The 136,272-nt window shown below is 36.3% G+C and overlaps 13 protein-coding genes and 1 non-coding gene across 16 annotated transcripts; 4 read left to right on the top strand and 10 right to left on the bottom strand.

The window, feature by feature from the left end:
* The first annotated feature begins 4,201 nt into the window (after nt 1-4,201).
* Nucleotides 4,202-13,836, top strand: LOC146148041 (ubiquitin carboxyl-terminal hydrolase 4-like). 2 transcript variants are annotated; one of them, XM_083388318.1, is made up of 19 exons: nt 4,202-4,330; nt 4,408-4,538; nt 4,622-4,752; nt 4,891-5,014; nt 5,109-5,254; nt 5,324-5,421; nt 5,580-5,776; nt 5,898-6,031; nt 6,248-6,366; nt 6,434-6,698; nt 7,084-7,196; nt 7,420-7,539; nt 8,472-8,576; nt 9,319-9,418; nt 9,647-9,755; nt 11,033-11,222; nt 11,691-11,840; nt 12,029-12,236; nt 12,677-13,836. In XM_083388318.1, exons 1-19 carry the CDS (start codon nt 4,224-4,226, stop codon nt 12,908-12,910), a joined length of 2,781 nt encoding a protein of 926 aa, XP_083244444.1. In that variant the 5' UTR covers nt 4,202-4,223; the 3' UTR covers nt 12,911-13,836. The 2 variants fall into 2 exon arrangements, with proteins under 2 accessions (XP_083244444.1, XP_083244443.1); XM_083388317.1 differs by having other exon boundaries at nt 5,574-5,776.
* Nucleotides 13,837-17,578: 3,742 nt separating this feature from the next.
* LOC146148040 (ras-related protein Rab-7a-like) lies at nt 17,579-30,362 on the bottom strand. 2 transcript variants are annotated; one of them, XM_083386339.1, is made up of 5 exons: nt 28,895-30,362; nt 27,346-27,413; nt 26,787-26,913; nt 20,573-20,791; nt 17,579-19,034 (listed from the first exon to the last, which is right to left on the bottom strand). In XM_083386339.1, the coding sequence occupies exons 2-5, from the start codon at nt 27,396-27,398 to the stop codon at nt 18,813-18,815; spliced, it is 621 nt and encodes a 206-aa protein (XP_083242465.1). In that variant the 5' UTR covers nt 27,399-27,413; nt 28,895-30,362; the 3' UTR covers nt 17,579-18,812. The 2 variants fall into 2 exon arrangements, with proteins under 2 accessions (XP_083242465.1, XP_083242466.1); XM_083386340.1 differs by lacking the exon at nt 28,895-30,362 and adding an exon at nt 28,180-28,845.
* A 4,532-nt stretch (nt 30,363-34,894) lies between these two features.
* Nucleotides 34,895-48,054, bottom strand: LOC146148039 (uncharacterized). The gene is made up of 6 exons (XM_083387682.1): nt 47,171-48,054; nt 39,097-39,291; nt 38,328-38,455; nt 36,835-36,998; nt 36,181-36,371; nt 34,895-35,898 (listed from the first exon to the last, which is right to left on the bottom strand). Exons 1-6 carry the CDS (start codon nt 47,877-47,879, stop codon nt 35,567-35,569), a joined length of 1,719 nt encoding a protein of 572 aa, XP_083243808.1. The 5' UTR covers nt 47,880-48,054; the 3' UTR covers nt 34,895-35,566.
* Nucleotides 48,055-62,207: 14,153 nt separating this feature from the next.
* LOC146148037 (F-actin-capping protein subunit alpha-1-like) lies at nt 62,208-71,114 on the bottom strand. Its single transcript, XM_083386659.1, has 9 exons — nt 71,000-71,114; nt 70,378-70,441; nt 70,164-70,212; nt 69,815-69,943; nt 68,279-68,414; nt 67,867-68,028; nt 67,141-67,212; nt 63,755-63,817; nt 62,208-63,359 (listed from the first exon to the last, which is right to left on the bottom strand). The coding sequence occupies exons 1-9, from the start codon at nt 71,036-71,038 to the stop codon at nt 63,222-63,224; spliced, it is 852 nt and encodes a 283-aa protein (XP_083242785.1). The 5' UTR covers nt 71,039-71,114; the 3' UTR covers nt 62,208-63,221.
* On the bottom strand, nt 64,746-64,820 carry Trnaa-ggc (transfer RNA alanine (anticodon GGC)). Its single transcript has one exon. It is a non-coding gene; the product is annotated as a tRNA-Ala (tRNA).
* Nucleotides 71,115-75,950: 4,836 nt separating the features above from the next.
* LOC146148036 (protein FAM32A-like) lies at nt 75,951-77,393 on the bottom strand. The gene has a single exon (XM_083386404.1). It carries the CDS (start codon nt 76,680-76,682, stop codon nt 76,287-76,289), a length of 396 nt encoding a protein of 131 aa, XP_083242530.1. The 5' UTR covers nt 76,683-77,393; the 3' UTR covers nt 75,951-76,286.
* LOC146148035 (rac GTPase-activating protein 1-like) lies at nt 76,666-79,482 on the bottom strand. Its single transcript, XM_083386403.1, has one exon. The coding sequence runs from the start codon at nt 79,448-79,450 to the stop codon at nt 77,468-77,470; it is 1,983 nt and encodes a 660-aa protein (XP_083242529.1). The 5' UTR covers nt 79,451-79,482; the 3' UTR covers nt 76,666-77,467.
* Nucleotides 79,483-80,696: 1,214 nt separating this feature from the next.
* On the top strand, nt 80,697-83,971 carry LOC146148034 (uncharacterized). Its single transcript, XM_083387351.1, has one exon. It carries the CDS (start codon nt 81,096-81,098, stop codon nt 83,511-83,513), a length of 2,418 nt encoding a protein of 805 aa, XP_083243477.1. The 5' UTR covers nt 80,697-81,095; the 3' UTR covers nt 83,514-83,971.
* A 766-nt stretch (nt 83,972-84,737) lies between these two features.
* LOC146148033 (uncharacterized) lies at nt 84,738-89,963 on the bottom strand. Its single transcript, XM_083388468.1, has 6 exons — nt 89,823-89,963; nt 88,779-88,909; nt 88,246-88,398; nt 86,959-87,190; nt 86,330-86,457; nt 84,738-85,611 (listed from the first exon to the last, which is right to left on the bottom strand). The coding sequence occupies exons 1-6, from the start codon at nt 89,932-89,934 to the stop codon at nt 85,312-85,314; spliced, it is 1,056 nt and encodes a 351-aa protein (XP_083244594.1). The 5' UTR covers nt 89,935-89,963; the 3' UTR covers nt 84,738-85,311.
* Nucleotides 89,964-90,654: 691 nt separating this feature from the next.
* LOC146148032 (uncharacterized) lies at nt 90,655-95,269 on the bottom strand. The gene is made up of 7 exons (XM_083388467.1): nt 94,667-95,269; nt 94,355-94,441; nt 94,077-94,298; nt 93,368-93,506; nt 92,574-92,813; nt 91,051-91,138; nt 90,655-90,817 (listed from the first exon to the last, which is right to left on the bottom strand). The coding sequence occupies exons 1-7, from the start codon at nt 95,267-95,269 to the stop codon at nt 90,688-90,690; spliced, it is 1,509 nt and encodes a 502-aa protein (XP_083244593.1). The 3' UTR covers nt 90,655-90,687.
* A 28-nt stretch (nt 95,270-95,297) lies between these two features.
* On the bottom strand, nt 95,298-103,743 carry LOC146148031 (DNA polymerase kappa-like). The gene is made up of 12 exons (XM_083388466.1): nt 103,623-103,743; nt 102,597-102,715; nt 101,990-102,131; nt 100,900-101,052; nt 100,498-100,617; nt 99,242-99,361; nt 98,986-99,117; nt 97,838-97,987; nt 97,495-97,694; nt 97,154-97,292; nt 96,965-97,091; nt 95,298-96,704 (listed from the first exon to the last, which is right to left on the bottom strand). The coding sequence occupies exons 1-12, from the start codon at nt 103,689-103,691 to the stop codon at nt 96,097-96,099; spliced, it is 2,079 nt and encodes a 692-aa protein (XP_083244592.1). The 5' UTR covers nt 103,692-103,743; the 3' UTR covers nt 95,298-96,096.
* Nucleotides 103,744-108,558: 4,815 nt separating this feature from the next.
* Nucleotides 108,559-110,006, top strand: LOC146148030 (thiosulfate:glutathione sulfurtransferase-like). Its single transcript, XM_083387161.1, has 5 exons — nt 108,559-108,716; nt 108,828-108,981; nt 109,044-109,189; nt 109,255-109,405; nt 109,470-110,006. Exons 1-5 carry the CDS (start codon nt 108,635-108,637, stop codon nt 109,519-109,521), a joined length of 585 nt encoding a protein of 194 aa, XP_083243287.1. The 5' UTR covers nt 108,559-108,634; the 3' UTR covers nt 109,522-110,006.
* LOC146148029 (large ribosomal subunit protein uL24m-like) lies at nt 108,811-113,188 on the bottom strand. Its single transcript, XM_083387160.1, has 6 exons — nt 113,012-113,188; nt 112,547-112,742; nt 110,730-110,793; nt 110,607-110,647; nt 110,428-110,537; nt 108,811-110,368 (listed from the first exon to the last, which is right to left on the bottom strand). Exons 1-6 carry the CDS (start codon nt 113,158-113,160, stop codon nt 110,188-110,190), a joined length of 741 nt encoding a protein of 246 aa, XP_083243286.1. The 5' UTR covers nt 113,161-113,188; the 3' UTR covers nt 108,811-110,187.
* A 14,993-nt stretch (nt 113,189-128,181) lies between these two features.
* On the top strand, nt 128,182-131,097 carry LOC146148028 (galactosylceramide sulfotransferase-like). Its single transcript, XM_083387986.1, has 5 exons — nt 128,182-128,192; nt 128,395-128,575; nt 129,680-129,794; nt 129,930-130,808; nt 131,081-131,097. The coding sequence occupies exons 1-5, from the start codon at nt 128,182-128,184 to the stop codon at nt 131,095-131,097; spliced, it is 1,203 nt and encodes a 400-aa protein (XP_083244112.1).
* The last annotated feature ends 5,175 nt before the right edge of the window (nt 131,098-136,272 follow it).

Here is a 136,272-nt window from a genome sequence, read left to right as displayed (position 1 = left end):
AGAAAGGCGACCCAACCAACTCATTTTTGCCATGGCATTTTCTTTTGTTGCCCATAGCATTATCTCAAATTGGAGTGGAATTATAATCCAATTAGTGTAACTGCTTTGTCCTGTTAACCCCTGCTGTTACAAACCGTTAAAAGTAAAAATCTTTATATACATTTGGTAACAATATGAAAAGTGTACTACTACAATCAGAAAAAAATTTCAAGATAAACTCTATAACAAATACTTAATTACAATGCCCCAACACTAGTCACAGTTTAAAGTTACAAATAAACTTAATCAGCTCATTCTACATACATAAATTAAAAAACTGTTTCTGAACTTTAAACACATAAAAACTAACTTACTGTTATAACAACATCCATAAAGTACTTCATAAAGTATATAAAGCTTTGCACTAAAAAAATGTCTGTAGGTATCTTTATTAACTTCAACCCACATGAAGCTTATAACACACACACACACACACACACACAGCCTGATATGTGTGGAGCCCAGTGACGTCAAGCGTGGTGAATACTTCCTGGTAGCATTATGGAACCTAGTACTGCCCAATGTAGGCACAATTGCACAAATCTATGATTTAGGAGTGTGCAGCTGCTTTGAAATCATTACACTTAAAAACCAAATTCAACAAAGATTCATAATATAGAAATTTATTTTGAATTTAATAAACAGTATACAATTATATCCCAGACTGGTGGATAATCAATTCATACCTATTTATACACCTGGCAAAATTTGGTACAAAAAATGCCACCTGAAACATCTTAACCTGTGATAAGAAGCTAATTTAAGTAAAAGGACTCCATTTGTTATTACACACTACAGTGTGACTGGTGCACCATCGCAGTGGTATAGAATTCAACAGGAAGTGCCGCCCTAGCGCGCCAACCATTTGAAGTACAGTAAAGAACAGTATAGTTTTAGGCCCAATGCGTAAGAGCTAGCAATGAGTCACCATCACTTCTAAACAATTTGCAGTTTTGCCATTTCATGTTACCAATACAGGATGAGTCCCCTAATTGCTTTGCTTGATTTAAAAGTATATCCTTAAATCACCTTGAATTAATTAATTTACACACTATACCCCTCTAATATGAGGTTGTTCATGCTTTAAACACATAATATAACCCATTAGTTTTAGGAGAGAATGATTCAACTGAAAAATAAACAAACATATATAAAATTCTCTTGAAGCAACTTGACATTAAATTTTTTTTTACTAGAATAACTTTTTAAAAACAAAGGCTATTACAAATAGTTTATCCTGTTTTGATTCAGATAACAAGTTTCAATTAACAGAACTTTGGCACTGTGACCCCGTCTGGAAAGTATGGCAGATCTCCACGAGACTTTGCGGATCACTGCCACAAAAATGCGGATGACCAATTACAACTTCGGTCAAAAGAGCACCACTCTACTATAATGTATGGTAAAATCTGGTGCATTATCATTTTTGAGGTTGCAGGTTTAGTCTGTTAAAAAATCATGGGTGCACATGCCCTACTGTACGGTGACCATTTTACCTATTGCTATCATATTACGAACTGTCTTATCAACACTGGTAAAAACTCAAGCGCTGGTCTAGAATCCTACCACTTTTTATTTTTACAGTAACAAGTTCAAATTGAAATTGCAAGGAAGAAATAAAAATGGGAGAAAAAATATAATAATATTAAGTGACCCACCCAAACTCGCACCCTAACCCAAATCATTTTAAAAAATAAACCCCTGGACGTAGTAGGATCCAGAACAGTGCCAAAACTTGAAATATTGAAATATTATTCAACAACATTCATGCTTATGATGAAAACTTTGTAAATATGCACTCAATGTAGACATTCTCAAGACTTCTTAGTATATAATAAACTGGGAATAAAATAATAAGTAACAATAGCATTATGATGTAGGATAGTTCTACAAAAGACAAACTACAGCATACAGTTGAAGTGCTATAGGTTGCTGACAGTGAAAGTTAGTGTTCAGATGCCTGATTGCATTCCACTGCCTTCCCGCCGGAGATCTTTGGCGTGGAATGCTAGCCAAATACCATGCCAGTGACATCATTAGGCGTGGAATAAACATTTTGGCGTGGAATAACTAGTGAATTTACCAAAACTAATTGTCGTGTTTGGCGTATATATTGTCCTATTTTGGCGTAGGATTTTAACCGAAAAAAATTTTGGCGTAAATCTTTGGCGGCCACAAAGGTTCAGATGGAAGTACCAGGGAATGTTGTATTGGCCTGTTAACTGTGAAAGTGTGTATTTATTGTTACACAATAGCCAAAATGTGCTCAACTAACAAATTAAATATACAGCATTTGTCAAAAGAAAAATGATTAATAATTTCAAATCACTATATTCACCAGAGATGCGTTGTGTACAATCAACATTTTAAGTGTTTACATCATATTACTTTTGGTAGGTACGTATAAACACCGGAAAATCCGCAATAACTCACATGCCTTAAAAAAACAAGTTGAAAATTGTCAGATGTTAACAAATCTACTCATAGTAATGATCAAATTATTAATTATAGTCTTGCAAACAAACTTCAGGCTATTACAATATAAACACAAACTAAAAGTGTCAACATAATCACTAACCAAGTGAGAATAAAATTTGGCACTGGTCTACAATCCTACCACAACGCACCATATTTGGGTTAGCGTTTGAGTCAGGCTAGGTCAAGTAATATTATTAAATACTAAATAATTACTCGACCGACCCCAAGGTCCAAACCTGCACCTTACCTAAATATTGTGCGTTGATTTAATAATTGTTTTAACGCTGTGGTAGGATTGTAGAACAGGGCCGTAAATTTATCCCAACAAAAAGAGGGCTAAACATGCTACTAAATGTACATTGCCTTAACAGCCTTCGAAGTCCGACTTGCCGCTATTTGTGACTGCCTTTTTCGTAAATTAGAAAGCCTTGTACATTTAAAAATTTCCGCTACATGTCGCAAAAGAGAATTCAACACCCTTAAAAGAGGAACTAAATTACGACACCATGCTAGGCTACTGTTAGTATAAACAGTTGCCACTACGTTAAATACTACATACATTAATAGCACCTATATGTACTAATTTAAAAGTTTATAAAAATTTAATGTCGTTGAGCTAGGTCTTCTTTAGTCCGAAGACTTTGCTTCAGCCAAAGAGACTGCACTGGTTTAAATCTCTTTGCTTCAGCTCTCTCATCATAGACAGCGGACACGGCTCACTGCTCTGGTCATCTTTCGACATGTATGACTGATTTATGCAAATTGTCGCCATCCTACTTAAAAACGCTGGTCATATCGCAAGGTTTTGAGTTGACTAGGAAACAATAATTGTGTCGCGTTAAAACTGTCAGTATTTAAACTGTATGATTTTCACCAAAACGCATTATTTAGGATATAACGGAATCAATCTAGTTTTACTCAACCTTCACTACACAACACTCCCAAACAGTTCCGGCCTGCCAGGTTGGAAAGGCCCGCGCAGTTTACCGCTCAGCCGCGGTCATAGCCGCGCATTTCATGTAAAACCAACGTAAAATGCGGTCAGCTACGCAAACTTACGTCGCCCTAACGGTTTTCAGCCATAGTACTCCATTTTTAGCCGTGCAAATTTGACAAATAACGTTATTACAGCCGCGCAAACTTGGGCAGAGATGTTGTTACAGCCGCGCAATTTTAAGCTGCAAAATCGTCTCCCCCGCGCAAAATCCAAAGTTTCCAATCTGGCCGGCCTGTATGGTGTTATTCACCCAAAAACGTTTTTCCCCAAATTTTATGCTTACATAAAGTCCTAAACTAAACAATTGCAGGCGGTGAACTAGAATCCTACCACGTTTTCGTCCAGGGGTTTATATTGCTAAAATTATTTGGGTTGGGCTGTGAGTTAGCGTTTGGGTAAGTCGGGTATTATTATTATATTTATTACCCAATATTTAGTCTCTCCTTGTAATTTCAAAATTGACAACTCGTTTCGTTACTGTAAAAAAGGTAGTAGGATTCTAGACCAGCACCCAATTGCATTTCTGAAAAATACTGTGTTTTAAAAATTAGGAACTATTTATTTTAAAGAAACACAGTTGTGTATTCATCGTAGGTTAAATGCAAATTATATCTTAAAAAACAAATTTGTGCATTTATCTCATTTTACATGTTGAAAACAACTTGTTTCAAAATAAAATTCCGTTTTAGTCTAAAGTACATTGGTAAATATGGGAGAACAAAAAGAAGAAGAAACTGTTGACCCTGAAACCCAGGAAACACGAAAAAAGCAAATCGAAGAGCTTAAAAACAGCCCTTTTGTCAAAGGACAAACATGGTATGAGTATTCGCTTCATTTTTAATTTGTGAATAATAGGTAATTCAAATACTTTAATAAAAATATTTTGTTTTAAGGTGTCTTATTGATTTTCATTGGTATTCAATTTTTGAAAAGTGGGTATCCAATGACACATTTGGTTGGCAGATATCAAGGTGTTCTGGAGTTGAACCTCCTGGACTGATTGACAACTCTGGGCTTTATACAGGTAAGATTGCCAACGGAGGTTTAAGTGAAAATTTTCACATTTCAAAACCTAATCTTTCAAAAAGACAAACTCTACTATTTCAGATGACACTTATGAAGAGATTAAGGACAATATGATATCAGGAATCAACTACGAACTTGTACCAGAAAAGGCTTGGAACATGCTGGTTGATTGGTATGGAAAAGTAAAGGATCAACCACCAATCAAAAGAAAAGTAATTATTTTAAATACATTCAAATGTTCTCTGTGCCGTGTATAAACTCATACAGCACAATCATTTTTATAACAAAACAAAAATAATCAGGTTTACTATTTTTTTATTTATTAAAATCATAAATTATTTTTTTTTCAGATAATTACCCAAGGTATTATGGAAGAAGCCATTGTTGAAGTTTATGAAATCAAGTTAAAGCTTGCCGTATATGACGATAAAGAAGATTTCATAACAAAATCCGTTAGTAGAAGCACTACTATTTGTAAGTGTATTACCTTAAACAAATATTAAACTTGTATCCCAAAAATCTGTTTGCAATTATTTGAAGACATTAAATTACCTGTTACTACACTCAGCTGCACTTGACAAAGAAATGCGAAAGATGTTTAAAATTGCGGATAATAAGCCTACTAGGATGTGGAACGCATACTTAGAATCTGACTATGAAGAACTGGTTATCTCTGATCGCACAGTTGAAGACTGTTCCTTACAAAAACAACAGGTATGTTGTATAAATTTAAAAGGTTTGTTGTATTCTTTGGTATTTGTGTTTTAATTACATATGTTTTAGCTTGTTTTGATTGAAACTCAAGATAATAACGGTGATTGGAAACATAGTAGTGCTAAAAAAGGAACATCTTTCTTAAATGGGTCCAGCTTTAAAAGCAGGTATAGTTTCAAACCATTATTTATGTAAAAACAATATCAGTTTTATTCCAATATAATTATGTGTAGTTTAATATTATGTCTATAGCACTACCTTATATAACATGCTACAAACAAGTTAAAAAATGCAAAAACACAAGTGAACTTATTACCAGCAACAGCAATTCAGTTAGCGTTTGGAGTAGTGGTTCCAGTAGCAACAACTACAAGTTACGAAGCAACAGTCCATCATCAAACTACAAAAGCAAGATGTACACACCAGGATTATGTGGCCTCAACAATCTAGGCAACACTTGCTTTATGAACAGTGCACTCCAGTGCCTCAGCAATGTCCCTGTATTGACCAAGTACTTTCAAGGTATGTTGTTTATTTTCAGAACTTATTTATTGTAAACTATACCTAAAACATATCAATGTTGATTATATTTAGTCAGGTTAAACTTTTGAGTAATTAAGTGTTTTTTAAATATTTTTTTTAGATGGAACTTACAAAAAAGACTTGAACAGGGACAATCCACTAGGAATGGGAGGCAAACTTGCCAAAGCCTATGCTCAGCTGGTGCACACCATTTGGTCCGGGGAGCAATCTTCACTTGCTCCAAGAGAATTCAAGGTTTATTATTATTTTGTAATTTCATGTGAAATCTCATACTACTGTTTTGCATCAAAGACTTTACTAAGATTAAAGCATATACACTACACTGTCCTCCATGCTCTAGAAATCTTAAGAAATCTATTCTATAATTGAAGTTTGTTGAAATTTATGTTTTTGTATCATAAGTGAAATAATATTGTCAGAGTCCACACTTACATATTTACAATTTGTCAGATGTCAGTCGGGCAGTTTGCACCAAGGTTCTCAGGATACCAGCAACATGACAGCCAAGAACTTCTCTCATTTCTGGTAGATGGACTGCATGAAGACCTGAACAGAGTAGCAAAGAAGCCGTAAGTTACCAATCCCTTTAAAGGGGTGCAGTTTAACACTGCTTTGCAAAACACAAATGTCTTTTAGGTATGTTGAGGCAAAAGAAGCAGATGGAAGGCCAGACTCTGAGGTCGCTCAGGAAGCATGGACAAACCATCAGAAACGCAACGAGTCTGTCATTGTGGATGTGCTGCATGGTTTATTTCGTAGTACTGTTGATTGTCCAGAGTGCCCAAGGGTCTCTGTAACTTTTGACCCATTCTGTTTCATTTCTCTGCCATTACCAGTAAAGCGTGACAGAGTTGTTGAATGCACTTATGTACCTGTTGACCACACAGAAGATTTGATAAAAGTGAGTAAAATTTTGCTGTAAAAATAACTAAATTGAGTTGTGAAAAATTGTTTAGAAACATGAGGCTGTGAAATAGATATGTGTCTATTATTGTAACACTCTTTGATTTCAAAGCAACAACGTCACTTCTTTAGAGTGTAGTCATGCTCCCTATTTTTTTTTAATTTGGACAAGGTATTGTATAGCCTTTGCACAGAGAGTTTGAATATTCCAATTGTAAATTTTAGAAATCTTTTTTCTTTAGAAAAACTTTCAGTTTTTCTAATATGCAAATGGTTTTAAACCTAAAAGTTGGACTTGAAGATCTAAGGGGAACGCTATAGTATAATTAATGGAAAAAATGTGCAAACATACAAAAAAAATTCTGTGTTAATTTACGTTGCAGTACAAAGTGACTGTAACAAAAACAAGCAACATCAATGACGTTTGTGCCGCTGTGTGTAAGTTTAATGAGGTTCCAACTTCACAAATGACGGCTACAGATGTCTACAACAGCAGGTTAATGATAAATCCATTTATTGAAAGGCACTTTACCTAATCAAACTTTAAGAACCCAATAATTGATATATGACTAAGATATTATGACTAACTTTGAAGTATGACATTTAAAGGAGCCAAGATGTAGTTTATATATAAAAAAAGCGATAAGTATCAATAAACAAAATAAACAAAACATCATAAATATTGGCTTCTGGAGTATTTGTTTGATTGTATTCAACAGATTTCATAAAATATTCAAGAGCCATGAGTCTATCCGCAACATTTATGAAAAAGATTACATCTACTTGTTTCAAAGTCCACATGCTGCAAGAGTTGTACCTGTCTACATGCGACAGATCAGGTATAACATTCCTTCCTTGTTTGAACCCATCCGTGTCTTACAATACTTGCTTAAACTGTTAGTTGTACTGGTTCTTTACTTGTGTGTCTCTAACACAGGGGTTCTTAAACTGGGGTCCATAAACCCATTGATGTACGTGAACTAGTTTAAGGGGGTCCATAAAGGCCTAATTGAAACGTTTATATTTAAGAAGTAATAAATTTGTCATAGAAAACAGTTTAATTAAAAATAAAACGAAGTGTTTAGACTCCATCGCTTTCATATTTTTGACCGAAATCAGGGATTTCTGATGTCAATTTGTAATGTGACGTCAATTTATAACTTCGTTTTCGAATTTTTTTGCCTACTGTGGTCCACTCGAACCAAAGTTTTTTTTAGGGGTCTGCAGTAAAAAAAAGTTTAAGAACCCCTTCTCTAACACAAGTGTACAGCGAAACGTTGGTCATTATTTTAATAATTTTAATGTATGATACAAAGACATGCAGACGGTGTGCAGCAGTTTTTTCATGTGGAAAAACGCTGTTCTCAAAGTTCTGTATTTTTCTTATGCGTGGTAGAAATTATGCACTCGCCTATAGTACAATTCACTTCAGGCAGATTGACACCGACTAGCCCGACTGGCGAGTTTTCTTAATCCAAAATTGCTTGTTATTGTGAGACTTACCTACTGAACTTAGTTTGTACATCTGGGACAATAAATCTTTGGTAAAACATCTATTAGGTAGGACGGAAATTAGTAGATGACTTGCCGACATTTTTTGTGAGTGCTGATCAATAATCTTCACAGACTGGGTAGTAAAAATCTTAATTTAATTTTACCCCGTTATGCATGTTTTAATGAGACCACGCGGCTGTTTCAGGTTATTGCGGCGTTGATAAGTTTTACTAAATTACCAAACCCTACGTTGTTTATTATGTTTTCGTTTTGCCAGCTCAAGTGGAAGCAGTCATTTGTTTGGCAACCCAGCTATGGTCCCAGTGTCGCCAACGGACCTCACCTACAAGCAGCTGTACAAGGCTGTCCTACGGGCTGTATAGTGAGTATATGAAAGACTTTTCGCCGTCAACCAGTTTATATGACACTGATGTCGATGAAATGAAAATCGTATTGTATCTAAATGTCCTTGTTTAGCCGTGAAAGCATGTGGCAAAATTCAACCTTTTCGTCAAAAACAAGAACAAAAAATTCCTTTTATGAGTAACAACGTAACCATGACTTATCTGAAGGTTCAATATAAAAAGCAATATGCCAATATAAAACCTAAATCAAGCGTTAAGTGAATCCATGAAAAACAAAATTTACTTTCAAACAATTTAGTTTTCGTTATGGCAATGTATACATTAAATAATTTGGTATATAAGTAACTAAAGCGCACTGTTTTTTGTGATGCGAAACTGGCGACAACGGAAACCGCGATGTGGTGGCATAAGACATCATAATACAAAATTATAATCTTACTATCTAGGCTCAGTTATTTTTAATACGAATTCGTATTTTGCGACATAATTCAGTAGGCTACGTATGGCTTAAATGTGTGGGGATACTTTTTTATATTTGACTTTTAGTTAAAACAGGAATAGATGGTTAAAATAAGAGCAATGACCTTTTCATGTCAAACTATTAAAAAACGCTTAGTAAGTTGTCATCAGTAAGTTAAAGGGTCGTCGAATAGTGAGTTACAAACGGTGTACAACAGGATTACAAAAAAATACCCCGATATTGCGGGATTTAACTCGAATACAACTGAAGCCAAATACAAATTTTCTTGATTTATACAGTCGGTATATCGCAGAAGAAAACATCCAGGATAAAATTGACACTCTTCTTAGCTCTGATTATGACGACGATGAGCAAGAAAAAAATGAAGATGATATCGAGGTATGAAAGATAAAGTGAAAAAGTACTTTCAGTTATATCTCAACCAAATCTGATTTCGGATATCAGTATATCTTAAAGATAGAGACAGTTGAAAAATAATCAGACTATTGTATTTCACGTAATAGTAAATAAATGTATCGAGAGCATTTGTTTTATTTGTGTCCCGTACAGTGTACAAATATGTTTTGTCTGCTTATTACTGTAAATTATCATTAATTTTACTTGTAGAGTGAGGAGCAACAGCTGTATAAGCTTTTCTCGCTGAAATTGGTCAACACGTTCGGCACCCAGGAGTACAAGCAGTTACTAGACGACGACAACCCCATTTCACTACAAGGTATCGAATACTTTCTACATTCAACGTGATTTATATAAACTATTTTGCCAATATAAGACGAAAAAACTAATGTTTTGCTAAGGTATTGTCTTAAATAATTTGCGACCCCTCCGGCCACTTAGGTAGAAGCTTGTAGCCAAGTACATTTTTCGCCGGAAACTAAGAACCGAAGCTATACATATTTTCTATCTGGCACTTAAAACGATTTACAAATTTATAGTATTTCCCCCCAGCCTTTTATGTGAGTTCGTCTAGCATTCCTCGACACATCCCAACGCTTTTTTTAATGTCGCAAAAAAGTGCACATTGCAAAAATTGCGCATGTGTCTAAGCCAGTGGTTCTCAACCTGTGGTACGAAGTCATTTTGGGTGGTACGCTGCTGTACGCAGTATGTTTTTAAGTAAAATTACAGTTTTACCAAAAGATTAAGCATTTTTTCATTCATTGTAGTGATTGTATGGTTAAATATTTTATGCTTCTTTAACGATTGTTATCTTTCCGGAACATCTATGCAAATTTATTTTATGACATCCATAGCAAAAGAACAAAGAATCACAAAACTTGACGACTATCTTGCAAGTTGAAAAATATAAATTTTTTTGAGAGAAGTGGGTCGCATTTGTTTTGAAATTTCCGGGCTAACTATAATTAGCTAATACACCCCTTTTAAAATACTTTTTGAGTAAAGTTAGTTTTTCGACAATTTGTTGGTACGCAACACGATCATAGAAGCTCGAGGTGGTACGCAGTGAAAAAAAGGTTGAGAACTACTGGTCTAAGCAGTGAAGTATCCAGGAAGGGGTGGTGGGGGTTGGACTGACTTGGCACACAGCTGCGGTGCAGATGTTGCAATAATCGTGGCATAACAGCGACCTGGAAAAATTTATCCGTTTGTATTGTATTTGCCGAAAGGCATGCCCGTAGTTTAGCGTAGCCACATTCCCGAAATTTCGTGGATGTACTAAATATTATCATCTTTTGTAGTCTTGGTTTAGGTTTCCAACTAAAGTTAACGAATACAAACTAAACGGTTTCACAGCTGGCCCTTGCAGAGTGTCGACGACGCACGTGTTCGCTTCGCGTCTATGGGTTCGCAATTGGCTGTTTCTAAATAGTTTTTTTCGTGTTTTTTTTTTCGTGTTTTATCACGTCATTAACGCTACTGTTTTTTGACGTCAGTAGTCATTGACGTCAGACGTTTTTTTGGAGTGTTGGGTACGCCCCTGTGTCAAAGCACATTCTAGGTCGACTCTCTAAACAATCTCGCTCTGCACAGATGGCGCAGTTGTGGCGGCGGACTGGTCAAAGGAAGCGTATAAGGCGTGCTTTCCCGGTCAGTGGCCCAACGTCGAGGTGCTACACGAGTCGATGAAGCCTGACCTGAAGAAGTTGGCGTCCGGCGTCAACCTTAACGACTGCATGGAGCTTTTTACCACCGAGGAGAAACTCGGAAAAGACGACGCCTGGTGGGTATGAGCGTGGTCATGTGCCCTCAACTTGCGATTCATGACGCGGTTATAACTCGAGGAGTTCATCTCGCTTGCTACTTGAAAAGCAGTAATTTTGCCAACTTGTATATTCGTTGGGTTACCGTAAACATTTTGCCTGTTGCTTTACCAAGCTTCAAGAGTTATTTAAAAACAAAACTCCGTTTTGTTGCTGAGCATTGATATAATACATGGTGTTAAAAATAAAACCAGTCAATACAGCAAGTAGCTGTTATGGACAGTTATGCTTTTGGCATTTTTGATTATGGGAATAAGCCTTTCACTTATATCAACTGCGGGTCCACAGAGTTATCCGAATACACATGCCAGCTACGAAATCAATGTAAGAACCCTGTTAATTAACGAACATTCAACTCCGCTTTGTGTTTCGATTGTTCATCGTTTCACACAAATAATAATGTCTCTCATGCCACCTGTAATCCCTAGGTATTGCTCCAACTGCAAAAAACATCAACAGGCCAACAAAAAGTTCGACCTCTGGATGTTGCCGCCAGTCCTCATCATCTTCCTAAAGCGATTCAGCTACACGAGATACAGCAGGGACAAACTCGATACTTTGGTTAAATTTCCAATAAGGTTTGTGCTAAAACGTAAATTGGCCACTGACGGTCTGAATTGGCCGCATAAGGTATGCTGTTATTGTTTATCTTGACCAATTTCGTTAGACCGAAAACCGCGAGTCTTTTTATATAATCAAATCACCGTTTGTATATTGATTATGCTGCAAACCGTTTTACCATTGTCAAGCCAGCGTTCTTGATCAGGGATTTAGATCTTTCCGACTTCATCGTAAACTCGGCACAAGAAAGTTGGCCGAAAGAGAAGCGCAGGTACGACCTGATTGCCGTCTCCAACCATTACGGTGGCCTTGGCGGCGGACACTACACGGCCTACGCCAAGAACGCTTTAGACAAGGAGTGGCATTACTTTGATGACAGCAGTATCTCTCCGTCGTCGGAGGACCGGGTAGTGGTAAGCTGCTAATAAGTTTCTTTTTCGACAACCCTTTTTTTTACTCTCTGATATGATGTGGAATCATGGCATCGATGGATTACAACATCTAACAACAACAGTATGTGCGGTAAATGACCAAAACTTGTTTCCTGACAAATATTTTTTTGAACCTCACTTAGTTATCATTATTTTTCATGACATATATTGGGCTTTGTTTGCGTAGAAATGTTTGTGCATCAAATTCGTTTGCAACTAAGTCAATCACTTGTGTGTTAAATCGTATGCCACGGTTTATAAGTTAGGTAAAATCAACTCAGCGGATAAGAAAAAGTAAAAAAAAAAGTGTTTTGCGGCATCAAAACTTTTCGACAGTACTTCCACCTGCCTCAAAACTTAGCCGAGTCATTTGATCGTACGAAAGTGATTTAACCGCTTAAATCGCACCACTTCATTACCAGACCAAAGCGGCGTACATGCTAGTCTACCAGCGGCAGGACTTGGGAAGATGGATGGATGAGCACGGCGACGAGCCTTACCCCTTCTTGGAGCCTATCTTCAGCCCCAGGGCTATGGACACCAGCAATGGCGAAAGGCAGGCGAACTTTCACTTCCCGCCAAATCACAACAGCAGCAGTAGCCGCGAGGACATTTTAAACAACAATAACGCCGACGACAGCATGGACACAAGTTAACGTTTTTATATATATATACGTAATTCGTTTCAAGCAACTGCATTTGTTCGGTTTATAGTGATTCGTTTGCGAACGAAAAAAACGTGCTACTTTAGCCAGCATTTCGCTCCTAATACAGGAGTCTATATTGACTACATGCCACTAAAATGAATCTTATCGCGCTTGTGACGTTATAAAAGGTTCGTTTTGTAATTTGTTGACATCTATATTTAGCGAACTATTATACTATTTAATCAATTGGTTCTAGAGACAGGTTTATTTTGTATTCCGCCTGTGAGTGCTTAATTTGTAAACGCCGTGCGTTGATCATAAAATATACTTTACATAATTAAAAAAACACAATGTAAACGAGTTTGTTCAGTAAAATTTTGCTATCGGTTATAGTAGATGTTTTGTTAATGGTTTAAAGTATTTGCCTTTACTTGTCTTAAGTGGTTTAATCCATACTGCTTAAACTTCAAAATTTAATTTCGAATAAGTTCCTCTTGTGGTAAGCTAGTTTAGTTTTTTAGTTCCAATCTATCTTTGTGTTTTGAGTTCACCGCGTGTTGCTAACAGTTGTTAACTTAAAAGTGATTTTAGACAATTTTTTTCTCTCCATTAATCACTTTCGGAATTTATTTTCTCATGGCCTCCGCTGACATGCGAAGACACACTTTTTCTACCATAATTACCAACCAACAAGAAATACCTCTTTATATTGTCGCCAGCTTAAGAACAAATCAAAGCCTAAAGCGCCTTAATAGATTAACGAATGCAAATACATCTTTAACGCATTTGTTATGCATTGACAAAGTTGGTCATCAATGTCTTTGCTTTTCTTGTCTTTAAATGTTTTGTTTCTCGTAATTGGGTACCACTTGCACGCCAAGTGTAACAAAGTATCTAATTTGTGGTGTAAACAGACCCGTAATACAATTATAACAACAAAAGGGTGCATCTAAAATATACAGGATTGCAAGGATCGCTCGCAAGGATCGCAAGGATCGCTCGCAAGGATCGCTCGCAAGGATCGCTCGCAAGGATCGCTCGCAAGGATCGCAAGGATCGCTAGGATCGCTCGCAAGGATCGCTTGTAAGGATCGCAAGGATCGCTCGCAAGGATCGCAAGGATCGCTTGCAAGGATCGCTCGCAAGGATCGCTAGGATCGCTCGCAAGGATCGCTAGGATCGCTCGCAAAGGAACGCAAGGATCTCTAGGATCGCTCGCAAGGATCGCAAGGATCGCTCGCTAGGACCGCTAGGATCGCTCGCAAGGATCGCAAGGATCGCTCGCAAAGATCGCTAGGATCGCTCGCAAGGATCGCTAGGATCGCTCGCAAGGATCGCTAGGATCTTTTTACATAGCCTATATTATATGGTTGGAAAAAATAGTAAATTGAGCAGGGCCGTTTATTTAGTTATCATTTAAAGCAGTGCTCCGCAACCTTTTTTTCACTTGCGGCACATCAACAGAGCTAAAAATATTCGGCGTCACACTAATGATACTATAAATGGTATTATAGTATCATTGGTCACACCTACGAAATACATGACAAACGACAATAGACAACATAAACGCACCGAAGGCGCCTATAATTTGGCTTTTTACGTCCTATTATTTGCAAGTTTTGTGGTTTTACGCTCTTTCTAAAATATCCTAATACGGCCAAAGGAACACCAGCCATAGAACTGAAATTAGAACAACACCAACGTCAGAATAAAACAAATTTCGTAACTATAATACCTATCGTAATAACGTCTAAATCAGAATAAGTCCTAAACCCGTCGGGATGTTAGTTAAAAAAATGTTTTGAAGTTCGCTCTCCGGCGATTGGACGTAACATAGGTTTCAAAAAAGTTTTAACTATGAAGGAAAGTTCATAAATTTACATCTGGATTATTGCCAACTTGCCAAGGTTTTCTGTAAAATTTGCCGGCTAAAAGTTCAAACTTAAAAAACATCACGAAGCACAATTTGTAATTTTATGCCTACTTTTGAATAGCATTATATTGCCCCTTGCTGTTAGAGCGATTATAAGCATGTAGCCAATATAGAACAACTATCCCCAGAGATTTATTGATACAAAAACGAACAATTTTTTTCTTTACAGTAAAGTTCTGTTTTTTAAAACGTAATTATAGGGTTAAATTGAAAACTGCTGCGTTATGGGACGTACTCAATCCACTTTTAAACACCAAAAAAAATTGCGCCGGAAGTGTCCATCTTACTTTTCTACACATATTTATAATTTTGTCTGTTTTTAGGCGGTGCACAACGGAAATTACGGTCATAGGAATATTGCTGCCGATAAAGGCTTGCCATCCGAACAACCGTTTTATACGCGTTCGACAGTTGGTTCCCAGCCAGAAGACCCGTTTGTTACTGCGATTTTAACGATGCTTGGCAGAAAAGTGGACACCTCTTCCTACCAGCGATCCTTGCTATCCTAGCGATCCTTGCAATCCTTGCGATCCTTGCGATTCTTGCGAGCGATCCTTGCAATCCTTGCGATCCTTGTGATTCTAGCGATCCTTGCGAGCGATCCTAGCGAGCGATCCTTGCGATCCTTGCGAGCGATCCTAGCGATCCTTGCGAGCGATTCTAGCGACCCTAGCGAGCGATCCTTGCGATCCTTGCGAGCGATCCTAGCGAGCGATCCTTGCGAGCGATCCTAGCGATCCTCGCGAGCGATCCTAGCGATCCTTGCGAGCGATCCTTGCGATCCTTGCGATCCTTGCAATCTTTGCGATCCTTGCGAGCGATCCTAGCGATCCTTGCGATCCTTGCAATCTTTGCGATCCTTGCGATCCTTGCGAGCGATCCTAGCGATCCTTGCAATCCTTGCGATCCTTGTGATTCTAGCGATCCTTGCGAGCGATCCTAGCGATCCTAGCGAGCGATCCTTGCGATCCTTGCGATCCTGTATACTTTAGATGTACCGCAACAAAACACTGAATAAGACGTTTATTATTTGCAGCGTCCGGGTCGTAGCCCGTATTCTAGGTAGAAAACAATGAGCTACATAAATGTCCATCTGTAAGTGTGTATACGTAAAGGAATATATTTAGACGGTTTAATTAAAAAATGAAAACAAATAGAAAAGGTATTTAACTGTCTTATACAAACAATAGTGCGTCACGATGGCCACGCTACAATCGGGAATGATCCAGAGAGGGGCCCGAGGGCAAACCCTAGCAATAATGTTTGTCCATTTTAAGGACGTGAATACTAAAATATTACAATTTACCTGCTAACATGTTTAAATGTTTGACAAATGTTTTTTGACTTGTGTCTTCTGATGCTTTCTAAAATGAAAGTTTAGATTTTTAGTCTGTATTTGCGATCCAGACATGACAGTGAAAGTATCCTACAGGCAACAAGGCTAATATTAATCCCCAAAACACAGTGGTGAGATTCATCCGGTTCGCACTGGTTCTACAGAACCGTCTCACGGAATTTTATGAAAACAGCAAACCGGTTAGCATTACTGGTTACTGTCAATGGATTTTTGCATCTTATCTGATACAGTACACCGAATTTTTTGAGATCAAAGTAGCTGACGTGTTTTTTCAAAATGTGCACGTTCTCTTATTTGTACTGATCATGTCGTAAATATACACCAGCTGGTTGTAAAATTTAGGGGTAATTTCGCCCAGAAACAACATTAACTAAATTTACTTAACTTTTCATTTTTATTGTTTCTATCATTCCTTTTTATGACACAAGTATTAATGTAGCCTATGTCCGCTGCTCAGTTTATTTGCCGAAAAATATGACTTTTTGTAACAGAACCAACTGAAAAATATGACTTTGTGATAGAACCATCTGACAAAAAATTGAAATCCCACCACAGCCTAAACTGTGTTTTGTTTGGAAATGTATTAATGAAAAACAACTTTGCGAGACTCTTTTTTAACTTTCCGTTGTTTTAACCGGATTAAATACAAATATAGTGCACCTAGATTTTGTGTCAAATGCCCCTGATTTGTTTTTCCAATCTTGTTACTCAATGCAATTATATCAACCAATGTGCAAATACTTTTGGGGTCAAATGCGTCACATCTCTTATTAAAATATAAGGGTGTCAAACTGAGGTAATTTAGTAATTATGTCATTTGTGAAAATGATAATACGCCTAAATCTTTTTTACATTATCTTATTGTTGGATTTGTTTTATGACAAAACTGAACCAAGCAGGGCAGTGACTCGCCATTATAGCTAATGAGTTGTTTGCACCCCTCAATAACAAAAATAAAGCAGCGACATTTGACATAGATTTAATAAGGAAGTAAATGACAAGACACTACTTATTTTTATTAGCGAAGTGTTGCGCAGTTATTGGTGAATTACCACACATTTTAGGATGGAAAGAATCGTTATCCATAACGATCACTTGACTTCAAGAATATAAAAATTCATGCTATCAGCTGAATCATGTTCTAGCCGTATAATTTACCCAAGATTTGAATACTTCAAGGAGGAGTTCGGTGTATTGACGTGCTATTTTAGACATCATGGATGCCGAATAACCGACAGCCTAATATTGTGGCTGAAAAACGTGAATTAACCGTCTGATATATTGTGTGATTCTCATATTGAGGTTAGGTAAATTACATTGCAAAATCAAATTTGACCTGGCTAAAGGAAAGAATACTGAAAATGTTTTTAAACAATTAAACATACAATTACACATTTATTTCATTATTTATTTATTAATGAAGCAAAACAAGATTTTAAATGGAACAGATTGGAGGAGGAGGTCACCAGAGTTTAGGTTTGCGTCGACATAACAAACAGCAGTAAACTCTCAGGATAAATCAGTAAGAAATTTACAACAATATTTGCGCAATATTGCACCTCAGTTGCAATCAATTATTTTGTGGTAAAAGAAATCGCAAATACAGCCGCTTAACTACTATATAGTTTATAAATAAATTAATATTTAAGTTCCTTTGCTTTAATGGTGAAAAGGAAAATCTTTTTGTTACATTTTATGAATAGAGCATATATACAGAGGTGACCAAAATATATCAATACTAGACAATGACACAAATGAATGTATAGGGATATCGATTTTAAAAAAATGCTTTTTGTAAGTTTTCCGCATTTTGTATCTGCATTACACACATCAACAATTTTCCAAACTTTTTAATCAAATCCAAAAACCAAAATGTCAAATAGCAGTAAGATAAATAAAAAAGACAATGTATATAGAAAATTCCTAGGAATGTGCCAAAAAAATTGAGAAATTTTAACCAGATTTTTTACACTATTTGGGGTCAACAACTATGTTTTTCATCATTTCGGAGTAACCACTTATAATATCAATACTACATTATGTTAACTACATCATTATTATTAATTTAATTAAAGAAGTAAATTGGTTGCTTTTGCAACAAATTTAAAAATACATATTGATGTAATTGAAAACATATATGCATTAAAAAAACAATTAAGTTCACTTAGTTTTACTAAGTTCTTTTAATATATTGACAGTAATCGTGGCTCATGGAAAATCGGAGGCTTAGGTAAATCCTCTTTCTGGTTCAAACAACACAAGTCGAAATGGCACATTTCTAGTAACTTATAATTTAGAAATAAACCAATCTTGGAAAACAAACAGGTTTTACAATATCATGCAAGAGCTATACCATAGGTTGTTTCTCAGTTGGCACACCAACATTTTAATGTCCAGGTTAAATTCAGGTCAACACAAATACCCAAAATATGGATTTTTTGACTACATAAATACATACAAAACAAAATTCCATAATAGTGGCTTCACAACAAACAATAAGCCGCATATGTCGGAACCATTTTCATCCCTGTTTCAATTCAGGAAAGTCAACAGTGTCAAGAATTTTAGATAATACGGGAAAATAACATCCAGGCTAGCAGGCAGAAAGACTTGAATTGGCTCTAACAAGCACAATCGCTCTGCTTTGGTTTTTGGTCAGTGTTTTTGAGGTCGATGCGGTCAGGAAAATCGTCGTAAAGTCCGACCTCCGATTCCTGCATCAAGGCCTGCTTGGCAACAGTCTGGAAAGCCTGTTCGACGTTTATGTTGTCCTTTGCCGAGCACTCATAGTAGGGAATGTTATTCTTGCTGTGGCACCAGCCCTGCGCCCGCTTGTAAGATACCTTGAAACACAATGGGGTTTAATCTAACAGTTATAATACAGGCAAGATAACAAAACTACAAAATAATAATAATGAGTTAACAACCTTATGATAGCTTGATGTCTAGAAAATTGGATGTGTATGGTCAAGGTAGGAATATTGAATACAGTAATTATGGTTAATATGCACTGGCGAAAAATGTTTTGCAAGATATAGTTAGAATTAATGGCAATATTCAATAAGCTTGAAAAGTTTAATATCATTCTTGTTTTTTTACAGGACTATAGCATTTAAACATATAACAAAGAATATTTGGATTAAGTGCAAAACTATAATAGACCTATTACATTATATTTAAAAGCAATGATTGCAATTGTATAATAATCAAGGAGTCCCATGGCACCAAAATGACATTAATGATTACCCAAGTTCAACATTTGCAAAGCAGAACTAGATGTCATCTATACCAGCATTTCTCAAATTTGTGCATTAACAAAATTATCTTTAACACCAACAAAATACATTTTTTAAGGTTACCACTTAAAGATTGTTTAAACACATACTGTATATACAGTAAGAGTTTGGCAACAGCAACTTATTCCCTACATGTAATACCATTAACACATTCAACAAGTTCTTAGATAGAGCTGAATCCATCATGGCAGATACATCATTTTGTGATAAGGTTATTTACATCCAGTTAATAAAAAAACTTACTCACCGGTGACCAAATTAAATAAATCAAACTTTAAGGTCAACCTTACCTTTTACAAGTATATACAGTACTAGTTAATCCCTTAAAAAAAATACTAATAAAATACTAACTATTTACAAAATGTCTATCCACTTTAGGATTGTTTTTAAGCCTTTTCTGCACAGACCTGGCATTGCATGTCTTATTTAAAACATTGTAAAGCAGCAGATAAATGTAAAACTGTTCTACTTTATATCATTGGATACTTTCTTTACCGGAAACCTCTCGGATTTTTAACGACTTTGTTGCGAAAATATTTGTTCTGGTAATGATTTGCCGTTACATTCTAATAAATAAAACCATTCAAAAGGAGAGTTCTTATGCCCTATGCTATGTTGTTTTCAAATAATATATATTGCAGTTCACCCAATTCAATTTCCAATTTACTCATTGAAGTCACCCACACTATGCACAAAAAGAGTAGTGCTTATAAAAAAAGTTTGATACTATTTTAAACTTGTTTCAAACTTGCTGTACATGATTAGTGGAAGAAAAAAATTTACATTTTAAAGTACTGTAGTGTTGAGCTTATTTGCCTATTTAGGCTTAAACTAGCTTTTAATTATTCAAATTATACATCACCACATTGAAGGAAGTTCTAATTCTAGAGGGGATCAGGTTTGAGAATGTGAAAAATGATAGAAAAATTTTCTTGTCAAGATTCTACCAGCCAAGTTTTTGATAATAGCTCTTTAAAGGGATAATTTTATCTATAAGACACTATATTTGTTTTATTTAAATAAATGCTTTTTCGGCAATCAACATCTTGATCTGTTAACCAATAATTAATGCTACTTTATCTTACCACACGATTTTCCAAGTCAATTTTGTTTCCAATAACAACAAATGGGAAGTTTTCAGGCTCCCTCGGCGATGCTTGAATAAGGAACTCATCTCTCCAACTATCCAAGGTTTTAAAAGTATTTGGCATCGTAACATCGTACACAAGCACGCAGCAGTCAGCTCCTCTGTAGAAAGCAACGCCAAGTGACTGGAACCGCTCTTGGCCAGCTGTATCCCAAATCTTATGAGAAAAACAATGGCATTTGTCACTTTTAATTTGCTACTTAAATCGAGGTAAAGTTGGATATAAAGTCAAAATACAACAACGATTAAAAGGTCCCCTTTACAGGGTTGTGCCGGTTGAGTTATTTGCAAACTGCATACCTTATTGCCTATGAATTTTTTTGCCAGATTTCATTGACAAAACTTTTACATAAAATAAACAAACCGGACACATAAATTATTTTTATGGCTGGTTTGTCTCCTGTTAGATCTGCCCCTGCTTCTGGTGTAGTACAAGCCTTATAGTGAAATGTTTTGGGAAATTACTCAAATGTGATTAATAGGGATGTTCAAAGTAGAATCCCAAGGTATTCTAGAATAATAGGTTTCAAATCTAGAATAACGAATCCAGAATAGCGAATCCTAGTATATTTTTATTAAATTATTTAACCTCGATTTTGTTAGGGGAAGGGATTAAATCTAATCTACCCTACAGGACCCCCAATCACAGCAATAAATCTCCAAACAATTTTCTAACATGTGTACATTATAATAAAAAAAATCTCCTGTATGTTTAACATTCTTAACAACTGTCATTTGAAGTAGTTGTGTAAACTGTAATATGTCAACTGTCCAGGTTGTTGCCAAAACTTTAATTTTTGCCAATAGTGAGTACAATGCAACATTGCACACAGAAGTCTTAAGCAATTCGGTCCTGTTTTTTCAAGCATTGCTGGGTCTTAGGGCTTATTTTTTTACTAATGGGCCATTCCGTGTCAATTCACACAGTCAAGAAATTCAACCTCTCCGATTTTCCTTAAATTTTACACACCTTTTCACTATCCTATATAATGAACACCTGCAAAATTTGAGCGTAATTTGTTGAGAAATGCCAGAGTTATGAAGCTTTTAGTTTGGGGGGTCTGCCGAATTTTCCCTAATTTTGAAATTTCGTCAAGACCCCATTTTTAATTACAATTGGCTAAAAATGGGTTGAAATGTTGTTTATAGGATTCTCTCTGAACTGCGAAAATTTCAATACAAAATATTAAAGGGGTTGGGAGATATTTATTGTGAAACATGGGTTGAAATGAAAAAAAGGTAAAAGTGGGGTCCTTTTAATATCCCGGTTACCCATGACCCCAGTGAAAATTTGCACTGAAATTTTGTCCACATATTTACTAAGATATGACAAGTCTACCATGCAAAATTAATTCATGGTTCACAATGTTTTCTGATAGAAATGCTGTGTCAAATTCGGACAAAAACGCGAAAAATTACATATGAAAACAAAATTAAAATGTATTTGTAATTGTGTTTTTAACTATTGTTACCTCACAAAACACAAGTGTTATACTTGTGACTATAATGTACAACTTGATAACTGGAAGTTTTCTATTTTTTGGCCAGATTACTGTATAATTTACAAAAAAGTCATTTCTCGCCATGCACACTGCCCCATTTGTTGTGCTATGTAAAACTTTATTTTCTCATTTGTTGTGCTATGTAAAACCTGATTTTCTGTAATGGCAATTAATTTACACCTAGCAGCAAACTATAACTCAATTTTATACAATTAAAAATTGTGAAATAATAACTTATAGATGCTGACATAATTACATTTGGCAAGAGTTTCGCTAAATTAAGCCAATGGGGGTGTGGACCAAAAGTTTGAGAACCCCTACAATAGAGGTGGTCAATTTTTTAGTTAAAATACAATATATTGTTAAATATTATAAACAGTTAGATGAACACACCAGTTTTTTATCTTTTATAATAAGTTTAAGCAATAGGCTCATATTAATAGAACGAAATTAACTGAGCATCTGAAAGCCTGGATGACTTTATTAAATCAGTGTGTGACCCCTTTCTTGCTTTGAAGACCCATTGCTTCCTTAGCAATTCATAAAAATATACTTGAAACAACATAAACAGAATTTAGCTGATGGTGAAGTTGTAATATTACTTGATTTCGCTGACTTGTCCAAGATGCCATGTAGGGGTTCCATTTGGACATCACTAAACGTGTTGGGATTGGTGGAACCACTAAAAGATTTTTTTGCATGTGCAAATCTTCAAGCAGCAACCAACAACCAAATTTTTACACCACAAGATCTTTTCCAATGGGCACACGATCTCAGTTCTGGGATTTAATATATTTGGCTTTCCTCAAGTAAAATTAAAGACCTCAACACAAAATTTGAATTGGAAAAGTGATATGCATGGTGTAAAACAATAACAGGCAGAAGATCACATCATAGCTTCATTCCACAATCATGTCAGTCTTTAAAAATGCGTTGACTGTCAGATGATATTTCATTTTCCCTTGTAGAAGTGAAACAAGGTCAATTACAACTGCCGAAAAATGATACAAATGTAGGCCAATATATGGCTTGCAGATTTCATTCTGATTGGTAAAATTTCGTTGTTGGTTGCTGCTTGAAGACTTACATATGCAGCTAATCTTTTGGTGGTTCCATCAATTCCATTACATGGGCTTTTGCCATGAGAATTAGCAAAGAAATGCCACTCAGTTTCAGTTCCAAGCAAAAATACTTTTTTGTGGGTTTTGTATTGTGAAGCAGCACCATCATTGAAAAAGATCTTTTTTTGGAGAACCAAGTGATCAGATAATAATTGGAATTATTTGGTCAATGAATGCATGCACCGTGCTTGTTAAATGTTCCAAATAATCTGATATTACAAGCAAGCTTTTTGAGGTTAAAGCTCCATATTTTTTGTAGTATATTACAAAAGGGTGAAGAGTTGTTGAGTGATAACTATCGGATCCCTACACATCCCTACAGGCATCTTGGACAACCAATAAGTAGTTCTCAGCAATATCAAGTAATATTACACTTCATCATCAGCTAAATTATGTTTAATTTGTTTCAAGTAACTTGATTGTGATTAACTAATCAAGTGATGAGTCTTGAAGCGAGAAAGGTGTCACACAATGATTCAATAAAGTCATTTAGGCTTTTAAGATCCTCAAGTTCGTTTGATCACTATGAGCATATTGCTTGCACCTTATTATGAAAGGTACAACTCTGATGTCTTCATCTAACTGTTGATAACATTAAACAACATATTGTATTTAAACTAAAAATTTGACAACCTGTATTTAGGGGTTCTCAAACTTTTTGTGCCGCACCCCAATTGGCTTAATTTTTCAAAACTCTTGCGCCTCTAGTTATGGCAATATAATTGTGTCAGCATCTATATCACAATCAAGTTGTTTATTATTTCACAATTTTGAAAAGCTATAAAAGTGAGTTTTAGTTTGCTAGTGTAAATTCTTTGCCATTACAGAAAACAAGGTTTTACATAGCACAACAAATGTGGCAGCGTGCCTGGCGAGAAATGCATGAATTTTTTTAAATTATACAGTAATATGGCAAAAAATAGAAAAATATTCCAGTTATTAAGTTGTCACTTGTACATTACAGTTATCAAGTATAACACTTGTGTTTTGTGAGGTAACAACAGTTAAAAACACAATTACAAATACATTTTAATTTTTTTTTATATGTAAATTTTCGCGTTTTTGTCCAAATTCGACACAGAATTTCTATCAGAAAACATTGAGAACCATGAATTATTTTGCATGGTAGACTTGTCATATCTTAGTAAATATGTGGACAAAATTTCAGTGCAAATTTTCACTGGGGTCATGGGTAACCGGGATATTAAAAGGACCCCACTTTTTGCTTTTTTTCATTTCAACCCATGTTTCACAATAAATATCTCCCAACCCCTTTAATATTTTGTATTGAAATTTTCGCAGTTCAGAGAGAATCCTATAAACAACATTTCAACCCATTTTTAGCCAATTGCAATTAAAAATGGGGTCTTGACGAAATTTCAAAATTAGGGAACATTTTAGCCGAGTGCTGGGAAAGGCCAACTTTGGATGTCTATGACCTTTGACCTTTTTGAGTGACAATGTAAACTATGTTTTTTTTTAAATATTTGGTAGAAGAACTATCACCTGTAAAAAATTGGGTTGTTACCTTATTTAGTTTAGCAGTAATAAGGCGTCAAACATGGTCCAAAATGGAAAAATTGCGCCCCCTCGGCAGACCCCCCCCCAAACTAAAAGCTTCATAATTCTGGCATTTCTCAACAAATTACGCTCAAATTTTGCAGGTGTTCATTATATAGGATAGTGAAAAGGTGTGCAAAATTTAAGGAAAATCGGAGAGGTTGAATTTCTTGACTGTGTGAATTGACACGGAATGGCCCTAATGTGATCTGTAATGCAGTCAAATAATGTACAGCAAAGAATACAAAGTTACTATTGACTTAATGAATTGTTGACAATTACACTGCGCATAACTGCATAACTTCGCTGAATATTGGCCTAAAGTTGACCTTAAGTAACCCCATAGCGCATTTTGTGGACGGCCAGAACGTTTCACAACGTAATGTTACTTTTGCAACTTATCGACTTTAGGGAAATTGCGCACTCCACACCAGACATTACACATTGATCGCTCGCCCAATAACGCTTGATTGACACTTAATTATTAGACGAACGTTATCGCGAGACACGGTAACTGGTCGCCCGAAAAAACGCTGACACTACTACTGGGTTACATTTAAAGCAAGCTATGTAAATTGGACGCCGCAGCGACAGGCCAACTTACCACATGCGTTTGTGCAATTAGGCGCAACAATCAGCAGTAAAACATTAAATTATATCGGTTCTAATTATAAACGGCAGAATTGGATTTGAATCCCATCTGGAAAAGGATGAAAAGCAAGGATTTGATATTCTACTTTGAGCACCCCTAGTGATTAACTGATTATATAAGGTTTTTGTGACATCCACAACTGAACGTGGTAAAACTAAAATTATAGACAAACTATGACTGAAAAAAATAATTGAAGGTTCAATAAAATAATACAGTGCACAAAACCCGTTCAGGTTAATTTCTGCATAGGTAAAGACTTAAGGGTAACACTGTATTTCAGGAACCCTTAGGTAGTTTCAATAAAAATATAAAAGCAATAATATTTGATAAAACCGACATTTCGCAATTCACAGACGTTTCAGCAATAACTCATGCCATCATCAGTGTAAAAAAGCTTTTATCTTCACTTGATTTTTACACTGATGATGGCATGAATTATTGCTGAAACGTCTGTAAATTGCGAAATGTCGCTTTTATCAAATATTATGGCTTTTATATTTTTATTGAAATTACTAAAAAAAGTGTATTGTGTTCCTTAGGTAGATCTATTAGCTTTTTAGGTAGTCTTATATGCAAAAGCATGATGTAGGTAAAGTGGCCTAAGCTGGAGAAAAATGCCTAGATTTTGGTAAGTTGACAACCATGGATAGTAGGTAATCAAGCTACATAAAGTCGTTTTAACCAAATGTATGACAACTGTTGAACTAAACTTATATTATTAACAAGAACAGGCAATTTGTATTCAAAATGTTATTCCTGTTGGAAAACATTAATACAAAACAATATTTTTAGGGCTTGACCTATAGTCTGTCTTAGTGCTTGATTTACATAAAATAACTCTGCAATCTACACATGTTTTCACTTATTTATTGTATTTAAGAGTATTTTTGTGTTCAACAAATTGCAACAGAAGGTTATATTGCTATATATGTCGAACTTGACTCCAATATTTTTGTGCATTAGTATCTTTGTTTTCAACTTTGTTGTCTATAAATTTAAAAGATTTTTTCATCATTTGAGCGACCCAAGAAGAAATATTATTTTGTTTTGCGACCCATACATTGGGAAACACTTATTCAGATCAGGACTTTTTTTGTGTATAACACACATTTAAGTTCCTAAAAATTAATTGTGGTGTAAAAACAAATACCTCCGTAGAGAATCAATAACTGATAGAGAAATAAAGAATCATTAGATTGTAATTACTAAGCCATAACTTGGCACAATTAACATTAATCTAATAAGGTTAAATATTTAGAGAGGTTGTCCACTAACTTACCAACACTTTAAATTCACAAAAACGTTTTTAACTTATACCTGCATTGTTACAAGCCTGTCATCAACCATGACCTCCTTGGTTAAAAAATCAGCTCCAATTGTTGCTTTGTATTGGTTGCTAAACTTCTTGTTTACATACTGGTTCATTAAAGAAGTCTTTCCAACCCTGCAGTTTACAATGATATTTAAACTAAGTAAAACTTTTTATTTTTTTCCTATTTCCCTCGAAACATGACAGTAGACAACTTTAGGATTACACAAATTGTAATAACTTAATAAGGTAAAAGTTTTTAATTGATTGCTGGAAGTTACCATGCACACTTGCTGGTGTGTTTAGATTAAGAGGGAACACAGTGCACTATTTGTTTACATTAGTGTTTGGCAAAATTGCTTTGACTTAATACTGTTGAGTCATTTTGTTTTTATAACATATAAAATATCATAATAACTTTAAAAAATATAAAGAGTTTCGGATGAATAGATTAACAAGGGCCAATCAAATGTGTAAAAGCCAGCAAAAACACAAACTTTTATTGTTAATATATTAACAAAATGTTATTCACACCTAGCTATAACCCACACCTAAGACAACACTTACCCACTGTCTCCCAAAATAATAACTTTCAGCAACACCTTCTTTCTGGAAGCCATTTTTTAGAGTAATTTCTGTTGACAAAAATGTGTGTAGAACATTAAGGTTGCAAGCTTATTTTTTGCAGTGTTTACTGAGAAGTATTAAAATGAAATGGTATAAGTACTTCAAGTAGCAATCAATAAAGGATGTCAAGTATGATGCTTTAGTTGCAATAAAACTAAGATAAACCATAACGCCAAAGTTGACCACCGAGATAAGCCACTACTCCACAATTTTACAATTTTGTCATCATAACTTCTCAGGGTTGTTCCTAAGCAAAAATTTACACTCGCCAAGCTATCAATCAGCACTCGCCCGGTTGAAATAACACTCGCCAAATTTGTTGGCACGCCGTCTGCAAATTTACGTCCTAGCGCGGTCATTTCTTGGGTTATCGTTAACCTGTCTTACAGTTTTTATACGTAAACATTAGTTTTTATAAAAGTCTGGTCTTTTATTTCCATGCATGGATAAACAAATTAAAGACCTGTAAAGCAGTTTACGCTTAAAGCAATGTTTTTGAGTATTTTTTACAGTCTTTAGTGAAAAAATAATACTGACAATTTAGTAGCCACGGCCTGCCTTTATTTAATTTTTTTTTAAATCCTCATGCTTTCTTTTTTTCATATTCTGGTTTTTCTGTGCCTAAAGGACGTTTCACCGCAGGTTACTTCGCGCCACAAACAAATCGCCACATTTCACCTAACACTAAGTTACTGGTTGAACAGCAAGTAATGACAAAATAATTGTAAATTTATAACTAAATCATTGATTCGCAAAATTAACAACCATATGCACCAGAGTTTCTGTGTTGTGCGACGCCCTATAGTGGGTCGTTGTAATTTTCCAAGGGAGTCCGCAATGGTTTCGATTCGTATCTAAACATACAGTAATTGCAATATTAAATGATTTACAGACAGTTATATTTTAAGCTTTGGCTTGGTTTACCGACGTCCGACATGAACTTACGTAGAGTAGACTATTTGCCAATTCTAAGCTATAGTTGCTCAAGTAGGTGATATTTTAAAACACACTGCTTACAAATATTATTAGCACGTATTGTTACCAAAACTGAAGCGATTGCTTATAATTTTCGTATAAAAACAATTCAATAAATACAGCAAAGTAAAATTATTATCGCTGGGTGCATTAAAAGTCCAATAAACTTTTTCAAAGGCAACGACCGGGATAAACATTTAAAAATTAACAATGTTAAAGTTAAACAATAAACCTCCTAACTATTTACTACTGCAGCAATGTATTTTGATTGTTTGCCAGTAAACGATTATTTAAAACGGGACAAAGAGTCTTTATTACGATCATACAATGGAACAAATAGTATTTTTTGAGAGTTTCGAACGTGACTGACTTCGATTAACTGCATTGGCGAGCGGGCGAGTGCTTAAGCCCAACCCTGCTTCTGGTACATTTATTGGTATTAGATATGTACTGACTGGTTAATCAATTTTTTTTAGGTGTGGATAATTAAGTTACAATTATTGTGAAGACATACCAGTATTCAGTCCTCAAAATCTTGATGCAGTATACAAATTTATACAAATTAAAAGAACATTAGAACAGAAATTTTCTGGAAAAATAATGTGGGCTACAGTTTACATTCTTACAGAAAGGAAGACTTCAATAATTTCTTAGGGCACATATTACATTAAATTTTTATAATAATCTACTGAAATTAATACATTTATTGAACAGCAAATATTAACGCGACTTGAATGAAAGTCCTGAAATATATTTGTGGTGACTACACAACTGCAAAGTATGTCAAAAAGTGTAGTAAACATACATTTTGCAGTCTGCATTTTGTGGCAAGTGCACACCCAATGTTATTTCTAAAAAAACTTGCATGCACAACTAGTCAATTGCACACCTAATCTCTAGGAAAAAAAATTAAGGTAAGATGCCAAACCCCCAGGATCGCAAAAAAACTTAAAAGGCCTGTTTACACTACGACTGCACTAAGCAAAGCGTAATTTGCATTTAAAGCTTATTGTTTCGAGCTTTTCACACTTGGCTAAACTCAAGCCCCGTGCAGCTGAAAAAAATACACTTTGGAGCAATTTCCAGGCTTTGCTAAACTCAGGCCCAGTTCACCTATAAAAAAGTTATGTTTTGGAGTGATTATTACGACCAGCTCAGTGCAGCTGTAGTAAAAAAATGTAATGCCCAGCTCAGCTCAGTTATGCTGTAGTGTAACGGGCCTTTAATTGTACACATGAACACCTAAAAATTTGATGCTATTCTGCAGTACATGAGATCTTGTCGAAAAGTGCCATGAGAAAGACCCTGGCTTGTTTTGATACATGCAAAAATTACACTTGGCTCTTATTATTATCCTGGTAATATCAAACTGCTGTGTTGGTATAGAATCCTACCACATTGTCTTCCGGGAGTTTATATTTCTAACAATATTTGGGTTAGGATGCGAGTTAGCGTTTGGGTTGGTCATGTATTGTTATTATATATATATTTACTCTTACATAATCATGCTTTCGTTGAAATTACAACTTTGACAGCTCTTAGTTACTGTTAAAATAAATGCGATAAGATTTTAGACCAGCGTCAACTGCTGTACTTTGCTTATGGGCACAAAGTTAGTGTCTGTTCTACTTTAAACATTTCTCATAAAGCACCCATGTCACTTGTCAGTGACTGATTACACCAACATTTGACATTTTGAGGGAAAAAATGCTTTATTTTGAAACACATCGTTCTGTAAGTTTGATAAAATTAAAAATTGCATGTGTTATTTATAGATAATTAATAGATTACATCCATCAATTGTCAAGTTTACAAAATACATTTATATATTTTTGGTACGGTAACGGTACAAGAGAAGTTAAGTTAACTGTTATTTGAAAGCACCAACTTCTCGCTACAGTAACACGTACTTAATAGTTCACCGTAAAACAGTCTTATTAAAATCCATTATTTTTACACAAAGATAGCTGCACAAATGATGTTCTGTGACAAAAACAATGCAATAGCTGTGTTTACTTCTTCTTTCGACGCTTTGTTCACATCACGCGTGACGTCGATGGTCACGGGACCACAATTTCGACACAAGTGAATGATTAGAATTAAAGACAGAGATTCTAGAAGACTACGCAGGGAATCGAGACGTTTGGAGTTTCCGGTTTATGTTCGGGAGCAAAGAACAGAATATTTTTAATGTGTTGCAACTGCTCTGATCTAAGTTTCATAACGTAGGCCTACTGTAATAAATATATTTAAAAGAACCAATATCTTAACAAATCGCTTACCCTAAAATAATACGTTTTATAAATGCAACTACTAAAGTACAATGTGCGACGGTCATATTTTGATGGAAATTCGTGCGCATATCATATTTTCACCTGATCCGCGAGAGATAAGTGCAGTTCTAAGCAAAAATGTCTACGACCACATTTTAGTAGATTTGCGTGATGTTATATTAACATGGATAGCCTATCCTGTAAAATTTTGCTGGAAAGGTAGGCTATTTTATCGTATATTTTAATTCAGGAGCCTGTTAATACTTTTAGTGCGACCAACAACAAAGTCTTGACATCTTTTTTAAGAAACTAAAAACATTTTTGAACAATACGCAAAGGTGTATTTATGCGATAAACGTTGGTTGCCAGCTCTGTTTATGCTACACACCTCAAGTCAGTGTTGTTTACAAGTCAGTGCCATTTTCATCAAACATAAATTTAGATAGTTAAAATTTTTAAATTGTTAAACATTAACCATCAAAAGCGATATTTTTTTTACAAAAACCAAAACTGTACCATATGCGAGTAAAGTGTTAAAATATAGGGGGGGATAAAACGTTAATTAAACTATTAAAATTGGTAAACTCGTCCGATTATGAGCAATAACTCAAACAAAATACAACATATAGCAAATTTGTTTTTTATATGCAACAATTAAGATAGGCCTAAATAACCTAATTTTCCAAAACAAATCGGTGAACATTTCGCCGATGCACATTCAAAGCACATTCGAGCTTTACTTCAATATTTAACTTTTTGTAGTTGATTTTAAAGGTTTCGTTTCGTGTTCATTTGTTTGGGCACCGCACTCCTATGTCCTAAACTCTGAATTTTCGTCAAAGAGTAGTTCAGATAACTTAATTAGAGATAAGCGATAAAAGTTATCTTTTGCGCGAATCTGTAATATTTTTGTAATATTGCCGTTTTATTAGGTGTATTCACACCTTTTGGACACGATTAACGCAATGGTTGATATATGCGCTTCGGGCGCCATTTTTATGTGGCTTCTGTGCAGCCGTACAACTTTAGAGTCAATGCCCTTACAACATGTTTGGGGAAAAAAATATAGCTTGATAAAAATTTAAATGTCTAGCACGATCAATTTGTTGTTTGACCAATGCACAAATCCTCCTGAATAACAGTTTTGCCAATTCAACCGAATAAACTTTTTTTGCGCTGCGCGCGACCAACGATATACTTTTTTTTTTCATGTCTCACTGATATGTAAATATAAAATACCGAATTGCCTTTTGTGAGGGGCGCAAGGCATAGGACATTTTAGGAGAATTACCAAAGGAGGGCGCGGTTAAAAAAAGGTGAAGTAACACTGCTCTAACATGTTGCCTACACGGACGCATATTAACTGTCAACGGCCCCATGCGGTCGCAGGTTGTACACCCATACCCCTGGCTGAAATCATTACAACGCTGGTGAACATACTTGTTATACTATATTGTTATACCGGAGGTGAGGTTATATATTTTTTTGGTTTAAAATAAAAAATTCACCGGATCAAGCTTTATTGTGTTCATTTAGGTGTGACGTCATCGAAATGCGTCATGCATCGTGACTTCACCAAACGTGTACCGTAACCTAAAGAGGCCTTTCCTTGTCCGTCAAATTCTCGCATGAATATGCAATTGAAAATAGGGCTAAGTAATAACTCCGATTGTTTACGATGAATTAAGTTAAGATAAAAAAATAGCCTTTATTAATTTTATTTTTTGTCTGCGAATTGTTTATAGACATCTTACATCTCGGTTATCTTAATTAAATTTACATTCCAAAAATACTTCGTCCTAATAGACTCCTATAGATGGAAACACACAATCAGACATATAAAGCAACAAATCTACATCGGAACAGGGTTGCCAGCAAAAATTTATGGAAAATCGAAGTACAATTAAAAAGACTAGATTTTGTAGACTAAATCTAGAATACATAATTATTGTTCTATCTTGATTTTTCTTCACTTTTCACAATCCTAATGTGAACTTCGAAGTAAAAGACTTCATTCGTCAGTCGTCACCACTGGCTTTATATACATTGATTAGCATCTATAAGGCCTAGGCCTACATCACGCATCTAATATTTTTATTTACAGTGCTTCCTTTTAACCATTTTTTAAATTTTCAGTTTAACTCAACCCTTGATAAAATGCACGTCAAGTCTACAAAATATCCGCGAGGTAACGAATTAAAATTTCTCGAGACTTTCCTGATTACAAGAAATTAAAAATGCGATCGTTTCCTTAAAAACCCGTTTGGACTCTCAGCGATTTGCATTCAGCTGACAATACGGTTCAAAAACTGTCCTGCACTGAAGTATTTTTCGTTAACTAAACGCTTTCATTTGTCATGCGAAACTATTTGACTATAGCAAACAAAATATTTTCAACGTAGTTTGAAGAGCAGTATTTTTAGCTTTAGAAATATAACTGATTAATATAAGATAAAAGTTGAATGAAATATCTATAAAATACAGCTAGCATAAATAGTATTCAATTAAACCCCTTTGCTGAAGAAAAAGTCGTTGACAAAAAAACGATTTGATTCCTGAATTGGCAGCCCTGCAACTATAAAATATTGCCCCTACATTGATGTTACGAACGAGTTTTTAAGACCGTGAAATAATTTTATCTTAACAATGGTAACAATGTATCAATTGTATTTCGCATGTCTTGTTTTTTAGATAATAAACCAGGGGTGGGCAAACTGCGGCTCGCGAGCCACATGCGGCTTCCCAGCATGTCCTTTGTGACTCTTCTAGTCGAATCGTAAAACTTCAAAAGATTGTGAAGGTTACTAAGAGCAACGCCTATAGATAGGCGTTGATAAGAGTACCGTTTATAAACATTTCTCTATTTAGCAAATCAAACAAAAGACTGATATTGATAAATACTGTGCTTTAGTTATTACCGTTATTATTATTGTGTTAATTATTACCGTTTTTTATGCAGTATTACAATTCTGTTGTTATTGCTGAACTTGCATTATTACTTACCGTTTTTGTATTGAAATAATTTAAAGCTCTCTGGTACTTGTATTTTCTGCAAATGGCTCTTCCGTTGAATACATTTGCCCACCCCTGTAATAAACTATTGTAAAACATTTATTTATCAAAAAAATAGATTTTCTTTATTTCAAATAAAAAATGGAAAGGCGAATTTTTCTGGCGAAAATTATTTGACTTTTTATTTTGTCGTAAAAAAACGAATACATTTTGTCCTAGGTTTAATTACACAATCGCAAAACAAAAAAAAAAATTGACCGGTAACAAAAGGTCTTTTGTAAGTTACATATTTGTGTTACATCTGGTGACTGTTTGAAAGCGTCCCGCTTTCAAGCCCAAAAAATATGGTAACCCTAGGTAGCACTCTTCATCAGGTTGACAAAACCAACCAATCGCAGCAAACTTATATCAGTGTAATGTGTAGAAAATGTTGTCGGACTAAAAACCGGGACATTTTGGTTGACAAATACGGCCAACGCGACCTTTTATTGGGGCCCCGTGTGACATTTTTTTGTTTTTATATTTTAAACAAGTTCGGATTTGCTTGCGTGTTGCGCAATCACACATAATTACTGTTAAGCCTGTTATGAATGGCGAAAACTACAAGTTTAGTTTAGTCACCAAGTTATACAAAATAAAAAAAAACAGTCGATGAGCATTTAATCTTGTCTGCTTTAATCTCGTAATCATCGGCGGTAACCAGTTGCTCAAATACTGGGCTAACAGAAATTAGTATATAGCTGACAAAAAAGCATTATTTTCTTGTCCTACCAATGGTATCATTCGGTTTACGCTGCTACCACAAGCCAATTGCCTTAATTTATCTTAATACATTACACTAAAATCTAAAAATTTTATACTTTGAAGCTTAAATGCACAAAGATTTTAAAATGACGATAATATAGGCCTGCTTTCTAATGTAAATATATTTCTCTTTAAATAACGAGTGAAGACAATCATCATTTTTAGACGGGTTAATTTTTCGTTTTGTAGCACTATTTCGTTTTCTGAAAATCGGTGTTTTAGCAGACTTAAAATCAACCAGCAACACGATGTTACTAATATCCCCTAAACTTCAACATTTAAAATAATTTGGTTGCAACTCACTCCAGGAATGTAACCTCAGTGCCATATCTAAATTAACACACCATATATATTTCTTTGTAAAATATTTCAAAAGAAAAATACAACTGTCACAAGAAATACCAATACAAAAGGTGAAGCTTTTGACAAGTAAAAAATACACTATAAAATGGAATTATAAATTGGAAACAGGGGTATAAATATACTCAACTGTCTAAAATTACGTTTATAAAAATCATATAATATGAAATGCGACGGGTGTAAAGTTAAGGTAGCCGAAGATTCTGAGGTTTGGATGAGATAATAAGTCGATTCTAAGTGACAACTTTGAGGTTTCATAAATGCACAAGCTGTTTACAATATTAGATGGCAATTTGAATCTAGTTACATGGACCCGAGTTTCGCGATGTTAATGAGGAATAAAATGTCGCCTAATATGGGCAGCATAAAAGTTAAAGATAACCTTGCAGTAAAATTAATAACAAAGTAATAAATACAAACGTTGAAAACCATACTTTATTGTGCTTGATGGCGATGAAAATTGCGTAAGGTTGTATTTGAAAAGGTTGTATTTGAAGTTGTAATAAATAAGTTAATATAACGAATATCGTTTAACCGCTCAGGTTCAAAATAAAAGAGAAGTCTGGGGCGATATCTAGAGGTAGAGTGAAATTTAAAATACCTGTCGCTGGATAATAACAAACGCCACTTGATCTGAACTATTAGGCCACCGCCCAAACGCAAATCGTTCCTTGTCGCCAGCTGCGCGACCACCTTTCAAGTTAAACCGACGTAAGCATATTCCCGGTGATGTCACTCTACGTCACGAACTTTGCTGATTCGTTATTCGCTTTGTACACGTAGCAACGGCCGGTTTGCGTTCGCTGAGCGGCGACGATAAACTGCTGATTCGAGTTTCGGAAACCAAGCACGTCCGAAACGTTGCGGAGGTAATTTCCTTTTATGACGTCGTCAATCTTCATTCGCTTTTTCTCGGGTCGAGCGATCCAGATCCGTCCTTGGCCGTCCGGTCTGTTCGACGTCATGACGATGTTGAACGAGTCGCCAGAGGGCAGCAGCGAGCATTGGTAAACAAGTTCGGGGCTTCGCATCTTGCGGCGAACCACTCTTCTGAAGAAGCCCCTCCGGCCTAAAGGATAAACTGTGTTACCAAAAAAATCTGATATCTAGGAAAATGAGAATAAGAAAATCGCAAAGCTGATTAATGTTTTACATTGTTTAAAATTATAGGTTTTATGTATTTTTGATAACAAACTTAGGTCGAAAAGAAGAAAAGGCGATTCAATTAACAATATATACGAATTTTGGATTCAAATAATTAAATAGGTGTTTGTCTAGCCATAAAAAAGTTCTATGTTTTTGTTCATGTTTATCTCTATTCCCGGTATAGGGGTCGCGTTATTCAACTCACCAGGTGCAGTGATTAGCTTCTGAACCAGAACCACTGAACGTCCCTTTCTCATTTTGCCTGTGCACCTGTAAATCTTTCCCTTCAAGGGAATCATGTCAAACCCAATCGTTTGGTTTGAATTGAACTTATTGGCGCCCGATAGTGGCGAGTTTGTACTCGAAAAGATGAACTTGTTGGAGAACTTGTTCCAGCTACAACAATAATTAATTTAAAGTTGAAATAACTCTAAAAATGGCAAATGTACAACACTATTACACAACTCAGTGATATGCGTAGACCTACACGAGATACCTATGCGGTCGATGCTCGCCTGCCGGTTTGGGATGAATGGTCATTTCCTTAATTCAACAACTAGCTCCAAACTTAATATGAGAAGGACCTTAGCACCGGCGTTTGTCAGTGCGTAAAGTGTCTTTGAACCATCCGTTCATGACAACCCTGAGTGCTTTCCTGTTTTTCTATCGATATTTTAAACGATCACTTTATTGCGTCAATCCTATATTTTTGCTGACGATGGCAACTATTTGAGAATAACCAAGATGACGACCAGGGATATTCTTTTTATCTGACATGCATATATTGGAGGCTCAAGTCTAAGCATGGTATGTATTTACATATATATATAAATTAAAATCGCCCTGAAATGGAACTTACCGATAGAAGGTCGTTGCGATTCCATTTCCAACAACCAACCACAGACCGCCCGTTGCAGTTGGTACTACGTCGACCGATTGTGGCTGAAAATGGCTTAGCAGCTGGTGAGGTTCGGACCGAAATCTATCCTCCGACCAACGGAACACGCGGACAACATTAGCCGACTGTAGAGAAGAAAATAATCCTTGAACCGACGGGCGTTAACGTATTCTGAATGTCTACCTAGTTGTATCCTGCATCGTTTAGATAATTAAAGTGTCATATTAGGGTTACGTTTTAAAAAAAACAAAGCTGGTTACCTTGGATTCATTAGAAAATGGGTTAAATATATATAAGTTTTCCATTAGGTAGTACCAAACGTGTCAAGCTAATCCACGATATCAATTGTGAACTTTAAGTTCGTCAACGTATAGACATGAAGATTAGAATGAAAACTGCTATGGTCCCCTCGGGGATTAATACAAGAAATAAATCCGCATTTGTCATTCAACAACCAACTATACTGTTACGCATAAGGCTATGGGATGCTACAACCTAAAGAAAAATTCAGGCTACTGGATTAAAAAAATAAACAAGCAGCATTACGAAAAATGTCGGTGGCTAGGGGCAATGGGAATTTAAATAAATCTGGCGATGAAACTGCGCCCTACGAAAGAGACGATCGCAGCGAGGGAGTAATGGATTAATGTCGGTCGCTTGCGTAAATAGGATTTGTTGATTTAAGACAGCGACAACACGACAACCGCATTTCATTGCCGGCAATCTTGGATCGTCGGTTTGCCATCGGGACAAATTCGACTTGACGAGCCGCTAATTTGAGCCGGAGCCTTGTACGAACACCACTACTGAGGTCTTCTGTGGAAACCGCCAGTCACGACAGAAGCACGCGATTTACTTTTTATTTTGATGCGGTATTGAAAAGAATATCCCTACCTAAACCCCCTGTTAAGCAATGTTTGACAGCATCAGTGGTCACCGACTACACAAGTTGTAAGATTGAGATATGGTGATAAGAAGTAGCGCTTTCTGGTGCCCGCAGTTTACGGTTGACTAGGTGATAATTCTCATGCACACGTGTATCCTTAGCAAGACATTTGTACCAAGACTATAGTTAAAATAGCGCGTCGATGTCACTAATTTATGCAATATTTGATGTTACTGCCCTATGCATCTCTGCCTATTAAAAATGATGGAAACATTTTTCTATCAGTTAAGGTCACAGAGCAGTAGTAAATCATGTCGGTTGTCGTTACAAGCGAATAACATAACTAGAGATAGACCGATATATCCGTTTGTATTTTCCCGATCTTTTGTCCTAAAATATCTCATCTCAATTAATTTATACTATTACCAGGAGTCAGGTTTATAAAAAAATCGTTTATTGCTACCGGCCGAAAAAAGTGATATCGGTCGATCTCTAATAATCAAACAAATCAAACACTTACCCGGACAAATCAAAACTTAAACAAAATCAAAACAAATCAAACACTTACCCGGTCCCCAGCCACCAAGAAAACAATTCCTCTTTGTGTGTAATGCGTCATACTTCTGACGTCACCGCAATACAGTGCTTGGTGACGTATGTAGTTAGGGGAAGGTAAAGGAGCTCTCTGAACCACCGCTGCATGACAGTAAAAAAAAGTTAACGAAACACCATGACTATATGCACTACCGGTTATATTTTGTTTGGCTCTACTGTATGGCTTTAACAATTTACTAATGCAGCGGTTCTCAATCAGTGGGCCATGGAAACTTTTTAGGTGGTCCACAGCCGAATTTAAAAAAGGCTATATTTATTAAAGATTTTATTTTTATTTGTGTCACTATACTTAATTTTACGGGAATAATGGCTTGGGGAGGAATCGAGAAGGAATGTAAACTTATTGTACAAAAGCAAGTGCCTCACTAATGCACGGTTGAATAAATAATCTGTTTTGATATATGCTCCGCTATTTTTTGTTCTAAACCTTTTTTATAGTTTGATCTTTCATAAAAATTTATTGGGCCACAGAATTTTTGTGCAAAGAAAACGGGCCTCGAAAAAAAAAAGGTTGAGAACCACTGTACTAATCTTTCATTAGGCGTTTTGTTTGCTGGTCGTTATATGTAGGAACCACCTTTTTGTTTGAGTTTCTCTATTACAGTAAGACTGGGCTATCGTTAACACAAATACAAGATCCAGTGTTTAACATTTTTTCTTGCCATACGCGATACGTGCAGAAATTAAACGTTGATCAGCGATAACTATAACATGCCACTCACGATCACATGTGACATCAGCTCCTGACCATGAACCGTTTGATTGACAGCTGCGAACGCTGACGTGTGACACTCGGTGACCCGCAGCGCACTGGACCGTGCAAGTCTGAGAGGTCAAGGTCGAAGGATCATCGGGCGAGAGTGGAAAGCATTTTACGATTCCATTAGGTGGCGCACTCAGCGGCTGACATGCCGACACTGAAATTTGAAACAGTAAAATATTAAAAAATGGCAAAACATTTAATTTTGATTTTAAAGTGAAAGTATTGGATTGCGACCTGTTTAAACAAATGGCGTCATGGCGTTCCAATTATATGTAAAAAAACAGAGCTGATTCGGGAAGGGTGTTCAAATAACGACACGACGATGAAAAACAATTAATAGGTTAATAAGGTCAATATGTTACCTATTTCCATAATTGTAATAAATGTTTTTAGTCAATAGACAAGGATTTTTTGTTGAAAATAAAATTACAAAAAAGTTAGATTAGAACAATATAGTGGCAAGAGGGCACTACGAAACAACAAGCTATAAAGTAATGTTTTACAGAAGTCAGGAATTTTCCAACTTCAATATACGCGATAACAAATTGCATATAAAAAAGCTGATCTGTATCAACAAACAAAAGAAGGGGTTAAGAAAAGTGGGCTCACGCCGAACGCGACAATTTCGTGCAGCGCACGCCCATATAAGCAATTTGCTTATCGCTGGAAAACAGCTTTTTCGTGGAATAAAACAGCGTTCTGTTGAGGGAAATTGCGGCAGAGGCGAAAACTACAGAGCGCATTTTGTGGTCGACCCAGTAACTTCAGGGAATCTTGGGTACAATCTGGTCGTCAAATCTGTCGCCCAAAAGTAATTGCCATGCGCAGATGGCGATTACTCGCCGTAAGCCGCTCTCGCGTGGACTGTGGGCCTTTTGTCGCAGCGTCGAACTGAAGTCACTGAAGTTTTTGTTGGATTGGTTAAAAGCCTGCAATTTTACGACAGACGCTTTTATCCAGTTGACGACACAGGCGGTTGGCGTTGGCTGACGAACAAAACGCTCGGTGCTACTAAATCTCGACAGGCAAGTGGTGTTTTTTTCACCTGTAGTACAATTAGACGCGAAAAGCAGAGTCAGTCGGTTTACAAACACACTACGGGTTCGAGACCTCTATCACACATCGCCGCACCAAGCCACAAATCGCGACAAAGATTTCGAGTGGATTCGCGAATTCGCACTCGACAAAAATCGGAAAAGCCTGGCCGCTGCTCGGCGAGACGAAAACCGGCAATTAGACAAAAAATTCTGGCGAGCGAAGCGAGGACGAAGCTTTTAATTAAACCTCGCCGAAACGATCCAGGTTTCGAATTGCCCGCGTCCGTCCCGATGTTGTTAGCTTGCCAACACTGGAGTGACCGCCAAACGCAGCAGCGAAACGGCTTCAGTAATTGACCCACCTCACATACAACCACAATCTGTTGTGTATACCGTTTCCGCATTTTGGGGGAGAAAAATAATTTATTGAAAAAGTTTGAACATAATATGTTTGTTTGATGGCAGAACACTTTTGTATTGACGCGTTCACGTCTAGAACATACTTAGCGCCACCTGTTAAAGGTTAAAAACAAATGCTAGTTACGATGAGCGTAACAAAATTCGAAACACAATCCTCGCACAACGCAAACACAGCTGCTGCAGGCCTCGCAATCGCATCTCAAAGCTGGCCGAAGAAGATGCAAAATTCTCAAGCAAAGAGCAGAAAACAAGACCTCCGAGCAGGCCACGCCGAGGCTTGATTAAACTCTTGTTTATATAGCGACTGAAGGGCGCGCGGCGCTCGTTGTATACAACATTTACACAGGTCCGGACCGGGGTGCACCGAAGTGGTCTCCAGCCACAGGACAACTCAATCATCGCGACTCGGCAATAAGCCAACGCCAGCACGCGCCCGGCAACGGCCGACAGGCAGGCCCGGAGCGGTCGTGTTGACGCACCTGGTCACTTCAATATTCGGCCATCTGGGCCGGCCTTTGTTCCACGCATTACATGCATTCGTGGCTGGAATTTCTTTTTGCCGAATAAAGTCTTGCTGAGCTGGCCCCGAGCAGCTTATTGGCGCGCTTGGCTGGGTAAAATATTTCGGTAAAAACATTTATTAAATTTTTTTTAAATCTCGGATAGACAGCTTATAAATGTATAGGTTATCAAAACAAAACCAAGGTTATAGTCTTCATTTTCGTTGACAGTTTTTATATCTTTATATTATTGACACGCTTGGCGCTCGCCAGATGCGGATGTTGGTCGTGGAATTTTCAACATTTTCTTCCCAGAGGTGTGGCTTTCTGTCCGCCGTAAGCTGCCATTATAATCCGGAAATTACTCCAACCAACGTTTCCGTTTACTGACCAACGTCATATAGTCACGTACTTTGTCGCCTACGTTTCATGGTTTCCGCATTATTGGATCACTTCAATTTTCGCACCAACAGCTCTAACGCCAATACCAAAGAAAATTTGCTACGCAAACTAAATAAATAAAGGTCTTCTGAGTAAAACGTAAGAAAGAGAGGTTTCTTAGCAACAATTTACTAATATGTATATTGCAGAGCTACTATAACTTGGCTATCCTGGCCGCAACACTTTGGCATGCCTGGCAACACGGCAAATCGGCTATAGGTTAAACTTTTTTAAAGGAGGATGGGGACAACACAGAAATAAAAAGTTTTTGCTTACGCGTTGAACTACACAACTACGGGCGTACATTCCGCGACAAATAGAAACAATTCCGAGCATAGTTGAGCGATTTAAGCACATGTGACCGGTGTGGCGCTGACGCGAATTCCGTACGTAGGACGGTTTATTGTGTTTTGTTACGGCGGCTATGATCGAGCAGCTGGTCGCGCGTAATAAACACAGCTGTTTTATTGAGAGCCGAGAGGCTTTACGCGTTAGGCATAATTACCAGAGATGGGGCAACCGGTTGGACGACATGGGCACCACTTTTCCCCTGCGTATGTACACAATTTAATGAACAGGTAAACCTGATAAGAAATTAATATGATAAATACCATTTGTGTCTGCACGAAACCCATGAATCATTAATTAAAGTTTAAGTTTACAAACACAGGTAATTGTATAGCTAAGGCATTCTTTAAACTTTTTTTTTTTCGGTATTAGTGTTTTGGCTTCCACTGAATTCCATCACACACCAAAACTGGAAACCTTTGTTGCGTTTGTAAAAGCTTCTGAGCCACAGGCTATACAGGCAAACATTTATTTCGTACAGGGGAGCACCTGGTATGCTTATAAAATATGGTGGCCCATTAATCTCAACTATTCCACAAAGAACGCACAGCGTGAGGCCCAGGTAAGAAAGACACCTGTTGTATGGAGTGTGTTTGCCGAAACCCGGCCACTACGAGAAACTTGCTCGCCAATTGACAAATGGCCGCGCGCGGTTTGCGATTCGACAGCGCAAGTCGTCGTCGAACGGGAAATCGCGAATTAAATTCGTCAGGGTCAAGTGCTCGCCGGGGTGAAGGGTCGTTCGGCCGAGCGCAACGAAAGCAAAAGCGGATCCGAATCTGTAAACACGGCCCCGACGCACAATAAAGCTCATTCAGATTGCCGACCCGCATCGTATTGCGCGGCGTATCGCCAGTTTTTCCAAAGACATGTGTCGAGTGGCGCTAAGAGGCACGCCTGCATTTTAACGGTTGATTCCATCACCTAAGCGAGCAACAAGGGAAAACCGTATACCATAATGACATCATTTGGGACAATATACTAGACAGGCACCTGGAATTACATCGAAGAAAGCGACGCTTCCAATAAGCACTATTACTCGACATTTCTATTAATCATTTACTCACAGCAAAAAGAGAGTCGAGACTCCAGGATACTGTCAAGTCAAATTCTATTGCTTGAAACGTACACCTGGCCCCAGGTATCGGGTGGCCCCAGATGCACGCCAGACCCAAACTGGGGCTAGCGACAAGTGAAATCTCAGCTCCGAGGGACGACACAGGATCACTCTATGACGCCACAGACGAAAAGTACGCAAGCGGGGACGCGTGACGCATCAGGCCGGTCATTATCCAATCACAATCGAGTCATTGTTGAGAGTTCCAGAAGTTGTTTTTGTTTATTATGGCACAATGACAGTACGTTTCCAAAAGCTTTCGGGACCTGTGAGTCGTTGCGATTTCCAAAAAGGGTAAATTGAGCTTGGTTTGCGGTCCGGGTCGAAGTGTATGTGAGAGTAACTGGTTCTATCGCCCAAGACGATGAGACAAAATCTGTTCTTGGATATCTAAGTCAGTCAGGTCTTCGCCGCTTTTTTTTGAACGGTATCGTATTACATTCGTTTTAATTTATAGACAAGCGCCAGGAAACTCTAAGACCACACTCAGCTTTCTCCGGTAATGGCCGCGAACGGCACCTGGATAATTTCAATTAGGCGCGCCAGGCGAGGATTAGACAAAACTCTCTGGAAACCCAATACACAGGGACCTGTCGAGGTCAAACAGAGATTCAAGACCGCGCTTATTTGTATTGTTAAAAGCAGAACCGCGACTAAAACGGATTTAACGTTTGGGCGCTCAGCTGCGCTTAAGTTGAACAACAACCGACCAAATCCCATTAACAAATAGAGAGCTTTTAGTGACCTTTTTGGTGAAGCCAACCGAAAGGGTCATTAAAGGTCATTCGCGGCCAAGCCCCCGAATACCGTTCGAGGTTTCATCTTTGCGTCGGAGGTGACAAAAATGCGACGGCGGGCCGCTGGTAAATAGTTCAACATCGGGCTTGGGCACAGTAAACGGATTAACCCCTCTTTACTTTGGCACGTGACTGCTCAAGGGCAAAGCTCATGCGTGTGATTTAGTGGACTGGCTACGCGGGGCTTGTGGTCTGGTTAAAACGAACCCAACACCGGTCTGCCCCCATGCAATTGCGGTTCATGTCAGCAGTGGTATGCGCCTATTCGTTACCGACTCACAAAACACGGCAAATATTTAACTTGCAAAGTCATCAGAAAAAAAAAGCGCCGCGGTAAGCGTCTTGTATTACAACACACTGCGGCGAAAGAGGGGTGAAATCTTGGCTTTTAGACTAAATGTGACTTAGAATTGGCCGTTTTGAGTCCATTTTCGCCTCGATGCCAGTCAACGATAACTAAACATCATCGCGGGGGCTTTTAAAGAACTTTTTTTGGGTGTGACCCATTTCCGTTTGGGCATATTTTGTAACAGGGTATAAAGGGCGACTTTAAACTGATATTTGGGTTTGATACACAAGTTAAACTCCAGGGACTTAGAGGACATCTCGGCTAGATGGGATAAGTAACGTGCCACTCCAAAGGCGGAAGGAGTGAAAGTCTAACAACCAGACCAAAGTTAAAGGAGACACACCCTCTGGTTTATTTGAAGAAAAGCGTTGCACAAGTTTTACCTTTAGCCATTTTAACTTCAGGCAAAAGCAATTTTTGCTTTAGCCCGATTTGTTCGTGGTCAGTTAATCAGGAGAAACGCTAATATATTAAAATTTTCGCCAAAAATCCGCAATTTGTATAGAGCAGTGGTTGCCAAAGTGCACCCGTGGGCCCTGGTAAGTTTTGGTGGGGCCTGGAATCCAGTATGTTTTTGTTTTGACACAGCCATAACAGATTTTTTGACATGCAGTAATTCTGGGGGGCCTGAAACTTTTAAAATCGGACCTGGTACAAAAAGTTTAAGAAACACTGGTATAAAGCGAAGCTTGTATTTCAAAATTAGAAAACAGTAAACGCTAACTAAAATTAGCGCGGCTAGACTAAAATCCGATGTCTTATCGTGACTCGTCACATTTTAGTTGTTTCGAGATAAAATCACAAGTCTCACACTTCTCAGTCGGTGAAAAAAAAACAACATCTGTAGAATGACGCAGCCCGTTGATGGGTGCTGGGGATTTTAATTAAACAACAACGCACAAAAGAAATGAAAGAGGTCAACCAAACTTTTCTTGAATCCCTATTAACAATTAGCCACCATTGACTAAATATAAAATACGACGAACTTCCCTTCAAACACGATGCACAGGGCGCGATAGACTTCAAAGCGAAGCGAGACCCTAATCGCCGCAACTTTGTTTATATTAGCACTCCAAGCGAAGTGGGCTCGAGTTAACGCGCGACCGTTTTGAGTGTTTTAATCGAGAGCGACAAGCGACATCTGCACCGACGGCGCTTGTGTCGCGAACAAGCGAGCGAGCGAGCTTTGCCGTAAGTCGCCGAAAGGCCTTAGTTAATATTAAGTGGCCGAAATGAAAGGCCTTTTGCGACTCGAATCGGCACTCCAGATTAAACGCTTCCGGCGAGCATTGTCATTGCATCCGCCAACCTAGTTCGTCTGCGGCGTTCTCTAGTTTCCCCCTGTGGCATTCTCAACATTATCTTATAGCCACGACCGCGGCGTCAGCTGGAAACAATGCTGAAGTGCCTTGACATTGGCCCGCAACATCTGGCCAATATCAGCAAAGGATAGAGAAAGGAAAGAGGTGCACCTTTACCAAAATCATCTCATAAACAAAAAAATTGCGGTTTATGTGATAAGTTAATTGTTGTCATACCTAATAAGAGTTTAGAGAGAGCAATTAAAATAGGAAATGAAAAGTAACATCACGAGGTCACAAAAATGCTGATGGTAATTGGTCTAATAACAGCTTATTTCTTGTTTGGCATTTATTATTCGCCCGAAAATAGAATTACAAACCACATGTGGTTGACAACCACTTAATAATTTTGATTTCAAGTGCAAAGGATGATAGTTCAAAACAAAAATCCTCGTGGTTCGATTTTGATATTTAAAAAGGTTAGGATGTTTATCCTTGCCCATTTGGGTTTTGGTCAGCGTGGAAAAAAATTAATTTTCGTTCAGAAGAATGAAAATTAAGAATGAGGAACGCGAGTCAAAGATAATTTTCTTGGAAACCGAGCCGAAAACGTCTTTAAACAGGAAATCATTAAATGTTAATGTTTAAATAGCCTTCCCGTCATTAAATATTTACTGCTGTTCAACAAAGAGAAGCTTATCTCGAGAGATGCAGCTTGAAAATGTTATTTTCCAAGGAGATTTGTGCCATTCTAATGAGGTAAAAATGTTTACAAAATACGTTTTCTTATTTTTTTAACCTCGCGTTGCTATATTTCAAATATCAGGAAAGTTTGTTTTTGCAAAATATTACTTTATTATCTCAGGTCAATAATAGTAGGCTAAATGCTACAATAATTTACAGTTGAGCGCCAAAATAAACTATAATTTTAAAAGAAATGGGCTTAATATTTGAAAAATACTTAGTCGGTTTGGGTTTTCCACTATACTAGAAATTATGAGCACGTAAGCTGCAAGAGCTAGATAAAGCACTCTGACCGGAATGTTCTACTGGTAGGTTTATACTGGACTGGTATATATATCATCCCTGCGGTCCACGATCTTAATATAGTTGCGGTCGGGTTCTGAGTGTGTAGGCTTGTGCCTAATGGCTCTAAATAAACACGGGTCCACTCATATATGTAGTAACGCCACCACTTATACGTTGGGCGACGTCGTTTCGCGACAGTCGTGTGCGTTTTATGACAAGAAAACTGCGGTGTTTGAACAACCGCTACAGCAAATTTCGGGCGTTGAGTAGAAATATGAAATTCCTTCATCATTCACCTGAGGGATCAAAAAGTGTCTACTAAAATGCCGCACTTTTTTTCGGTATTTGATATTAAAATCAGATAGGTAATAAAAACTTTTTTTTAAGTTTAAAGCCAATAAGCAATAAAAAAGCGCCGGAGTTTTCTAGCTGCAAACTTGCGGGACAACAACATAAAAATGGCGGTCGCTTCAAGAAGTTCATCATTAAAATGCCACCTAAAGTGATATGCGGTAGAAAATGAGTTTTTTCAAAATATACAAAACAATATACTGCACAAGCTGTAAAAACGCTACTCCGATACCATGGGAAGATGGATGTTCACTATGTTCGCCTCAATCCTACAGATTTAAAAAAATGAAAATTTTTGCGCTAGCAGCATCCTTTTTTAAAAAACTGTTTCCCCACAACTTACCGCATTTGAAATGCTGGTCCTTTCCTGTCCATGACACACGGCTCTCCTTTTTGTGATGATTTTTCTTTCTCCTTCGTTTTCGCTTGTTTATTCTGCAACGTCGAAACGTCTTGTTCTTTGCTGTCAGTTTGTATCCGGGTGGACAGCGAACATTGCACCTTGATCCAAGATGACGTCCGTTGGAACAACTTAAAATGATTTTGGAATCAGCCTCCCAAATTGGGCAAAGTTTTTGTACGTTCCCTAATTCTTTACGTGCTTGCTTCGGTGTCGCATAGTAATCTACGTTTTCCAGCGGGTACCTCAGCTCTTGACCGGTTTCGTTGTCCTGTCCGTGTTTCCTTCTCTTTTTATCTTTTCTTTTTGAGCTTGATTTTCTTGTCGCTGCACTTCTCCTTAACCTAAAACGGCTCGACGCACCAGCGATTTCCAAAGACTTTGGCGGCGTTACGAGGGCATTTTTCCGGCCGTCTAAAAAACGCCATTGTTGAGAAAAGTCAAAACTATTTGAAGCTAATCGCAACTGAGGGCGGTCGTAAATGTTTGGCGCCGAATGGTCAAGCTCTAACAAAGCATCGGTTCTTTTCGACATTGTTCCAACCGACCCATTGTTAGGTAACAAATAATTTTGCCGTACAACACAGTGATAAATAAATAACAGAATGCAACAGGTTCTTATCAGAGGCAAGATGTAAGTCCGCACAGTCATTGTAAGCGATTCTGGTTCTCGAATGGCGGCGTTTTCTTTGTTCCGTTGCGTTTTCACAAAGTAATCCAGTGAGCAAATATGTACAGAAAAGCTGTGCTAGCCTACATTTGCACAGTTATAGTAAGAGTAATCAATGGCGGCAAGAAGACTAAATCGTAACTAAAAGCCAGGGTCTGTTTACTGACAGAAGATTTGTTGAAGTTAATTAGGGCAATTTAAATCCTCGATAGTACCTTGCTTAAAGCTATTCGACATTGACAGAGCTACGTAAGACATGGGTACAGCGCGCGCATTGTCTAACTTAACAACTGTGAACTCTCCCGCTTAAATCGCACTAACTCCGACGCTAATAGTGATCCCGTTTACGACGCTGCCTCTATTGTTTGGCCAACTTGCACGCCTGTAAATGCTATTTGGGGCAAACACGGGCGAGGCAACGCGATCCGAGGCAGCGCGTGCCGCCTGCGCGTCTCCTCACCTTGGCAAATTTGCGACTTGTTATATGCTCTGCCTTGTTTTTACGACCACCCTGGCAGCATCTTTTGTTTCTTGCCCAGCTCTCCTGCGCTGCAGTCCGGTTGGTACAACTACTGACAGACCAACTGCGCGACGCGGCGAGAGGCCTCCCAGCAGACTGGCAACAACTTGGTGTTAATCCAACTTTGAACCCCCCTCGCCCTACGGCCGACAATCTTGTAACCTTTAATTGGCGCCCTGTCTAGTCCTGGTATCGCTTTTGTGTTACAGCCGCGGCAACACAACGAACGCTGATCGCAGTCGCGCGCCCCAACTCGAAAAAGATGATAAGCTTACACGTAGCACGAGCCATTGTGACGTTAATAGGAAGGCGGGGTTGGGGGAGATGTAAATAAAAACAGACGGTAACAAGAAGAAAGACCCGGCGGCCGACTTCAAAGTGATTCTAGCTCTGTTTCGCGCAGCTAAAACACATTTACGGATAATAGCCTCCGACTGATAGCGCTCGCCCGGGAATTGCTTCAACTACTACTAGCAGAATCGGCTGGCAGCCCGCGACGTAGTAAAAACAAGATACGGGCGCCGTGGGAACTTTTTCTCCCTTGAATTGAAGCGATCTGCGTTTTTTTCAAGACGCGAAACGGTTTATGATTTTGAAACACCAACACCGTAATACCACTTAGCGATTATAGGCAGGCTGAAAACCCGTATAGTGACTTTGTTTGGACTCGGTGACAATGAAATTGGTCTAACCACGTTAATATTTTAGGCTGTCGAAACATAAAAAGCACAATTTAAGACTAATACCACTGAAAGGTAGATTAACCTTTAAACCCGATAAGTTACTTTCTGAGTTTGTAAACGCGAACAAAACTAGTTAGATTACTTTTACATATGTTATGACGATATTTATGTAGAGTTCCTCCATACATTACAAATTTATTGTTTCCCCGAATAGAAATAGAGAAGGAGATCCGACACGGAACAGTTATGAACCTCTGTTGACGCCGAAGTATGGGGAAAATGCCTTACGTCGTTTTTCCACCATTGTTATCGACCATAACCGCAATGAAACGCCACATACCAGTGCCACGTTTCCGTCCCTCACCCCGACCGACAACCCCACATGCCATATGAAGGCAGCCGGGACTGTTTAGGGGTAAATCAGATGTGCAACCTCGATTGACGCAGGTGCTCGGCCTGAGTTGTACAAGTCGGTGTCGACTTACGGAGGTGTTTATGCCTTCGACGCCAAAACCAAAACCTTTTGTCTAATTAAAGATTTTCAACTTGATACTGTACACGGAATTTTTCAACATGTTTTGACAGACCGAAACCATTTCGTTTATTTTTAGGTGTTTAGCAAATCTGTTTGGTCTTTTAAGAATTCTTGGCAGTTATAAAAACCGTAAAAACAACTAGATTGGTTGATATTTCTTCACAACTCTGAGTTTTGTACATTGTTTTGCCTTTTAAATGTAGTCCAAACAACTGCGTAATTTTTCCAAAGGCGATGTTAGACGTACTGCATAAGCCAAGAGCCTTCTCTAAAAACCGGCAAGGCCTTCAATTCGGCCCATTGCTTAGCGACAGTGAAAAACACCATGCGCGATCCAAAAGCAAAATATTTCCACAGCCTATCTGGGACGAACACACTTTCACACGCCAAGTCACCGCAATCCCCATCTGCTGCGATCAGCCCTTCGAACACAAGCTGTTGTCTCGCTTTTAAGGCAAGTGACCCGCGCGTTCACTTCAAGGCGGCACCACGCACGATTTCGCCCTAAATGCTTCGCGACAAAACGACTTCACAATACAAGGTTTGGCGCGGGAATCGTTTCGGCAAATTCCGATTCAACGAAGTCCCGCATCGACCGGACGAAAACCGGGAAATTGCGCGTCCAGTCGTCGTGCTGACATGACAATGTTTCCGTCAATATACGCCAATTTTCGTGCTTCGGCCGTGTTCTAACCAATTTGTGATGAAGTATAAGTTAAAAGGTGCCGACCACGGGTCGTGTTTTTCACAGCTTCATACGTCAGTCAAACTTTTCTGTTTTTTAAATCCATTACTTGTAAGTTTATGCTTGTTAATAAAACTATTACACGGAATACTATTAGCAGTGTTACATGGTATTGTATAAGCAGTGTTTTGTTTAAACGTTACTTGATTAAGTTAATGTTAAAAATAAATAATGAGTTTTTCGAAACGTTTAAAATGCTACCTACTTCTATATGGGCTTTATTTTCCTAATATGCCTATAGTCTTACTACAACCTTAACCATTTTATGCTTCAAAGAATTAAGTTAAAATTACTGAAAAATGAACTTCAGAACCTAATGGAGGGAAGAGGGGCTTTAAGTCAAATGTGAGACACCATTACTGCTTCAAAGCTAATCATCAAATCGAAGCTGTTTTGATTTTTGCGCTGTTTGCTCAAGCAGCAGAGCATTGCAAGTTATCTTTCCTGTCTTGGCCAATTTACCGCCAAACGCCGTAGTCGACCTTCGACGAAAACCGCATCATTTCCTATAACCGACCGAAACAAAACATCGTTAGCATCGGTTGTATCGGTCGAAAGTGATACCCTGGTTAACGCGAAGAGCGAAATAACATGGGGTATGTCACCTTTTAGAAGAGATGCGGGTAGCCGGGGCTCAGTGTTTTGCTTTGCCCTCGCCACAGGTCACGTCAACGCGAAAGTTGATGGAAAATCGATAAAATTCCATCGTACCGACAACAAGAAATCGACACGACCATGTTAGCAGTCCAGTCGGCCAAACGACCAAAACAAGGTTCGTGTTTCCAAATTAGTGTGTTTGTTTTACAATTATAACGTTACAGCCCGTGTGCCTACAGCTCCTTCTGTTGCCTTTAGCCGCGCGTTCTTGACTATAACAGCATGACATAAGTCAATCCGCGGCTTCCGTGAATCGTCTTTTGTGTTTGCCAAGCCATTACGTTCGCTTGTCAGCTGGTCGTAGTGCAACATACGAAAAGTATAACCCGCTGGTGTATGTTTTGCCTTTTTGATATACATCGACAGATTCTTACTAAAATAATTCGCGGCCTTATGATGAAGGAACAGATGGCGGACCACTGGACCAGTATCCACCGATATTAACTTTCTGGGTAGTTATGTTTTACTTTCGGTGTTAGGCCATACCACGTCGCTGACCTATGGGTAAAATGTTTAAACGCAACCGACTAAGCGTACCTTCCTTGGACAGGAATGTTTACTATTGGCTAACCCTATACCTGACTTTAATGGTACGGGTTTGAGTTATTTGATCATGCACCTTTGTATATTTACTGGTATACGTTGAATCAACTTGACTGATTACTTCTTAGAACTATTTGCTGCAAATATATGAACAGGCTGTAATCCACAATGATAAAGCCTTAGTGGTATTATTTCCCCCCACGCTTGGCTGACACTTTTTTTGCTATTACTAATCACAATTAATTGACAGTTGAAGTAGTTTTAAAATGCACCCGAAGATTGTACTTAACGTTCGATTTCCTGGTATGCTAGATAAGTTTATGACACTGATTTTTTTTAATTTCGTTAAAGATTATAATTGTCCCATCGTATACAACGAGCTGTGCAAAATATTTCCACCTCTAAGTGAAAACGTAGTTAAATTCTGAGACAGTCAAAACATCAGAGTGGAGCTCAAACGACGAATTTCGCTGTACTTGTTTTGCCGATTCAAATGAATCTTAGTGATCATTTTAACAAGACGAAACCGCAGAAAGACAAGTATCTGCAAATTGAACTTGTCGCGAAATCCCGTGTCCATTGTTCCGTTGTGCTGGTTTGTTCCCGACAATATACTTAATGACAGGTTACCACGTGCGCACCTGACAGTGTCGCGTCGTGATTTTTTTCGGCCAAATTACAAACCTCGGTCCGCCTTTCGTCACGTTTTTTCCACGGCTAGGTTGTTGGTCGAAACAAAAAAAAAAAAAGTCTTTGTGCGAAAAATGTTCAGTGTCTTGTGTCGTTTTATCTCCACATTTTTATGCATGAAGTATTGTTCTTGTGCGCTATACCTGTACATTTGGATGTGCTTCGTTAACTAAAAGACCAGACTGTTAGTCTTAACCGTAAAAATGCCGTTTCCTAAACCATGACGTAACATGCACTATAACAATGACTTTAAAATGTTTTGGTTTTGCAGCATGGCGAACGGCATCATTTATCATTTACCTAACATTAAGGCTGGGAGACTAAAGCTGAATAGAAAAACCATGGAACCGAAATTGGCTCTAAGCTGTCAGGCGAACTCCCAAGTAACTATCAACCGCTGTTCCAATCTAGAAAATCCTTGGCGCCGTTGCACTACTTGTCAACGATGGGCTTACTGCATTTCCGATATTATTTCCTCAAGAGACCGAAGAAAGGGGAGGGTAGCTGTGCCGCCGCTATATGCGCCTTGATTTGACAGATGTTTGTTGACATTAAATGTTCAAATTGAGACAGAACAGGATCTTTACTGGACGAGCAAAGACTTACTCCCTAGCCTCTTCTAAATTTTTCTATGTCTTCTTTGCTTTAGTTGGTTTGGCTGTAATATTTAAATGTCTAATGTCGACTAGGTTTATTAAAGCCTTTGTTGATTGTTGACCTGTACTAGAGCTGCGTTCAACGGAAAAAAACGTTCATTGATACTTTGTCGACAGCAATGCCGTCTGAAATTAATGAAATTAATAAACTTGACATTCATCTGTTTTTAATTGGGTCTATCTTAAATTAAGATGGCATATAAAGCCAGTCAGCAAAATTTATCCTAATTTAGTTGATTTTCTTTTTAATTTTCTATCTGCACAGCGTTTCGGTTATTAACACAAAACTTATACGAGTAGCTCTGAACAGTTTCGCTAAGTTTAAGGTTGTTTAATTATTTTAACGTTTAGGTTCTCAACGTTTAGGTTCACAGAGCTCACATTCTAAAATATAACAACAAACCAGCCGAGTTAGCAATTGAACGGTGATAGGTGAACAGAGTTGTTTTCGGGACCCGGTCGTAGAGATTTAAATCGAAGCTCGTTAAGGTGTATTGCCCTTAAACATTAAAACTAGGGGTACGCAAGCTTTTTTATCCATACATACTCCATTTTTAATGAAACTGAGAAAAAGCTGAGAGCGACTGTCAAAAATATTAATGAATTGGTTAAGTTGAAACAAAAATATGCCACAAAGAAGGAATGAGTCACACGAAAACTAGACCCACAGCCTAAAAAGCTTTTGACGACACAAGAGAGGGATCGAGATTGTTTACTTCGGCACAGCTATAGGTAGAAAAAAAATAGCGTCACCGGCAAGAATAAACGGTGTTAGTTGATGGAGTAGCAGTAGTAGCAGCCAGGGCAAAAAGGGCGGTTATACTGTGTCGAAGTGGCTGTATAACGAGTGTGGCGGCGAGCTTTGATCTCCGCGTTGAGCCGGGCTTGTTTACATGTTTTCGCCCCGGCACTTCAAAGGCGAGAAGCGAGACGCCGCAAACGGAAGCATGGACGACTGACGGGCGTGCGGCCGCTGTTTGTAGTAATCGTAATCGGCTTGCGCGCGTGTGATTGGGCGTCTACGCCGAGCACGTGGAACGCTCCGCCAATCGGATTTCGCTCGTATTTTCGTTGGTTTACAGTATCGATAGCACGTAATTATCAAATCGATATAATAAGCACGAAAAGTGTTTGTCCGATTCTTAAAATCGTTGTGCAATATTTTTTTTTAATTCAATACTATCTGGCGGTACACCTACCAGGCCTAAACATTTTTGAATCGACAAGAGAAGAACGAGCAAATATCCAAGGTTGCCTAAATCAAAGATTGTTTCATTTGTTAGACGAACCAAGTCGAAAAAAATGACTTATAACATTTCTTTATACTTTAATTTTGTTGTATTCCTCCCAAAATACCTTAAGCAGCCTTAAGTCGTGAAAAGTTTACTGTCTATATCGGGGGTTGGCAACCTTTTTGGCCCTGCAGACCGGTTTGAAACTAAAATTTTTCCACGGACCGGCCTTAATAAAACAACAAATGTTCAGTAAAGTTAATATATTACAACCTTTTTTCAATGAACCAATTAAAATGTATACGATTGTTTCAAAAACTTTCCTACCTGAACATCAAAATAATGAATCATTTTGCAGTGCAATTCATAGGGCCACCGCACACCGGTTTGTTTTAAACCTCACGAGTGCTTAATGCTAATAGAGATTTTTATTATATCAATCAACCATGGAGTATTTTTAAACGAAAGTTAATGTGTTTTGAATAGAAAACTAGATTTAATTTAAATTTTAACTTATTTCATGTTTTTTCTTTAAATCAAAATTTTAATCTGGCAACCCTGCTACGGACCGGTAACGAACTTCTGGCGGTTGCCGACCAGTGGTCTATATAATATCGCTAGTGATAATTGTGTATTGTACTATCTTGCCTTTGTTTTATTCAGTGAGGGCAAAAATGCCAATGATTTTACCATGATGTTGTATGGGTTTCGCGTACGGATGGTTTCTCTTTCTGTCTTGCTATAAAAAATTAAAACTGCTGGTGGTCAAAGTATGACTTAAGACATTAACGTAACATATGTTTCGAAAAGTTCTAAATATCACTGAAAGTTATTAATTGTTATATACGGTCGAAACGCCTGCTTTTTGAGATTTTCGTTCTAATTTTTTAATAATCAAAATGTCCCGTAAAACAAATGTTAAACCTCAGGGAACACCGCGGTAGCCTACACCTGGCATGCTGTTCTCGCTGCACGCAGGTTGCGAGCGTTTTCTTTCAAATAATATATGCCAATAAAACTAAATGAACAGCTTGTTCGTATACTAAAATAAATTATAGTAGGGCCTATACACGGATTTACAAAATCTTGCCTAATTTTTGAACCTGTATGACGGAACACAAGAGGCAGGTGGTCCCCAGATAAACAACCATTCGCCTAAAGTTGGTAATATCTAAGATTCACTTAGATGTGCACTAATCATGATCACAAAACTTTTCCAAACCAAATATGAATGAAATCGACGTTACTCGTTGTGTAATGTTTTTCAAGGGAATACTTTTTACAAACAGCCGAAACATAGAAAGTTGGTATCGTTAATTCAACCACAAACGAGAACAATTCTTAAAACCTTTATTAACAAATGACTAAATAGAAACAAACCTTTTATGGATAAATCAAGTTAATGTAGGCCTACTATAGCAGGGGTCGGCAACTTTTTTTGCACAGCGGGCCGGTTTAAAACCAAAATTTTGTCGCGGACCGGCCTTAAAAAACAACAAAAGCTCAGGAAAGTAAATTTATTACAAACCGCGGGCGGCATAGGCAAACGATTTAATTAACCCAACCAGCGGCTCATTTAAATAAAACTTTTAGGCCTTGTTTTTTCTTAAATTACACTTGTATATCATTATTACCAATTCCCATATTCTTACCATCTTGTCAAAATAAGGATATTTAAAGCATTCTTTCAAATGAAGTTACACTTTTGTTTAACATATAATAATGTATGATTCCATTCTTGACCAGGCCCTACACGACACTAGTTTGCATACGTAATATAAAAACGAAAAAAAAATAATGGCAATATGAAAAATATACGAACCACAGACCGACACCTGAAAAGTATAGGATAGACATACGTACAAGGCTTGCCAGAATGGCTTTTTTTACAACAAAAATCTTTTTTTAACGTGCTTGATGCCAGGAAAATCATAAGGCTTTTTGGCCTAATTTTTTTGGTCATTTTTATGGTCTAAAGTCTAAACTCTAAAACTATAGAGCAGTGGTTCCCAAACTATTTTCGCTCGCGGCACACTAAAAATATCTTAAATATTTCGCGACACACTTTTAACAGAACAACAATATAGTCATTTTACAATCGCCCTGACGAACTATATGTAAATGTCTCAATTTGAATTTTTTGTAATGGGTATAGTGCGTATTCAAGTCTAAAATGCTTGCGCGTATGCCTATATTTGTAAAACAAATACTCTATTTTCCGAAATTAAAAAAAGTTTTGCGGCGCTCTTGACAATTTCTCGAGGCACACTAGTGTGCCGCGGCACACAGTTTGGGAATCACTGCTATAGAGGCTAAAACTAATTAATATACATACGTTTTTTCGAAACCTTTCCTGCCTAAATATCAAAATAATAAATTATTACATTATGGGACATAGTTTATAAACATTGTTTGCATGAAATTTTATTGCACTTGATAAGGTGAGCACGCCTAAAATTAAAACACATTGTATTTTAGCCCATTTTTCGATATATTGTAAGTAGCCTACTAGAAGTTAGATTTTGTAATAAAAATATGCATTATGGATGATTTGAACGTGCTACAACGAAGGTAAATGTGTTTGAAATATAAAAATACATTTAATTATTTTTTTTTTTACAAGACTTTTTACAAGGTTTTTACGTACAGTTCGTGTTTAAACAAAATTTTAATCTGGCAACCCTGCTACGGACCGGTAACCAACTCCTCGCGGACCGGTACCGGTCCGCGGACCGGCGTTTGCCAACCACCGTACTATAGAATAACGTGATACGTCGAAAAAAAGGGACTTAAAAAACGGTAAACAAAGATTTTGTTTGGCATAACGTTACAAAGCTTTTATCTAAACGTTTTATCAGAATTTCTCTCTAAACAACATCACATGTCATTGCTTAATGTTAAAAATGTGACCTGATTAAACTCTTCGTTCTTTTAATTTTCCACATTCATGGGCGCAAATTTTTAAATAAAATAATAAAAATTTAGTTGAAGCTCATCAGTAAGTTTCGGGTCAACATCTTCCGGATACGCTTCCTTTAAAAGTTCTACGCCTCGTACAATTTCTACCATAGTTGCTTTCAGATTAGCAAGAAAGAAAGAAAGTTCACTTAAAGCAGGGGTTCCCAACCTTTTTTGCTGCTCGTAACCCTTTGTCAGGTCAGAGCATTCTTCGTACCCCAAAAAAAATTATTATGGAATTTTTCAGATATATATTGCTAAATTAAATTGCTTTTTTACATCTATTAAACGTTAATCGGGTAATTCGCACACAAATCGCAAAAAGAAATTAAACGTCAATTATTTTGTTGGTCACTTCTTAATATGATATTTGTTGCGACTTCATTGATAAAATTCGCTCAAACGTGGTCGATTTTACTCAAAGAACATTAAGATATCATATTTGAGATTTTTTGTATCTAGACCCATGTCTATATTTGTTTCGTAAATTGTTCGGTCAATACCTCCGGAGGCACAACCGATTTCTGTGCCCCCAAATACTATATTTTACACTCTACTTCCAGAGGTGAATCATAATGGACAGTTTGTAGCTGATTTACAGCAACAGTATATTGAACGACTTTACCGTGCATTTTGTTCCTAACTTTGTGATTAGTTGTTGATTGTTGACAGCTAGTAAATTCGTATTTATTTTAATCTCTTGACGACGGAAGGTGCAGTTAAAATAGCCCATTGTTATAAGACAATGAGGTTTCTTACTAAATAATAACAAATGTTTGTAGTTAATTGATTTTTTTTTCAATGCAAAGACCGTAATGGCATAGCCGCATAAAGTAATTTACAATGCCAAAATCAAACTGTACTGTTAAATCTGTTCGAAAAGCTGCTCTGTGGCCCAAGGATCTTCGTACTCCTTGATGTTCAATCTCGTACCCCCGGTTGGGAACCCCTGACTTAAAGCGTCAGGTGCATTTCTTTGCCTCCTAGTGACAGCTCCGTAGTTAATATTCGGCAAGGTTGCTTTTGCTTCCTGCACAAGTACTTAATAACGATTCAGATTTCTGAAGAACTTTGCTAACCCTATGAAAACAACCTAGCACTGTGCCCCTTTATTAAGATGCAAACGACGTAATAATGAATGTTTACAACAGGGGTCGGAAACCTTTTTCTAGTTGCTGGCAAAAACCAAACTTAGAAAGTTCTATGCGGGCCGCACAAAATGTTAACTAAGAATTTTGTTTTTGAAATGTTGCAACAACTGTGAATCAGGTGGGCCATATTTTTTGCCCTTGAAGACGTGTTTAATTACATTTACAGAGGCAGTTTTGCGCAAAGCGCGACAAAACGCGTTTGTTTAGTTTAAAATTCGAGTTTACACGTCGTCATTCATACTGCTAATGAAAAGTGTAATAAAACTACTTTGAGGGAACGCGATGACATTTAAATTTAATCTAGCTGAGTGTTTGTTAACCGTCAAGGCGCACCTGGCGAGCGAAGCCAGCGCGATTTTTTTTGGTATCATGGTATTACTTTTAAATTTCTTGCAAGTTTTTATTAATGCCGAAAATAAAAAATAAAAAATGTTAAAAAATATATGTCTAATATTTTTTAATACGTTTTCCGATTTTTTGCGTCGAACTTGGCAGCCTTCCATCTAGTTAAAAACGCAGCATCAAAACTAAACAAAGCGGACGTAGAATAAACATGAAAAATTTTCGCAGTTAAGTAGTAAAAATAGTAAAAAAGTATGTCAAATGGACTTGTCTAAGTTTGTCAAAGAGGCGTCGAGCCGGATGAATTACATCGGCGGCCCGTGGCCTGTAGGTTGCCGACCCCTGGTTTACAACGTGGTTGAAACCAGTTGTGTATAGAATTTTCCACTCTTGAATATATATATATATACTTTAGGTAGGGTTTAAACTTATCAAGTTTTGTCAACTTCGAAACCGAATTTCGAGGCCCCTGGACGTTGAGGCCCTATAGGCTTCAGCCTGCCTAGCCTATTGGTAAATCCGGCCCTGGTTATAGCCTACAATAAACAATTAAACTTTATTAAATAAAAAAAAAACCTGACAGATTAAAATGCTTCCTTTTTAAAGCGTTTCTACAGTTCTCTCAAAGAATATATGAGCTGTAATGATGTTTATAGTTATACGGTTAAATCTGTCAATTAGCGTGTTTTTTAACAACTTTAATATAATAACAGAGCTATGGCCCAGAGCTGGGTTTACCAATAGACCAGGCAGGCTGAAGCCTAGGGCCTCAACGTCCAAGGGCCTCGAAATTCGGTTTCGAAGTTTCGAAAAAAATTCGATTTCGAAGTAATTCTTTTAAAAACTTGACAAGTTTAAACCCTACCTAAAGTATATATATATCAAGCTTTTCAGAGTAGAAAATTCTATACACAACTGGTTTCAACCACGTTGTAAAAAGTCATTATTACGTCGTGTGCATAATAATAAAGGCAATTATTACGCGAATTCTTCTGGAACTGGAAGCTTCTATGTTAAAGACTAAAGTACCATAGTTTTCTCTGCAAACAGTATTGGTAGTTGACATGTTGCTGAAATAACCAATAGACATTGTGTTGCTTACTGTTAATGTGGTAAATTGTACGTTTTGTCAATTGAAATTTACTAATGTTATCGACCTATCTTATTGTTACACGTCTTGGTATTGTTAACCTGCGTTTAGATCAAGCAATAATCTTTTTCCATAATTTTTTGAACCTTAAATTAAGAAAGAATAAGATCTAATGTGTACAGTGACATTGCAGAAATGTTCCTCTTTCTTGCTAATCTGAAAGCAACTAAGGTAGAAATTGTACGAGGCGTAAGAACTTTTAAAGGAAGCGTATCCGGAAGATGTTGACCCGAAACTTACTGATGAACTTCTACATTTTCGTTTGTACGTGAGACAAACACAAGACCAAGGACTTACCGGTACAGAAGAGCAGTATATTTCCTTGTCTCATGGAGACCTCTATAAAATGATGTGCAAGGAAAAAAATAACACTGCCTTTCCTAATGTGGAAGCAATATTAAGACTGTTTCTCACCTTAATGGTCACTAACTGCCCAGGAGATCTTTTTAAGGCTCAAAAGCGTCAAAAATAAACTGAGATCGACAATGTCTCAATAAAGGTTGTCCGCACTGAGCGCTCTCTGCATTGAGAGTGACATACTTAAACAGATAAATTTTAATGAACTTTTGCATGATTTTGCTTTGAAGAAAGCTAGAAAAAAATGTTGTAGCCTAATCTTACTTTATTTGATTGCTGTAACTATTTCCTATGTCCTCGTAAATAAATATTACAAATATTGTAACGGTTGTTTGATCAAAGAAATTAAAATTGAAAGCAAATATGCCTTAAATAAATTTTTATTTCTTTTTTTAAACATTTGCCCCCATGAATGTGGAAAATGAAAATAACGAAGTGTTTAATGCACTCATTTTTTTAACATTAAGCAATGGCATGTAGTGTTGTTTAGAGAAAAACTTCTGAGCTCCTAATTATTGAGGGCCTCACAAATGGAATAGCCTAGGGCCTCTCATGGTCTAAATTCGGCCCTGTATGGCCCCCTACGTCTTTCAACCTAGAAAAAAAATAAGAAACGCCATTTTAATAAAAAAAAACGGGGTAACACAGTAACAGGTATTTAGAAGGATAAAATGACACAAATACAACACGCAATAAACATGATACATTAACGAGTTATTAGATATTCATTTAATGTGATGTTTGAGCTTGTTTTTACTCTGACCATGTATTAAACGCTGGTTTGGTGGTGGAAAGAGCCAGCCGCATGTCATATTAAATATCCAAAATTGTTGAACACCCACATTCACAAATTTTTCATGGCCCGCTTGAAAATGGCTACCCAGGTAGGGAACCCCTGACCTACAATATTCTGCATTATTTTGGCCATTTATTTTAGGCCTTATTTCGACAGGTTTAGGTCTATTGATATTACAGCGTTTTTGGCTCTATTATGTCCTAGGGCTTAAAATTGTCGAAAATGTTGTGAACAACGATCGGTCGATTTTATTCAGCTTTATGACTCGGTATTTTTATAGAAATTCTTTATATTGCGTTTCAATAACTTACATTTACCTTGTCTCCAAAGCCATGTGGATACAATGGGCAGACTAAAAATTTTTTAGTTCGCGTTAGTAATATACGCTGTGCGGTTCGATCGTCTTAAAATGAAATGTTTCACAATCGTCTATTCTGGCTTCGCAGCACTAAAGGGAAGATGACTACCGAGGAATGAATGTTATAAACTTTTAGCTATTGTTGGAGTGTTGGACCTTTCCCATTTTTCAAAAGTATGTGTTTTAAAATTCTGTTTAAGCAAGGTGATTTCGAATGCAACCCCATTAGTCAATTAATCGAAATCAGCGGTTAAGTGGTTGTTGTAGTTCAATAACGCCAACTAGCGATAATCCGTATTTATATATTCCTGTAGTCAGATAAAGGGGTTTTGCGGTCAATGAAATTACATGTATTTAGGTCAGTTATTCACAAACCGTGTGTTTGGTAGTTAAGTCACAGCAGTTTGGCTCGATTTGATTCACAAATTTACATACAGGCAAGCATAGTCGAAAAATGCACACTATACATTAGAATTATAAGATAACTGATAAAATTGTTATTTTTTACATAACGGACAGCTCAGAAGCCTGGTTTGGGTCTATTGTGAAGTTATGATAATTGTTTTCATGGGAAGAATATTTTTGGTTTTCTTAATGTGTGGTGCAAGCCAAAAATGATTGAGAATCACTGATTTAGAATAATATAGGCCTGCTTTTGGTGACGAAAATGGCGTCCTCGGGGACATTGGCACATGTACAGAAAAAAACCCTTGTAATAGTGAAAATTCGAAACATACTTATAGATCAGATATTGCTACGTAACTTTATATATATTCTTTATATGTATTTAAAATTGACTAATTCTGTGATTTACTAAAAGTTTGTTTTGTGTTTTAAAAACATGTTTTTCAAATAACGGTAAGATTTTTCCAATGTCACAGAAACTCTTATAGGAACAAAAGTTAGGTAACAATTGTACATATAAACTCACTAAACGTGACGATCATTCTTATACTTTATTAATGAAGTGTATACGACTCCGTAGGCTTGCGATGTGCGAAAATACGCGGCCCTATACAACAGCAACAAAACAAAATCTGTGGGAATCAATTTAGGAAGACAACGCAAAGTTGTGGGTGACGCTATATATTCGTGAGATTTTTTTATAGCAGAGCGAATAAAGATCCGAATCTCTGTGGAGTGGTATAACTGGAAGTAGTAGCGCCTAAAAATGTTAAGCAAGGTGCACCAGCAATTAACACCGGGAAAGCGGGAAGCTAGCAAATCTTTTTTGTCGTGAGAAATTGAAAACTGATTTACACCACAATATTTTTAAACAGCAGCAGAAAATTGCGCGACCAAGTGGTGAAATAGTTATTTGAAAACCAGATAAATAAAAATAAATCAATCTCAAAAAGCGATCGAACTTTCCAAAAGACAGTGTTTCAAACAAGGGGATCTTCTAAACTTCTGGTTAAAACTGGACACGGAAAATTTATTTTGATCACTATGTAATCAAGGATATCGTCAAAATGGGCAGCAAATTATCTTCTTGATTACATGGGGATTCAATGAAAGAAAATAGCGATCAATAAAGTGAAGCCCAGTGAAGCCTGGCTTACAAGTCAATAACTTCTTAAGCTGCGTGATGACGTGACAATAAATATTAGCCTTTTAAGCGAGTCGAGTTTATCCGAATTAAGCAAGTGCCTAGTCAGCACAGAAAGTGCTTAGTCAGCTTGGACATCTTAGCAACTGATTTGAGCGCAAAATTAGACAAACAACACCTAAATAGTATTTACATTTCGATACACACAAAGTCATACAGTCAATGCAAACGCACAATATTAATAGCATAATTAACTACTGTATAGACAACATCCTGCTTAAAAAGAACAAATCAGGTTTATAGTATGTGTTAAGCGTTTTTCCCTTCGGTATTGAGATATAATGCTTAGCTACTGAAGGGATGATGGGGCCAGGACCACAGTGGAACAAAGGCCAGGGCTCTTCATTTTCCAATTTCCTTGCCAATCTGGTAGTTGAGAATTTTGTTCCAGTCGATTTTGGTGTGTGTGAGGGGCAACTGGCGACGGAGCGCCTTGAACGTGGTAGTCGACATAGATCCGTAATTGGCCGCAATCGCACTCTGCAAACGACACTTTTAATATATTTGTCGAACTTAGGAGGAATTCATAACCCACAGCATGAGCAACTAAACTACGTAAAAACATTGGTAATTTAAAAAAGGTAAATTGATATATTATACGACTGTTTAAATTAAATTAACGGTAATAAAGCGTTGTGCCATTCCCTTGTGAAGGTAGGCTGCCGTTTCATTTTGTTGATTTAAAGTTTACAAAATGTCTTGACAACCTATATTTGGTAAACCGGAGGTTAACAGAGCACTGCTAAACAAGTAAAAAGTTACCTTGTAGTAATTAGTATTTTAAACAGACAGAATTAAAATTTGCAAACATTTCGTCATATATTCAAAAAATCGGTTGTACATATTTTGTATTAATATTTATGTAATTACAGCACCTGATAGTCAGACTCGCATTTGGAGATCAACTTAGCCACATCTTCCGCCAATTGCTTTTCACTCTAAAAGAGTTACCACAGTTTAGATTAGTGGTTCCTAACAATTTTATGAATTTTATGTGGTGGATCCTCTTGCAGCTTTTCAATTATTCGCGGTCCTTTACAACTAAAACAACTTAAAACGGAAAACATCAAATCATAATGCCGATGTAAGATGAATAACAACTAAAATCACGTATTTATTTTGGGTTTATTGGCATAGGTTTACTTCTTCGCCTTAAATTTATTTCCCTTTTTTGGATTTGGCTTCAGGCCTCAAAACGTTCATTTAGGAACCTTAAAAGACTAATTCACGGAACCCAAGTGGTTTGCGAACATCAGTTTGGGAAAAGATGGGTTAGTTAGATCAGTGGTCTTCAACCTTTTTAACAAGCGACCCCAATTTGAATAAAATAAAATTAGAATTTACTTTGCGACCCCATTTTATGTCAGACACGAATAAAAATATTTCAAATAATGCAGAAACAAAGTAACATCAGCGTAAATTATACGCAATTCTAGATAATACTACACCGAAAAGCCATCGCAGACTCGCCGAATCTGTCGATCTATGATGCAAGCAGAGCAAGCCAGAAAAACAACTGGCCTTCAGTGAGGTTCGAACTAACGACCTCCGGTCAAGCCGGGACCGTCGCTCTACCAACTGAGCTATGCAGGCTCAGAGAGGAGCGAGTCGAGAAACAACCATGCGCCAATACTTGCACATTTTGTTAGTACAAGCAACTTCACTCTGGGGGATCATCAACCCGTATCAATCAATGAAAGACACACACAAACATATATGTTTAATAACATCTGTGATCTAGCCCCTCGGAAGTTGCTTTATGACCAACGATTAAGGCTTCCGTATCAATAGTACACCGAAAATCCATCGCAGACTCGCCGAATCTGTCGATCTATGATGCAAGCATAGCAAGCCAGAAAAACAACTGGCCTGCAGTGAGGTTCGAACTCACGACCTCCGGTCAAGCCAGGACCGTCGCTCTACCAACTGAGCTATGCAGGCTCAGAGAGGAGCGAGTCGAGAAACAACCATGCGCCAATACTTGCACATTTAGTTAGTACAAGCAACTTCACTCTGGGGGATCATCAGTCCGTATCAATCAATGAAAGACACACACAAACATATGTGTTTAATAACATCTGTGATCTAGCCCCTCGGAAGTTGCTTTATGACCAACGATTACGGCTTCCGTATCACTAGTACACCGAAAAGCCATCGCAGACTCGCCGAATCTGTCGATATATGATGCAAGCAGAGCAAGCCAGAAAAACAACTGGCCTGCAGCGAGGTTCGAACTCACGACCTCCGGTCAAGCCGGGACCGTCGCTCTACCAACTGAGCTATGCAGGCTCAGAGAGGAGCGAGTCGAGAAACAACCATGAGCCAATACTTGCACATTTTGTTAGTACAAGCAACTTCACTCTGGGGGATCATCAGTCCGTATCAATCAATGAAAGACACACACAAACATATGTGTTTAATAACATCTGTGATCTAGCCCTTTGGAAGTGGCTTTATGACCAACGATTACGGCTTCCGTATCAATAGTACACCGAAAAGCCATCGCAGACTCGCCGAATCTGACGATCTATGATGCAAGCAGAGCAAGCCAGAAAAACAACTGGCCTGCAGTGAGGTTCGAACTCACGAACTCCGGTCAAGCCGGGACCGTCGCTCTTCCAACTGAGCTATGCAGGCTCAGAGAGGAGCGAGTTGGTTGATACGGACTGATGATCCCCCAGAGTGAAGTTGCTTGTACTAACAAAATGTGCAAGTATTGGCGCATGGTTGTTTCTCGACTCGCTCCTCTCTGAGCCGGCATAGCTCAGTTGGTAGAGCGACGGTCCCGGCCTGACCGGAGGTCGTGAGTTCGAACCTCACTGCAGGCCAGTTGTTTTTCTGGCTTGCTCTGCTTGCATCATAGATCGACAGATTCGGCGAGTCCGCGATGGCTTTTGGTGTACTATTGATACGGAAGCCGTAATAGTTGGTCATAAAGCAACTTCCAAGGGGCTAGATCACAGATGTTATTAAACACATATGTTTGTGTGTGTCTTTCATCAATTCTAGATAACTGTGGCTACACATGTGCACAAAAATGATTGCCATTAGGAAGTTTTTGTTAACATATAAATTTGAATTTAACAAACGAACAAACACAAAAATTTCAATTCGTTTTAACAGTAAATTGCATTCAGTGAAATGCTTGTGTCTGTGTACTGTGCGCAGTATCTACTATAGTTTTTGCAAACGCGGCTCCACTTTGCATAGGTATACCGCATGCTATGCTTTACTTCTCAGCGATTGCGATGTTTCTTTTTTAATATTATGCCAGCTTCATAAAGCCATATGGTTGAAAACGGAATGAGTATTTGAATAAAGTAATTAGACGTAGTGGGTACGTTGATAGCATCAAACTGATTTGGCAGCTCTTTAAGAGATAACAAAAATTATTTTATATAGAATAAACAAAAGCTTGCAATCACTCACGGTTATTAGTGTGGCGTTATTCAAGAAAACTAAATACATAAATCGTACTAAAACAGTAGGAATACGTTGAGTTATGGCGACCCCACTTGAAGTCGCGACCCACAGGTTGGAGACCACTACGTTAGAGTGTTAGACGAAGCAATTTTAGCTATAAACGTTTTTCAGTTACCGCAAAGATTGCGACTTATCACAACTTGAATATATGCGGCCCGCCAAATGACTAGATAAATGCAAAACTTGCCCACCACTTCTAACGATACGGTTCAGGCCTTACTATTTGTTTATTGATGTCATTCCTACTATGCAACAATGGTAGTTTCCTTAACTGATTAAATATTACGACCCTTCAAAGACAGTGGAAAATACCAAGCATTAAAAGTCCTTTGTTTTACTTTCCATAGAAACGTCTGGCGTAAATTATTTTACCTATAAAGTAAGGTAGTTAGCTTGACTTGCGTATAAGCTATGCAGGAACCTTAAAAATAACAAATCACAGCACTCTAAACAGTGGAAGCCTACTAACTAGGTTGAACAATCTGTGATGTCAGAGTGACTCATTGCCTATCCGCCTGTGGCCACACCAGAATGAATCGAACAGAAAGTTTTGATTTTGTGTGTCACCAATATTAATGCAAAGCAAACCGGAGAATAAAAAAATATCAATTTGAACAATTTCTTTCGTTATAATATAATGTTTTTTTTATTGTAACCACAAAAGACCACACATATTTGAAATAAAACGGTGCAAAGCATGTATGTATTTAATTAGGGGTTTGGTTTATGGAATGCTAGCAAGTGTTTTGAATTTTTTGGTCATTTACTTAGAACTTACTGAAACTGTGAGGTTGTCTTTGCACTCTTTTTGGCTTACTAGTTGAACATTTCCATCTTCATAGTAATGTACCTAAATCAAAATTAATTAGTGTAAAGCCACAGTTGACCTTATTCAAGTCAAGTTGCACTTTACATTTTATACACATTGTAGTATCTGGCAAAGAAGTGCAGAAAGATATTTTGTCCGCTTATATTTCCACTTAAAAGTTAGTCACGTTATGTACCAGGTAATACTTTTTGATAGGTTAAATATACCTCTAATAATGATCTGAAATCTAAATGTACCATATTTACACCTATTATGGCTAAAAAAAAGTAACACTTTTTTTCCTAATTTTGTTTATGAAATATTTATAAAACAATACACTGTTGATTTATTTTTTATAATGATGTAAGGGGAGGTGACCAAGGCAACTTTTGACAAATGAGTTTATTTAAAAAGATTACACAAAAATTTGTTTTTTGTCTTGTAATTTAGCTTGATGGTAAACAAACAAAACTTGTTAACTTACAACACAAATACAGGCAGGTTCAAACACACTTTGTAAAGCAATGCTGTAGGAAACATCATTCCTAATGTTCTAGTTTAAAATAATTAAACAATTAGTGAAGGTTGTTTCATGAAAATTTCAATTGGAACTTTTTTACATAATGAACTAGTTGGAACAACTAAAACACATATTAAAAAAAAAAACTTTTTGTTCTAGACTGGACTGTATTCTACCTGCACTTTTAGAAGTCCGACAACCTTTGCGTTCCCACCGCTAATGGTAACCTGCCATTCAGAGCGCCATCGTCCATTCCAGTAATTTTCTGGACTGAACTTGTGATCTTCAAGGCAAACAATTAAATGATGAGCACCCTCTGCAGCCGGTTTGCTATAAACCTGTAAAAATCAATCAAGCTCACATTTTTTAGGTTTCGGCGCCTGTAACCTTTGTCAGCCGTTAAAAGATTAGATATCTATGTATGGCAACATTAATATTTTTTTTCTTAAATGTGGTAAAGAAGCGTGATTTCTCGGTATAGGTACATAAACATATTTTTTTGGAATTATTGTCGCACATGTGCATTTTTAGAGTGGTCATTGTCTCACATTTATTTAAAGCTTATAATATTAAATTATTAATACTTACTGAAAAGACACCATGTGGGTAGAAATTCTTAACATATTCTTTTATGCTAGATTCCAAGTCTGAACGCCAGCTTTCATGGCTACTGTCCACATCCTCAGGTGCAACTTCAGACACCTCTTTGGCAGAAATGTTGTACCTTTAAAGATCACATAAAACTATTCATGATCCCAAAATTAAAATCCACCTGTAGTGGATGCTAGCATTCATATAAATATATAAATTGGTGTGAAAAAACAAGAATCAAAAGTCAGAAACCGACACTTAGATCCAATACTCATTGCTACTAGACAGCTTAAGGCCAATCTTCACAGTTTGGCTGAAAACAAACATTTGCAACGAAGCAGTTTTGGTCAATTATATGAATGGTTTGTTTGTTTTAATAAACAAATGTTTTTCATATTAAGTTTTTGTAAAAAAAATGCTTTTAATATTACAAAGAATTAGTTACTAAACTTTGGCACTGAAAGAAGTTATGAGATAAAAATTGGCATGTCAAAATGTTTGAGTTGAAAATGTTACACCCCTGGAGTAAATAAATACAATTGAATGCAACAAATTAAAAACTATAAAAAATTGTTTCTAAATAAATAGCCAATTTTTATTTTTGAGAGAAATAAAAATTATGGAAGTATTACGACCTTCGCAGACCTATTTTGCAACCCACACTACCAACTTTTTTACACAATTGAATTCTCTGAAACAACATATTTACCACCTAACTGATTAGGAAAAAATATTACTAAACTAAAAAATATCCTTCAGCTTTATTTAGATCAGTTTAGTTCTAGACTTCCGAAGTATCTTTGACAAATCTATGTAGACTTACTTTAAATATTGTTGCATCAAAATCGCACAATAATTTTTTTCTTTATAAGAAAAAAAACATCGCAAATGAGGCTTAAGCCTAGTCTGTGCAAAATATTTTTTGGCAAAATTTGGACAAGTCTTGACAAATTTTGAAACAATTTTCCTTGAAATGTGAGTTTATTAGGAATTTAATAGACTTTAATTGATTTATGTGTAAGCCTAATACACTAAAATTGGGAAGTCGCTCATGTTGCGAAAAACTGAAAGTCAGCGAAAACGAAAAAGGTTGGGAACCACTTTTAAAAACAGTGCTGAGTATATTTGAAAGTACTTTTAAGAAAACATATATATCGAGAAGGTAACTTAAATAGTTATAATATGTTTTGATAAATCTTTCTAAATAGATAGCTTTGTTCAATCACCCCCAGAGGCATTTTATAATTTACATTGATGCACTATACATAGTACAGCATATTTTCAGACTATTTAAGTTAACTAACTAAAAGTGCGGATTTAGGTCTTGCATGTTTGCATTTATGACTGTGTTTCATACTGATTCTTTTCATGCAATTACACATATTATGCAGCTGAAGTGTCAATCAGGACAAGCCAGGGCAGGAGCATATTGGGTGATGAGTGGGGGAGTACAAAAATTTCAATCCTGTAGTTTACTACCCAGGCTAAGGTCTTACACATTTTTTTATATTTTTTGAAAAAAGGAAGCAATACCGAAAAGATTTCTTGGTTCTTGGATCATAAAACTTTCCATTATCTAGTTTTCCATGACTAGTAATTAAAACATAATTATCTTCGACTTTGGCTGGAGTGAACTGGTCAATGCGGTATTTAGCAAGTGCTCTGAAAAAAGAAAAACAATTGTACGTTGAAAAAATCATATAAACAAACAATTTAGTTATGTACAATATTGAGAATAGGAATTAAATTCAGTAAAAATTTATTGCATGATTTATTATTTTTATTAAAAATATTACAAATAAACTAATCAATAATAGTTAATCATTAGCAATAAAGTTCTTTAACATAAAATTTACAAACTGAGAGCTAATAAAAAGTATACCTCATCATTCCATCATTGAACGAATCGCAGTCAAGAAGTATGCGAACATCTAAAATTAATATTATAAAATAGTTTAAAAATTTAAACTGTTGTTTTGTATGGTATATTTGAATTTGCAAATATTGCCCCTGCACTAAAGCAAAGTAGTTTATAATTTTTTTTTATAAATACACTTTAAATTTAGTAAAAGCAAAAGCAACTCCTAAATAATTACCTTTCATGATGGTCTCCACCTCGCCTGGGGGAGCATGAGTAATGAAGTCATTGGCTATCCGAGCCTAAAAAATGCTATATTTATAACTTATAACTTAAAAACTTGGTGTTCAGAATTACGAGCAAAATCTCATTAAGATAGTATCATATTTTTCCAGACTGGCTTATAATTAAAAAAAAACAATTCTTTTGTGTTTCATAATGGGCTACAGAGTTGGTTTAAACTAAGCCGAGCCGAATCTGGCCAATAAATTGAACCGGCAGTGCGATTGCGCAATTTAGTCTAGACTAGTCTGGCTGCGACTTTACACCCTGTATTTCACAAATTTACGTAACCAAAATCAGATGGAACAGTAACTCACTTACAGGGGTGTCATATAGTTTATCCACTCACATTACATGTTTAAAAAATAATTCACTATGCTATTCCATTTACAACTTATAGTTTACGCCTTATCAGTTTCGAATTTGATGTTGTACATGCACATTGCACACTACCGCAAAATTACCAGACTTCATAAGTCCTTTCCAACTCTGCAGCTCTGGTTTAATGTTATTTTGGCACTTCTTTTATACTGTTTTATTTCCTTTCATAATTATACAGTAAAAAGGAAATCTTATACCTTTTCTTCTTTTGAAATTTGTTCTTCGTACTCAGCCATTTGCTACCAGTTTTGAAACAAAAGACAAAAATACCTAAAATCGCACAACAATTTAAAGCAAGAACATAAAAACCAAAACGTGGTTAGGCGCTGGTCTAGAATCCTACCACATTTATTTCAACACTAACGAAACGAGTTGAAATTGCAGAAAGGCATAAATATGAAAGGATAAATATAATAATAATAATACTTGATCCACCCAAACCAAACCGTTAACTCTCACCCTAACCGAAATACTGTTAGTAATATAAACTCCCCACGAAAAACTGGTACTATTCTAGACCAGCGCCCATGTTTTTTTACAGCAATGACATTGGCCAATAAATGTAAATTCCAACTCTTTACACAGCTTTACTAAAAAACCGGCGCCAATTAAAATCTTAACTAAAATGGTAATAAAGTGTAAATGCACAATTATACATGCTTCTAAAAAAATACTGTTCGAAAACTATGAATCTCATCCTAAAAAAAAAAAAAAGGATTTTCTGATAAGTGATAACATATCTTTAAGTTACGGATCGTATTGGTTAAAAAATCGTCGGTAAACATAGTTGGGAAAACCAGGAAGCAAGTCGATGAAACGCTTTAATCCTACGCGGCACAGTTAATTAGTCCTCAATTTGTATTATTACAAAAACAAGCAACGCCGTTAAAGCTGCGGAGGAGTGGTTAAGCTTCGGACAAAGCCTTAAATGAACGATTCTCCACTATTTTTGCTATTTTAGAAACGTTTAACTATTAACATTTCATTAAATGCGGCATACCTTCTAGGCCAGGGGTCCTCAAGATTTTCCTAGTTGCGGGTCGAAGCTAAACTCAGGAAAGCTTCGGCAGGGCGTCATAAATTTTAACGGACAATATTTGTTTCAAAAAATATAATTGGCTCCAACAGGCAACATATCAATAGAAGGAAATTACTCTTTTGGTGTAAAAAGAAGCAGATACCTCATGAGTAGGGCGATCATTTTTTGACATAAAAATAGGAAATTTTGACAAATTTTGACCTAAAAATATATTTTTTTAACACAATTTTGACCTATTACAAATACATTGATTTAAACAACATATTGTTGATGAAGTACTGCTGTCTTGGTGTCGTCAACCACACATTTGAGATGTTTTACTGACGATTGGTGGTTCACAAATCTAATATTTTGTTGGGATTATGAAAAAATCTAAAGCTTGTTGACATATTTGGCATATCAAAAATACAAACAACTATAAAAATGGCGAAGAAAAACAAAACACTGGTTATTTTAGAAAAATGTTGTGTAGACAGTTGAAATAGCCTACAACGTAGGTATTAAAAATTGCAGAAAATTAACAAAAACCTAGTTATCGAAATATCATAATTGAAAATGGGATAATTGTAACTAATAAGCGAAAAAATACAGTACTATACTGTTAAATACATTCGTCTAAACCAGAGATACGAGACTATTTAAAGCAAAAACGAATTCGAGCTCAACCTAATGCGATAAACAAGGTTTGGGTTAATTTTGCCAGGTCGCTATACCGTATATTGCTCTAATGAAGATATACACTTCAAACGTTGTTGAATATAACTCAGAACTAATTTATTTAAAAAAAAATTTTACTGAACTTCATGTTAAAAAAAAAATTTCAGTTTTGTAAAAGATTTATTAGCATTTATTAATTGATTTTGATTAAAAAAAAACATTTTGACAAATTTTGACCTAACGTGTAAATTTTGACAAAATTTTGACTTTGTTTGACAAGTCAAAAAATATTCGGCCTACTCATCAGGATCAACAATTAAAACGAATACGTTAGCCAGCTTAGAGACGAAAATAATATAAAAATAAAAACACTATACATTAATAATAAATTTAGACATCGCCAAAGTATGCGAAAGGCTGTGACGCGACGGAGTCATCAGGTGCGCCATTAAGAAACGCGGCGATATTCAGCCATCGATGAAATTCATCCGGCCCGCCGCCTCTTTGACAAACTAGGCACGATTCCCATTTAAATACTTTAACTATTTTAACTACGTAAGTGCGATAAATTTTCGCGCTTCGCGCGAATGATCCTTCTACATTCGGTTTGTTTACGTTTTGACGCTGTCTTTTGAAATGTAGATCAGCGCTTCTTTACCGTTGTGCCGTGGAAGGCTGCCAATTGCGTCGCGGACAAAGGGAAAATGTTTTCAGAAATATTGGACATATATTTTTTAGCATTTTTTTTATTTTTTATTGTCGGCAATGTAGGCTATTGAAAACTTGCAAGAAATGGCTTTATACCAAAATAAAATCACGCTCGCTTCGCTCGCCCGTCGTGCCCGGACTTTAAAAGGTTGACAAACACTCATCTAGATTAACTAATGTTATTTCGTTTCCTCACAGTAGTTTTATTACACTTTTCATTAGTAGTATGGATGACTCGGATTTTAAACCAAACAAATGCATTTTATTCGCGCTTTGCGCCAATACTTTATTTCTGCCTCCTTAAATATAATTAAACACGTTTTTAGGCGCATAAAAGATTCGAGATCCGCCTGATTCACGGTAGTTTTAACATTTTAATAACATAATTCTTAGTTAACATTTTGTGCGGCCCGCAGAGACCTTTCTGAGGTTAGTTTTGGCGCGCGACTACAAAAAGGTTGCCGACCCCTGTTCTAGAATCATTTAATGAACCATCTTTAGTGATAATGCGATTCCCAGTCGAAGATTACGCGGTGACCGGGATGCACTTTTGTGGCGGACATCACGAATGTGTTTCAGTTTCTTAGTATGATGGAACATTTAGTTTCTCCTATGTATGTTTTGGAGCAAAGTCCACAAGGGTAGAGCACAGGTCATCTTTTTTTCGGGTTCGTGCAATATTTTTGAAAATGCTTCGTTGTCGGTTTACAACAAATCAAAAACACAAGCAATAACAAAGAATGCTAAGGAAAAGCAATTATTTAGAGAGAAAATATTTGGTGAAGAGTTAAGTTGAAATATAAGGTAAAATACCTAGCATATACTATCGAAATAGAAAATAATATTTGCAAATTATACCGAAAAAATACACTGCAAATACTGTTAAATACAATTGTCCAAATCAGAGATATATAACTATCTAAAGCTCAAACGAAGTTTGAGCTGAACTGAAAGCGATCAACCCAACCTGGCGATGTAACTTTCTGTCGGCTCGCGTATACCGTAAATTACTTTAATGGAGATATAATCTTCTAAGAAACACATTGCGAACTGAAACCAAATAAGAGTGCACTACATAGAACAGTGGTTTTCAACCTGGGGATCGCGACCCCCGGGTGGGTCGTTTGCCTTTTCTCTGGGGGTCACGAAGACGACAATCAAAAATACAAATCACTATTGCTAGAATGCGAATAACTTTGCTAAAAAATTAACTTGTAATGATAGTGAATGTACAAACAGGAAGCTGTCGGACCCCCCCCCCTTTTTCGTAAGTGACAATAACGTTTTTTGTTCGTTTTTGTCAGCGTTAAAAACTCACCGTCCGAAGCTGCGTGTGTTTTAATGTAATTGGGTCACGCCTCTTAAGCTAATGCGAAACCAAAATCAAACGCAAAACGCCGTTTTTCGTTTCTTGTTTGGTCGAACGTAAACGCAGGATATTTTTTCTCGCGCATTTCGTTATTCGTTCAGGTTGGCTGATTAGCAAGTGTGTGTTCGACAATTAACAACATTAACTCAAGCGGTCTCCACCTTTTTCTCGCTTATAACGTCGAGTTAGGCGGTGCTGATGTTTCTCGCAGTTTGCCATTTCATAAACTTGTCGACTATTTTAACGACGTAAGCGCGAAAAATTTTAGCGCTTCGCGCGAATGACGTTTCAACGTCTGTTTTGTTTACACTTTAATGCTGTCTTTTGAACAGCGCTGCTTTACCGTTGCGCCGTGGACGGCTGCCAAGTGCGTCGCGGACAAATGGAAAACGTATGCAAAAATATTGGACATATTTTTTTATTTTTTAGTTTCGGCAATGTAATAAAACTTGCAATAAATTCAAAAGAAATGCCGTTATACCCAAAAAAAAATCGCGCTCGCTTCGCTCGCCAGGTGTGCCCTCTCTTAAAAAGGTTGACAACACTGATTTTTTTAACTATTTAAGTGGCGTTTCTATGTTGTGCTAGTCGAATAACATCCGGGAAAACCATCTTCGTTTAGTATTGCAGGTGGCGAAAGACGTGCTTGTAATTTAGCGTGGTCCCGTACATGGATCTACCAAAATCAATCACATATATTTCACGGTCTTGTTTTCGATTTACTCCTGAAGTTAACGATTGCATACTAAGCGGTATTATTTATGACGTTATCACAATCGCTAGTTTATAACGTCATATCCGTCACTATTTTATGACATCATTAACGTCAGACGAAAAAGCGGGGAATTCCCCAAGTTGAAAATTCGATCCCCCCTTTTTAAATTTCTGGATACGCCCCTGGTAGTGCATATACTTTTTCGTAAATCCGTATAGTTTAACCAAATTTGCAACAATCGGTCGAGAAATGTGATCGTTTTACCAATTCAAATGTTACTCTAATTTACTTAGGTCAATGTATCATTAATTCACAATTGAGGGGTCGCGTAAGTTTCGAAAACTGGAAAAGGGTTCGCTACAACAGAAAGGTTGGGAACCACTGACATAGAATGATACAACCTCATGGTTTAATCCGTAAACTTACTTGTTTTAGACCTCTTGTTTATGACACAACTTTACGGCGTCATCTCTAATTTTTGGTATCATTTGGGCAGGAAAATTATTCTACTCTGGTCTAAACCCTGTAATTTCCGGTTCTTAATTCGGTGAAAAAAAAAGGATTTTAAGGCTCTCAAAAAGGTTCCAAAGACAAGGTTTAATTATAAAGCCACACAAGATAGGCACAAAGGGCAATCATTTTACATACGCCAGTTCAAAACTGAGTGTAAAAGAATGTATTTAAAAGCACAGCATTATCAGGACATAATAAAAACAAACAGATAAACCAAGAAAAAAAAATACATATACAGTAATGGTACATAATTCCGGCAGGGCCTGCCTATAAAAATGCTGGTATATGTGTACAATTGAAATATTTACATTAATTTGAATGTTATCAATTGTCACAATAGGGTAACAACATATCATTCCTTAATACAGCATACACCACAAAAAAACATATTAGGATTTATCGAGTTTTATAATTTGAATCAAATTTAAATATATAATTACTCTAAGTGAGAAGGTGAAATTTAAAAGTTATTAATGTAAATTGTTATTTAGTCCAACTGACTTTAGGTATGTCATAATGTTCCGACAAGTTTTCAAGATTTCTGTTGAATTCCTCTACTCTCTCTCTGTGCGTTTTTGTAGCCTTTTTCAGAATCCGGTCCAGCTGACGTTTTTCCTGATTGTCTTTGAATTTTCTTTCAGCAGGTGTAAGAGCATCATATTTGGGTGCTGAATGGGTTCCAGTCTCTTCATTTGATGTGATGCTTACTTTTTCCATTTTAATTTTATCCTTTTTATGCTTTTTCTTCTTTTTGATCTTTCCGCTGTCACCCTTTAGCTTTAGTGGTTTTCTTTGTACGGATTCCAAATCATATTGAGTTTTAGCTGACATTTTTTTTTTTTTTAAAGAATCAAACTTAAAATCTAAACAAATAATCATTTTTATACAATACAATTGGTACACGAATAATATGGTTTGGTCCAAATGATATGATTATTATGAAAACTAAATCATTTTGATGCACATATGAACAAACAAAACATTGAACAAAGGTTGTTAATTGATAAAGTATTATTCCCCAAATTTGCTTTACCAATCCTTGGTTTTCTAATATCATTTTAGGTGTGACAATATACATTCAAGCAACGACAGGTGTCATTTAAAAATGACCTTCCACCAAATATAAAAATGTTATCATTTAAAAGTGAGAATTCAAAAATTCTCGTTGTCCTAACTATTATAATGCTTTTGTAACACTTAGCTCAGTTTTTATAATATATAAAAGGACATTCAAAATACAATACACATGTATATTGAGATTAAACAGGAAGAGAAGTAGTTATTTCTGCCAAACCAGTTAAGCACAAGATAAAAAATGTCAACAATGCATTTTTAATTAAAAGATGCCTCTAAGATGAAGACATTGTATCAGGTTAACAGATCTTCTTATCTTTGGTATACAATTCTTACTTCACATATTAGTCGATGATGAATTATGTTGTGTTTTTGGTACACTCAAATTAAAGGTATAAAGGAATTCAATGTTTTAGATAAGGGTTGCTAAACACATTCAAGTTTTAATTGTGCAATTTTTTCTTAAATTCAAGGAGTTTATTTAACATGGGTAAAACGGCAGTGAAAACAACCCGCAAAAAAAAAAGAGATGAGACGTTACAATAAAAGTAGGTATATTGAATATTAGTAACATAATACGTGTAGACTAGTTAATGAAGACTTGGTGAAGCGAAGAAAGGTGCTTCTTTTCGTTTTCCTTTTCCAAATGGAGTTCCTCCCAAATACTTTTTTGCTCTTTCAGCAAGAGATGTACTACTTGGGGTTTTTCTAGGTGAATCCAGTGGGCCAAGCAAACTCTCTGGGGCTTTATGCAATTCTGGGGTGTTTTCTAAATTTTTGCCAACCCGAGTGGTGCCAGCATTGTTTTTCATGGGCTTTTCCAATGTTTTAATGTAATAATCAGTAGGTAGAAGTAGAAGTCTTGTTAAGACTTTCTCCTGATCAAAAGCTGCACTTTGTAAGTCAGACATAGCAGGTTCAGGTGAACTGTATCCAACAATAGATGGTCCAACCGCTTTTGAAAGCGCTTCTATTGACATCCTTGTTTCTTTGGACTCCACTACACGTTGGAAATGAAGCATCATAAACATCAAGGTGTCTCTGTTGCTGATTGGTAATTCATTAAGCACCTGGTACATTAGAGAATCATTATCCTGATAAGATGCTTCAATAAATGTTGGTCGATGTTCATAAGTAAGAATGGGCTCTCTTAAAGTAACCCGAAGAAATTCTTTCACTAAAGAACAAAGTGCATGGACATCATTAACCTCTGCTAGGTTGGGAATACTTTTTCCCTTGAACTTTTCTCTCAGTTCTCGTACTATACGGAGCATCCCAGGAACTCTATACAAACCAACATCAGATAAACCTCTCCTCTCGATTTCTTGAACAGTGTGATAAATGATAGGAGGTATTTTTGGCAACTGATCTGAAGCAAGGTAGTCCTCAATAGTGTCCTTTGCCGAATTGGTCGAGGGAGATTTATTGGAGAGATCACAAGTAAACATTTTTGCTTCATGTTCACACTCTGGGTGTACAACAAGTCGACAATCAACACATTTCATTGCCTTTTTACCAAATTGTACACGCTTTCCACACGGTTTACAGGTTTCTTTAGTAATTACACAAGGCTTTATTTGAAGATTGTGACTTTTCTGTGTATTTTTGGCAGGGCTCTTTGCATCAACACTAGATACAGGGGCACTTGGCCAAAACTTTTCCACCTCACTCTGTGTCTCAGAATCCGATGTTGTTGCACTTCTTCTCCTGTGCTCTCTTGATGGCCGTCGCCTACCCTGATGTGGGTTTGGCCGGCTAAAGCTTTTTTCGAGTTTCTCAATGCACATGGTTGCTGGGCCGTCGACAGTGCACCGGATTGACTCATTGTGATTTACTTCAAAAAACTGATCATTATCAAGTGCATTGTGATAACTTTGGCTATGAGCAGTAGAACCGCGGGGTAAAGGAGCATCAGAACGTCGTCTTTTAGGATAAGTCTCATCTTCATCACCACCCAATGCTCTCCTGGTCATAAGTCTTCCTCTTTTCCATTTTTTCCCATTTCTTAAATGTGATCCGTCTAAATCATCTTCAGTAACATCAAATGAAATGTCAGAGTAATCAGAAAGCATTGATCCAGTTTCATCGATTGGATCAAGTCGTCTGTGACTTCCTTTGATTCCACCTCTTGGTGACTGAAAGCGACTGGCATTCAAAAAATCTAATTTTTTCTGTTGTTCTTCACTTAATGTGCCAGTTGATGATGAATCAGAGAGCAATAATTCTCGAACCAACATAATTTGATTGTCCAGTTCATCCCGATCTTGCTCAGCTTTTTGACGCCCTTGCATTTCCACATCAATCTGCCTTCTTGCATGTTTGAGCTTTACAAAGAGTGCATTTTTCTCAGCCTCACTTTTGGTTAATCTTTCTTGTAAATCCATACACTTTTGCTCCACTAAGTTCCATTTCTTTTGACAATCGTCGAAGTGCTCTGCAAACTGCAAAAATTCTTTTTCACAGCTAGAATCAACCAGAGTATTGTACGCCCTTAAAATCTCATCAAACTGATTTAATATTGGCAGTTTATCAAACATTTTATTGGAAACAGATTTAATGGGCATCTTTGGCATATTTTGATTAAACCCAGTCGACTCCCTTTACCTTTTCCTTGGTTTGAAAAAATGAATGGGCGCTTTTTAAAAAGCAATCATTCTGTTGCGACCTCTAGCGGATTTTTGTTATTTATTTTATTTTTATTTTTTAAGGCGATCGGGGTAAATTGGTAGGCAGGTTAGAACAAAAGGGGAATAAAACATTAGGCGTTAAATAGGCTAAAGGCTTATATATTTTTGGTTCAGTTTATAGTTAATAGGTACTCGGAGATTCGTGTACAAGTAACTTTTAACTATTGGGTTCAGTTCCGGTTCGAGTCTTCGATTAACATTCTTAAAATACTGATTCAGGTTTTATGTTTCCCCATAACCGAATTAACAAAATCTGGTGTATTTTGATAAATGTTTGAGAGTATTAGTGTCGCTGGCCCTTAATGTCTGTTGTGGGCAGGGAGTCGAACCGGAACCGAACCGGAACTTTATAAACCGGTTTTGGATCAATTTTTTCCCAACCGTAACCTGAACCGGTTTTTGTAAGATTTTAAGGAGCCGAACCGGAACTGAACCGAATATTTTGAAAGTACCTGAACCTTAACCGAACCCGAACATGTAAATATAAGCGGTTCGCTCCAGCATGACATCACAACTTGTATTTTATAGAGTCAAGTTGCGCCATGTTCGAAAATTTATGAAAAAATATGAATATTGAATCAATAAAACGCTAATTTTTTATTTTTTAGGTATTTCAATAATGAGTTGCTGTTTTTTTAATACGCCACGTAACTTAGATTAAATGACAATTACGATTCAAACATTATTCTCTATATTTATTGACCCACATTTTAAAGTTTAACTCAACTATATCGTATACGAACCGGAACTTTATGAACCGGTTTTGGAATAACGATGGTCGAACCGGAGCTGAACCGGAACTTTTAAATTTCTCCGAACCGAATTCCGAAAAATCCCTTGAACCCAAACCGAACTTGAACCGGAAAAGTCAAACGGTTCGACTCCCTGGTTGTGGGCCACACTGAACAGCACACCCTTGACGTAGGATTTTTTTTCTTGTATTAATTATCAAGCCGGGAATTTCCCATCGACGTCACAGATAGTAGTGCTTTTTTCTTGTTTCGAATCCGCTGTTGTTTACCAAAAGTAGGCTGCGCTAACATATACGACATACGTAGTTATCCCTCGCGCGACTGAGATCTGTGCTGAAAAGTTATGAAATGCGTATCAAAAAGAATACCTGTTTTGATGTTGAGATGCAGGAAAATATAAACTAAATGTTTTGTACTTTTTGAAAATACAGTGGGTATAGAAAGTCAAAAGTAGGCGCCGTTCCATAACGCAAATTATATAGGGTTAGTGCGAATAGCGTGATAGCGTCTGGGTGTAAGTGGGTCAAGTAATATTAAAATAATAATGCTTGGAACACACAAACCAAGCTAACGCAAACCCTAACCCAAATCATGTGCGTTGATTGAATAATTGTTTGAACGCTGTGTTAGGTATAGAAAGTAAAACGATTAACGAGTAATCTAAATGTTACTAGGATGACAATCCGTGTTTTAATATCGATGTTTGAATATCAGCGCTTTGTAGCTTTTTTAGTTTTATAATACTAAAAATATGTTACTAATAATATTGTTGAATAGACATGATAAGTATGCTAACACTTAGGTTATGTTGGTTAGTTTATCTATGTGGCTTTGTTTTTGCCAGTAAATGTAATTTTAAAGGAAACACAAACCCAAAGGCATTTGAATGCCCAAAACGATGGTGTGGCCAGTCAAAGGAAAACATGGCAATGTACTCTATCGAAGAACAAAAATGCATTGCTGGAAATACCAACTCAGTAGTCACTGCCCCAAAGCTAGTGTCCATTGATTGGTACATTGCTACACGAGAAGGAAAACCAGCTATTGCGGTTTCTCTTAAATGGAAGCCTGCATCAGACAGTTCTGTAAATTCGTTGGAGTACTACCGAATCTTTATAGACCGAAAAGGAAGTAGCAATGAAGTTTATCCACTACATACAATAAACGTGTGTAGTATTAATACCAAACTTGTTAATTCAACATCAGTGTTCTCCGCCTGTTATGGCAACAACCCTGGTGATGATTTCTTACAACCCAATGACCGGTTAACAGTCTATATTGTGAGCTATCCAAACCAGATATTAGCGACTCATAAAGAAAATAACCTTCAAGTGGATTTAATAATTCCTCCCTGTGTTAATTTAAAGTGCAACAGTTGTTTCAAGGTGTGCACATTGTCTCTGTCTATTGAAAATTACTTTTGCAACAACAGGACTATTAAACTGAAATACAATATCCCACAACAAAGTAACCAAACTGTTAAAGGGGATTTCTTATTTTATCAAGGCAGTATTGAAGCTTATCGCAAGTTTTCTTCCAGTCAACAGTTTGAGTACTACAAGCTACCAAATGAAGTGTCTTTATATAGTACATTTAAAATACAATTATCTGCTAATTCGGATAAGCCTGATCCAGACCGCACACAAAGAATTCAAGGAAAATTTACAAAAGATATGTGTGAACCACAGCTACAATTATCTACATCTTCCAAGCTCCCTGTATCAATTGCCATTCCCATTGCTATTCCAATAGTAATTGGGATCATTTTACTGATACTCATTTTGTTTATATGGTATAAATGTAGATATTGTTTGAGAAAATCAATTCAAAGAGTTTTACATAAAAACCCTCACATAAAAGAAACACACCATAAACATAAACCTTGTGGTGTAGTTGAAATTGGGATGCCGACAAACATTTATATAGTGTATTCAAATGATCACCCTAAACATAAAGAGGTTGTCTTGACATTTGCATCTTTCTTGAACTGTGATCTAGGGTTTAATGTTATTTTGGATCTTTGGGAACAAGAGGAGGTGTTCAAGGACTACATATCTTGGATGGAAAAAGCACTACAAAGGGCAGATAAAATACTTGTGGTTTGGTCGCCTGGTGCTAAAGACTGTTGGGAATCAACAGGACAAAGATTAACTCCACATCCTGATATGTTTACTCCCATTGTGAAAAATGTACAAAGTGATTTAAAAACTAACAAAAATGTTGGAAAGTTTTTGCTCACTTACTTTGAATATACAGACCTTACAGACATTCCAATGATATTCAAAGACAAATCAATATATCAATTTCATCTCATGCAACAATTTAGAGAACTTTATTTTTACATTAGTAATGACAAGAAGCATAGCCCCGGCGGGTTCGAACAAGAAAAAAAAATTGCCTTCGATAAGTATTCTGATCCAAATAACAACAAATACGGGTCTGCACTACAGCATGCTATTGATGATATGTGTGCTGTGGCTAGGGCAGATTCTAACTGGTTTAAATTTTCACAGACCGAAGGTTGCAATGAAAATGAAATAGATGAGGAAATTGGGTCAACTCAATATCCAATCATGGTTAACGCTCTTCCTCCAGTTCAAGAAATGCCAGCTGTGAGTGTCCAGTCTATGTATATCACTGAACAAGAAGGAATAGCAGAATATTGTGTACAGCCAGAATCGTTTAGTGACATTTATGTGTTAGATAGCCCTGTTCAACCAAAATCAGGTTGCATGCAACATAACAACTTAAATCAAAATGATGTTCAAAACTCGATCCCTCAAAATGACATACTCAATACCAAAATAAGGCCAATTCGCACCCCAACTGAAAATTCCAACAGGACACCAATAGAGCACTCACAAAACCAACAACCAGCAGCATACATTCCATTAAACAACGTATTAGAAGTTAAAAACCTACCAATACCCCAGACCATACAAGGTTGCATCAGTAGTATTTCATCTGAAGACAGCGGAATTGAACTCAAAGCAACCTCACCTGGAAGCATCCAAAGCGAAAATAGTCTAAGAAACAACATCTCCTTTTTTGCCTTTTATGAAAATGACTCATCATCGGTTATTGATAAAATATCAACTATTGAAAATGTGAAACCAACAGTTTTACTGGAACCTCTTGACATGAGCAATGACCCCTGGGTCTCATTAGCTCTTATTAATAACAATCAGAGTACATAAAACAATATTGTACAGTTCATTTTTTTATGTTTTTTCCAAACAGTGTTGCTCATAAAGAGCTAAATTTCAATTGTGTAAATATTAGCGCAATGTCAATTTATTGCAAGGACTGTCAAACATAGCTGTACTTCGAATTTTGTAACTTGTGTATGATGCCTAAATTGCCATTAGTTTTGCGGCCATATTTTTTAACACTGTAAGAAATGGTTTACAACCTATAAAAATATAGTTATAAGCAAACGAAATCAATTTAAAGTTTTCCAAAGTGAATTCAGGACATTACTGTGTTATGAGTAAATACAGATAAATATTTGTTATGTCAGTGTTTGTACTATTTTATGCCAGTTCCAAATTGCTTTTTAGTATGACGTACTTTTGTGTTGACGCGTATGTGAATTTTCGCAACTTGCCAAATAGTTTCCTTGCCTGTGAAATTCGAAATACATGAAACTTGCCGACGCGGAAATGCTAATTGCTGCAGTATCGATACTATTATACCAAACCATTATTAATGATCATATTAAGTAAAGCAAGAAGGGAAAAGGGTTTCAAAGTTGTCTTGGTAAGAGTTTCGAAGATCCTGTAGTACAGTAAAGCATAAGTTCACCAGCGGCAGAAATTGCAATCAATGAAATACAATAGCAGTTTCGCATTGAGCTGCAAATTTCCTTTACGTAATTATGTTTCAAAATATCAGTTGGATATATTAAACAGAAGGTTCACTCTAAATTCAGGACTGTACGTAAAAAAGTTTCCTACACTAATTGGTCTTGTTACAATGCCAAAATTCAATTTTTTAGGACATATCCTGCCATGACGAACTTTTGTAGTGTTGTTACTAATCGGGTGATTCCCAAAAGCATGATCTGAGCTTTAGGTTTGTGTCTGTGTGACTCAGCTGCGGTCTCAAATGTAGTTTCCTGAAACTTTTAGTCTTTAAATCAGCGGTCCGCAACCTACAACCAGCGCGCCGGATCAGGTTTCCTAATGTAATTCAGCCGTTCCACCATCGTATTTCCAAACTAGGCACTCGATTACCAAAAATACTATTTTGTTACACCTTTCACTGCGATAATGGAGATGTCATTTTATACTAAACAAACAATTTTTTAAACGCTTAGCCACCTTTTTTTTTTAAATGTCAGTGGATTTTTTGATTGCAAAAAATACTAGGTCCGCCCCTGGTTAACAGTTGTTGATTTAAAAAAGAGTAAACATACACGGTTAAACAACAAAATTGTAAATTAAAAAATGTTTTACGGCCCACCAAAACTTTAGCAGCGGCGTATTTAAATATTTTAGAAATGGCGTCACCTTATACTATTTATATTAAAGTTAAAAGACGTTACATTTTTGATGGACCGTGGGCTGGTGGAAGGCGGGACAAGTGCGAAAAATAAATTACGTTAGCAAATCTTGACGTGTGATGACAGGCAGTGCATGCTCTCGTAAACAAAACTGTCGGCCATTCTTTCAAAGCGTTGAAGGGTAATTTTCCTTGTCAAAATTTGTTTAAATTAAATAAAACTACTTCGAGGTGAACAAAGTAATATTAACTATTCTTTTATTATTTTATACCGGTCTATATGCCTTTTTATACAAGTTTTTTAATTGCCTTTGCTGGTATTAATAGAGAATGTAAAACGTAAGCCACCAGTATAGGTACATACGCATAATTATTTTTATAATTTAGGAATACGACAGTTCAAAGATCACACAAGTTAACAATTATCATTAAAACACGCCTCAATACTTATGTACAAGTCAATTAACAATCACACAAAACGACTCGGAGCGCTTAGTCAGCAAACTGAAACATGGCCTTGGATGCCTTGCCCGATCGTAAGCAGTCGAATGCCTCGCTATGCTCCTTCAGTTGAAAGCGCTTTACTCCAAGTTTGTCATAGTTCAGGTACCCGGCCTTGGCCAGCTCCTCCAGCAAATCCAGGGTTTCGGAGAAGCAGAAAGGGTTGATAAACGAGCCCACGATCGTCAGTTCCTTCCAGTAAATCTGAAAGGGCTCGATGGCGACGGTCTTGCCGGCTGGACAGCACCCGAACCATGAGATCTTGGCACCGCGCCGCGCAAATTCGATGCACTAGGAAACAAGTCGCACCGTGCAGTGATGTATAGAGTCAAATTCAAAACGTAATAGAGTGCGTTAATTTCAAAACCAAGCGTAGTAAAACTGTATAAAGTGTTAGTTTGGACACATTTTAGGATTCCTTTACGCTTTAGTAAAATTTTGGACGTAAAGCTCAGCGGGGTTAAATATAGATTTTTAATACAGCCAAGACGTTTATGGATTGTGAAAATTCCAACCGCACTGCCTTTGTTATGTTGTTTGAAAGACCTAAAGAACGCCTTTGCCGACCGGAGGCTGCCATTGATCGTTAACTATAGAAGGCTCAGATATCGAGTTTCCTATTAGCCCACTCTACTGTAAAATATAAGAGCAATTTTCCTACGAAACCACAGTACAGGATGCTTGGTTTGCCCCCAACCGTTATATCATAGAATGACGCGTATAAAGTAATATACGACGTTTTCGATTAGTGGCAAGGAACCAAATAAATATCATGAAAAATGTTCAGTTTGCTGTTATAGTTAAATATTTTAAACATCTAAGTCAGGCTGTAATTTTGGTACATTACTTATTCGGAACGTCCATACCAGTTTGTCAAAGTCGTATAATAACCTGCAATTTCCCCAATTTAAATTTGTGTAAATTAACATAGGCCTCAATCCACTTGTTATGTAGCTGTGTATACTCTCGCAGCCGCAGGTAATATTATTATGCTAAACTTAACAAATACCTTTTGGTTGGCTTTTGGATTTCCTGTACAGTCTATAATGAGGTGAAATCCTTGTTTGTCGACATCTTGTCCCGCCATCTTTAATTCCAACTCCTGCGGCGCGACCACATCGAAACCCAGGCCCATTTCTGCACGCCAACGAAAAAAATGGGATAAAATTTGGGTGGAGTTGGCAAAACGAAAAAAAACTGAGGTGACCGAAATCTTTTATGATTTTTGAACTTAAATCTTTTATGATTTTTGTACTAAAATCGCGTGTTATGCTACGTGTAGCCCTATCTCAAGGTTCATACCAAGTTTAAAATAGACGACTTGTCTGCTGGCACCTAGAAATGATATGCTAATGGAATATTGTAATTTCAAATGCCTTGATCAGTAATTTTTTAAGTGTGTGCCAGAGAAATTCTCTACTATGCCTCGAAACTTATTGTAATTTTGTAAAAAAAACTATTTGTATCACAAATATTGATATGCACTCATGCATGTGAGACTTTATTGGACGCTATCCATAAGAAAACTGATAGTGTCATTATATCTAACTCATACTTTTCCGTGTATAAGAAGCGATTGTCAAGTTATGAATTAGTTGTCTTGTGAAAGTTTTCCGAAATTCACCCGCAAAAACCTACCGGAGCACATTCGACGCCGGTCGTCGCTCGGTTCCGTCACTGTGACGTTACTGTAGCCCTTGTGATGCAACAAAGTGCAAAACATGGAGCCGATAATTCCGGCCCCCTGCACCAGCACTCTGGACTTGACGGGAGGGAAAGGGGAGAGCATATTCCAACCCCTCAGCACACACGAGTAGGGCTCGGCCAAGGCGCCCTGCTCCAGACTCACACAGGAAGGGAGCTTGTGCACCTTCAGTAGCATAAAAGCGTGTGAACGTTTCGTAACTTACAGTCGTGTTGTTTTTCTAGAACTTTAGTTATGTCATCGTATAGTTTTAACGTACCGCTATATAGATTTCTATTTTTTTATTAGGCGGTTTTGTTAGGCGGCTTCTAAATTTGTTTTCGTCCGTAAACCACCATTTCTATTCAGATGTACAAAGGCATATTCTCAGGCCTACATATAAAATGCAAAAGTAAAAGCTGTCCATAACTGCTACTTGCCTAAGTGATCGGCAACTAAATTTCAATGTTGATGTAGGGTCAAGGAACTTTATCATGTTACTTTATAGTATAATACGACAAATGCCCTTTGACTTCTTTAAAGGTCAAATTATTTTTATAAGGAGTCCTTTGATACTATAGTTATGGGGCCTTAATCATATGAACGTAATTGCAAAATACGGCTATTCAAATAGCATATACTTTACAAAGTTGTTACAGATGAAGCGCAAAAAACAACAAAATTATTGGAATTTGAAAACGGACGAATCAAGCAGCTAAATGATTTCTTCGTCAAATATTATGAATTTGTAGTCCAATCTTCACGATAAATTAAGAAAACAAACAATAAAACAGTTTTAAACAGGACAGATGCCGTCAAACGCGGCGACGGGCCAAGAGCCGTGAATAGTAACTGTCCAAATAGAACAGAGGTTCCAAATCTTTTATGGCTTATGGCACACCAACCAATATTCAGTAGATTGCGACTTCTTAAATAGAATTTTCAGTCAGTGGTTTACTGTATTGTCAGTATGACCGGAACTGGAACAACACAATAAACTACACACACACAGGAAAATAAATTTGATTTATCATACTATAATGGTACACATAAAATTCTATCAAGAGGTTACCAATAAAGCAAAAATCAGATTCTTAAAGATTCCCGAAAACCTCTCGGCACCCTTCAGCATTTAAAATGGCACCCCGGCTGAGAACCACTGGACTAAAATACAACGCCAAATTCGTGATTTAAGGCACGTGCAAACGCATTTTTTCTATTGTTGCCACAGGTGTACTTACGACCCTCTCTGGCACAACACAGTACTTGGCCCATCCGCCGTCCCGCTTCACACCGACCGTGATGTTGGATTCACAGAAATGCGGAAGGTTGTCATCAGCCCAGTCACATTCGCCGCAACAAATATTTGGGTTCACACAAACCTTGTCGCCCACCTAAACAAGCGCGAATTGGATAGCTTTGTAAGGGTCCTTAAGTTTGGGAATAGATGGGGTAGTAAGCAAACTGAAGCCCGGAACTTTTTAATTAGCAAAGTAATTGTTATGATGTATAAGGTGTTGCGATAAATTGGTACTAAGACATGGCAAGCTAATTGTTTTCTACTAACGCTGATTTATTGCTCCAGTATAAAAGATTTTCGCGTATAACGAACAAAAAATTTTATCTACAAATTAATTTTTTCAAACTTTGCCACTGATTGGTATTTTGGGAAGATATTGCTTTTTCCTACTATGTGTATAAATTCCAGGACTTAGACAAAACTCATCAACCATGTCATAAACCCAGACTGCGGTACTATTCAAACTTGACTTACGGCAAAATTTGCTTTATTCCCGACGCCCACCACTGTACCAGAAAACTCATGACCCAAAATGACGCCGTCGCTCTTTGGCGAAAACTTTCCCATTTCGCCCTTCATGAAATGGAAGTCTGAACCGCACACACCTGTTATTAACAAAAAAATAGGTTCGCTGCGCGGGAACAGGGCAGGACAATCCAGCTTAAATTTAAATTCCAAACTCTTGACATGGGTTTGGTATGCGTTTAAACTGGGAAGTTGCAAAATGACAAGAGTTGTTTGGAATTGGATGCAGAATGTTTGGTTAATTTCTTCGAAGGTTGTAGCAACAACAACAACAACGCTTATTTGCTGTCGGGCTGAGGACAAGCGCTTTTATACGACAAACTTTGGGTAACTTTCGAAACAAACAAAACACATTCAAAAAGTATTTCATAACTCTCTTTTCCTATTAAACTGCAGTGTTGTACTAAATTAAGTCCATGACTTAACTCTAGTGCACTTAAGGCACCGTTTTCAAACGGATTGACTTGACTGAAGTAGTTCAACCCAAATGACATTTGACTTGACTTCAGTCTTTTGGACAAATGACTTGAACTTAGGTTAAATAAGATATTTTTCATAAATTATGTTCTATAAAATTGGGTGGTCCTTCTAAAATTGCACGTAAAACGATTTGCTTGCTGTATATTGTGTTTTGTTATTTTTAGTTGAAGTATTTGCTCATACACGGACAAGGTTAGCAATTTTAATAGCTGGACCTTTTAGTTTTATGTCAATTAGGCTACATGACTGGAGGTTGACTTGAACGGGATTTGACTTGGGCGACTGAGGACTTATTTTTACAAGACTCTACGAGGACTTTTAAAATTGACTTGTTTACAACACTGGTAAACTGTACTAGCGATGTGCGACAGCAGCAGAAATATAATATTATCCCGATATCGCGCTTTCTTCGTATATAGGTGGATCATCGCAAAATTTTGCCTTACGTTTAACTAAATTGTGCTACATTACTCATCTTGCTAGAATGTTTTTTCGCAGCCAAACTTTGCTGACCTGAAAAGGCAACTTCAATCTTTACGTCATCTGGCGCTTGTATTTCTGGTGCTGTACGATTGCTTTCGAACGATAAGTCCTTTTTCGTTCCAAGCCACCACAGGGTTTCCATAGTAAAAGAATATCAACAGCAATTTAACGAAATTGTTAAGGTTTGTCTAGCCAGGTAAAGAAACATCATTTTTTGAAATGTAATAAGTTTCAAATTGAACTTTTCGGAACTCGTAAAATAACAGCATGCAGCTCTGTGCTAACACGTGAATCTCAGCAAAACTGTTCTGAAATCGAATTGTCGGCTGCACATGTGAATAGGCATTTAGTAACTGCTCAAGCAGCGCTAAACAAACACAATGAAGAATAGCTATCAGGCTATACATTAACTATCGACAGAATGGCCTATTTTTAAACACAAGTATACGCCAAAATTGTTTGTCGTTTGACAAACAATGAATTTCAGCTTTGCAATACAGGTAAAACTCTCCTTTGTAATCTTTACATTGAACAACTTTGTTTCTTGATTTTTTCTCTTATAAATACGAAAACTGACAATGCATATCTAAATCAAAAGAAATATTTTATTTATTAGGTGAAATTGCAGTTTAGTAAAACAAACTAAAGGGATATAATCCGATGTCGACAAAAAAACTTCCTCGTGATAACCAAAGCTAAGTGTCTTTGATCAGTTGCTAAATAATATGTAAGGCAAAATTAAACTTAAATGAGGTATGGGCGCACATGAAACCGTGATAGGACATGGCATGAAACAATGTGCTGTTACCCAGGATTAACAAATAACTGTATGTTTTTTTTTTGTCTAAAGTCAGTTTTCGTCGTTAAAGGATATATAAAAAGGTCTTGTAGCTCTTCACAGGTTCTTTTGATGCGTCTGCTCATTGCATCGCTCAGCCCATGCGGACGAGGATGGCTTCACAGGCTCCACCCAGTCAACTGGTATCACCGAACCTTCTTCATTTAAGTACTGGTCCCAAATAAACCTATAAAGATTTGCGTGTGGTTAATGAGTTTCCATTCTCCGAAGAAAAAATATTATGCGTTATTTTTTTTTTAGTTTAATTCACCTAGTTTGGGACGGTAGGAGTTAACATAAATAATATGGATTTGCCTGATCGGTAGATTTTATATTTTACTGCTCGTTTAACGAACAACCATGTTAAACTATTATCGCTTTTTTACACAATAATGAAATACTCTGAATAGTTTTAAATACCTGTACTGTATTAAGTTGTTTAGCGACAAGTTTGCCTGTTTGTGTATTTCTTGAACTGGCCACATAGGAGCAAAGGCATCCATCTCTCCTGTAAATTGTTAACAATCTAGTAAAACATTATGCAGTAAGGAAAAAAATTGTAACAAACATATTTGAAATTATAAGACACCAAGTGCTACGAACAGTAAATCTATTTACAATAAGAGATAAAATGCCTAAAGTTATTCGAAAGACGAGCCAGACTCGTCGAGATCGGTTTATTTGACTGGAGTCCGAGGTAAGATTTCACATTAGCAAGATCATAATTATTAAGGCCGCACAATGTAAATTGTAAAAGTAGACAGCATAGGGTAAAATAGATGAGTTAAAGGACACCCCAGGCCCTGAGTAGCTTCGTTATTTACTTTGTGCTTTATTTGGTAATCTATCAATATACTGGTCGTCTCAAGTCGGGACCCAGGGGCGCCCGCAGAAAATTTTCCAGGGGGGAGGCAATCAGGGGCGTAACCAGAAAATCAAAAAGGGGGCCTGAATTTTCAACTTAGGTAATTCCCCTATTTTTCGTCTGACGTTAATGAATAATGACGTCATAAAACAGTGACAGTATGACGTCATAGAATGGTGATTGCAAGACGTGATAAAATACTAATCAGAAACAGCCAAATACGTCCAGCAAAAGCGAGCAGTCGTCGACAATCCTGTCAGGCGCCAGCTGCAAAATCAGCAGGGCAGTTTTCAAGTTCCGTGAACGGAACTAGCGCTAAATTACAAGCACGCCTTTCACCACGTGCAATACTAAACGACGATCGTTTTTACCGGGTGTTATAATGCCAGGATTAGCGTAACATCTGCGCCGAGCTGTGTGCCAAGTCAGTTAAATTACAAGCTGTGATTGAGGGGAAATACCTCCTTTTAAGAATCTGCTTCAGTTAAACAAATGTCGATGCTACACCAACATCGGATATTAGCGCAGAGACCGAACAGCGAGAAACATACTAGCGTTGTCAATTGTCGAATACAAACTTGCTAATCAGCCAACCTAAAGTCCTAAACAAATAACGAAGGAGAAAAACTATCCATCGTTTACGGTCGACCAAACTAAAGACGAGAAACGGCGATTTGCGCTCGATTTTGGTTTCGCATTAGACGCGTGACCCAATTACTTGAAAAGAACGCCGCTTCGTACAGTTGGTTAAGTCATGACAAAAACGAACAAATAACAATAACATCACTTAAAAGGGGGGGGGGGGGGGGGGGGGGTAAGAACTCCCGCCCCCTCCTGGATACGCCACTGGGGGCAATGGATAGTGTATATTATTTTTAACCTTCATAAGTAATACATATTACAATTACAAATAATACTAATAATCACATTTTGAAATTCAAGGGGGGGGGGGGGGGGGGGGGGGCTTTGCCCCCCCCCTGCGGGCGCCATGTTTTAGACTAGACTTTATTTTCTAGGCCAGCGTCGGACTTTAGTGGTTTCAAACCGACTCCATAGCCCAACCAAAATAGTGTCTTACTTTGTTCTCCGAACAAAACAACACGTCTTTCCACTTCCCATTTCAGTCTCGTTTCTTGAACTCTTTGTTTCTTTTTTCGTTCAATTAACGCCCTCGCTTCCTTCTGTTCTGCCTCAATATATAGTTTGAGTGAAGCAGCTTTGTCATCAGAAGACTTTCTGTGCAAACTTAGTTGCGATTTGATGTCAAGAACTGCCTTGTCAAAAATAGCAGTTGCACTTTCGGAGGGTACAGAACCGCCTTCAAAAATAAAGTGTTTTAAAAGTTAAATGAGAAAAACCAATTCTATACTTTTATGATTACCTTGAAAAGCAAATAAACTTTCATATACATTTATTAAAAGCCTAACAAAACTACACTGTTTTTTGACTGTTCAAGAGCCTCTAAATAAAGTCATTTTCACACTTGTTTGAGACTATTTTCGTGCCCCTCCAAAAATAAGCGTATAATAGCAAAGCAACGTGGCTATGGTCGTTTCTCGACCAGCTTCCATTGAGCCTGTGGTGCTACGGCCCTGGTTTGGCCGGAGGTCGTAAGTTTCACCTTACAGAAGGTAAGTTTATTTAGCCTAGCCTTGCTTGCACTTATGTCGTGATTAGGCCTACTGATTTGGGTAAAATTTGCAATTAATTAGTATGAGCCATGTCCGTGTATTGCTTTGGCATATTATCAAGTATTGCAGAAATTTGCTCAAAACCTATCTCAATAATTCTAACCATATAAAATTATTGGAGTCAGCGAAGCACGCCTATTATACGGCAGCTCCTAGTTGAGAAACACTGTTTATGACAAACCTTTGGATTTCAAAGTTGTTAGACGAGCCCTGCGTAGCTTTGCCAATGAAGTGATCATTTCAACTGACTTGGTTAAACTATTTTGCTCCTTTCGGACTTCTACCAATGCTTCATCAATCTGCTTTTGCATTTCTGCCTCCTGATTAAAATAAATGCTAGTGTTAAATTACCTATAAAAAGAGTGAGTTAATTTAAAGCTACTTGTATTTTTTTGCGAGGTCCAGTTTTACTGTTTAACTATAATATGGATGAAAACTGGGGACCTGTTTTGGTTGGGAAGGTGCGATCATGGTTGGGAACTTGCGATCCGGCCTATTTAATGTGAACTGTGTCAAAATATGTATAAGGAACAGTAGTAAAGCTTAGTGTTAAAAAGGCGGTCCTGATAAAGACTTGGTTAAGACTGTGGCCATTATCACAGGCTAAAATTTTCGTTTTCTATAAGTAGGTTCCCAACCCCCTTATAACATTTTATAAAAAAAATTGGTTGAAAGAATTGAGACAAGCACATTGCATATTCTATAATAAATAAGATACTGTTCCAAAACAAGTACAAAGTATATACAAGTAAAATGTAAATTTAACTGCCAAAAAAAAAACGAAAATCATGACATTGTTAATAAAGTGTATAAATGTAAAGCAGAACTTGCACAAAACATACTTACTTGTGTTACAACAAACTGTCATTCAAATTTTGAGATTTACATACCCTTAACTGCTGATCTAATTTTTCCTTTTCTAATTTTTGCCACTTTTCAATTTCAGCATTTTTCTCTTCAATCCTTTGCTTTTGTAAATTGGATGATTTGTAAACATTTTGCTTTAAAACTTTTTTACGATTTCTATATTTCCGTCGCTTTGCAATTTTATAATTTAGATCATCAATCACCTCTTTGTCTTGCATTATATGTAAGATTTTAGACAGTTCTTCCTATACAAGTGAAAATTTAGTACAATAATGCTACAAATAAAAAACAGAAGATATACCTTTTTAGAATTGGTTGAGGTGAGATCATTTTCCAACAAAACAATAAGCTTTTTAGCTTGTTTTATAAGGCGTTGAGCTTCACATATCTAGAAAACAATTAATTAGTTAAACATCAGTATACCTAAAGGCTATTTTGTTAATTTTCGTAAACAAACTTTCTCTTATCTTGTACATTATTCTGCTTTACGTAGGGCAACAGCTACTGGCATTATTGACATTGCTATAAAATCGCTAATATTAATAAATAAATAAATAAATACAGAAATAAGGTTATCAGAAAAACAGTAAATAAAATTAAAAAGCCAGCATACTTTCAGCAACTTGCAATTTTTACCAACATCATTTTTTTCATTGTTTTCAATTGTTTTAGTAATCCCCTTTTGTTGCAAAAAGTTAGTCACCAGTGAGTGATCAGAAGGAATGGACAGACTTTGCACATGAGGTGGTAATCGAATATTGGTGTGTTGTCTTTGACTAAAACGAGGTGCTTGTAAAAACCTGTTCCCATGAGTTGCAGTGGAGTTTGACATTGGCTGGTTTATACATTGCCCTGAAAATCTTCCTGGTGGTGGGTAGTTCATATGCAAGTTTGGTTGGCCATTACCTGGTCTACGACCAAAAAAAAGGTCAGGAGTAAAACTTTGATGTACCCCAGGTGTTTCTTGTGGTATCGGTGGAAAAGTTGGGTAAGGAAACGGTCTCACAGGTACTTGTTGGTTACCACCCCAATAAGCCCTTGGTGGATAATGGTTATTGTTAAAATATCGGTTGACTTGGTTAGATAAAGGATTGTTTTTGTGGTCTATAGTTGCATGATTAAGGTTACTGTGGGGAAAGTTACCAGCTTGAACCATAGGGTCTGTGTTTTGTGGAAATTGTGGGTTTTGAAGCATGTGTCTTTGAAAGGGATTCATGATTTGAACCTAAAACAATCCCTAAACACTGAAATAAAAAATCAAGATAAATAACATGTTCAAATCAATTGCAAAGACAAATAAAAATATATATAAAGTACAAAAGTGTCACCTTCATTAGAATAACATGAAACAAAATACAATCAAAATACATCAACTTTGGAATCACCACATAACAGCCATAACCTCTAGTTTTCAACCAAAGTAAATTTAAAATTTCAAAGAACATTGTCTGAACAAATAATAGATTACTCCGTTGTATTGCACATTGTTTTGTAAACACTTTGAAGTATATACAAGATGCTTTATCTCTTAAAATTTTTAGTAAAAAGGCTTGCTCGTAGCCAGTGTTTTAAGTATTGTTTGGCAGAAATGTTTTATAATGCTTTCCTTCACATTTTAACAGATATACATTGTACACTGTCAGCCTGTCAACAATAAAAAAAAAAGTTGGAATTGCACGAGTGTTGCAAATTTTCACACTTTTATAAAATATCCTTAGCAATTTACTGTTAATAAAACTACAGCAATACGTTTTTTGGTGATTAGCACAAATATTGGTCCACCAGCAAAAAATAGCAGCCATAAATGCTCCAGCTCAATATTAATCCTGTGTGATAGTTTGCAAAACAGTTTGAGCCAACGCTAGTTGTGAATTGAAAAAACAAATTCACTGATTCATGACGAGAGCAGACTAAATTAATATAATGCTTTGTTTGTAGTAACTATTTACCTTTAGTGAAGAATGAAATAATAACTTAGACGTGTCTATAATTGTATAATACACAACTAATAGACCCACATTTATGCGCCTAAAATAGTAAACATTATAAGAAAAAGGTGTCAATCTTGTGAAATTTGTCCTTGGATAGTTTTCTTCTTTTCGGGGGATTACACTTAACTGGTGACTTCTTAATTGTAGAATTGTTATTTAGGTAAGCATTTTCCTCTTTTATAATTTGTTTAATTTCTTGTCGACTTAAACATGAATCTACGTGAGTGTTAAATTGCTGTAAGTTAAAACTAACTGCACTGTAAACAACATTGCAGATAGGACAGGTCATATCATTAGGAGGGCTAAGTTCAACTATTGGAGTGCTTTCACTACTATTTGTAACACAACTGCTTTCTCCATTTAGCTTATCATGTGTAGTCATTTTGTCAAAATTGGAACTCTGTTCTTGTGCTGAAAAATCATTTTTGTCATCCGGTAAATATTCACTTTTTTTATTGATTTTTCCAGCTTCAGTTAAGTCTTCTTTTATGCAGACAGTGTCATTGGCGCCTTGGTAAGTAACTTCCTGTTTTGATTCTGTTTCCTCTAACAATTCATTTTTACTCTTTGCAATACAGCTTTCTGCCCCATCCTTAAAAAATCTTGTTATTGTAGCTTGATTGTTCGATGAGAAGGCTTCCAGTTTTGACATTCCAACTCCTAAGGTAAAATAATTCTAATGTTACAATTTAATTACTCTTGCTGTTACGATTTGTTTTAAGTTCAAATTGCCTCTTTTATCATTTCAGGGACTCGAACAGCCCAAACCATGAACTTTTTACACATTAAAACTATAAAGTTCAGTTTTCAACAGTGGACAAAATTTTATTTAGTTGTGTATTTAATTTTTCAACTCATCATACACAACATTCTTCATATGTCACCATGTTGGTTTATTATCACATATATTATAGCCATACCCATTAATCTCAGTGTCAACTTTCCCTGGGCAACTTTGATTTCCTGTTTGAGCAAGTCTTTTGCAACAGGTAAAATTTCGTCTAATTTTGACATCGCACTGTTGCTACTTTTGGAGCGGGAATGTAACTAAACAAGAGTATCAATTAACATTCTGATACAAAACGTGACTAAACCATAAAGTAAATCACCTCAAAATCAACTGTCTTTATTTTTAGAGTAACAGTCTTTCCTTGAAGGTCCTTCTCATTCAAGTCATCCACCAAGGAATCACAAAGCTCAGAAAGTTTTTTACACAGTTCATCAGGGTCAGAAATTGGTTTAAATGTTCTACAAGAAATACAACATATTAATCGAAAAGGCCTCTAAACACAATAGTCAATAATTAAATGACTTGTTAGGCAGCAAAATTTACAAAAAATAAAAATATTACTATAAGGTATATTCCTTTACCAGACATAACTGTAACATGATTAAATTTGTTCTACAAGTACATATATTAAAAACTGCTTTCAGCATGTCGGCACTATACCTCTCATTACTGATACTTTTGCGTTCACTTTCAGATTCTAGAAATGTCGCAGAACAGCCAAGAGATGAACGGAAGAAAAATGAGCATGATATCTCAGAGAACAGAAGAACAAGATCTGCACGCCGTTCATACAAGTCCCCACACTGCTTAATGCCGAGAGCAGAAAGCAGTTGTTCACTAACTTTTCCAATACCACCAACCTTGAAATTATTTGTTTAAATGACTTTATTATTTTTCATGTTTTATAAACTAACAAAATACACCTATCAAAAATGTTTTAAATACATATTAATGTTCATATTAGTTTAAAAAAAATATTCTATACTATAATCTTTCATGTTACTTTTCTTATTGGAAGATTCTTAATAAACAGCATAATAGCATCTCTCTCAGGTTTAAAATAAGTTTGGCCATTGGGCTTGTTGAGATCACTACCAATCTTTGCCAACATGGTGTTAGGGCCGATTCCAGCACTGGCAGTCAGCAAAGTTTTCTGTAATACAAATCACTGAAAATAAAATTAAAATTCACCCATACATTTTGTTAAATATAATACATACAATAAATGATTGCTTACAAAAAACGACACAATATTACACTGGGACACTGTTAAAAGTTGAGATCACTTTTAAGGATAGATAGTTACAGTGTTGGAATGTTTCACTCGCCCAATCACTGAACATCCTTAGTTATCCCGAAAAAATTATTATTAACATGAAATGGTTGCGTTGAGTAGAAAATAGTTATTTCATAGAGCATCTGATTTGTATAATAAAAGTTTACAATAATTATTGTTTAGAAAGATCAATTAAAGTGGATAAAAAACCTACCCGCAACATGACAAGACAATATTTTCTGTTAATATTGCTAACGTAGTGTGGACAAGTTCACTCTATTCAACTATCCGTGTTTATACCTTTTTATTTTCATAGCATGATGTGCTTGTTACATGTAGTTATAGATATAATTCATATTTTTTTGAGCTAAATATACAGGTTTTTAAATGTGTATGGTATTATGGCCAGGGCTGCAGAGCCTGTTAAAAAATCAGATTCTTACACCCCCCTGACAATACATGGCATATATTCTACCACATGCTATTCCAGCATTCTATTTGCAGTTTCACCTTATCAGATTCAAGGTTTGCTACTGGGCATGCTTGTGGACGCTATGATTATAAACAAAAATGTTAGCAAGAGTTGAGCACCTAACTAGATTCGCTTTGTCTATCCATGCATGTAAGTAAACACCCTAATTTGCCTTTTTAGAACGACGCATATAAATCGAAACAGTAAGGCAGGTTAAAATATTCAAAAATAATTTGACATGAGGGAAATTTGCAAACGGCATGCAATCATTTTGGCGGGTGTTATTTCGTCAGGGCGAGTGTTGATGGGTACACACTCGCATGACTGGCAAGTGTAAATTTTTATTAAAGGCTAAGCCTGGTCTAGGCACTACTTTAAGAGTCAAACTTATAGTTAATAATACCTGATGAATACGAAACCTTATTTCCTTAGCAACATCTTCCGCAGAAAAACCAAAAGTTTTATTGTTTGTTCCACAACATTTATCATCACTTACAGGAATTAGCTTATCATTATATAAGAATGTTCTTTGTTCCTGAAACATAAAAGTTACAGATAATTTAAAAAAAATGATAAATAAATAAATAAATAAAACATAAAAAAAAAATAAGTAAATAAATAAATAAAACATAAAAAAAAATAAATAAATGAATAAATACTTCAGACATCATAACTCTTTGTTTCAAGTGATCCGTTATGTCAATGTAAGCTTCATCAAGGCTCATTGCTGAAAAGTTGCTATCGTATTGAGTGTATATTGCTTGGCATTCTTTACTTACCTAACAATGAATATTATTCATATTATTACAATAAAAAACAAAGTACAATAAAAATGGAGCTAATTCATCATGATCAGGGTTTTGGGGTGCGTCCCACACCCTTTTTGTAAGGGTTCAACTTACTTTCCGAATGAACAATGTTTTTTAATGTAATTGGGTCAAGCATATTACAGCCAGGGCTGCGGAGTCGGTTAAAAACAACCCGAGTCCGACACCGGCCAAAAAAATACACCCGAGTCCCGAGTCCGACTCTGGCCAAATGTAAGATTTTGTCAAGCCCCGATTCCAGCTGTGACTCTACAGCCTGTATTTTACCCATTTACGCAACTAAATTAAAGTGGATTTTCTGCAATCCACTCATATTGGTGTCATTATTGATCCACCCGCATTACATGGTTTAAAATATTTTACTATTTGCTATTACACTTTTACTACTTACATTTTGCCGCCTTAACAGTTTTAAAATTTGATACTGCGCATGCGCACGTCGGACTCGGGACTCGGGTAGTTTTATGCGGTCTTACTCGAGTCCGACTCCGGCATAACAAACCGACTCCGTCGAGTCCTGAGTCCCGAGTCCGCAGCCCTGATTACAGCTAATAAAAATCTAAATCAAACACAAAGTGCTTTTGATTTTGTGCTTGCGCCAGGAGTTCTGTGCTTGAAATAAAAAGGGCATACATGTTCGCTTTCTGCGTAAGATTATGCTTGTACTTGATGTTAATTAACAGTGTGCTTCCCAATTGTTTTGTGTCGATAACGTTAGACAGTAATTGAGGAAATTTCCTAAGTTGAAAATTGGAACACTCTTTTTGGATATCTGGATATGCCCCTGGTCATGTTAACTGGACTTTTGTTTCAGCGAAGAAACAGATCACATATAACAAGTTTAAATATAGCATAAACCCATATTATATACAGAGTGGTTAATATTCTTTGCAGGGTGTCTACAAATACTCACCACATGTTTATTTGAGCCTATGTATAAATGCTCAAAGTTCTATAATAGCCTTAAAAAATAAATAAATAAATTAAGTTTTAATTACGAAAACATAGTTTAAAGGTTTCTGATTCTATAATTTATTACAGATATAAGAAACTAAAACATATAGCACATTATAAAAGTTTGCACATACTTCTTTGTATTTGTTGAAATTTAATGGTACAATCAGAAGTTCAGGACATAGTTTTTTAGCAATAAATCCTGGCATTGCTGCACGAACTCCAAATCGTCGCGCCACATAATTTGATGTTGACTTAAATGTAAGATAACAAAGCATTATTTAAGGTCAGTGGTTTTGAACGGTTTTGAATATGCTTTGTAAAATTAAAGTGTTGCACTCTGCCCATGTGTTAAAAATACAACAACGCAAGATTATTTATTACTTGGTAATGAAAAGAGTACTTGATTTGATTGTTTAACATTAAGTATATATTCCCCTTGAGTAACACCACCAGGACATACAAAATATAAATGCCCATACACTCTGCAATGAAATATATATATATATATATATTAATTGTTAAAAAGCCCTTACCAGCATGTCCATTCCCCCAACAGCCATTGGTTTATCTTTCAATTCTGGCATGTCTCTTTCTTCTACGGAAGCATAAAATGCATCCATGTCCACATGAACAATGGTTCTCGAGAGATCTCTGCTTTTTTCAATAGCTTTGAATATTTCATCAGCCTAAAAAAGAAGACAGGGTAACTTGTGTACAATTGGGCCATACTAAAAGAGCTTTTAAAAATGAATTTAAATGTTCATAAAAAAAATATTTAATAACTGCATGTAACATGGAACTTGTCGGAATAGGCAAACATAACCGCAATCTGATCCGATACCTAAAGACATCATTATTAAGCTCAAACAAGCAAAATAGGTGAAATCAAACATTCAAAAGAAAGTTTGCCAGATTATTGCTAGGGCGAATATTTTTTGACTTGTCAAAAAAGTCAAAATTTACACATTAGGTCAAAATTATTTCAAGTCAAAAATTGATTAAAAATGAAATTAAATCGTTTATAAAACAAACAAAAAACTATAGTCATCATTTTTGAAATTGTCGTTTAGGTAAAATTTTAACGAAAAAAAGTACAGTCACCCTGTATTATATATTGTACCTTTATTAGAATACATATATGGTATAGCGAGCTGACAAAATTATTCACATTTTTTAATAGTAGCGGCATTTTAATAGTGGTTTGTCTTTTTATATCCAAAAAATATACTCTTAAGCTTTTAAGAGTTCTGCATAATCTTAACAAAACATTTAATTTGGGAACCACCAATTGTCAGTAAAACATCCAAAACGTTTCACGGACAACGCCAAGACACTAAAGCAGTACTTCAAACAACAAAATCTTGTTTAATTTAATGTATTTTTGATGCACAGAAATCATGTAAAAAGTCTGCAAAAGGCATAAAATATAGAAAAGGTGAAAATATTACAGTGCCTCAAATCTAAAAACATTTGCATGTCATAATGCATAACACACAATAAAACCAAAATGGAATAGGTACCAAGAAGTATATGATAATTAATTATTGTATGAAGAAAGTATGCAGAATTAAGGTTGTCTTTTTTTCTTTACAAAGAAAAAAGTTTATTTATTTTGCAAATAACCTTGACAAGAGCATTATTTCTTTGTTGTTGAGAAATTTTTTTCAGTTGAGACAACATTCTAGTGATTCGTTCTTGTACTTGTTGGTCTCGTTTTTGCTCATTTTTGTAAAATCGAGACCCGACTGTGTTGTCCATGATTATTCTAGAAAAAATATTTAATTTTGGTATTGGGTATTCTTTAAGACATTCTGGCACAAACAACGTCAATCATTTTATAAAAGGAAAATATAAAGTCAGATTTCACCTAAAATGGCAATCATTAGTATCTAAAAAACAGGAACAATGCAAACATAAAAACAGGTTGGTAACAACTAACAAAAATAACAACATAAACAAAAACAATGTCATTGGCATAAGTGCTGGAGTGTAATCAGCAACAGTGTGTGAAGCAAAACAAAGTAAGAGGGGTGACAAAAAAGATAAGTCACACCTTGGATGCCCATAGTAATACTACAAAAAAATTAAAATTAAAATTAGGGTGTGTATTGGCTTTTAAAAAAACATTAATTTGCCAATCGGTGTGTGATTTACTCATTTTGGGTGAACACTATTTGCTTTAAAAAATCTCAAGTGTGTGTTTGCCAAAAGAATGCAGAACATAACAAACTTGTTAATCCTTTCTTTATCCAAGCCTTGCATCCCAGCTTTGTTGTCATTTAAAGACATCCTAGCCACAAGATCATTTTTATGGCAATTGGTAGATGAATGTGACATGACCGCTGTCTTCTACGTAAATGGAAAATGAGTATAAATGTAATATATGTTAAGTATTAGAGTTACACCCAACATAATAGGTGAAGAATTGTTTTATAAAATTACCAGGCAATAATTTATGTTATTCGCAAACAGAAAATGTATATGGAAAAATGAGTCAGGTCCTGAAGTTAAAAATGCAAAGTGTGGTATGCGGAAAGAGAATTGGTATGGACCTTGTAGTAAGTATGATATTCCATTACGTTTGAGATCAAAAAATCCTTAAGCCAAAAATAATCATGATGACTTTTCTTCTTCAATGAAACATATGTACACACGTGTTAACAACTGGAGTCTAGCCCTTCCGAAGCTGCTTTTTGACCAACGATTACTTGAATCTTCTTCTTATAACAAAAAACACTCTTGGGCGCTGGTCTAGAATCCTCCCACTTTTAACGAAACGAGTAACTTTCAAAATTAAAACTTCGAAGGAGAAATAAGCAGATGGAGAGAATAAAAATATTAATAATCCTTTACCCACTATAACCCAAACGTTGTTAGCAATATAACCCCACCGGACAAAAATGTGGCCCCAGCAGATTGATATTACCAAACCCGCACCCTGAATGAAAAAAAAAAACGTTCGTTAAACAATTATTTTGGTGGTAGAATTATAGGCCAGGGCCCACTCTTAAGAAAAATATAAGGCGCTGGTCTACAATCCTACAACATTTTCGTTCAGTAGGGTTTATATTGCTAACATTATTTGAGTTAGGGTGAAGGTTAGCGTTTGGGTTTGGGTGGGTCAAGTATTATTATTATATTTATTCTTACCTATTTATGCCTTCCTTGCAATTTGAACTCTCACAACTCGTTTCGTTAGTGTTGAAATAAATGTGGTAGGATTCTAGACCAGCGCCAAACATAAAATGTAACTTACCTGTTTTGTAGGACGATTGAGCTGTTGAAAAACTTTGCTGGGAAGGTATATAAAGATTTCAAATACCATTAATACAATTTGCCCAAGAAAAATCTCCCGCGACGTCCTAAATCTGCATTGAAGCGTGATTACGTTAGGGCTGAATGCTTTTACCTAAACAAACATTGTTTTTAATCGGGTGGTTTATATGTCGTTGGTTGCGTGTATTTCGTAAAAAAATCGCCATAAATTAGGTTAACTTAATTTAACGTACAGATTGCAGCCATAAAACTGAAACAGAAACAACATCAATAACACAGTTTGGAACAGGGCGTATCCAGTAACTGAAAAAGAGGGAGTCCCGAATTTTCAACTTAGGGTATTTTTTTGTTTTTCGTCTGACGTTACTGACTAATGACATCATCAATAGGAAAAAAATTAATAAGAAATCGCCTATAAGCGTCTAGCAAAAGCGTACACGTGCGTTGTCGACACTCCTGCCAGGTGCGAAACCGCGGGCAATCGTTAAATTAAGGCCGGCTCACGAGACGGGCTCAAAACCAAAATGTGCACATTGTGCGCACAATGTACACTTGTCTTATGTGCACGAACCAAAATGTGCACATTGTGCACTTGTTATATGTGCACCGCATTCGAAGGTGCACATTGTGCGCACAATGTGCACTTGTCATATGTGCACGAACCAAAACGTGCACATTGTGCGCACAATGTGCACTTGCGATATGTACACGGTTCAGTGCACATTTGAAGGTGCACATTGTGCACTTGCGATATTTGCATCAAATGAACACTAAATCTGAATCTAATGTGCACCTCACTTGAATTTGATGTGCTATTAATGTGCCGGTGCGGCAAAGGTGGCTAAAAAGTTGCACACTCTGTTTTCCGTGATCACTTTTTCCACCGCGTGTGACGGTAAGACGCTATTTGTCCGGCAGCCGATTATTATTATCGAACTTAAAAACAGACAGACAGGCAGATGTAGGATTTGTACTTTTATTACTTACCAGAAGATATACAGTTTGTCATAAATTTAATTATTGTAGACCCTTTGTACCGGACTAATGCGTTTGTCGGCGGGAATCGCCGTTCGGGTCAGCTACCCACCGACTTGGTTTTCCCTCAGGGATAGGACTTTGTGTGAATTTCGAAGTCTCAGTTTTTCTAGCGCTGCGTGACAACTTTGTGTGCGGTTGCCTTTTGGATGGCGTTGTGTTGCATCGTCATTCGTCGGGTGGATACCGAGAGAATCGGACGCATTTTGAGCACGGTTTGCAATCTCGTTGGTTAGAGGCAAGAATATTTTTTGAATTGTAAAGTCATTTAAGCTAAGTTACGTGACGTATTAAAAAAACAGCAACTCATTGATAATATATAGAAAAAATGAAAAATCAATGTTTTATTTAATCAATATTCATATTTTTGTCATAAAATTTCGAACATGGCGTTAACTTAACTCTGTAAAATACAAGTTGTGACGTCATGCTGAAATGAACCGCTTTTGTTTACATGTTGGGGTTCGGTTAAGGTTTATGTTCTTTCAAATTATTCGGTTCAGTTCCGGTTCTGGTCCTTAAAATTTTACAAAAAACGGGTCAGATTCGGTAACACTTCGGCATTCTTTACCTTTTTGGATGTTGCATAAATGTAGGCTTATGTCTTTACTTTTTATTTTCAGTAATTATTTTTTTCTCTGTAATCTAACATTATATATTTTTTATGTTTCTGTAGCATTTTTCTACGTTCGTCTTTAACTTCCCTTTAGTGTATTGATTTTTAATTTTTTTATTTCGATATCCTTTCCTTTTTTATTCATTTTTCATTTATTTTTACTATAATTTCATTTTCCTTTGTCATTTGAGGTTATATTTAATTTGTTCCTGTCGCATTTTCATATTACCTACCTATCGATAGTATTTCGTTTATAATCTTGCTTAAAGTATTTCGCAAATATTGCTGCTGCAGTTTTCCGTTTAAAATTTTTCTATTCAACCGTTTCCAACTTTTTATCTTACGATTAGTATTTCGCCCTGAAGTGAGTATTTTTTTGTTCCCTTAATTGCTTTTGTGCTATATGCGTGCCGTGACTCCTTCAATTTTCTGGTTTTATAATATAAACTTTGGTGTTGAAGTTTAATTTACGCAATTATGGCCTGACTTAACGTTGTACAATCACTCATTTTAAATGTATTTCATAATAAAAATGCTTGTATTTTTTAAAATGCAGTGAATCAGAGAGGTCGATAGAGCCACTAATTACAAAAGTTATTTTTAGGATTCATTGATCATTTAAAAACAAACACAATCAATCTAAGCAGACGTATCGCTATTTAATGTTCAAATAATTCTAACCAATTTTTTTTCTAAGTTAACAAAATCAAAAAGGCAGTTGAATTAGATTAAAAATGGTCAAACATAGATCTTTAAATACAAGAAGTGTTGCCTTACGTTTAAAAGGTCCTATCAACATGCAATTGGGGAGGGGTGCCCAAAACGTGACATTTTTTCCGATAACCAATATCGTGAACAAAGAGTATCACAATCCGATACCCAATGACGTCATAACCATGCCCACATAAGCAGAGTAGTTAAAAATTATGAACGTTTAAAAATACTTTTACGGGTTTTAAGGCTAAATTTGCAGGTTTAGTTACCTCCAGTTGTTAACTTAGTTGTTTGGTAAATTTAACCCATATAATCGAAAATCCATACAATTGGGACTCAATTAAAAAAAAAATTATAAAAAGAATCGATCGAAAAATAACATGCATAATAAATTCACTCAATATAATCGGAAATCCATAAAATTGGAACTCAAATGGAAAATATATCATAATAAAAAGAATGGCACGAAAGATAACATGTATTACTTGATCTTTTCCATACAAAAACATCATCGGAAAAATCGTTTAATATGAAGTTATTTATTTTTCTGTATAACGTTCATTGATACATTGTAAGTTGCACATTGAGCGATAGTGCACAATGTGCACTTAATCGTCACATATCGCAAGTGCACATTGTCGCACGTTTTGGTTTTGAGTCCTGTTGCGGCTCACCCTAGACGCGTTGAAAACGTTACGTTTGGAGCGATTTTTACGCCCAGCCTGGCTCAGCGCAGCTGTAGTGAAAAACAATGTCACGCCCAGCGCAGCTCAGTGCAGCTATAGAAAAACGTTACGTTTGGAGCGATTTTTACGCCCAGCCTGGCTCAGCTGTAGTGTAAACGGGCCTTTGGCGTCTAATGGCTAACGCCGTCCAGTTCACACATAACGCGTTGTCACCGTTTGTGAAATATGTGTGATTGTTTTCAGTGATTTAATCATGTTAGGTCGTTTTTTCCAGAGTGTCATTGTGCCAGATTAGCGCCACATCCGCGCCGAGCTGTGTGCCAAGTCCAGGTTGGAAAGTAAGGCCTGCGCGGGGGGGGGGGGACATAGCCGCGCATTAAAATGCGGTCAGCAACGAAAAATCGCTCAAACGCGTAAAACTTTTCTCGTGCTAACGGTTTTCAGTCTAGTACTCCATTTTCAGCAGTGGAAATTTTACAAATAACGTTATTACAGCCGCGCAAATGTTAATATAGTCGCGCAATTTCAAGCTGCATAATTGTCTCCCCCGCGCAAAATCCAAAGTTTCCAAGTCCGCTAAAACACAAGCTGCCGTTGAGGGTAAATAAGTTGTGTCCATTGCACACTGAACACTGGGTCTTATAATGTGCATAGAGAATACTTTTGCGATAACTATCATTTGAAACACGCATGACACTCCATGACAGTCACATTTATACCACCTTTTAAGAGAATCTGCTTCAGTTAAAAAATGCCGTGGCCTAGACCCTACCACATTTTCTTTTGCAAAAACGAAACGACTTCTCAAAATGCAAAAAAAAAGTTAATATGGGAAAATCACTATAATATTAATTGACCCAACCAAAATCACATTCTAACTAAAATAATGTTAGCAATATAACCCATTTTTGCAAAGGCTTTCTAAAATTAATCGAATTGCATACCTCTATAGTTCTAAAACTTTTGTTTTAGGTCTGTTGACTGTAGGCCCTACTCTACTTTGCCTGACTTTTAAAATAATCATAAATCTTTACCACAGGGATTTTGGCCGCACCGTTTCTCAACTATTGGGTCGCCAACCTGTTGGATTTGGTTGGTTTTCATTTAGTTTTATTAGGATTGGTTCTAAGCAAGATATTTAAGACATTTGGGAAAATTGCAAGCAATACAACAAAATCGCTCATATAAGTATTTTTAATATAAAGCTTAACAAATACAAAACAATATTACATTTTCAGCCCAAAATCCTATAATAACTGATCTTTTCCAAAGATAAAAATGTGCATTTTGGTTTGTATGCTGTGAACAAGTTATGTGTCCCATGTTGCCACAGCACACAAGTTTGAACCTTTGTGGTTATTTATTATTATACAAATCAATCTATAGTATTATTTATGGATTTTTATGGGTTTTGAATATAAAAAGTCATTTAATTAATGCTTGGATTTTTTGTATCTGCTAACCCTGAACAGTCGCAAAATTTTAGCAGTAAGTTTAATGTAATAGCTCAAAATTAAGGTGCTTCAACATCCTCAATCCCAGCATAATATTCAAAGTTTCCAATTGTGTTATCAGATCAATAAAACCTGGCGGCACCCCCCCCCCTTTTTTTTTTTAAATAAGGAAAACATGTCTAAATTTAAGCCAGAATTATGAATGACCAACTCACATTTAAATTTCCTTTTACCAGTAAAGTAAGACTCATTGCACTGCAGTGTTTTTTATTATATACTTTAACAAAGTCTAAACAGTTCCTTGACATGTTGTGGTTGGGAACCACTGAGGTAGACTTTTTTGTTCAAGCAATTATTATGGTTCGATTACTAATACTGATTCTTAAATTTATAATATTATTGACAGCCAATTAATAAAGCTAAGTAATTTTTTAATAATAAACAACAAATAAGTTGCTGGTGGCATAAACTAAAAAAGCTAGGCAACATGGCATTGCGGAGTCATATTGTTGTTATCCAAGCACTAAGAAGAGTTTCACTAAGACAAGTTACCTTTACAAATGGAATTGGTTTGTACTTTTTCTAATAATTTGTAAAATACATTGATTGAATGTTGTTGTCTACCAAACATAAAGTAAAAGCATTTGTGTTGTTGAATATAACTTTAGTTTTATTCTAAGGAGCTGCATTTCCAAACAAAACATCACTGTTTAACAATGCCATTAATAACACACCAAAAGCCAGCTACTCTCAACAGAATTATTTTTGGAAAAATAAAGGATACATAAGTGTGAGATGGTTTTCCCAAAATGAATCAAATCAGGTGGAAATGAGGTAATATTAGCTGTTAAACCAACTTAAAACTTTTTTGGTGAGCATATTATATGCATTCACAGAGAAAACTTAACAATTAATATCAAAGACCTACAAGAGGCAATAGAAAATGATGATATTTATATTGTTGATGTAAGAACTCAAGAAGAGTGTGCCGATGGAAAAATTCCATCAAAGCGCTGGGTTAATGTTCCAGTACAAGAAATCGGTGATTAATCACAATAATATGTTGCCACAAGCATAATACTTTAATTAACAAAGATATATTTTCAGACCAAGCCCTGGGGCTAAGTGAAGCAGAATTTAAGATCCGATATGGAGCACCAAAACCATCAAAAGACGCAGAAGACATTGTTTTCCATTGTAGGGCTGGAGTCAGAAGTACTATTGCACTGCACAAAGCAACTCAACAAGGATATAAAAAGTAACACTTTTATGCAGCCAATGTGATATGAATCAATATTATGATTGCACTTTATTTTTTGAAGGTGTCGGCATTATCCTGATGGTTGGCTGGGATGGGAATCGGACAGTAACTAAGCTTCTTGTTTATTGTTTTAACTTTCATTTTATGGCAAGTAGGAAGCTGTAAACAGGGTACTGGCTTGTATTAATTGCAATTGCAATTGGATCATGTGCTTCCAATGTTATTTATTTTGTGGTTATTTGTGTGTTTCAACTAGTTGTCATGTGTTGCTTGGGTAACGCGACAAGTTTTAAATGGTTTTAAAGCAACTGAAAAATGACAGACCGCAACACTATATAAGTGCCAAAAAAGCTGCAAGGCTTGATGATATAAGTAGACTAAATTACACTATTTTAATTTGCATGATGTGTTGATTCTTTTTCTATTAAAGTTTATTATTACGTCACACAAAAAAAGTATATTTGCAACGTTGTTTATGTCAGAACTTAACAATGTGGTCAGTGGTTAATAAACAAAAATGTAATCTTTTTGGATTTTTATATGAATAGCCCTTTGTCATTCATAATGGTGGAAATGTTTTTAACCTGTATAATGCTATTTATCAGCAAATACATGCAAGAGAATGACTGAAGACCGGTATAACAATCCAACCATATGACATAGACACAGTTTTAGTCTCACTCTAAGTTAGTTTCTTAGCCTTGTAATGCAAAAAAAACAGGTGACACCAGTAATTTATGCTCAATGGCAATTTATTAACACCAGGAAAACACACTGCTTTAATACCAGTATGTCTTTTTTCTCGGTGGATCTTTAATCTTAAAAATTTTTTTTAGTTCCTCTTCCCAAGAATCCATGGAAGCTTTGTAGGTCCTTTCGCAAGCAGCCTCATATGATGTATCTTTATCTCCACAAATGTAGAACTCCTTTTCAACTCCATTTGCCAGAATGTCACCAGGCCTGGAGTTAATTTCTAGGGCATTATAAATAACTTTATAAACATAACAATTGTCACTTACCATTCAATAATATGGCCAGAGCGCTTAGATACTCGCACCCTCTCCCCATTTTCATTGACTCTAAATTCAACTTCAACAGGTTTGTTATCTTTTGGGTCCAACAAACTGACCTGATTTCACAATACATGAAACAAGGTATTGGTTGTCTATTGTGTTAATGCTATACATTGGTACATTACCTGGTGGTGCTGAAGGGGTTTTTCATTCCTGTTTGTGATTCCTAAAAAAAAGTTTTGTTTTAAATATAAGCACTTTTGTTAAATAAGAAATTTAATTATCTTACTAACCAACATTTTACTTACCGTAATTTGTAACATATTTGCAGTTTAAACTGCCTACCAAAACAATATTGCCTTGAGGTACAACCTGTTATAAAAATAGGCATTATTGGTAATATGATGCTTGATCAATTTTCAAAAAATGACAATATTTTGTGAAACAAAAAAAAATAGCATATTACACATAGCCAGTTAACAATCATATACAATTTGGCAAAATGTTTACTGTTTTAGACATATTGTTTAACAAGTTACAATAATATCTGGGTTCAGTTATAAACATGCAGAAGTAACTCTTTAGTTGCAGTTACCGGTTATTTGCATCATTACTTTGTTATCTAAAAAAAATTGAACGCTGTAAACTAACTTTTGAACATAACAATAAAAAGTGATTTTTGAGGTCTAAATCTCTAGTGATTATATTATAGATTTATTCTCAGCATTTTTTCATTAATGTTTTTATGTAATCTATTTTTTCCCTGAATTGTGCAAAACAGGTCTTCGATAGTCAAATGAACATGCCCACTACTTAAAGTTATAGCAAGCCCATTTTGAGCTTCGGTCATTCATTTAAAACAACAGTATATATAATTATATATAATTGTTAAGTTATAAACCAGGCTTTTTTTAGTGCTCATTCTGTTACTTTTAAAGTAGAATGATTTGCATTGTACCAAACAGTGTTTGCATATCAATATAAACATTATTTAGTGGAATATGTCACTTCGCAGTATTAAACTGAAACTCGGCAAATTATGTTTGATATCTTTGGCTTTCTTTCCTATGGAAACATGTAAATCAGCACCTATAGCACATTGAAGTTCTTTATTAAGATAAGTTGCAGATGAACAGTTGTGCAAAACTAAAATAAAACACAAGGTGAAAAATATTTCACTACTTATTTTTTTGGTTTGATTGATTAAAAAATTTGCTTTTCTACGAATCTCCATGCACTGTTTACTATGAAGCCTATAAAGTAACTGTTGTTTTACATTTTGGATACTGTAACAGCATAACTGAATATAAGAAACGGGCTAAAATGATTCCTATCACTGAGGAGAATAGATTAAGTGATTGGAATAAAATTAGATGTGTCAGTCTAAGTATAATGTTGTTTTAAAAAATATATAGATTTGTGTTTTCAAAACTTGATACTAAATAAACAAGTTTTTTATTCATTTAGTGAGTTCCAAGCTCCCCAGTTACCCCTGTTATAAACATAATTGGATCACTACAGTTAATATCCTACTAGAAAATATATTTGTGTAAATAGTTTTTTTTCTTCTCAATTTTGGTTTAAACCAGGGATGTCCAACCTGCGGCTCGTGGCCCATATTACAGCCCGCCTGAAATTTTTGTACGGCATGCTAGTCATTTTCACTCCCAAGTAGTAATAACTCTAAAGGCCAATACTTAATCTTGAAACTTATAATATGTTCTGTGGCCCATTTAATTATTTCAAGTGTCAATGCGGCCCACTATATTAAAATGTTGGACATCCCTGGTTTAAACAGTAGCACTCAGTGACTCATAGGTCGGGAACCACTGTTTCAAGCCAAACAACCAAATACAACTTGTATTACACAGATTAGGCAAAGGGCAAACAGTAAAAAAAAATAAAGGGATGTTACAAAACATCAAATAGAATAGTGCTGTTATTCATGGTAGAAATACAGATACAAAGTTTGGCAAATTATGTAATATGTCTTGTAAGAAGCATTAAAACGACTAGTCAAAGATTCATGAAGTGGACATAAAAGTAAAGCCTGACCCAATATTTTCAGGCTGCAGGTTACACACCCTAATACTACAGTTACTTATTAGTCATGAATAACATGTACCTGGATAACTGTTCCCTGCTTGCCTTTGTCAGGGCCGCTCAGAATTTCAACTTTGTCCCTGACCTTTATTTTCCACTCATCAGGAGGCACAATTGTCATTTTGTGAAAATTTGCACGATACCAGGCAACAGAACTACCTTCCTTGATCTTTCGTTGTTCTCTAGGATCATATGGAGATGTAGTGTTCCATTTATACCTTTGTTAAAATCGTTTGTCATGTAACTATTGTTGTGGTACAGGTTTACTAAAAAAACTCTCTCTGCCACTTTCACATAATAGTTTATACAAGTTTTATCACCCTAAAACAATTTTACACTTTTTATTATAAACTAGTTTTTTCAAAATTAAAAAAAACACAACTATAAAATTGATAATTCTATGGATGAATGACATACTTAAAAGTGAATTAATATCCCCTTCACATTCATACAAAAATGTGCATAAAATGTGTTTTAAGTGAATTACCAATATGGAGGATCCAAATCGTATGATTGAAAGTCTTTCCATTTTAATGAGCCATTCCTTTGAAACTTGGCGATATCTGGTGTATATTTGGGAATCCCTTTCGTAATGGTCATCCAACCCCTCTTACATAGTGATAAAGTTAATCTCATTGTTAACTTTATATAAAAAAAATAAGTAGTAAATAAACATAAAATGAATATACACCAATTTGGATATCAGAATTTACTAATTATATATACAGGAAGAGGTTTACTTGACAACAAGTACAGTTTAAATATTCAAATTACTAAAAGGTTCATGCTTATTGGGTACAGCGATATAACAATGTACTTGTGATATGTGCACGGTTCGGTGCACATTGAAGTGCACATTGTGAACTATCGCTCAATGTGCAACCATAGAGCACTACATACTATTAGTGCTCTATGGTGCAACTTACAATGTACCAGTGCACGTTATACAGTAAAATAAATAACTTCATATGAAACGATTTTTTCGATGATATTTTTGTATTGAGAAGGTCAAGTAATGCATGTTATCTTTCCTGCAATTCTTTTTATTATTATTTTTTTTTAATTGTGTCCCAATTCTATGGATTTCCGATTATATGGACTGGATTTGGTATGCATGTTATTTCTCTATCGATTCTTTTTATAATTATACTAGACGAAATACCCGGCGTTGCCCAGGTTACAAAGAATAGGTTGACACTAATTTACGGAACGATGAATGGTCGGAACGCTCACAGTATAATTATTAAATATAATAACACTTGACCCAGCTTCACCCAAACGCTAACCCCACACCCTAACCCAAATATTGTGCGTTGGTTTAATAATTGTTTTAACGGGGTAACACTTAAATTAGTGAGCGTTCCGACCATTCATCATTCCGGAAATTAGTATTACCCAAAATAATATTTACCGGTTATTCGTAAGATCTTCGTAAATGACATAAATAATGCAAACATATTGTTTTAAATGTCATAACAAATTTGCTCATGCCTAAACGTTTGAACTGAGTGTCACTACATAGAAATTTCAAATCATGTGATGTGAAGTCGGTTAACTATAGCGCACAACACTTGGCTAAACGTGCAATACATCTTTTAAGTAACGAAAATCCGTGACGTTTGTCAATTGAAACTTTAGGTTGGAGCAGCAATTGCTTAGACTTGCTTGATAGCGTCATGTTTAAGCCAATACGTAATCCCGGTGCTGAACTGCGTCGAACGTGAGAAAAATCCTCGTTGACAAACGGCTTTAAAATAAAAAATCAATTCTTCGTAAATTTGCGAACTCTACCTAAACTTTACGCGGTAACAGGCATCAATAAGTCCCTAAACATAATAGTCTTAGTTGGAAACATTAAAATTTTACTTTTTTACTAAGGAACTATACTTACTTTTATTTTTCCCGGCAGGTATAATTGCCCTTGAAAAAAAGTTTTGCGCGGATACGTTAAACTTGGACTATCTTTTACTTAAACTCTGCCTAACACAAAAACTTTTAAATATACCTATATTAAATTAACTAACGCTGGGGCCTGGGATACGTGCTTAAACACAATCTTGGTAAGTGACAAATCACATGTGCGAACATCTTGCCACACACTTACATCTCACAAACTTTCTCTTTTATTATGTAGATTATATTTTTTAATTGATTCCCAATTGTATGGATTTTTGTTTATATGGGGTAAATTTACTAAAAAAATAACTTAACAACTGGAGGTAACTGAACCTGCAAATTTAGCCTTGAACCCTGTAAAAAAATTAACGTTCATAATTTTTATCTGCTCTGCTTATAATGTGGGCATGGTTATGACGTAATTGGGTATCGGATTGTGATACTTTTTGTCCACGATATTGTTGGTTATCGGAATAAAATGTCAAGTTTTGAGAACCCCTACCCAATTGCATGTTGATAGGACCTTTTAAACGTAAGGCAACACTTCTTATATGTAAAGATTTATGCTTGACAATTTTCAATCTAGTTCGAGTGCAATATTGCTTTTTAATTTTTTTAACTTAGAACAAAAAGTGTTAGAACTAGTTGAACATTGAATAGCGATACGTCAGCTTAGATTGCTTGTTTTTTTAAATGAGTAATGACTCCTAAAAATAACTTTCGTAATTAGTGGCTCTATCGACCTCTCTAATTCACTGCATTTAAAAAATACAAGCTTTTTTATTATGAAATACATTTAAAATGAGTGATTGTATAACGTTAGGCCATAGTTCTGTAAATTAAAAAAAAACTTAAACACAAAAATTTATTTTACAAAACCAGAAAATTGAAGGCATCACGGCACGCATATAGCACAAAAACAATTAAAGGAACAAAAAAAATACTCACTTCAGGGCGTAAACCAATCGTAACATAAAAAAATGGAAATGGTTGAATACAAAATTTTTAAACAAAAAGCGCAACCTAAACTGCAGTAGCAATATTTGCAAAATAACCTACCTTTAAGCAAGATTATAAACAAATACTATCGATAGACCAGGTTGGAAAGTTTGGCCTGCAGCACCTTCAGCCGCGGTCACAGCCGCGCATTTTATAGAAAATGTGTTCAGCCGTGCAAATCTGACTCAAGCAAACGCGCAAAACATCAGCCGCGCAAACTTCTGTATGGAACTAAATAATCTAAAAATGAGTAATACTACTACTATAAATACGGGCTTTAACAAACTTTACTATTTACGAGAAGTATATTAACGTAATAGAATCGTTAGTATGGCTCCTGTAATACTGACATCACATTTATTCACTCATCACTCGTGCATGACCGAAAATGTGTCACCTTAAATCAGGCCTGCACAACTAAAATGGTACAAGGGCCATAACAAGCACAAAAAAAACTGAAGTTGCATAACATTTGTAAACGCTAGTCTATAAGACGTATATAATATAATGCATCATATAGAATCCCCTGCGAAACACTGAAAACGCACAGTTCGGCGTTTTGGTCACGCATCAGTGGACAACGGTCACGTGTTTAGTGACGTCAAATTAGGCAATATCGAGTAATATTGCATATCAAAAGCTATACTATCAAACTTTTTAAATATTTAGCTGCGCCCGCACACCAACCAAAAATTGCTCAGTGCTTCAAGTATTCCATGAACGCTGTAAACCTGTAAATTTATTATAATGTCGCAACTTACAACGTTCGGTAGCCTGGTGGTTTATTTTCAGCCGCGCATTTTTTTAGCTGCAATATCTCCCCCGCGCAATATCCAAAGTTTCCAATCTGATCGATAGATAGGTAATATAAAAATGCAACAGAAAAAAATTAAATATAAACTTAAATGATAAAGAAAAATGGATTTATAGTAAAAATGAATGAAAAATGAAAGGCTATCGAAATAAAAAAAATAAATAAAAATCAATTACACTGAAGGGAAATTGAAGACGAACGTAGAAAAATGCTACAGAAACATAAAAAAATATATAATGTTAGATTACAGAGAAATCAAATTACTGAGAATAAAAAGTAAAGGCATACATTTATGCAACATCAAAAAAGATAAAGAATCAAACACAAACTGGACAACGTTCCTAGCTTTCGTTTGCAATTTTTTTCCACATTAATTAATTGCAAATTGCAAACCTATTTCTTAGCCACGTTAACATAAAAACTTTTACTGCAAAAGTGCACACTTAAGTTTTGAGCCCTGCACCTGAATGTAGGCCTATTCATTTTCCTTTTCATCAAACACTTCGAGCAATCAATGCTTGTTTAATAGCCCTGCAAGTGACATTATCTGACGTGGACTGCCATGGCATTGTGATTTTACATTAAAATAGCCTTTCGTGTTTGTAAATATATATTGCAGAATTCCTCATATAATTTTAAGTAACGAAAAATCTGGCGAGAACTAAGCGGTTCTTCTCCACGGAGATCGTTTTTCTTTTATCTGTATATCTTCTGGTAAGAATTAGCCACAAATCCTACATCTGCCTGTCTGTCTGATTTTAAGTTCGATAATAATCGGCTGCCGGACCGCTTCGTTTTATCGCGCGTGTACTGAGATGTAATAATCTCTAAGATGACAGAAGAAAATTCGAGAGACAAGTTGACCCACAATAAACTAGACCAGAGAATCGGCAGCCAATCGTTTCTTTCCGAAGACGCCAGATAACAGCTCTCCTATCAGCAACAGGGACGAGCACCTTGCAAGAACAGCCCCGAAGATGCTCACTGCTTAGCCCCCCTCTCTCAGCGTTCCTCAGCAATCTCACACCTCAAAGGTGTTCGACACACCCAAAGTGCGTGAATGGATTATTGCGCACCAAACATGTCCTCGCTTTCCAGAGGTATATAATGTGCAAAAGAACTACGAAGTACTAAAATGTGTTGTAAAAAGTTTTTATATCGGGTCCCGCTATAACGTTTTACACAGCGCATTTTAAAACGCCGCCCGCAGCGCCACTAAATCATTTTTTGTTCTCACACTTCTATAACATTGCGCGCTGTGGGACTGGGACCACGTTTGAGCTGTAACTATACAGTTGACATATTGTTCGCGAATCGAGTTCGAATCTCGGCCGCACCGTACAAACGTTACCCTTCACCTTTTCACCCTACCCTTTGTGAGCAAACATCTAACCGTTGCCATACACATATGCTGTTTGGTGACAAGACATATGGAGGTCCTTCTGCAATACCGAAGGTTTCTTTGCATTAACATGCTCCGAACTTCAAAAGATTCCAGGTGTCCCTACAGGCAACGACGGATCGGAACCAGCTTGTCACGAGAACAGCTTTCCGACCGCTCATTGGGATCGAATGTGATCTCAATCTTAAGTGCAACTCTGAACGCACTTCATCAAACACTGCGTTGAACTTCACAGCACAAGAATACGTGATGCCACGTCTTTGCTTCCGTTCAATCGATTTCAGTAAAGTGAATTCTATTGAAGAATCACGTCGATTTACAAAAGAAATCTTAAGCTACATAAGACAATTATGAAGAACCTTCGGGAATGGACTATATCCTGGGGAGCATTCGACTACGCAAATTTTCTAGACGACGCATTTCTACACCTCCTTGCCACTAACGAACGCAAAACCTCTTACTAATATACTAATAGGCTATACTCGCAGCGTTACTGCTGAAAGAGTCGGCTTCTGACAGCGCAAAGAGCGACACAGAGGCCCAAATTATACGTTTGCTAAGTAACTTTGAAGCTAAATGACAAGCTTACCGAATTGTGCATGAAATTTATCGCCATATATCTATCATTCGACTTATCGCATTTTATCAATGTACGTCAGAAATTTATTTGTGTAAAGGGTTCGAGAAACCAACAATTCATTATTTACAAAACAGACAGCCATTCGCTGTCCATTTGTGTTTCTGTGGTCATAGAATCCACAGCCGATAATTTATTGCTTCCTGTATTGTATTTTTAAATCGTTTGTGTACACATTAATCGCAGAGAAAAATGTTTTACTAATTCTCCCCTCAAAAAAATTTATAAAAACGCCCATAAAACATTGCTCTGTTGAGCTGTAAATATATTGTTTTGTTATAACGCTCGCAATTTTTCGCATGCTATGTCTCTTTGTGTCCAACAGTTTTTGATACGCACCCAAACTGTGTCCATATATCTTACAGATATCTTTTTCATGAATAAACAACCCTTCCTACGTCTGACTTGTTCATTGGAAGGGGGATTCAGTAGCATTTAACATGCAGTTTCACTCAATATTGCCTTATTTGACGTCACTATACACGTGACCGTTGTTCACTAACGCGTGACCGAACGCCGAATTGTGCGCTTTCAACGTTTCGCTTTCATTCTATTTAATACAAGTATTGCAGTTATTTGGGTGTACCACAGTTTAAAAGTGCATTCCAACATAAACATGGGAAAATTAGGGTGAATACTCGCATCTCATGATAGTTCTTAGAATGCAACATCGGCTAATAATTCCTCCCTACTAATCACAAAAAGGCTGGGTAGTATTAGTTTAACAGAATATTCAAATTACATTCTTTGGGTCTTTCTATTGAATCATACACCTCTTATTTATAGCAAAGCAAATCTTTTTTTTGTACCTCTGCTTCTAAATTGAAAGTTTGACATTTTAAAATTTTTATTGATACTCTGTATAACAAAAGGTTAGAATTCAATTGCATATTGTTACAGTAGTTCGCTTAAAACACCTGAAGTCTAAGTCAAGTCATTTGCGTAAATATCAAGCCAGAAATGAGCGGCATTTTTGAACTGAAAACAAAAGTCATGTCAACCCTGTTAGACTGTCATACCATGTTATATTTATAGCATATCTTTTCAAAAGGAAAGTAAACTGCGAACCAGCCTCATGGCATGGAAATGTTAATATACACTTATCTTACGCAGGTTATATTAGCCTTTACGCAGGTTATATAGTAATTTTATACATATTTATCTTGTTATACACTAATTAAAAATAAGTTTCAATTTTCGATCATTTCGGATCGGAGCCGACGTAAGTGGGGGTATCTCTAAGCCACTAGTGTGGTATCGCTCAGTGCAGAGTCTTACGATGTATAGACTCAACCTGTCCATAAAAGGCAATTTATGACAAATTAGCCAGTAATGCATTTTTCAATTTACCTAAATGTATAACCTCTTTCGTAGGCTTATATTTTTATGGCCATTTTATCGCAACACTCAACAAACTTCTGTTTTAAAATAAACGAATTGTAGGTTCTTTTGCGAATCATCAGCAGCTATGGAGTCAATATAATGAATACAAGTTGAGGAATGATTATACTTTTTCTATTCCCCAAAATTTTGTGTCCCTAAATCTCATTCTAAGAATTAATTTTTGATATTTGTTTTTTCTGCCTCGTGCGACTCAGCAATTATGACTTCAACACATCAAAAATTTTGGAAATAAAAAATAGGGCATATCGCATGTTTTCACACTTGTAATGCCGTAATACCACTGATGATTATTCTTTTTTCATTCACTATTATACAGTTAGAATAATTTGGTAACATTCAGGCGGCGTTTCATTATAGCAGTGGTCGGCAAATTTTTTTTGTCGCGGCCCAAAGTACTCTTTTCAGAGCTATTGAAGGCCCACTACGAAAAAAACAGTGGCGGATTAAGGATGTTTTAAGTTGGAGGAATAAGAACGACGTCACAAAGTTACGTCTTAAAACAATTGTTATTAAAAACAATTATTGCTCTTGAACGAACTCGTGCTCAAATATGAAGCTAAAATCCAGATTAATTGCGCGTATTAAAAAAATAAAAATGTTTTTTTTTGATTTACATTGACAAAACTTCAATTAAAAGGATACGTGACCATATGGCACATAAAAGGATTCGAATATTGCTCGATATAACGGTATTTATAGTATCATTTACCAGAATTCGGACTGCAGTGGGCAGTTCTGAGTCACACGACGTCTGGAATCGAAGAATATCGCTTTTGGGCTGAATACATTGAGGTGTAAAGCTTATAAAAGTATACTTTTGACTTAACAAGTAACGTCGTAGTTTAAGTATTTTAAGAAACGCGTTGTTCCCACCGGAGTCCAGCCATAAGACCGAGATAAGAACGACACCAACGGAATGGGCCTTATACCTAACAGTTGTAATAACGTATAAATCGGAATAACAATGCCAGACCGATGGCCCCCGATCGTCCCATATCATCTACCCACAGGTTCGGGGGTTACTTGGGTTATTTAGGCCTTCTTTCGATGAATTCAGGCCTAAAACTCCGTTAAATTGAGGACTTATTCTGATGAATTTAGGCCTTATTCCGTTGAATTTAGGCCTTATTCCAACAGATTTAGGTCTTATTCAGACGGTTTTTATCTTATGCTGTACTGAATATTACTGCGTATTTGGCTGTATTGTCGTTGGTCTTAATACTACGGTTTTATAGATTTTTTTGCCTTAGGTATTGATGCTTTTGAGGTCTTATTGTGTGTTGCCGTACCAGCCGGGCTGGTATTATGCAACTAAAACAAGTTTATTGCGCGGAGCGCAAAAAATGAATTGTGTCTATTTGGTTTTAGTTGGTGAATCGCTCAACGCTTAGACGACTAGACGTGTACTAAACGCACCAAAGATTAACAATATATCATATCCGCAGCTGATTGGTGTCACCCGCAATCACGTATAAAGTTCGCACGAAACTCATAAAAGAAATATAGGACGTTAATCTTGTTTCAAAATTTGGATAAATGCTACTCAAAATTACATTAACTAACTTTATTTTGGTAGGAATTGATTGGTGCAGGGAGAGTAAAAGTAAGTTCACACAGCGTTAGGCTTTTCACACCCAAAACAGGTTAAATACTAAACGGGGTTGCGGTTGTTGTATATTTTATTAGGGGGCATATTTTCAGGACTAGGTATTTTTGTGTTTTTTTTTTTTTTTTATAGATACATATATATATTTTTTCATTTCATTTCATTTTGTGTTAGTGGCCCATTATAAATAGCGTTACTTATCAGGGTTACTTTTAATTATTATTCTGTTCACTTTATTTCGTGGTATAGCATATACGTTGCATGTTCTAACGTTTACTTAACATGTTTTTGCAAGCAAAAACAGATATGGGCCAAAAATTCCCGGCCTTAATTTATGACTTAGATGTGAAAGGTGTAGTTGCCAGGCGTTCATTATAACGATGACAAACTGACCTTGACGCTTAACACCTTAACTTCAAGAAAATTTTCAAAAATGTTTGACTTAATGGTCCAATCTGGCGACATAGTTTTCGAACGTCATATAAATGAAGCTTCTAGCAATTCTTCCCTGCGTTCTTTGATCGGCGAAACTTTACTGCTTCACGTTTCCTCTTCATGTATTACCGCGAATATAAATTCAAAAAATAAATATTACGGCCAGGTAATTTGGGGATGTTTGGAAAAGATATTTAATAAAGACTTTATGTATATAATGCGTACAACCATATTATTAAATTTGGGCCAGCTAACAACTTTAAAAAGAAAATATAATCATTTTTTAAAAATGGTTTAACGCCTAAGGCAGTGGTTCTTAACGTTTGGCAACCTGTCGTACCCCTATGTTATTCTGCAAGCTTTCGTCGAACCCAAAATTTTCGCTCAGTATTCGTTTTTTACTCCTAGCAGCTGACACTGGGCATATTCAAATTATAAACTTACATTTGTATAGATTAAATTGGCCAAACTTTCAACCTAAAGGTTACATGACACCTTTTAATTGGCACATAAAAGAGATTCGAATTTGTCTTGAAATAACAGCAGTTATGTTTCAGAGGACATTCTAGCCGAACCCCTGAAACAGCTTCGTTGAACCCCAAGGGTTCGATCGAACCCTGGTTAAGAACCACTGGCCTAAGGTTTACTATACTTTTGCCAACATTTACTCCATAAATTTCTGTTTCGAGCAATACGAAAAACTCTTTTATGTGCCTAATACGCCACTGTTAATTTCGAAAATTTCGCCAATTCAGACCAAATAAACACGGTGTTCTTAAGGGTTATTTTTGTATGACACAATGTAATGACGTGACTGTATAACGTCATCCCTAATAATGCATTCAACTTAAGTATTTCCTCCCTGCGCCCTTGTAGAACCTCACTGCGCCCTTGTAGAAGTCGTGAAGGTCTGGTGTTGATATGTTTGATTGGAATAGATACGAAACAGGTGCAAACAAAGAGGTGTACACTGCCCTAAGGTTTCGCAATCAAATTTGATACAGTAAAATATGCTGTTTAGTAAGAGCCGCAAGTTGTTTTATCAAGAGAAGCTTCTGTCTAAAAGGTAAGTCGCACGCAACCACTGTTACTAAACAGCCCCTTCGCACAAAGAACGTTGTACGCGGGGACCATAAAGCGCAGAAGGATGCCAGCCGCCATCGCGAGCTGAATAAAGCAAGTGATATGAACGCATTCTGTATTGAAATTTTTCTGCCGCTATATACAGGATTAGATAGCTGTAAATGACTAAAACGATTACGTCACACTATTGTTTTTTGTCCCCCAACTAGAGGCGCCTACGGGTGTGGACTCATAAACCTCTTATACGCGCCTACAAACCATTCTACGCCATGTCTGAAAATTTGAAAGTTCTACGAAGTCTACTTTTTCTATAAAGCTTCGGACAAAAATCGATCTGAAACATACCATAGCAAACGATAACAATCAAAAAAGAATAACGGCATAATGTAAAACATAATATAAATCGAAGAATGCCCACCCAAAATGGCTCTGCGGCCCACAGTTTACCGACCACTGCATTACAGTAATGCTTGGCACAAGAAACTGTATAAGAGCTATGTTTACACTCGAAGGAAATCAAATAAAATAGGGTAGTGATTTTAACCGGTGTTCCGTTAAGCGTCTTCATGTGTTCCGCTAGAAGTTTATTAATTAACTATAATGTTCTATGGAAAACCTGTCAAAATCATTGGTTTAACACAATGACCAATCAGCTGTTGTTTTCTGAAAGTAATTACCCACTAACCAAAGGAAATGGATTGTTCCGTAGTGGTTTGCCCCCTTTGTTGTGCTTAACATTGTGATTGTAATTGCATGGCCTGTTGCTGCTGATTATATCAATTTTGTGCGCAACTCATACTAGATTAGGGTTGCCATACCGCGGCATTGGCCAAGTCCAGATCAGGGACCTTAAAAACTCAGAAATTTCGTCAAAAAGGTATGTTAAAACGTGACGTAGGCTACCTTATTTTTTATAATAGAAGATGGAAAATAATGGCGTGCTGCGTAAAAAATGCCTTTGTGCATAATTTTAGTTGCCCAAATTTTGATTTTCGATGGTGCGAAGAGACACACCGCGCATTCTGGCTGATCCGATTTCAAAACGGGCCAGACATACATTTTTTGTTTCTTTACACATTTTTTTACGATGTTTATCAGAACTGGTGTTTGATTTTATATCCGCGCTACCCATGTATGAAACCAAGATATATGTTCCTTTGTTGCAAACTAAACATACTGCGTCCGATTCAAATTCTACCATTTCTGAAGCATGGTTATTTACTTGTATTTCACTCGTGAGTTTACATTTTCTATAAGAAACAATTTTAAGATCTTAACAAACTCAGCTCGAATTTTTTAAAGCAATAATGTTTGGTATAGCAATTCAGCTAATAAACAGCAGCATGGTCAGATAAAAACTTTGTGTTTGCCAAATAATTAGGCTTTAAACAACCCAAAAGAAATGTATTTCCGCAGTATGTTTGGCCGTAGGCAGATGATGCTTACCTGCAACTCCATATTTGATAAAGAAAAATATAGAATCCTGATTGTTTATGTTTTGTCATCATTTAACTTGCAGTGCAAATATGAAAAAATATGCCGTGTAAAATTTTTTAACTGAGCTTACTAAAATATAACGCAAAACGCAACAACTTTTCAAAAGCGTAAACAAAATGATTAAAAAGCCATAAACTTGATAGTGTGTTATGTAACAATGAACCGTATTTGCAAACAATGAACAGTATTTGCACTCGCGAGTTATTCTCTCTCGAATATTTCAGCTATTTATTAAACAGTACACAAATTTAAACAAACGTTGGTATTAAAAAATATCGTTTTCGATATGGTGAATGTATTGGCGATATTTTTATACAGTACGGTTAAATCCCGGACATGAAAGCAGATTTTGCCATTTCTTCCCGACACAGATTTCAACACTAAATTCCCTGACATGTCAAGGAAATTCTGACGTATGGCAAACCTAGCCTAGATATCGCACTAAAAAAATTAAAGTGTATAGCTTGTTATTTTGTAATTTATTTTCATGCATATATTTAAACTTTTGCTCAAAGTGTTGCGTGCCTCAAAAAGGGTAAAAAAATACTGAAATATTCAATGTACCTTTAGGAAAGATGTACTACCTTTCAAAAAATATCCTTTTACCTACTTTTTATCACAACCTAAAGTAAACATATATTAGCTGTTCTTTGTGTTGATATTAACTTTAGAAGTGATGCTTTCATAAGGGTATCGAGTCGCTTTAGTTACATCACACCTCCAAACGTGTCCGTTATTTTAATTGTTCAATACTCGAGTAATACTATTTATTTCATTTCAGTTACTGGAATTAGGAGAGACAACTTGCCGAAAAATGGCAGTTGAATTTATAGCAGCCACTTCGTCATATTGTTGTTTACACAGAGAATTTATGTTTTAATCGCTGTGTCGTAACGAAAAATTTTCAGTAAAAATCTATGGCCTAAATTCTTTGGAATCCCTTTCAATGTTTGCGTTATTTTTGCAGCCAATGTGCAAACGATAAACGGAAAGTTTTCGGTAAAATTCCGTTACCTAGATTTCTTGCAACCACATTCTCAATGTTTGCGATATCCTTGCAGCGAATGTGCAAGATTCAATTTTTTGACACCAATTTTTATGCGTCATATGTTTCGTGTCAGAAATAAGTGCAAAGAAGGTTTTGAGGGATCCGCCCTTGTCACGTGACCTTTTGTTAGATATTGTAAGAATTAATGACGTAAATCCTTCTTTGTTCGCCGAAATTTTCTTAACTGACATTTCAATTTGAATGCAGTATCTACATTGTAGTTGTAAGTTTGGTACATCGAGACACAAAAGGCAATTAAATGAGTACTCATTATCAACTACACCTACAAGTTCAAAGTCAGTTAACGTTTTTTTTTTCGAAATAGATAACACAAGAGCGAGGTGACACTGGGGCTTGAATATGTAGTTGAATTTTGACTTTTTGCGATCATTTGATTTGGATTGATAGGATTTTTGTTCTTTGGTAAAAATTTGCTTTGCCAAAGTGATAAGCTGCACATGTTCTTTGTTTTGCTTTCCACGTCTTTTTTTCCAAGCCAGAAAATGATGGGTGTATACTTTTGTTAATTATCTAATCACTACAAAGTTACGTTATCTCCTATAGGGCTTATAGGCTATATGGAATGTACCCAGATGGCTAAACCGCTAATCGAATGCAAGTTCGAAATAATTAAAAAGTGAAAACAATATTAGATAAATTGTCACAAGCGAAGTAGTTAGAGTTTTTCGCTAATAGAAATCTCTTTTCACTCGGCGGATTACATGTAACCTGAGAAAACAGGGTGTATTGTAAAAGCTACAGTGAATTCAGTCCTCGGTGATTCTAGACCTGAATGATTTTAATTCTCTGCAGTCTTTAAGCTTCAAATCAAACCGACGAACTAAAGTGGCAGTTAGTCTTTGCCTAAAATGTTAAACCAGTTTCGTTAATTTTTAACTTTATTTTAGACTATAACTGTTACGTTTGACAAAGTAATGTGAAATTTGCTACCTGAAATGTTATTTTTATCTTACAGCTAAGTTACTGTTTTAAACTAGTTAGCGTGTAATATTTAATTTAACATAAAATTCGATGTTGATGACACGAAAATATTTAAAGAATTTTGGAAAAGTATGTATCGTCACCGTTTTTGTTATAATGATCTTCCACTTTGCCTGGTGAGTAATTTTAATCAAATGCTTATGTATTCAAACCACATTTTGTGAATAAGAAATATTTAAAGAATATATAGCCTCTATATACAGGGGTCGGCAACCTACGGCCCGTAGGTTGCCAACCCCTGTACTACTATAAGTAATACTTTTTACTTTTCATTTTTGGTTGGTAAGGCTGCCAAGCAATTTTTTTTAACATAAAGTAATTATTTTTTCACGGGTGTTAAGAAATATTTTTCTGGGGTTGAGGTTGCTGAGGCTAGTTTCTTTTTTGTGTGCGGTGAGTAAAAAAATGTAAATGGTAATTATCCGGCGGGTGCTGGGAGATATATTTTCGAGGAAGGTAAGCGAGCGCCTTCGCATATCGGTCAACCTTAAGCAATTTTTAGACACAGTGGGTGCCGGTATTATTTGCTTGATTATTACGCAAGTCTAAACAATTGCTGTTACAACTTAAAGTTTAACCTTTGTTAGTAATTCAGGATCGATAAATGTCTCGGGTTTTCAGCATTTCAAATCAAATTAAAGTCATAACATACTGATTGCCTTAATAGAAATAAGTTTTATTGTTTCCAACTTAAGACTTCAATGTTTGATGTCTGTTACCGCGCAAAATTTAGGTAGAGTTCGCAAAACATCGCATTTAATGCGGCGGTTTTTATCGTACCCAATTTTCAGTTTCAAACAAGATTTTACTTACGTTGGACGCAGTATGTTACCAGGATTACGTATTTGTTGTTTTACGTTAGTGAGTGGTTCCCTATTGATATATGCCACTGGTTTTCGTTACGCAAAAAATGTTTGACGTGTTAGCCGTTGAGTATTTAGTCGTTTTATTTCAAATAAGCCCACATTATTTGAAATTTTGTTTCAACAAAATGTAAAATTTTAGTTTGCGAAGACGAACAATTAGGATGTTTCACAGTCACGCAAATAAATGCGATAATTTATAACAAGCCATCCGATTATATGCTGCTTTCACACAGGCTAAAGAATGTGACTCCATTTGTGTGACAGCATTTAGTTAACCCATTTCAGGCACATTAAGCGAAAAAATAGTCAAGGGACGACCAACATTAATGCCCTATAACAATTAACGATTAGAGAAATTAAATTTAGAAAAAAATAAAAGTTAACCACTTTACACACTATTTAGCACTCAAGTCAGGTAATTACGCTGTCCTTAACATTACTTTTTAGTAACATGGTAAATTACCTTTTTAAAACATCGGCAAAAACACGCGGCTCAAGCAAATGGCGCAAAGTACAACATAATATGTAATATAGTTTTAAGGGGCCATCTTGATGGAATTTGACATTTTGTTTCACCTATGCTTGACAATGTTACCCGACTCATTCTTTTCACAATACAGAACATTACTTTCGGTTACAATTTAAATTACTTAGACAAACCGCGCTGAAAAATAGGGCCTGAAAATAGCCCCTGACAAACTATAAAGCAACCGCAACCCAGTTAAGTTGATTAGTTTCGTTAAATTCGTTTGTATTAGGTCTACATTAAGTTTATTTGCAGTTTTCAATATGTGTCCCGGATTTACGTTTCTAAAAAATGGCAAGCCTAGTTATAAAATATGGGGCACGAGCTCTATAGATTTGCGGTGTAACATTGTTTTGTGAGTAATACATTTTCTAACATGACAAACGAACAAATGCAATTATCTGCGCGCATTGTAAGTTTGCGCACGAATTTGACCTTAACAATGTTTCTATGGTAACATACCATTTTTGCAATAATTTATCTGATATAATTGCCAAGTACTTAAAATCGGATGTGGCAGTCGCCGTACTTTTTGCCAATGATAGTATCTGTAAAAATTAATAGAAGGCATGTTTAATACGGACATACAGTAATATTCAAACCAATCTGTGGCTTTAACTGTGCCTCGCTATATGCCATGTTTTTTTGTTTTTAGGTTGTATCAAACGTCAAGTCACCGCAAGATTTTTGCAGGTATTAAAAAGTTACCACAACGCCAGCTTTACAAAGAAAGACAAAATAATGACAATTTTGTACCAAAAGAAAAAAGAGTATGCAAAAGTAAAAACAACGTTTTCTTTCTTAAGTCACATAAAACTGCGGGATCTTCTGTACAGGTAAGCATCTGTCAAGGCTATACGCTATAGGCCTATAAGGTATAGCATTAGGCCATACGGTGCCGAAAACATTTCGGTCCTATTGAAAGCAAAAACAAGAAATGTACATTAGATATCTTTTTGGAAATAAAAATATTCGGCGATTTAGGCAAATCCTCTAGAGAAGGGGTTCCCAACCGGGGGTACTCGTACCCCTAGGGGGTAGAGTTTGGACATCAAAGGGTACGAAGATCCTTGGGCCACAGAGCAGCTTTTCAAACAGATTTTACAGTATAGTTTTATTTTGGAATTGTAAATGATGTTATGCCATTACCCTTTCTTTGAAACAACAAACAATTAACTGCAAATAATTGTTGTTGTTTAGTAAGAAACCTCATTGTCTTATAACAATGCGTTTTTTTAACCTCGCTGTCCTACTGAGTATGAATTTACTTGCTGCCAGCAATCCACAACCAAGCACAAAGGTTGGAAGAAAATGTACAGATATAGGGGGCATTTAATGCAGTCTTGCTGTAAATCTGCTACAAACAGTCTACTATCCACCTCTAGAACTAGAGTGTAAAAGACAGTATTTGAGTCGCTGCTGTGCCTCAGGAGTTATTGACCGAACCATTTACGAAACAAGTATAGACATGAAAAATCTCTCAAATACTATCTTAATTTCAACCATCGTTTGAGCGAATTTATTAATGAAGCAGCAACAAATATCTCACTGAGATGTGGCAAACAAAATAATTGACTTTTATTTCTTTTTTGCGATTTTTCCGAAATACCGGTTTAACCTTTAATTGAGATATAAAAGAAATGTAATTTAGCAATATATATCTGAAAAGTTCCATTAGAACTTTTCGTCGGTACGAACAATGCTCTGGCCTGACAAAGGGGTACGAGCAGCAAGAAAGGTTGAAAACCTCTGCTATGGAGGAATTAGCACCAACTCTTGGAATTCGATTAACCTTAGATACAGTTAAGCTCTATTTTGGACGTTTTTTAAATCGTGATTTGAGCGCAATAGTTGTTATCGACTCAACATCGACACAAGTTACGCGATTTTAACTCTTGAGCTACAAAGTTTTACAACGTGTTTAATTTTGTTTTAACCAGAATATCTTATTTCGTTACGGATTGAAGCACAAACTCCTATTTGCACTTCCTGTCAATAAACACGACTTTGGATATCCACGACTTTTTGAAAGGTCAACAGTGTTTGCAAACAAAGGTAATCGCGTATTTTAAGCACCAGCAGTCAGCACACATAGATATACTCGTTTGTTGTTTAGTAGGTGAGGCAACTTCGCATAAACTTGCAGGTCACGATCAGCGAAATATTTAGTCTATTTGCTTAACTTTACAGATTGGAATAAATTTAACATCATGACTCAACACATCAGAGGCAACTACAATGAAGTCAGAGCAGTGATGCCTCCCGACACTTTCTTCTTCTCTATTATTCGCGAACCCGGAGCGCATTTCGAATCATGTTTCAACTTTTTTCATGGCGTTGTTTCTTCCTTTCAGCGGGTCTCGCAAAATCAACCGGAGGAATGGTTGAAAAACGCCACGCGTTTTTTCGCCAATGACATACCTTTTGCGGGACTTTCCAAGAACCCAGCAGTATTTGACTTCGGGTACGATCACCTCAACGAGACCGAGGCTTACATTCAACACACAATTGCCGAAATTTCACAAAGGTACAAATTGGTTTTAATCGCCGATCACTACGACGAGTCCCTGGTCTTGCTGAGCGATGCCCTTTGCTGGCCGATACAGGAATTTGCCGGACTAGTTGTGAACGCGAGAAGTCGAGGCAAAGTTAACGAGTCGAGGCAAATTGAAAAAATCGACGAAATTCGCGCAGGTGCGCGCAAATGGAACAAGGCGGACGCGGCGCTGTTTGATCATTTCAATCAAACTCTTTGGCGCAAAATCAAAGCCTATGGTCTGGAACGAATGAATCGAAGCAAAGCAGTTCTGCGTCAGGCGCGCTTCAACTTGACGAAGTTGTGCGTCCAAGGCGATAAAATGGTAAAAATGTCAAACCTTACGGATAAAGGGCTGCAAAGTAAACTCTACAAGCCGAGTGGCGTCGACGTAGCTTCGTACAATTTGAAGGCTGGCGCTGAAAACGGCGACATCTGTCGACACTTGGTGTTGCCTGAAATATATTTCACGTTGGAAATTTTCAACAACCAGCTAAAGATGATGCTAGAGTCTCAAAAACGATTGAACGCCAGTAGAGAACTTTTGCATAACAACAAAACAAAAATATCCGGTTTGGTTTAAAATATATTTTGTTTTCATTTTACGTTTACCTACGCGTTTAGTTTTTTAAATAATATTTTATAGGTTTTTCAAATCCATATTTTACAATATTTAATTGATATGCATTTGCGGACATAGGCGTGCCAGGGGTGCCAAAGGGGTCATGCCCCCCCCCCGCCCCCCTCCACCCCAAAAAAAACCATACATATTTACTCCTAATTATTTGTATTTTGTTGATTACAGGCATGCTACACCTTTAATTGTTATGTCACAAACGATTTAGTTTACGTTTGTTATACTTATTAATGTAGTTTTACTACTTTTTAGTCAATTGGTTTTTGCTCTTTGAATGATTTTTGAGTATTGCGTTTAAAACACTCAGTAAGTTGCTGCTCAAAACGGTTTGCTAGCATATTTTTTTGTGCTAGATACGGCAGTTTGTACATAAACAAAAAAAGTTTAAACTTCCCCCCCCCAAAAAAAAAGCCACTGTTTATGGACCTACTGTTTTAGGCTTAATGCAACATTAATTAAACCCAAATGGTTACTTTAAAACAGGGAGTCGAACCGGAACCGAATCGGAACTTTATGAACCGGTTTTTATAAGATTTTAAGGAGCCGAACCGGAACTGAACCGAATAATTTGAAAGTACCTGAACCTTAACCGAACCCGAACCTGTAAACAAAAGCGGTTCGCTCCAGCATGACGTCACAACTTCTATTTTACAGAATCAAGTTACGACATGTTCGAAATTTTATGAAAAAAATATGAATATTGAATAAAAAAATCGTTCATTTTTTATTTTTTAGATATTTCAATATTGAGTTGCTGTTTTTTTAATAAGTCACGGAACTTACATTAAATGACTTACAATTCAAATATTATTCTCTACATTTATCGACCCACATTTGATTTAACGCAAATTATACTGTATCTGAACCGGAACTTTATGAACCGGTTTTGAAATAACGATGTTCGAACCGGAGAACATTTAAATTACTCCGAGCCGAAACCGGAACTTAACCTGATTCCGAAAAAAATCCTTGAACCCGAACCGAACCTGAACCGGAAAAGTAAAACGGTTCGGCTCCCTGCTTTAAAACCAGGTATGGAAACCACTCGCTGCTGCAAACTCAAGCTAAACCAGGATTTTTAAATTGCTTTGAACCTAGTACTGAACTAAACCAAGTTAAAAGTTATTTCCTTTCAATGTAGTTATTTAGTCTTAAAGTTTTTATTGCAATAAACTCTGTAAAAAATGATTTTTGCATGCAACTATTGCAACAAAAATAAACTAGAGAAAAATGCAGAACACCTGTTCCATGAGTAAACAAGCAGTTTGTATAAGATATGCACGTCTTTCGCCACCTGCAATACTAAACGAAGGTCGTTTTTTTCCCGGTTGTTGTTATGTAACGATTAGCGCAACATCTGCTCCGAGCTGTGTGCCAAGTCAGCTAAAATACAAGCTGCGGTTGGGGCAAAATGGGTTGTTTCAATTGCACACTAAATACGTGGTCTTTTATGCTGATAGAGAATAATTTTTCTCCAACTGCAATAGACGAGCCAATCCTGATTTGACTGCAATCGATATGCGAATCTAGTGTTTTTTTTATAACCTTGAAATCGAGTAATATACTTTATGTTATCTTCCGCCATACCATTGTCAAAAATGCTAGCTGAATACGAACAATTTTCTTGTTAAACCGAATGTGAAACGCCTGCTCATGTTAGGTGATCGCCGATGGCTCGATGCTTCTTAACAACAAGTTGTTATACTGATTACTGTAAGCATAGGCGCCGAACGTGGGTGTGCAGAGCGTTTTTAGACGCCTTAGATTTCTCGTATAGCGTCAAAACGCCCTAGAGTTCGACCAAGTTTTCAATAAATGTGCAAATTAATTTCTTTAGAACACTCTTAGTTAACCAAAAGCTAAATTACCACAAATAGACACGAGGCCATAGAATCCCCCAAACTATGTTTTATGCAATGTTTTTCCAAATTATTGTAACGATTTGCCCATTTCAAAGGAAACTTAGCACTGTCTAGATTCTAGAAAATAACGCCCTGAAATTTCGAAAGTTCGGCGCCTATGACTGTCAGTATCAGGCAGCAGGCTTTGTCTAGAAATTCCTACAGCTATTTAGTCACCGCGTGCCACCTAAACCTGCTAAAGGGGGAAGAGGGAGTGAGAGGAAAGATCAGGCAGGTCTAGGGTATAGTTAGGGTTGCCAATTTTGTCAATGGAAAATAAAGGACAAAACATAATATGCATATGTTTTATATATATATATATATATCCTTTTTAACAAAATATTTAAACATAACCATTATGGTTGCGTTACATAACTTAAAAGTAACAAAAACACGTATTTTCCTTTTTAACAATTTCAAAAATGGTAATTATGAGTTTATGACATGCATGAAATAACACAAATAAGAAATACATTATGGAATGTTCATTTATTCGTAGTATATTTGTAATTATTATTTTTTTAAATTATATTTTTTCTGAGCTGCATAGTGCAGAAGTAGCCTTAGCGACAGAATTCTTTTCGATACCCATGCAGATGAGACTGGATGCTATCGTAAGCTTGAACAATGCACATCCCTTGAATTCCCTTCTTTATTTAGAATCAAAATTTTGCCCAAACGGGACCATACGGTACTTTTGGGAGCTAAAGGCTTAACTAAGCACTTCTAGTCTTTTATGATGGCATTATCTTGTAGCTGTTTACTCTCAGCAACATAATAAAGGACTGGAAGAAGTCTTATTGTCTTAAGCGCAACTCAAATTTGACTATACTGTTTGGCAGCGATAAAGAAACGCTCTAAACAAAACCTAGAAATTAGATTCCAATGGCACTGCCGCACAACGCGACAAACCACACACCACAGCTGCTACCTGTCAACTGAATCGGATCTTTACGCTTTAGTAACGATTTCATTTGCTTCGGTAGCTAGTAACGCATTTTCACATACATGATACATGCTCTTGATTTTTAATATATATTCTAAATAATTACGTTTTTGAATGAAATCTAGCACAAAAGATCAAAATAAAGGACATTTGGCGTCCTTTATGAATGTCAAAAAGGACAAGGACAAAAAAGGAAAATAAAGGACTGTCCTTTGCAATAAAGGACGGTTGGCAACCCTAGGTATAGTTAATGCTGGCGAATTATCTGGCAAAATTAAAACTCACTTTTCAAAAAGTTTGCCTTTAGGAAGGAATTTCTGGCAATCCCTCGCTAGGACCCCAGGGTCAAATAGACCGTACCATTCTATTGTACTTTACAGTTCAATTGATGTCATAGTTGGATACAGCAAACTTTGAGGATATTGTATAAGTGGTGACACCACGAAAAAACAAGTTTTTATCGCCAACCTTATTAACCCGAATTGGTTGAATAATGACAATTTTAAAGCCTGCTTGAAACCGGATATGGCCTACAGCAAATATGCAAAGATATACAGCAATATGCCAAGTTTGCGATAGTAAGTTAAAACAACCCAACAAAATTGACCTTTCAATGTACTATACAAAGACAGCGTTAAGCATAAAAAGAACAAATTATCACGCTTTGTAATAATGTTTTCAAGTGCTTGTTATTCTTTGACTTTTCATAATGTGTATATTTGGAAAATTAATGGCTTTAATAAAGCAATTATGGCACACGGACTTGAAAATAATCTATTTTTTAAGTTGATTAAACGTCTGGCGATGTTAAACCCAGACAAAATGCCCATTCGTTATCGCGATAACAATCTAGTGTTTTTATCCAGATCTAGTCTTTTTTAATGTCCAATCTATTTTTTTTAATTTTGAGAGTGGCAGCCCTGGTGTAAGATCACTGTACACACTGTAGGCAGCAGCATAGATTTATTTTAATGCATACCGGTACAGTTTATTCTCGAGGACATGTGCATTTCAAAAGATAAATGAAGGTAAAAATATCGCTTTTCGTTTTTTCCCTAAAATTTATCAAGGTAATCACGGACCCCTGGTTGGGAACCACTTGTTTAAGGCGCATAAAAATGCCGGAAACGTCATAACGTTTTGAAATTTTTTAGAAGCTTGATGTTGTCACGCGAAACAGTGCACAAACACAGCTTAAGTTAAGCGCAAAGCGCAAAAATGTTTTTCTAATTGTTTATACCTATTCATTGTTCGAATGTAAAAAACGGATTTTGTCAATTGCGTTTGAAATAGTTTTGAGGGTCTATAATCTGGTATGCATAAAGTTAAACTTTAAATCTTAACATATTCGGTTTTAATCTTTAAAATTACTGTTTATTATGTTAATTGGGTTTATAGGTTCAATTATTAGCGGGTCCTATTTTTTAGCTATAAAATAGTTTGACGTTAAGTTATTTGAAGCTCTCTACGTCTACCTAACGACAGTAATACCTAGCAATATATCTTCCATTCGTGGTGTTCGCCATTATGCTATTTATGTAAATCAAATCGCAAGTAAACCATAAAAATGATACTATACGAATCCCTTGTTTGTTTTTCAGGGGTGAACAATCCAACAATCGGGAGGTTTTATGGCAAATTAGTATAAAAAGTTGATTTATAAGAAAACCGTTGGTTGTACTTAATTCGAATTTAGATAAAAAAGAATGATCAAGAAGGTTGAATATTTTTGTGGTTTGTGCCCAAGGGTTGGGGGTGCTTTTTTTTGAAGGGCGTTTGTAAAAAAATACATTTTAAAAATATTGTTTTGTTAATGAAATATTTACTCCTTTTTTTGTTTATCGTTTATCCATGGTTTCGGGGGGATCAAACATATTTTGTTTAATGGATTGTAGTTTTTTTTATTAATAGGGGGGAAAACATTGTTTTTTATTTGGTTTGAGGGGAAGGGGGAAGAGGGGGTTAAAATAATAACCATTTATTTTGTGAAAAAAATATTTGCATCTACGTCAGAAGTGAAGGCAAAATATTTTCGGCCCATATCTGTTTTTGCTTGCAAAACAAGTCAAGGTAAAGTTGTCCATCAAAAGTTCTTTTTACATCTGTAAAGTCATAGTTCAAGGCAGAACATTTTTGGCCCATATATGTTTTTGTTTGCAGAAACAAGTCAAGAGAAAGTATACAACTTAATACAAACGGTAAAACGAATAAACCAAATTGAAATATATAATCTTACAAAATTAACCTGGTAAATAACCCTATTTATAATGACCCAATTATTGAACCACCCATGAAAATAGGGCCCTGAAAAATACCCCCTGACAAAACACGTTTAGTTTGCGTTGGTTTGTCCCGACTGGCAGAGTTGAAATATCGCGCATCCGTTAGGTCGCAGACCATCTTAATATATATAAAATAAAAGATTTGTGAGATGTGTGTGGCAACATGTTCGCCTAGGCGGTTGCTGACAGAGCAGGGTCGTCGTTGACTAACAAAAGGACCGGCGGCTCCCC

The sequence above is a fragment of the Ascidiella aspersa genome, chromosome 4, assembly GCF_963924565.1.
Source record: "Ascidiella aspersa chromosome 4, kaAscAspe10.2, whole genome shotgun sequence".
In the NCBI taxonomy this organism is placed as follows: Eukaryota; Metazoa; Chordata; class Ascidiacea; order Phlebobranchia; family Ascidiidae; genus Ascidiella; species Ascidiella aspersa.
Note: the sequence above shows the minus strand (reverse complement) of the source record. Positions and strands in the feature narration are given on the sequence as shown.

Excerpts from the sequence above, each read along its gene's own strand:
- LOC146148041 (XM_083388317.1), top strand. The coding sequence starts at position 4,224 with ATGGGAGAACAAAAAGAAGAAGAAACTGTTGACCCTGAAACCCAGGAA. Across the intron at positions 4,331-4,407 it reads TTTGTCAAAGGACAAACATG|GTGTCTTATTGATTTTCATT; the intron begins GTATGAGTATTC and ends TTTTGTTTTAAG. Across the intron at positions 5,255-5,323 it reads GTTCCTTACAAAAACAACAG|CTTGTTTTGATTGAAACTCA; the intron begins GTATGTTGTATA and ends CATATGTTTTAG.
- LOC146148040 (XM_083386339.1), bottom strand. The coding sequence starts at position 27,398 with ATGGCTTCCAGAAAGAAGGTGTTGCTGAAAGTTATTATTTTGGGAGAC. Across the intron at positions 26,914-27,345 it reads ATTATTTTGGGAGACAGTGG|GGTTGGAAAGACTTCTTTAA; the intron begins GTAAGTGTTGTC and ends TGTAAACTGCAG. Across the intron at positions 19,035-20,572 it reads TTGACTTGGAAAATCGTGTG|GTATCTTACAAGCGGGCGCA; the intron begins GTAAGATAAAGT and ends TTGTGTTTCAAG.
- LOC146148039 (XM_083387682.1), bottom strand. The coding sequence starts at position 47,879 with ATGACTGTGCGGACTTACATCTTGCCTCTGATAAGAACCTGTTGCATT. Across the intron at positions 39,292-47,170 it reads GGACCAGCATTTCAAATGCG|TGTCGGCATGTCAGCCGCTG; the intron begins GTAAGTTGTGGG and ends TTCAAATTTCAG. Across the intron at positions 36,999-38,327 it reads TCTTGGTGGCTGGGGACCGG|TCGGCTAATGTTGTCCGCGT; the intron begins GTAAGTGTTTGA and ends TCTTCTCTACAG.
- LOC146148037 (XM_083386659.1), bottom strand. The coding sequence starts at position 71,038 with ATGGCTGAGTACGAAGAACAAATTTCAAAAGAAGAAAAG. Across the intron at positions 69,944-70,163 it reads TTCAATGATGGAATGATGAG|AGCACTTGCTAAATACCGCA; the intron begins GTATACTTTTTA and ends TTCTTTTTTCAG. Across the intron at positions 63,360-63,754 it reads AATGCGAGTCTGACTATCAG|AGTGCGATTGCGGCCAATTA; the intron begins GTGCTGTAATTA and ends TGTCGTTTGCAG.
- LOC146148036 (XM_083386404.1), bottom strand. The coding sequence starts at position 76,682 with ATGATTATTTGTTTAGATTTTAAGTTTGATTCTTTAAAAAAAAAAAAA.
- LOC146148035 (XM_083386403.1), bottom strand. The coding sequence starts at position 79,450 with ATGCCAAAGATGCCCATTAAATCTGTTTCCAATAAAATGTTTGATAAA.
- LOC146148034 (XM_083387351.1), top strand. The coding sequence starts at position 81,096 with ATGATAAGTATGCTAACACTTAGGTTATGTTGGTTAGTTTATCTATGT.
- LOC146148033 (XM_083388468.1), bottom strand. The coding sequence starts at position 89,934 with ATGGAAACCCTGTGGTGGCTTGGAACGAAAAAGGACTTATCGTTCGAA. Across the intron at positions 88,399-88,778 it reads GGAATAAAGCAAATTTTGCC|GTGGGCGACAAGGTTTGTGT; the intron begins GTAAGTCAAGTT and ends GCGCTTGTTTAG. Across the intron at positions 86,458-86,958 it reads CCGGCGTCGAATGTGCTCCG|AAATGGGCCTGGGTTTCGAT; the intron begins GTAGGTTTTTGC and ends GTTGGCGTGCAG.
- LOC146148032 (XM_083388467.1), bottom strand. The coding sequence starts at position 95,269 with ATGAATCCCTTTCAAAGACACATGCTTCAAAACCCACAATTTCCACAA. Across the intron at positions 94,442-94,666 it reads AAAATTGCAAGTTGCTGAAA|ATATGTGAAGCTCAACGCCT; the intron begins GTATGCTGGCTT and ends ATTGTTTTCTAG. Across the intron at positions 94,299-94,354 it reads CCTCAACCAATTCTAAAAAG|GAAGAACTGTCTAAAATCTT; the intron begins GTATATCTTCTG and ends TCACTTGTATAG.
- LOC146148031 (XM_083388466.1), bottom strand. The coding sequence starts at position 103,691 with ATGGTATTTGAAATCTTTATATACCTTCCCAGCAAAGTTTTTCAACAG. Across the intron at positions 100,618-100,899 it reads TTGGGGGAATGGACATGCTG|TCAACATCAAATTATGTGGC; the intron begins GTAAGGGCTTTT and ends CTTACATTTAAG. Across the intron at positions 97,988-98,985 it reads TAAGGTTTCGTATTCATCAG|AAAACTTTGCTGACTGCCAG; the intron begins GTATTATTAACT and ends TTTGTATTACAG.
- LOC146148030 (XM_083387161.1), top strand. The coding sequence starts at position 108,635 with ATGGCATTGCGGAGTCATATTGTTGTTATCCAAGCACTAAGAAGAGTT. Across the intron at positions 109,190-109,254 it reads TGTTCCAGTACAAGAAATCG|ACCAAGCCCTGGGGCTAAGT; the intron begins GTGATTAATCAC and ends ATATATTTTCAG. Across the intron at positions 109,406-109,469 it reads ACTCAACAAGGATATAAAAA|GTGTCGGCATTATCCTGATG; the intron begins GTAACACTTTTA and ends TATTTTTTGAAG.
- LOC146148029 (XM_083387160.1), bottom strand. The coding sequence starts at position 113,160 with ATGAGATTAACTTTATCACTATGTAAGAGGGGTTGGATGACCATTACG. Across the intron at positions 112,743-113,011 it reads GATTTGGATCCTCCATATTG|GTATAAATGGAACACTACAT; the intron begins GTAATTCACTTA and ends ATTTTAACAAAG. Across the intron at positions 110,794-112,546 it reads AGCAGGGAACAGTTATCCAG|GTTGTACCTCAAGGCAATAT; the intron begins GTACATGTTATT and ends TTTTTATAACAG.
- LOC146148028 (XM_083387986.1), top strand. Across the intron at positions 128,576-129,679 it reads CTGCGGGATCTTCTGTACAG|AATATCTTATTTCGTTACGG; the intron begins GTAAGCATCTGT and ends TGTTTTAACCAG. Across the intron at positions 129,795-129,929 it reads AACAGTGTTTGCAAACAAAG|ATTGGAATAAATTTAACATC; the intron begins GTAATCGCGTAT and ends TTAACTTTACAG.